The following is a 116,187-nucleotide window of genomic DNA, read 5'->3' as shown; positions in this document are numbered from 1 at the left end:
TCCAGGTGTTGTGTAACTCCACTTCCCAGCATGATGTGCAACATTAATTTATAGATTGTTTTGTTAATAGTGTGTGAGGCCATGCGGATGCATGCTTTACAAACATAGCTTTAGGCCTATAATTAGTACAGCAATGGTCAACATTTTACTAAGTAAGGAGTGCTTAAGCCGCAACAATGTCATAACCCTTAAATAGCACAGCCTAATTGTGAGGTTAGAGGTGAGTCCCCCAAAACCAAACTACCAATTGGGATACAGCATACATTCATCCAAGAAGGAGTAATTTTTATAATTTTATGTAATATGTACAGTATGTGTGTGTTAACAGAATAGTATTTAGGAACGTGTTTACAGCATACCCATCTTCAATGTAGTTTAAAAATGTATGTGGCCTTCACACTTAACTCACAACTTCTTATTATGTACAAATACAACAAACATTTGTGTATATTATATATTCAATATAATGTTTTTTTTTCCTTCACTACAGACACTGAACAGCACCAGGAAGATGTGGGCCGCATTTTGCAGGAAATATTTTTAACCCTGCTTTATTTGAACATTCTTTTTTTTGCGCCTGGAGGCCCTCCTTTAATTTTTTGATTATTTTTGTTTTTATGTTTGTAAAAAATACAAGTTTATATTCAGTTAGAAGTTGCCTGTGTTTTTAATTAGAAAAATGTTAGAGGGTTTGTAAGGGCAGGTACATACAGATGTGTCATGTAAGTTATATTGGTAATTTGAGGTGAGGGTTAATGAATGATGTGTGAATGTGTGTGTTTTGGGGTGAAATAACACATAGTGAAAAGGCATGATTTTTTATTGTTGTTAGATGAAAACATCACACATAACATCAGGGTAGGTATACATGTTAAAAAAATCAGATCAAACTAATTATGGACATAATTTAGTACATACACACAAACACCAACATAAATTTATTTACAAGTAAAAGCAATGTGGGGACACATAGATAGTGATTAAAATGCCACATTAGAACATAACAAATATACATGTAATGAGGGTTAAAATGTTGTTTTATTAGGGTCTTTATTAAGGTAGACAATTGAGTTAATAGAAAACAATAAATGAATAACAATTAGAATAATTAATTAATTGTCTGAATTATAGTTGAAAGGCAAGATTTGCAGGTCCATATATGTGAAGGGTATGCCAGCGTACACGGACGTACGCTCACTCTCACGAGCGGTGACATAAGCTGAGTTTTCCATTGAAAACAATAGCGACCCGTCCGTGCAAGCTGGCGTACGCTCAGATTTCCGCAAGAAGTCGGCGGGAAGACGGACGAGAGACGTCCGTAAACGGTGGCGTACGCTCTGTTGTATGCCAGTTGTCGGAGTCTAAGGGCTGATCCGTCCGTGTACGTTGGCGTACGCTCAATTGTACGCCACTCCCCTTCGACGTTGTTTCTGGCCGTACGTATGCGGCTTATTTGTGGGTGGACTTAACCTCAACGGCCGCGTACAGAGAGCGTACGCTAATATGGAACGTACGCACGTTTGGCCGCCCCGATCAGAATAACCCCCAGTGTCGGGACCCTGCGCCCACTTGGCGCCTGCTCCCCCCCGCCACCGCTGGGGCTGCGGGCCCCTAGTTACGCCACTGAATGGGCATCACAGTGTGTGGCATATGTATAATGGGCATCACAGTGTGTGGCATATGTATAATGGGCATCATGGACTGCACTATTGGGGTCATATGTGTATCATGCCCCCATTTTCATTGGCCAAGCCTCATGTGGCATGTGGCCACACCCATTTTTTTGGCACGCGCACACAGTACCTCCAGGTATTTTTTTAGACTTGCACCACTGGCTGGGGGGCATTGTTTATCTGGACTTACTGGGGGTATTGGAGGCATTGTGTAACTGGCACTGCTGGTGACCTGTGTATATATGGCATTACTGGTGGCATTGTGCATTTATGGCACTGCTGAGGGCATTATGTGCTAAAAAAAAAAAAATTATGCATGAATTTATACCCCGCCCCTTTGGTAGTTCCACCCACATCACTGCCCACTTCTGCCCCGCCCACAGTTCCTGAACCTATTTTCCTACAAAAATAGTATTGGTTATATATAAGCATTGCACTCTCTCCGGCATCTCCATAAGCCGCACTAATGACAACGATATGCCGTGCTGTGAAACGCTATGACATAACATGCCACCCCATGACAAAGGACTTATTCTAGTTCACTCTTTCTGACAAAATCCTTCTTAGATGGACAAAACCATGTGCACTGCAGGGGGGCAGATGTAACATGTGCAGAGAGAATTAGATTTGGGTGAGTTATTTTGTTTCTGTGCAGGGTAAACACTGGCTGCTTTATTTTTACACTGCAATATAGATCTCACTTTGAAGTAAAACCCCACCCAAATCTAACTCTCTCTGCACAAGTAACATCTGCCCCACCTGCAGTGCACATGGTTTTGTCCATCTAAGAAGGATTTTGTCAGAAAGAGTGAACTAGAATAACCCCCAGTGTGCCTCGCAGTGGCGTAAGTTTGTCCTAGTTGCCCGGAGGCAAAATATATATTGGTGCTCCCCCTTCTCTATATATGTACTTTTCTATCTATCTATCTATCTATCTTTTAATAGAGTGAGAGGGAGAACATCTATGTATTTCAGAACTCAGCCACATAAGTGATATCAATGGCTTTAAATTAACTCATTCAAATCTGCAGAGGAGGAGAGGTGCCCCCTTCGGAGCAGGAGCCCGGCGGCAGTTGACTCCATTGCCTCCCAGAGTTCTGCCTCTGGCGTCTCGTGTATTCATCTATGCACCATAGGGAGAATAGATGAGATTGGATACATCTATACTGTACATGCAGTTCTCAAATTTAGGCTGTAGTCCTGGAAACCGGAATGTGCATACTGCCCACACTAGGTAAATATTCAGGCTGATTCCATGCAAACAGTGAAGTCTCTATAGCTACTAGTAATATGCTTTACATGTACTGTACGTGCTGTACCCTTGTTATCATTGATATTTTGTGTGCAACTTGTATTTCATAGTTACAGTCACTTAACTATTTTATCTATTTTAATAAAAATGTTGAACACACACTCACTTACTGGCCATCCAATTGTCAGGGCATTTAATAACTGTGTCATGTATAGTTTTTTCTTCGTCCTCGTGTTTATGTATGTGTCATCCCCAGTCATTGGGCCTAATTGAGTATGAGTTGTAGTTTTGAGAGTAATCAGCATCTCATGTTGAATTAGGCCCATTAGGCCTGACAAACCTGATCGGTCACCTGCAAAGTTGTAGATGACGGCGAGTAGTTAGCCGCAAGTAAGTTACAAAAATATCGCTATCCGCTGTCCTGTTGCACATCCATACGCAATTCAGGAACCGTTGAGTGGTGTTTCCAGTCTGTGCAAATGTGAGGAAGTCTGACCCTTCCGCAACGCTGCAATAGAGACAGACTGATCGCGGCTGGCACTGACATCGCACACCCTCCCTTAAAATATCTGGGCACGCCTGCATTTTTCGAACACTCAAATTACGAGAGGATTGCGATGAGGTTCCTTTGCTATTTTGGCTTGCACATGCATGCTACATTCTGTACGCATGTACTGTCATTCGATAATCGAACGGATTGAGAATTTGCACATCAGTAGAAGGCCCATAGTGTGGTGAATATGGTAGAGAGTCAAACGATGGTAGAGCTTATGAAAAGAGGTGAGACTTAATTAACTGAAATAATCCAGCGACACTGCCACTCAGGTATGATGAAGGACCCAGTAGGCCAGACCTTACATAAATACTAGAAAAGAGAGATATTCCTAGGATCATTTTTTTTTTTAAAGGGCATTTTTTGGGGGTGACATTGTTACTATCCCCGGAAATAAGAGATATTTGGCCACCAAAGTCTGTTGCAAAAATTTTTATTCAAATTTAGCTGCTTGCAAAACTCCTAATTTACACAATATAATGGAGAGGCAAGACAGACCGGTTCTTTGTACTCATTCATTGTAGTACATCTACCATTTGCAGTATACATTATATTTCAGCATGTTTCCAAGCTTTGTTCCTGCAAGACACTCTTCAAACTTTGCATCCATTTCTTCGCTTTGAGCTTTTGTAAAATGGTTTTTCCAATCTCCGATTTCACCTTGCATAAAACATTATCAACAATTAGTACTTTGATGTAACTATAATTGAAGGAATGCTACTATCTGTAAACAATTTTACATTTGTAAAGGACGACTTAAATCTTTACACCAATATTTACTATTATATTGTAAAATTCATAACTCCCACATTAACACCTTTGCTTTTCAGTGGCAATAGACACAAAGCAACTTTCATGTGCCAGCAACATATATAAGCGCTACTCCTGCTTCCGCCGTGCCATAGCTAATGCCATGAGTTTCATGGGCGTGCCCACAAAAACGGTGGACACGCCCATAGAAACGCTGGGAGTGCCCGGCCCAAACTTGTTTAAGTCTGTGCAGCATCCAAGTGACTCCTGGGTCTACGAGTGCCGGGTATAGGAGGAAAGATCATTTGATGGAACCAGATAGTGAACAGATGTGTACCTGTTCGCAGCCCTGCACAGGGGCACAGAAGACAACGGCGCGTGCATTAGTCTGGCAGTGGGGATGCGGTTAATTTCCCGGCGGTCGGGATCCCGGCGGTCGGAATCCCGACACTGGAATCCCGACCGCCGAAATCCCGAAACTTTCTCCCTCCGTGGGTGTCCACGACACCCATAGAGGGAGAATATAATAGCGTGCCGAGCGTAGCGAGGCACCGGGCCCGCTGCGTGGCGAGCGCAGCGAGCCCGCAAGGGGGGGCGATCCATGTCCCCCCCTTGTCGGGATTTCGGCGGTCGGGATTCCAGTGTCGGGATTCCGACCGCCGGGATCCCGACCGCCGGGATATCATATCGGTTCCTGGCAGTGCTATCCCGCTCGCTGGGCTCCGAACAGATGCAGCCCAGCAAGCAGGTCTGAACTGGGCCCTATATCTCCACACTGTATCTGTCCCACACTATATCCCGCATTGTATCTGATGCACAATGTAACCAACACTGTATTTGATCCACATTGTATCCCGAACAGTACCTGACCAACACTGTATCCAATGCACACTGTCCTGCACTGTGTTTGACCTGCACTGTACCCGACACTGTTTCTGATGTGCACTGTTATTCTGTATGTTTATTTGTACAGTTTGGTCTAGCAGTGTGAGCCTGTGTGCACCTGCAGTGGAATGTGTACAAGTGACACTGTGTGGTGTAATGTGAATAAAGGACACTACTGTGTGGTGTAACGTGAATTGGTCCTAATATGTGGCCATCCCCTTCCCAATGAAGGCACTCATTTAGTGCCCCACATCCACCAGACAATAACCCGGATCGCTGAAGTTAGGAAGGGGGCGGGCCGGAGTAGTGATGCATCATCGGGGGAAGGGGGAAGAGGCAGCGCTTGGAGCTGAGGCTGCTTGCTCCCTATAGTGTGAACGGGACCTGGGCAATCATCGCAAATGCCAAGTAACTCCAGAGATAGACTTGTGTCCAAATCATGGTTGAAACACAGCATTTGTGATGTGAAAGGAGTACAGTATTAAGAACAATAAACATTTCACTGTAGAAAATGCCCACTACTGAAATTTATATTTAACAAGTACAAATAAGTTCAGCTTTATCGCACTATAATTTCATTAGTTTGTGTTATAACATCATTGAAACTTTTTTTTTTGCTCTTATTTGATCTTTTACCTTTTCTAAACAGAACCTTTGCAAAATCCCCATGAGTTTCATTTGAGTTCTCCTTCATAGATTTGAACGTTCCTTTGTCAGCAATTAGCTTCACCTGTTCCTCAGTCAGAGTGATTCCAAAGAATTCAGAAATTTTCTTAACTGAACCTTCCAGATCCTGGACATGAAATTCAGACACTTCATGAACATAAAGTAACTTTGTAATGTAAATATAGATTGGAAAACAACCGAAATGTATGAAAGGTCTTCATTTTTTTTGTATGTTAACATTACTTTCAGCACGTCTAGCGAAATTGTAATGTTTGGTCTCTACTAGAAAACAAGCTAATAGGGCATACACACGGTTCGATTTAGGCCTCTCCTCTTTTCCAGTCAAATCCATGGTGTAACTGTGAAAATAAATTATACTCACCATCTCATCTGGGGAAGATCGCGTCTTCTTCGGTCAATGTAGGCAACAGTGGACACTAAGGAACTACTTGTTTACACAAGCAGTGCCTCCCCGAAACTGAGTGAATTCCCCTTGATGTCAATCAGAAGTAATTCCCTCAGCCAATAAGGAGCAGGCTCACTGGGTGCTCCGAACCTGATAGGCGGCTGTGCGGCTCCATAGACGAGCATGTTATGAATTTGTAACATGGGTGTCTATCATCAGCATTGTGCCCTATAGAATCCAATGTTAAAAATTCAAAACATGCTCGTCTATGGAGCTGCGCAGCTGCCAATCAGCCTGCTCCCGATTGGCTGAGGGAATTCCCCCTGACTAACGTCAGTCTCAGGGAGGGGCTGCTTGTGTAAACAAGCAGCCCCTCAATGTCCGCTTGGATTTGGGTGATCATTTTGGTTTTTTTTAACCTGTGGATTGCCTACATGAACCGAAGAGGACACTATCTTTACCGGATGGGATAGTGAGTATGATTATTTTCACAGGTACACTATGGAATCTACTGGAGAAGAGGACAGGCCTACTGTGAACCCTATAAGTAAGCATGTACATGTGAGGTATTTATTAAAGTTATGTTTTATTGTGGGGTGTGTGTGTTTTATTTAGGTATTGGTTCTGTTGTGGAACTACAAGAACCAGCAGGATTAATGCTCTTCATGCTGGGACTTGTGGTTTTCCAAGTCCCTGCATGTGGGGGAGGCTTGGTGGGACTTAATGTTCCACAACAGAACCCAATTTTTTATTCTATTTTTTACACTTTTAACACCATCAGCCCGCCACCCAAAGCCCTGGAGTGGCAGGGACAGCCCCGGGCTTCAGCCAAGGCCTGGGTTTCCCTGGAAGGGGGGGAACCCCTTTCCATTCATATAGTGCACGGGTGTCAAACACAAGGCCCGCGGGCCAAATCCGGCCCGCCAGACCTCGTCATCTGGCCCGCACAGCCGCCGCCAGCCTTCACCTTTTGTTCTCGCTTCTTTTTTTGAGACCCAGGCCTGCAGTCACGCAGTGGCAGTGTGTCCCATGAGATGCATGAGAGCTACCAGAAGCTCTGTGACTCCTACATCATGCCGCACGTCTGATGGCTTGCACTACTACTGCATGGAGTAGCAGCCTATCAGGGCGTGCATCCAGATGGAGTTGTGGAACTTGTGTGACGTCACTCTCCCTTCAATCAGCTCACGTAGCCGGAGCTGCGGGGTTGGTGCTGGGAAATGCTGGGACTGGGACGTCACGCAGCTGGCGATCCGCGCTGGTAGTAGCGGATGGGAGCAATGGAAGTATGTGATTGGTCGCTACTACTGCTGGATTCCATGTGGTAACCGTGTGTGCGCGGCGGCTGACTGGAATAGGTTAGTAGTGTCAAGCTCGGGCTGGCCGCTGTACATGGGGATCTGTCATTGAGGGTGACATTTACACACCAGGCCTTGCTCTCCTCCTAACTTGACTTCAAGGCCAAACAGTGTTCAGGTCGACTGAGCCACTTAAGACGTATTAGGATAGCTATGTGACCATTTCCATCTTTCTCAAAATCCAAGCAGCTCATATTAGCCCAAAAAGTCATTTTCAGGTCCCCAATCTCCCCTATCAGGAAGGAATATCTTTCCTGAGAACTTTTTCAAGTATTATCCAGGTAACTCCTCCCAAAATCATTTTTCAAAAAATTGTACATTTGAATATCTACTTGTCATTATTCTGACTATGTTTCTGCTTTCAGAGATAGTTATTACTTACATTATTACAAAAAACAGTAATAATTGAATGCAGTGACAATAATTTATGATAATAAAGAGTGGACACATACTGTAGTCCTACAGATACAACCGGCCCTTTGAGGGTGACCAAACTGCTGATGCGGCCCCCGATGAATTTGAGTTTGACACCCCTGATATAGTGTGTTCCCAGCTGAAATGTTATTGAGCACAGCCTGATAAAAGATATACTGTAACAACGGCAGGCTATTATAGTTTTAAGTGTCTTTCCACACAAGTAAAACTTGCATACTATTCATCACAGAACTGTTGAGCAATCTGTAGCGATCTTTGGACTCCTATGAAATATGTGCAAACGCAACAAATACATTTATTTGGCTGTGTTCTCATGTTCTTAATGACAGACACATTCTAAATAAATAGAAGCTGCTCCATTATTTTAGGGTCCTTTCTCCACTTACTTGTCTTGTAAGCCTATAAAAAGTTTAGTGCATATTAGTGTGCATAACACATTTATCGCATGCTACTGTTACTTACCTCCTTCATATTTTCAAAGGTCATCAACAAAACTTTTTCATTTAGATGTTTGTTCCAAGCCACAGCATGATCAAAATAAGATCCCCAGACAACTAAAACCAATTACAAATAAATGATTAATCTTAAATAATATATTATCTTTATTACCAAATAAATTATTTGTAAGACTTAACCATCGAATTGAATCCTGGGTCTCTACAACCCATATGTTATCCGGATGATAGGTCCACAGTCAATCTGTCGACATCAAAAGATTGCCATGTACTGCGTCAACATTGACAAAAGTTCAACACAAACAAAATGTCTATAGTTGACACATGAAAAGGTCAACGTGAGTTTTTCATGACTTTGGACCTACTCCTGCTTCCCAATCAACCTGGACTACAATTGTAAACAGTAACGTTTGCAGAATGCAGCAAGAGCAGAGTAAGGTACCATGCCCAAAGCATGGCGAGCCAAGTGCTACACTATTTGGGGGTCCATGTTGACATTGACACTAAAAAAGTGAAAAACTCATGTCGACCTTTTCATGTATTGACTTTTTCCTGTCTACCTTTTGCTGGTGTTGACCTTTCGGGTCTCCATAACTACATAATCTGCTCCTTGGACTGCACAAATCCAAAACATTTTCCTTTATTCTACTATGACTTCTCCTGTATCCCTGAACTTTACAACTCCAGCAAATAATGTCATCCTGAAATTTGGGTCTCCATAACTCCCTACAGCTACCCTCCCTGTATTTGGGGACTCCAACACTTTCTCCTGTTTAATTGAACTGTACAACTCATGCAGTTTTCCTGTTTTCTGGGTCTCCATAACACCACCACCTCTTCCTGTATTCTGGAATTCCACAACTCTAGAACATAGTCATCCTGTACACTGGATCTCAATAACTCCAACAGCTACCCCTCCTGTATCTTGGGACTCCACAACTCTTACACCTTCTGAGTTATTGAATCCCACAACTAATTTACTTAGTCATACTGTTTTCTGGGTCTCCATTATACTAACAACTCCTCCTGTATTCTGTATACTGAAGTACTATAACTCCTGCACCTACTCCTGTATCCCTTAACTATACAATTTCAACACCTATTCATGTATCCTGAAGCATCATAACTCCAGAATCTATTCCTACAGTATATTATGGTACTTCACAACTTTAATACCTATGCATGTATTGTAAAACTGAACAACTCCTGCGCCTAATTCTCCTGCATTATGGAACTCCACAACTCCAACAATTACTCATGTATTTTAGAATGCCACAGCTAAAATACCTACTCCTATAACCTGGGACACCACAACTCTATCTAATCCTATATACTGTGACTCCACAATTACAGCACTTACTCTTGAATTCTGGTGCTTCACAAGGCCAACATCTACTTGTGTATCCTGACACTCCAGAAATCTAATACTAAGTCTAGGAACTCCAGTACCTACTCCACCTGTGTTTTGGGCATCCCTTGTTTTAGTTTATGCACGTAAGTCACTCCCTAACTTTTCTATTACATGTCAGCTGACTTGTATCTAAATAAAGTCCTTCCTACTAAACTGGGACTGACTTTCAGTAGGTGACCATAATCCCTGCTAGTAATAAGCACTGAGCATAGCGCTTAATATATAATCCAACACTAGTTTTCTGCCCAAAAAAATGAAAAGAAGAATACAGTACTACGATGAAGACAGAATAAAGAAGAGCCTATATTGTTGTCATCTGGTTTATACTATTCACTATTTCTACAGTAGAATTTTCTCCCAACCTCTCCAGGTTGCATATATAAAACTGGTCCTTCCAAGTGCATCTGGACATCTCATTTAACATTTTCATATTCTTTAACTGTATACCATATTTATTCCAGGCTTCATTGTGCCACTGAACAATGCATTTCAAGAAGTCCCAGCATTCTCATGGGAACGCCCATAAAATGCTGGGTGTTGTCATATGGTAATGAGCCAGGCCGGCCTTCCACATCCCTTTTGACCCCCGCCCACTATGTTGGGTGCGGCGAACAGACTGTTCACCATGGGTGTCCACACATGCACAGAAACATGTCTGCACATGCGCACACTATCAGTCCCCTGTGCGTACGCACGGGGGTAGCGAATCAATCAGAATAAGGGACAATATACAATAATATATTCTCCCTCTATGCCCACTGGTATAGTAAAGTATGAACAAGTCAGCTTAAAAAAAACTCATAAAAACTCATGTTGACCTTTTCTTAGTGTCTATCTTTGGAACATGGCAGCTTAATGCATGTCGGCGTTTTTGCTCTGTCGACATTTTAACTGTCGACCATTCCACAGTATACCTTTTTGTCTAGGTAATGTAGGACTTCTATCTATGTTGCATGGACAATACAGTGATAGGAATTTTCTTGTTTAACTTATCCTACTAAAAGTAAATGATCTTTTAGGAAAAAACTTGTCAGTATCAAAACAGTAACTTTAATTTTTTTAGATATAATTCAAATATTCATCTTCAAGTGCCATCCTGTCTGGAAAATAGTCATGTATGTTACATACAGTACCTACTCATTAAGCAAAATGCAAGTCTGACACAATTCAGCATGACCTAATCAACCTTGTAAATATCCCAGACGCTTCCTATCTATTTTCTTTTAGCCAGCGGGATGTCTGAGACTGTCCAAAGAAAAACAGGTCTATTTGGGGATATCAGTCTATGCCAGTCTATCAGCCTCCCACCCCCAGGTAAAATCATAGCTGCCTACCCTCCTGAAAGAGACTCCCTGAAATAGCAGCAATCTCCCTCTCTCCCTCATTAGTCTAGCAATCTCCCTCATTTCTCCTAACCCACATTACACTTTTACATTTCTGGAAAAAAGGGAATGAGAGACAGATACATTTACATTGAATCATCAGCACCATTTCCCAGCACTTTAGCAAGTATAGTAGCTCTTACTAACTGCTTTGGGGCTCATCTACATTTGGATATAAGTCATTTTAAAAGATTCCTCTCAGATGTAGCAGTACACACCCACGCTTCTAGGTGCCACATTCACAATCTCTTTTCACAGTCTCTCCATATATGGAACTAGACACGCCCTTTGGAAGGAGCATGACATGCCCCCTCAATGGGGCGCTGTGCAAAATTCTCCTACCAACTATAATCTCCCTGAAACTAGTTTTCAAAAGTAGGCAAGTATGGGTAAAATCTGCCACTATAGTGAAGCCAGATGCAGTCTGTGAGACTGCACTGGCTTCACTGTGACTGGCAGTGACTTCCTATTGGAAGTCTGACCTGCCAGTCACCAAGGCAGTCCCATTGGGAGGTGTTCCCTCCCTCCGGGATGCCTTGCTGCGGGCTGCCATGCAAAAATGGCAAATTCGCATGCGCAATACCTATATCGGTACTGCGCATGCGCTGGTCCCGGTGCCTGTAACTTATATTGTACAGGCGCCTGGACCATGATTACTTCTATGGGCAGCTGCCGAAGCAGCCCATAGAAGCTGGCCATATGGGCAGTACATATGTTTGTACTGCGCCAGTCCCGGCACCTGTCATCATAGGACAGGCGCCGGGGACAGCAAGGCGGCGGCGACAGGGGGAGGGGGGTGCCTGCCGCCAGAGGCAGCCCCCTCCCTGAAAGAGGTAGGAGCTGCCACTGCAGTCTATACTAATGAACTTTCTTAAAGCTAAATATACAGGTCAAAGGAGAAATTGAGTCATAGGATACAGGAACATCTATAGGGTACATGATTACTATACATTTTAGAGGTATACCAAATAAAAAGTGTTAATCCTATAGTAGAGCTACTTAAAAATCCAAGCTCATGGAGCAAAATGTAAGAAGTAAAATTCTACTTCTGAGGAAAGTTTAGGCCTTCCACAGTGAAACGCGCCATACCATAAGGTCTATTGGGTCAACTATTCAACTATACAAAGGATGTTTTTTTTTACATCAATAGTTTTTATTGAAGAATCTTTACAATTCATATAACAAAACAAAACAATGGGGGAAGGGGACAGAAAGGAAAAGGGGGGGGGGGTCACTTATCAAATTGGAGGCATTTTCTTAAGAGGACATAATTAGATAGCAGTCAAAAGGCTTGGGACAATACACTCTCTCATAAGGGGTACATATTGAATTACAAAGGATGTTTTGCTAAAAATTTCAACAGAAGACATTCACTTGGTAACCAGAACTTTATACTGGATGGTCCCTTCACCTTCAAACAGCTTGTCTCTATTTTTGCTGATTTAAGTTCCAATAAATTGCTCCCTCTGTAGACATTTTTTTGCCAAGACCCATTGACGCTCAACATCTATCTCATTAATTGAGCATTAGAATATTTCCTTTACATATTTAAGATACCGGTATGTTTTATACATATTAATAAACTGTTTATATTTGTATCACAATGCACAATATATAAATTGATTTACTGTATCGTATTACCACCGTTGCCTTTTAAGATTTTTAAAGAGAGATTCTGTTAGAATTATTTCACAATGAGGGGGGAAAAAGCACTAAATTAGCAGGAAAAACACAATATATAATTTGTTTCATTAATACAATACTGTACCTTTTCCGGCCATGAAGTCTGGAAAAAACTCATCCCAGGTGCTGTAGCTGGGAATAAGCGGATTGTTTTTATAGAAGTGAAACATTGATGTTGCTGTATCTTTTGGGTTCCGAAACACCACCAGCATCTGTTAAAATACATAATAAACACTTCAGTAGAATACATACAGTCAGTGGTCAAAGTGGGCTGGTATGTGGCGGTATGGCATATCGGCACTTATTCCCACTGACCTGGGAGTATTGAGATGCACCTAGGATGCTGCTCTGCATAGACGTCCTCTGAGGTGCTGCTGTTCCCTTCCTCTGCAGTCACTGCCGCCGCTCAAGAGGCTGCTGCAAGCTGCTGGACCTCTCCCTGCGCAAGGTGGGTGCCCGGCTTTCATCACTGCCCCCCAGATCTCTTTATGCCTCTGTCGAGCTCCCACCTGGGGTGCACCCAGCCGTCAGGGAGCATCAAGGCAGCAAACAGCTGCGTGGTTCATCAGAGGAGCAGCGGCCACCCGGCTCATCAAAGGAGCAGCGGCTGCCTGGCTCACCATGGGCCAGATGTATCAAGCTTCAAAAAGTGATAAAGTGGAGAGTGATAAACAACCAGCCAATCAGCTCCTTCCTGTCATTTTTCAAACCCAGCCTGTAACATGGCAGTTAAGAGCTGATTGGCTGGCTGTTTATCACTCTCCATTTTATCACTTTATCACAGCTTGATACATCTGTCCCCAAAGGAGCAGCGGCCACCCAGGGACATCAGAGGAGCAGCAGCAGCCCGGGGACCATCAGAGCAGCAGCGGCAGCCCAGGGACTATCAAAGCAGCAAGCAGCTGCCCAGGCGCATCAGAGGAGCAGTGAGCCGCCTTGGGACCAGCAAAGAAGAAGCAGCAGCCACTGGGTACCAAGCAGGGGAGTAGCAGAGCCAAGGATGCTGGTGAGAATGACACCTGGCACCTCTCCCAACCCTCTCCTAGCTCCCTCTCACCTCATCACTTCACTCCATGTCGCCTCACCCCCTCTCGCCCTGTCACCTCACCCTTCTCACTTCCCATCACCTCCCCCCATCACCTCAGCCCCTCTTGCCCCCCGTCGCCTCAGTCCCTCTCATCCCTGTCACCTCACACCTTCTCGCTTCCCATCACCTCATCCCCCCGTCACCTCAGTCCCTCTTGCGCCCCCCCTGTCGCTTCAGTCCCTCTCACCCCTGTCGCCTCAGCCTTTTGTGAATTTTGGATCATTCAGTGTGGCCTAATATAATTTTTGAGTAATATTGTGTGACATAATATGAATATTGGCTCATTCTGTGTGTAATAATGTGAATATTGGCTCATACTGTGAGACGTAATGTGAATTTTGGCTTATTCTGTGTGGCATAATGTGTAAGAGGCATTAGTACTAGATAGAATAAGGGGTCCTCCTGCTGTGGTGCATAATGTGTTAAAGGGAGGTGGCCCACACTGCGGTTTGGTACATTATACGTAAGGATACGCCCCCTTTTGAGTGGCCACACCCACTTTTCCAGAGCATGCGCGCCTATGACGCAGGCATAATTACATCCTTCACTTTTCCATACCTCCACTTCAAAAATTCCACTTCGAGCACTGCATACAGTAATAAACACTACAATACATTTGTGTTTTGCTACAGAATTGGAGTGTTGCTACTTAATCTAACTTGATACACTAATACCACTTTCACATCGCCGACACGTTTTAAAAACCGGTATTTAAAACGGTAATTAAAACGGGTCAGAACCTTAACATTGCCGCAGATTACCGTTTTAAATACCGGTTTATACCCCTTTCACATCGCACTTTTAAAACGGTAAATTGCCGTTTTTTTTTTCCCTTTTTTAAAACGTTTAAGCCTGCACTGTGAATGCATAGCATTGTACACATTCACATTGCACAAAAAACGGCAAGGAACCGTGTAGGACTCTGCTTTTTACACGGTTCGAAATGCCAGTTAACTTTAAACGGTAAATCGGCTGTGGTGCATTCACAGTGCAGGCTTAAACGTTTTAAAAAGGGAAAAAAACGGCAATTTACCGTTTTAAAAGTGCGATGTGAAAGGGGTATAACTAAGGGATTAAAGTGGAAAATGCATTTTGATATGATTTATAACAGGAAATACAGATTTGTCTTATCTGTGATTTATTATTAACTTTAGACTTTGACTTTTCTTTCCATATCACAATGTATTTGAAAATGCCAATCCATTTGATAGCACACACACTGTGTCCAGTGTTACACCACTGTGTCCTGTTTTTACCTAGGACAACTGCTACCTTCACCCCATTTAACCTGCAATGCTTCTTTGCCAATAATTCAGACTCTTATTTAAGTCATATTAGGGGGAATAGGTTAATGTTTTACTTTCGTTTGCATGAAGTATTGGGTGGATATAATGGTTAGGGCAAACTTCATTTTATATGAATGTCTCAAGGATTACTGTTTTAAAATGTGGGGGCATTAGTTGTGTAATGAACTGAATAATACACATTCTTCTTACCCAAAGGTGTGAGAATGTTTTTTGGTTGTGGAGGGGAGCCTAGATAAAATCTCAGTTTAGCGCCCCTAGCTTTTGGTCACCGTAGATGGGTTGCTTGTACATGTACAGACCTCTATGGAGCAGCTGGGAGCGAGTGACCCCTTGTACACATTATTCCAGGTAGAGCCTTTTGAACATATTATGACAGGTACAGCCCCTTATACACATTACGCATGGTAGAGCCCATTACACACATGCCAAGTACAGCTGCTTATACATATTGGCACTTATTCAGATCTGATCGCAGTACAACTTTGTTCTCAAAATGGGCAAAACCATGTGCACTGCAGGTGGGGCAGATGTAACATGTATAGAACGCTCACTAGGCTTACCAGGGATGCCCGGGACAGAGCTGCAGCTAGCAGAGACAGTACGGTGACTACGCTGCCTGACGCGGACACTGCGCTGACTACGCAGGGCTGACGCGGGGACACTACGCTGCCTACGCTAGACTGCCATTAGGCTATGCTGACAGCTGCCGTGAAAGTACACAAGTACCAAAGGAGGTATTACTCCACTAAAAGGAGTGTCCTACTATAGACACTACTGACTAGGCATTATGACACCAATTAGACTGGCAATCATGATGCTGACTTGGACTTTTAATCTCCATGTACAAATCAAATGGACATCAGCTTGGTCCCTACCTTGTTGGTAGAATAGTAAGGAGTTGTGAACCACCTGGTATTTTTTCCTGATACTTGGGTGTAATTCCATACCTCCCCACATGGTTTTAAAAAATCAGGGAACGCTTATTTGCTTATTTGAGTGTTTTTCTGATTTTTTAAAACCAGGTCCAGATCTTTGAGCCTGGTGCTGGTTACGGCTGTGGTGGTGGTGGGGGGGGGAACCCATGCCGTTTTTTAAACGTATTTGGCAGGCAATTAGCGGCTGTTTACCGCTAATTAATACGGCCGCTTAGTAAATTAGGAATCACCATTTTTTGAATGGTGAGTCCTATTCGTATTTTCTGATGGCGTATACATTTGTATTTGTAAATAGAACTACGAATTTTTATGTGTATTCTTGGCATAGTAAATGCCTAAAAAAAGCCTAAAAATTTGTATTTTACTATACAAATACGATTTTTTTAGACGTATTTTGCTTAGTAAATTTCCCCCTATGTGTTTTGTAACTTAACAATATAGTATCTTGCTTTAGCACCTATTAGAAGCATATCCAAATCTAAATAAGCCCCAGTTATTATTTTTTCTATTTTTCTTGCTTGGTTCAATATAAACTTTTTGACTGAAACCTTTTATTGCTTGGACCCAAATGTGTGTGTATAAATAATAATAGCGCAATCAGATGAAACTCACCTTCACATTCTTCTCAAAAAAGGGTTTGGGGATGTTATCATAAAACAAATGCGTCTCTAAAACTCGAGGTGAGGGTTCTTCTTTTAGTTTCTATAATATACAATTAACATGTTAAAAAATATATTCTAGTACTTAAACATATTTATGTTTGTTTTATATTTCTAATATACCATGACAATATTCTGGCATTTCTTTTATGAATTTTAGCGCAGAAGCCACTGTTAGATCACAGTGGCTGGTGCTGACTGTTACCTTTAATGTCAGATAATAAAGCATGCAGGCATTGTATTGTTAGAAAAATGTTAATGAGCAGCAAATGCTAATTATATACCAACCTCAAATTTATCAGGAAGTCCAAACTCAATCAGTGGGATGACTGATGATGGCCCTATATTGTGCACTGCATGAACCATGTCGTGCAATAGCTTCATAGACCAATTAGATCCTGGGAATCAAGATGGGACATTCATCATGAGAGTAAGTACTAGTTCTAAAATAATTGCCTTCATCCTCCCACCTCTACTCCCTTCCAACGCCCTCTTTCCAGTGGCTGACACGCCATTAGGCATACCCACATACCCTTGATAAGCCATCAGGCCTTCTCATATTTCCCTGACATTCCATCAGAAATCATCACAGGCAACTTGTATACAATTAGACATCTCTTCCTGCCTCCGAAATACCATCAGACCTCCTCATATATTAGCATACTTATGAAATTAGGGCAAAGACCTACTGTATTCATAATGGGTGCAGTGTGTGGTGCACACGGGTCCCTGAGTCCTGGGGGCCCCCACTGCACACGCTGCACCAATTTTTTTTTACTACTTACCCCTCTGGACTCCCGCAATGACTTTATATAAACCATATCTTTGTTTAATGGGAAATAGGGGGGTAGGGAAGGGGATTGGATTTGGAGTCCAGCATAGTGACTGCAAGCACATAAAAAAAGTCTAATTATCTTGGAAACTTGTTAAATCATTTTTATTCCCTCTACTGAATACTTAACAATTTGGTGACAACAGGGTGGGAGTTGCAGTGGCAGTGACAGGCCAAACCCCTGTACAATGGCCCTCAATCTGATCCATTTGGTCCCCTGTGCAAATATTCGGTTGTGCCCTTTGCATGTGCATAATTAGTTATGGGCATGTGCAGGGCTTCTGTGCGACCGCCCTCGCCAACCAGCACTGTAGGCAAGGAGAACTACGGTGGGGGGGCAGTTGGTGGTGGCGGTGGTGGAGCTTCAACATGGGAACACTCCACTTTTAATGAACCACTGGCACACCACCATTCCCCCTGTCGCTGTTCGCCCCCCTCTCGCTCAGCCGTTTGTGTGTTCGAGCGTCCAAAGATAGGAATGCCCAAAAAAACTAACAGAATCCCCTTCCCTCCCCCCTGTTCCCCATTAAAAGAGGATATAAAGTCCAAACAGATACAGAATATTAACCATGCTTTCAAATATCATAAAACTCTTGTCTTGGTCCATTTCTATTACAGATCATACTGATTGGGAAGTTCTGTGCTATTTTACAAAACAAATAGATAAGTAAATTGCTTAAAAAAAAAAAAAAAGCAACATATACCTTCTACATAACTATAATAGACCCGAACATAAGACTTGAAGATACAGCGCATCCGTAAAGTATTCACAGCGCTTTACCTTGTCTACAATTTGTTATGTTACAGACATATTGCAAAATGGAATCAATTAATTTTTACCCCAGAAATCACATATATGTATGTATTCACAGCCTTTGCTCAATACTTTGTTGATGCACCTTTAACAACAGTTACATCCTCAAGTCTTTTTAAATATGATGCCACAAGCTCGGAACACCTATCTTTGGCCAGCTTTGACCATTCCTCTTTGCAGCACCTCTCAAGCTCCATCATGTTGGATGGGAAGCGTTGATGTACTGCTATGTTCAGGTCTCTCCAGAGATATTTAATTGGAATCAAATGTGGGCTCTGGCTGGGCCACTCAAGGACATTCACAGAGTTGTCCTGAAGCCACTCCTTTGATATCTTGGCTGAGTGCTTAGGGTCCAGGTCCTGCTGAAAGATGAACCGTTGCCCCAGTCTGAGGTCAAGAGCACTCTGAAACAGGTTTACATCCAGGATGTCTATGTACATTGTTGCATTCATCTTTCCATCTATCCTGACTAGTCTCCCAGTTCCTGCCGCTGAAAAATATCCCCACAGCATGGTGATGCCACCACTTTTCACTGTAGGGATGGTATAGGCCTGTGATGAGCAGTGCCTGGTTACCTCCAAACATGAAGAAAGGCATTCACGTCAAAGAGTTCAATCTTTGTCTCATTAGACCAAAGAATTTTGTGTCTCTTGGTCTGAGAGTTCTTCAGGTGCATTTTAGCAAACTCCAAGCAGGCTGCCATATGCTTTTTAATAAGTTTCAGTCTGGTCACTCTGCCATACAGGCCTGATTGGTGGATTGCTGCAGAGATGGTTGTGATTTTGGAAGGTTCTCCTCTCTCTCTATAGAGGAATGCTGTAGCTCTAAAAGCATGACCATCGGTTACTTGGTCACCTTCCTAACTAGGGCCCTTCTCCTCTGATCTCCAGACAGCTCTAGGAAGAGTCCTGGTGGTTCCAAACTTCTTCCATTTACAGATAATGGAGGCGACTGTGCTCAATAGAACCTCCAAAGTAGCAGCTATTTTTCTGTACCCATCCCCAGATTTGTGCCTTGAGACAATCCTGTCTCGGAGGTCTACAGACAATTCCTTTGACTCCATGCTTGGTTTGTGCTCTGAAATGCACTGTCAAATGTGGGAACTTATATAGATGTGTGCCTTTCCAAATCATGTCCAATCAAATGAATTTACCACAGGTGGAATCCAATTAAGCTGTAGGAACATCTCAAGGATGATCAGTGGAAACAGGATCAACTTTGAGCTTCATGGTAAAGGCTGTGAATACTTGTATGTACTTGGAATTTCTTCGTTTTTATTTTTAATAAATGTGCCAAAATGAATTTTGGTACTTGTGTACTTTCACGGCTCCCATCGCATGCCATCGCATGCCATATGTGGTGGCATGCGATGCGATGCGATTTTCCCCGTGTTTTTATGCATTTTTTGATAAAATCGCATGCGATCTCTGATGCGATGTCATTTTTCACAGAAATTATGGACATGAGTTGAAATCATGTAAAATGCACCCCAACTTTCTTTTTCACACTGTACCACCCCCACTATCAACGCCAACCCGAAGCGTGGCGAGTGCAGCGAGCCCGCGAGGGGCGGCGGTACGCGTCCTACGACCTTTTCATACCCCCACTATCCACGTCGGCGTGGAGTTGAGAATAGAAAATGTGGAGAGCGCAGCGAGGCGAGCGCAGCGAGCACCGCGAGGGGACGCGGATACCTTCACAGGTATCCGTGTCCCCTCGCGGGCTTCACAGGTATCCGTGTCCCCTCGCGGGGCTCGCTGCGCTTGCTGCGCTCGCCACACTTTCTATTCTCAACTCCACGCCAACGTGGATAGTGGGGGTATGAAAAGGTCGTAGGACGCGTACCGCCGCCCCTCGTGGGCTCGCTGCGCTCACCACGCTTTGGGTTGGCGTTGATAGTGGGGGGGGTACAGTGTGAAAAATTACATTTGGGGTGCATTTTACATGATTTCAACTCATGTCCATAATTTCTGTGAAAAATGACATCGCATCAGATCTCATGCGATCGCATGCGATGTGATGCGATTTTTCCGTATACGATGCCCGTCGTGGGAGCCGTGATTGTACACAAGTACCTGAATTTTTTCATGTTGTCATTAAGGGGTATTGTGTGTAGAGTTTTGAGGGGAAAAATTAATTCATTCTATTTTTGAATGAGGTGTAATATAACAAAATCTGGAAATAGGGGCAGTACGGATGATGTAATGGTTAGCATTACTGCCTCAGTGCTGAGGTCATGGGTTCGATTCCCACCATGGCTCTAACTGTGCGGAATTTGTATATTCTCCCCTTCTTGCGTGGGTTTTGTCCAGGTACTCCGGTTTCCTCCCACAATCCAAAAATATACTGGTAGGTTAATTGGCTCCCAACAAAATTAACCCTAGAATGTCTGTGTGCGCGTGTACATGTGGTAGGGAATATAGATTGTAAGCTCCACTGGGGCAGGGACTGATGTGAATGTTCAACAATACTCTGTAAAGCGCTGCGGAATATGTATGCGCTATATAAGAAACTGTTAATAAATAAATATAAAATAGTGTTATTTTCCGGTGGTACTGTATCACATACTTAAATCAAAGGGAACCACCACAGGGTTGGTAATCTGATTTCAACACCATGCAAAATATCTAAAGGTGCCCACACACGCACCGATCCTGGCGTGCGTTGTGGGCTTAACTAGCACACATAGCATCGCATCGTATGCCTTGTGCATACGATGTGCATGCGATGCGATGCTATGCTAGAAAAAGCTAGTACAAAAAGTATGTGCAGCACACTTTTTGTACTGTACGATGAGGTGCCGCGGGAGCGCGCACCCCATCGTACAGCATCGCACCGCCGGGATCGGTGCGTGTGTGGGCACCTTAACAGTGAATGCTCACAAAATTATAAATTTCACTCACTCCTGGTGCTAAATAGGGGGCACATCAAAAATCACATGCAGATGTTTTGTTTTCCCTTTTAAAAAGTAAAGAAACCACACATGTACAGTTATAGGGTGCAATTTTTCAAATTGTCTAAAATACTGTAAGACCTGGGTCTGGCTGGCAGTTTGACAGAAGCATGCAGATTAGTAAGACCCATTCATGTTTCTGTCTGGAAAATAGTTAAAAGTAAAAAAAAATGTTGTGGGGCCCCGCTCCACGAGCATAACCAGCCCCGGGCTTTTTGGGTAAGTCCTGGTTCCTGAAATACAGAGGAAAAATTAGGATGTTCATCGACTATTGACACGGGGACACGGTGATACGTTTCTGTGTCTATGTCGACACGACATGTGCCGACAGGCGGTATTTCATGCCCCACCATCCATTAGGGCGTGGTAGGAGAATAAAATAGTGTGCCGAGCGTAGCGAGCCACCGTGCCTGAAGCATGGCGAGTGCAGTGAGCCATACGAGGGGACGTGATTCTACGTTTTAGTGTTTACGTTGATTGTGTTGACATTCCGGTAAAAAAAAACAATAAAGAAAACCCATGTAGACTGTTTCAATGTCGACCATACCTATGTTGACCTAATGACCCTGTCAGCCTTACCCATGTTGACCTAATGGCCCTGTTGACATAAAGTCAAGTCGACCTTCCTGCATGTCGACGTAAATGCATGTCGACCATAATGCTGGTGACCTAATGATCCATACCCGACCCCCACCCTGCTCCGTTCAGGACCCTGTCCCGGACCCCACCCCCCTGTCCGTCAGTCTCAGAAGATCACGTCTCCCATTCCTCTGCGCATGTGCGAATGAGCAATGGCAGGAAACATCGATAGCCGGTGATAGAATGGTTTATAGCCATCAATGGTTCCTGCCTCAAAAGCCATCCATGGCAACCATAAATGGGGGATGTGTCGATGGCCAACCCTAGAAAAAATAACTGATAGCTAAATACCAGTGTTCTACTGTCTCATACTCACTGTATCCTTATTTGACCTGCTCTTTGTTTTTCTGGCTGCTTATCACATAGATTAATAAATGGATCAAATATCCACGTCCCTATGTACTCTGTTTCTCCAAGTTTGAGCAAACAACTTATGCAAATAGACTTAGCCCTATACTGTATATATTGTTTTTATGAACACAGCTTGTGAAGACTCATTCTAGCGGATTCGGTATGAAATCCCGACGGTCAAAATCCCGAAATCCCGACGGTCAAAATCCTGACATGATCAAAATACCGACATTTAAAATCCAAACAAGGTCAAAATACCGACATATAGAATGTAGACAGGTGAAAAAGTCAAGACTTTCGGTCGACAGGTCGCGAGGTCAACATGGGTTTTTTCACAGTCGACATGGACACAGTTGGAAGTCAACCGCAGCCCGTGGCATTGCTTGCTTTGCTCGCAATGCTTCGGGCACCCTATTTTATTCTCCCACCACACCCTAGTAGATGGTAGGGCATGAAATACCGCCTGTCGGCACATGTCGGGTCAAAAAACAGTGAAAAAAACCATGTCGACCTCGCGACCGGTCGACCGAAAGTCATGTTGACTTTTTCACCTTTCTACATTCTATATGTCGGTATTTTGACCTTGTCGAGATTTTAAATGTCGGTATTTTGACCATGTCGGGATTTTAAATGTCAGTATTTTGACCTTGTCAGGGATTTTGACGGATGGTCAAAATCCCAACGGTCAAATTACAGACAACCATTGACCGTCGGTCAAAATACTGACAAGGTGAAAATACTGGATTTTGGATTGCATCCTATTCTAGCAGTCGATACAGCAATTATTTTGGCAAAGGTGTATAGCCACCCAATATTCAGGTGGACAATTCATACTCTAATAATAATTTACAAAGTTCTAATAGTTTAAATACAGTAGATAATTGTAAGCACAATGGCCCTTTATTACGGATGTAGTTGACAAACACGATGGCCCTTTATTTTGAATGTAGTTGGCACTACTAACTCACTAATAGCAGAGCTGCAGCTTGGTATACACATTTCTATGGTGTATACATTACTCAATAATATAAAGGAGGTGATTAACGGCAATAAGTGCGGCAAGAAAGGGGGGTTGGTGCGGGGGCTGCCAGGCAAAAGCGGGAGGATTGCCGAACTTCCTGGGTGGCCGAGAGGGGGACACGATTTTCGGGAGCTTCCCAGGAATTCCGGGAGGGTAGGCAAGCCTGGGTAGAAGTAACGTGCAGAGATATTTACATTTGGATGTTTTATTTTGTTTCTGTGCAGAGTAAATACTGGCTACGTTGCTTATGCTGTGTACACATGGTAAGATTTACCATTCAATTTTGACAATATAGTCAAAATCAAATCAATATCACATAGACATCGAATTGAGATCAAACATGATTTTAAGCTTTTGATCCAGATTCGATGCGCGCTCCCGTTCACCTGAAATCGAAAAGCCAAATAGACAGTGCAGCTATGACTATATAGTGCAGATTGAATGTAGATAGTATGAATTGTATGTAAATAGCACATGAGTTAGCTAAGATTGCATAGCAATCAAATCTTATGGTGTGTACACACGGGTACAATCAGCATGCGATTTTGACTATATACAGTAGTCAAAATCGTATCGGCATTGCATGCAGATCGCACAGCTTTTTTACCGATATAAGGCATTATTATAGTTCACTCTTTCTGACAAAATCCTTCTTAGATGGACAAAACCATGTGCACTGCACGGGGGGGGGGAGAGCAGATGTTACTTGTGCAGGGAGAATTAATATACATCGCCGCCCTTCGCCTGACAGCAGCCGCGATGCTGCCGCATATGTTTTAACATATGCGGCTAGCATCGGGTTGCGGTGACGGAGACCCCCGTGATCAGGGCTGCCACTAGAAATGTTGGGGCCCAGGACTGACCAACAGTCCAGGCCCCCAGTGGCACAGCTCCATACCTCCGGCCGACCGCCCCCCCGCATGACAGCACCCTGCTCCCCATACCCCGTCTCCATTACTTACCATCACCCACGTCTCGCATCGTCCTCCGGCTCCTTCAGTCTCCACAGTCAGGTCCGGCGCGCACACTGCACAATGCAGCCTGCAGAGCGCCGAGCCTCTCTGTGTCCTAGGCTCGTCGCTCTGCAGGCTGCACTGTGTATTGTGCTTGCCTGGCCACCGGGTGGGGGAGGCTGGGTGCGGGGGTCTGTGGGTAGCTGCCCGGGCCCCTCCAGAGGCTGGGGCTTGGGACAGCTGTACCCAGGGCACCCCCCTGTCGGCGGCTCTGCCCGCGATACCTGTGATGTGGTCTGCGGGGGTCTCCGTCACATCCCGGCGGCTGCCAGTGTCCCCCTGCGCCTCCTCCTCCCACCTGCAGCCGGATGTCCTCCCGGCTGTGACACCTGCTGGGGGAGGAGGAGATCAAAGGAGGATGGGAGGGGTGCGCGGACGGCGGGCGGCGATAGAAGCCCATAGGCTTCTATAGGGTGGCGATACCCTGCCAGGCGGAGACGGGGTGGACGGCTAATGGTAAATAGGAAAATGCGGTAAAACCCCCGTTTTACCGCATTTTCCCTTTAGTACATCCCGGCCAAAGTGAGATCTATATTGCAGTGTAAAAATAAAGCAGCCAGTATTTACCCTGCACAGAAACAATATAACTCACCCAAATCTAATTCTCTCTGCACATTTTACATCTGATCCTCTGCAGTGCACATGGTTTTGTCCATCTTATGCTGCCCATACACGAAGCCGTTCACCGGCATCCGTTCTGTACTATGCGATGCGCGCTCCCGCACATCACATAGTACGGTACAATAAGTATGTGCTGCACATACTTTTTGTACTAGGTAGACATCGTATCGGATCGCAGTGCATGCACACTGCATGCACTAGGGATGCGATCCAATCCGATCCGATGTGTGCTGTTTAAGTCCCAAACTGATCCGTTAAACGGACCGTGTATGGGCAGCTTAAGAAGGATTTTGTCAGAAAGAGTGAACTAGAATAAAGCCCATAGTGCAGATCTGCACTATATCGTGTACAGATGGGGCAGGTCCCATCTTGGCAGGGGATGGTGCTGGCGTCGCCAGCCACCATCCCCCGCCAGCACCATGGCGATGGCGAGAAGGGGACGCGCGCGCACGAGAGGCGCGCGCGTCCCCTTCCGACGGCGCTTCCATCCGTTCCCCCGGGTCCACGCCGGCTTGCCGCCGGTAACCCGGGGTCCCCGCCGCCTGCCCGCACCCCCCCCCTAACCCCCCCTTACCCTGTCCGTCTTCCTGAGGCGGAGACGGACAGGGTTTCCGTCGCGCTGGCGACGGAGACTGAGACGCGCGTGAGATGCACGCGCGTCTCAGTATATTCGCTGGCGAGGCTGCTGGCGGGTCGCCAGCGGGGACGTTCTGGCGATCCGCCAGCCAGGATGGGAAGTGCCCCATCTGTAACTCGCATGCATGTTGGGTGGCTTGCCGTCGATCCTGATTCGATCTGATCGCAACGGGATGGAATAGCATGCCTAATCGTCCATGCGTACACACCATTAGTGAAATAGCAAAGGAATCTCACCATATGTACACACCATTACACTGCCAATTAGATTTCAGTTTGAAAACACCACACCCAAATGTAACTCTCTATCTGCAGTGCACATGGTTTTGTCCATTAAAGGAGTTTGCTTTTGCCCCCCCCCCGAAGTGACAACCAACCAGTTCCTAAGTGCAATTTCTATACCACACAGTCTGTAACATGACAGTTAAGAGTGGATTGGCTGGCACATTATCTCCATTCAAGTCTTAGTAAATAGACCTGTAGTCTGTAATGTGGCAGTTAGGAACCGACTAGCTGGTACTTTATCGCTCTTTACTTTATCACTAAAATAAAAGTAAATAAACATATTTACTGCACATCTTGGAGAGGCACAGTTGCATCGGGCATCTTGTGCCCTTTGGCATATTGGGCTTGATTCAGCCCTGCATGCTGGATAAGGTAAACGCCAGCCTGCCAAGATCCCTCCCCCCGCCTCTGTGCACACAGGGGGAAAGTCACTCACCCTTGAATGATTTTTCCCCTGCTCACAGCGATGAGTAAGTCTAGACTCAATGTTGACATCAACGGCCCTCCCTCCTATTGGCCCAGGGAACGCCGTTATTTTCTGAAAATGTCGGCGTTACACCTCAAACACCCGGTGCCTGTCAGTCACCTTGCAAGTGTCCAGCAAAGGGTAGCCTTTACATGGTCTGTTCACAGGGGGACTCCACGCAAGTGCAGTCTTTCGATAATTGTCAGCGCAGTTTGCAGCCCTGCATATGGGTCTGAATCGTGCCCATAGATGCTAAGTGTTTGATGACACGTCTGTAAGTAATAGGAAACTGCACATTCTTTATTTTCTTGTGATTGCAGCAATTATTATAATAAACAAAATAATATGAACACCATAATTAAATTGTGTCTATTAAATCACCTACCACATTTGGGATACGCCACAAGCAGTATGTCATCTTCTCTTGCCTCAAAAGTCTCAATAGTTTTAAATGTTGGAATATTGCACGTTGCTGAGGGGTAGATGATCCCATTGTATGTGAAGAGCATCTTGTCCTGTGGTATATTACTTGCTCCCTGAAAAGCTTTTCTTAGACCATCCAGCAATTCGTCTTTGGTCGACATTGTACTAGAACTGCTGCTGGTAATGCCAGGTAACGCTATATAGTTCCCTTTGTCTTCCCCTCTTTGTTAGTAAGACAGGAAATTAAAACCTTATATACAGACATTCATATGTTACATCACCAATGTTTATCTCTTGGCTGCTTCAGCTTCATTCCTCTCATTACACAATCTGCACTGGAATTTTTAAAGGGAAACTCCCAGTAATAACATTATTGTTCCCTAGTTATATATACTGTAATTTTACAATAAGCTTTTAAAAACTGATTATATTCAATTACTTCAGGGTTGCTACCCTCCCGGAATGGCTAGGAGGGTCCCAAAATCGTGTCCCCCTCCCGGAAAGGTGGGCACCCCTCCTGGTTTCTGGGGCCCCAGCTCCGGCCCCCGGCTACCTCCTCCTGACCGCACTGTTTAAATAACCGGATATGCCAATCTCCGATGAGGGGACAAGGCTAAAGCATGGGTCCTCAAACTGCGGCCCTCCAGATGTTGTGAAACAAATCCCAGCATGCCTTGCCACAGTTTTAACACTCCCTTATAGCAAAACTGTGGCAAGGCATGCTGGGATTTGTAGCTTCACAACATCTGGTGGGCCGCAGTTTGAGGACCCATGGGCTAAAGTGTAAGAATTGCGTCATTTTAGCCCCGCCCCCTCAGTGGAGATCAGCAAATCGGGTAATTTCCCATCATGGGGTGGGGCTTAATAATGTCACGCTCAAGCCCCGCCCCAAATTCCTGCTGGAAGTCTCTCAAGGACCAAGGGAACTTAAAATAAGATGTTAATGGTTAAGCAGAGTAGGTACCAGGTTCCGAACTACCTAGAGGAAACTACCGATATTTATATTTTCAATTAAATATATCACTATACAATTGTTATCCAGCAATTAATGCCCAACAGTGCTAGCACTATTGTAACCAGCAATAACTATACGCAACACCCGCTCCTCCAACAGGGTTATAGACTTCCCTCTACTGGTACATAAACTAGGCCTGCAAAAGAAAGGGGTTGTGCTCTCAAATAGCGCCACCAGATGTTCACATCCACCAGAAATGTATATATCACTTTCCTTTTTCCCTTTCAAATAAAGGTTTTCTTGAAGTTCATATACTGGGTCTGAAAGCTTTAAAGAATATTGATAGTGCAATAACGTCTATACACCATAGTTGTAATTGCTGGTTTTGATTTCACACTCACAATTTTGACTTTTTAAACTCGCATGTAAGTCCACCATACGTGGATATTGCAGAGTATCGTTCCCTTCCGTATAGGTTCTGTAAGATCTCAAAAATACATATCCATAGTGCAATACTGCTGTATCATTTATAAAAATATTTTATTGGACAATTACACTCACATTTCATATATAAAAGCCAGGCTACAAGTCACTGGACCCATACCTGAGTTACCAGATAGGACTACAAGAAAGGAGTCGCAGCTTGGAGTGTAAGTTACCGGGACTGCAACCAGGCTGTCTCCTTATATCATCACTTGAACATCCTGACTGGTGAATTCCGCAGATGGGCTCTAACCATATATATGGTGATATGCGATTTTTTTATATATGAAATGTGAGTGTAATTGTCCAATAAAATATTTTTATAAATGATACAGCAGTATTGCACTATGGATATGTCTTTTTGAGATCTTACAGAACCTATACGGAAGGGAACGATACTCTGCAATATCCACGTATGGTGGACTTACAGTACATGCGAGTTTAAAAAGTCAAAATTGTGAGTGTGAAATCAAAACCAGCAATTACAACTATGGTGTATAGACGTTATTGCACTATCAATATTCTTTAAAGCTTTCAGACCCAGTATATGAACTTCAAGAATCATATTTCGAAAACCTTTATTTGAAAGGGAAAAAGGAAAGTGATATATACATTTCTGGTGGATGTGAACATCTGGTGGCGCTATTTGAGAGCACAACCCCTTTCTTTTGCATGTGAATTTGTTTGGAGTTTTTGGTGGAGGCTCCAGGTGTCTTCTCACAGCTGCCTACAGAACTTTCTGATTATACCGCTAAGGAAAACAGACTTTTGCTTCATAAACTAGGCCTATACGTAGATAAGAAATGGGGCACTCACCGGTCTTGCTTGCAGGAGCAATATTTATTACATACGAATCATTGACCCCCTCTCTGCCTCCTCAGTGTGGCACACTGAGGAGGCAGAAAGAGGGTCTTGAAAAAGGTCCTTCAGTGGACCGAAATGCTGTCCTTTTTTGTCAACTTTGGCACCCCGGCAGATGTTTTACTCTAGGAGAGTGCTGTCTTTACAATATATAAATTCAGATACTGGGATTTTTATTCCAACAGATTAATTTTCATCATGCCCCAACGTTTTGGTCCACAGTCGGACCTTTATCAAGAAGCTTTTACGATGAATCAATAGCGTGCAGCATAGCCTTCAGATTAGCCCTGGGAGTGGCTGTTCCCCACTCCCTGGGGCATGATGAAAATTAATCTGTTGGAATAAAAATCTCAGTATCTGAATTTACAACAATTCAGATACTGGGGCATGATGAAAATTAATCTGTTGAAATAAAAATCTCAGTATCTGAATTTACAACAAATTTACTGTTCTTGATCTATTTAAGAGAGTGTTCAATTCCTCGCATGGAAGTGCTGGGATATTTGGACTATTTAGGAGGTTTATGGTCAAACATATTTACCTCTTTTGAACACCCCAAATGTTGTCTATTTCCAGTGTAAGTGCGGCTCGCCATCTGAGACACGCGTCTCAATCTCCGTCGGCGGGGCGACGGGAACCCTGTCCGTCTACGCTTCAGGGAAACGGACAGGGTTAGGAGGGAGGGTGCGGGCAGGCGGCGGGGACCCCGGGTCCTCTATCGTGCACGCGGGTCCCCTTCTAGCTATACAGATGGCGGCTGGCGTCGCCATCACCATCCCCTGCAAGGATGAGTCCTGCCCCATCTGTATATATACATACATATACACACAGTATGCAGAGAAAAGAAAGGAAAAAGCGCACCAATGGGTATGTAAAAAGTAAAAATTTTACTAGGCAACATAAGCTCACATACATTGAGGATTAAAAAGCAGCGCTTGCCAGCAGATGGTAAAACATCACATCCATGCGCAGAAGACGGCAGGATACTGGAGGGAAGACACCGCTGGAGACGGCGCCGCCACAAGCAGTTCAGACCACGCTCACCGACCAATAGGTGACAGTACGTCAGGATAGGAGCACGCCCGACTAGTTTTGTCTCAGAACAGACTTCATCAAGGGGTGTGCACTGGTGCACCAGCGACCAGTGATTTTTAGCCATAATTGGAGGAGCATGCTCCTGCGACAAGCGACCATGAAGCACTGGCAGCGGAAGCGCGTTCCCTGCGATTTATCTCCCACAGCACATGAAATCACTGGTAATATGGTCACTCAGCTACCATATAACCAGCGATATGTGCTGAAATCTCCCCCGTTGGTGTTTTAATGATTCTATGCTGGGTAAATACTGGCTGCTTTATTTTTACTTTATTTTAACTAGAATGACCCCCTGTATGTGTACATCTTACGGGTATCAGAGGGGAGATACAATAATATGCAAATATGATGACGATGTTGACAATCAGATGCATTATCTATCTATATTATGTTTCAACTTGCTTATTGTACCCTCAATCAGACAGTTCTTAAATCCTTAGCATTACTTATTAACAGTTTCTTATACAGCGCAGCAGATTCCGATTTCTCATATAGCGCAGCAGTGATAGAACAAACTGGTGGTAGGAGGGCCCTGCTGCAAGCTTACAATCTTGGCTATATTATGCCAAAGGGTTGGGTACGGGACAACATTGTGGAGAATGACAGAGGTCAGAATACCAACCCTGGCATCCGGAAGACCATGATCCCGACTAAGTATTCTAATTTTCTCCCCTCCCCCTAACCCGCCATCTAAACCTATCCCCCCCATCATAACTCTAACTTCCCTCAATGCTAAACCTAATGCTACAGTACCTATACACTTATTGGGAGGGATCGACAGCCGTGATCCTGGAGTGCATACCCCCTTAGAGTGCCAACATTGCTTTGAGAGGTCCTCAAAATATCCGTTTGTGACTGTTCTTTCAGTATAAATTAAGACAACTACGGCCAAGTCAAGTAACTGAAGTTTAGTTAACTATTGCACCCAAAAAAAGAACAGTCGCTTTGAGCGACACTGGCATTTTTAATGGATATTTTGAGGATCTCTCACAGCAACACTGGAACTCAAGGGTACATTTAAACCAATGGTTATTATAAGATTTAAACTATTCATTTAATAATGTCCAGCTACCCAGATGGGGAGGAGGAAAAGCTGGGTTCACTTACACCCTCTTATCTCTCCTTTGGTCAGGAAGCTCCATTGGTAGCTATGTTCTTCAGTCTTACTTTAATATTTTCAAGCCAATTATCTAATGCAGTGGTTCCCAACCCTGGTCCTCAAGTACCCCCCACAGTGCACGTTTTCCAGGTCTCCACACAGAATCACAGGTGACATAATTAGCTCCACCTGTGGATCTTTTAAAATGTGTCAGAATAATGAGTGCACCTGCTTGGTGACCTGGAAAACGTGCACTGTTGGGGGTACTTGAGCACCAGGGTTGGGAACCACTAATCTAATGTAATGTAACCATATCATGACCCAAATCCTTGCCTACATTATGATAAATATTCAAATGACATCAAAACATTTTATTTTTCATACATTAATCTGCAATTTCACAATTTACAATGGACATTATACTTCAGCATTTCTCCAATTTTAGTTCCTGCTAAACACTCTTCAAATTTGGCATCCATTTCTTGGTTTTGGGCTTCGGAAAAGTAATTTTTCCAATCTCCAACATCCCCTGGGAAAAGATCAAAATATAAATTGTACACTTCAGTATTTCATGAAATATTACTTTAGTTAAGTGAAATTGTACATTTGTGAATATTTCATTCAGGTATTGTTCATAAAATCATGTAAATATTATGTGGGAATTTACTAAGATCTTAATTACATCCCCTTCGTCAATTTACGAAGGCAAGCTCAGCTGAATTCGGCTGTACGAATGAATTCACCATTGATAGAACTCAATGAGCCCAATCAGACTGACGACAAAGTGAGTTAGGGTCAACTTTGTGGTCTACCCCAATTGATTTTGTGGTCAGCCTAATTTGCCAACTCCCACCATAGACACCTATGTTAAGATTTTAACATTGGCATCTATGGTGGAAACCTGCCATCGATGCACATGTTAAACTCACCTGGAGCCTGTTCCTGATAAGCTGAGGGTAGTCCTAGTGACTGAAATCATGGAGATTTCCCTTATTCTCTGAAAACAAGCAGCTCCTCAATCCACTTGGTTCAGGATTTCACATTTATTTATTTTTAACACCCTGGATGCCTAAATGGACTGAAAAGGATGCAATCTACACTGGAGCTGACGAGTATACATTTTTTGCCACAGGAACCTAATGGACTTCTACTGGAGAAGAACCCAGAACCTCCGTGCTCAAGATAGGTAAGTATGTATGTATGGGTGGATGGTGTGTGGAATAAAATGATACTTGATTTGGTGTGTGTGTGTCTATTAATTTGGGTATTAGTACTGATGTGGGACCCCAACAAGTCCTAGCAGGCCCATTAATGCCTGACAAGCTGGGACTTGTGGTTCTCCAAGTCCCTGCATGCAGGGGAGGCTTGCTGGGAATTGTAGTTCCACAACAAAACCCAATAGTTAGTCTTTATTTTTACAAATTTGACATCAACCCGGCACCAACCACTCCGGGCTGACCAGCCACAGTTGTAATACTTTGGCTGGGGAAACTTGTATAAAAAGTTTCTCCTGGCTGTGGCATTACACCACTGGCTGTTCCTTTGGTCCCCCATATTTTTATAACCAGGACGAGTCCAAGAGCTCAGTGCTGGTTGCTGAAATACACGGGGCCCCCAATAATTTGGTACCTTATATTACTGGAACCAGCACCGGCTCAAAGAGCGGGACCCCACAACGTTTTTTTTTAATTTATTTATTTTTTCTATGTATTACACAGAGAAGCATCGTACAGATCTGACTGATCTCTGCGATGCTTCAGGCTCTCCCATCAAATGTGGATCCTGAGAACTCAGCAGCTTATCTACATCCTGTGGGGGCTGGGGATGGTCACTTGCATGTTGAGCTCCTTCTCCGAGCTCCCATACTCGGCACATGGAGAAGGAGAAGTGGAGGAGGAGGTGGATGGGAGGAGGCAGAGGAGGCTGTCTGAGGGAATGACGGGAGTGCCGTGGAGGACCCGGCAGAGGACGCAGCGACCCCTCGGCCAGGACAGGAGGCACATCAGCCACGGCCCCATCAGATGAAGGAAAGGACGGAAGTGCCAAGGAGGACCAGGCAAAGGATGCGGTGAGGAGGACCCGGCACAGGGCGCACCCTCCCCGACTGGGAGGCACATCAGCCATGGCCCAGCATGACTTCCAGGGGTGGCAATCACCATCAGCCAGATGGCAGGATCCTCCTGATTCCACCGGGCACAGCAGGACCCCTGGCCATGCACAAGATTTCTGGCCTGAAACTCAGCGGCGGAGGTCCCCCAAAAGGAAGAGGTATGGCTACACCATCTTCAACTTTATCCTGGCTCACTGACTTCCCCCCACCACCACCTCACCGCTGGCCTCACTGACTCCCCCAGTCCCCACCACCCACACTGGCTCTCCCTCCAGAGAAGATGGCCTTTTGAGCTTTTCTGCTGCTGTGAGCAGCATGATCAAGATGGCACCGCAAATGGCTGCCTAGGAACTGTACACTCATCCATTTGTAACCCCGTGTCTCCCCTGTTTCGTACATTTCACAGCAATCGATATTATTAAATCAATTTGAATCATGGATAAGGCTGTCAGCTAGACCTCCGTATAGCATACAGTATTTGTACCTTTTCTAAAAATAACTTTTCCAAACTCTCCATGGGTTTGTAATGATTTCTCCTTCATAGACTTAAATGTTCCTTTGTCTGAGATTTCATTCACTTGTGCTTCAGTAAGAGTCATCCCAAAGAATTCTGATATCTTCTTTATTGATTCTGGTAGGTCCTGTAAATAAAGTAGTGAATATGGGGCCTAATTCAGACCTGATTGCAGGACAAATATGTTCTAAAATGCACTGCAGGTGGGGCAGATGTAACATGTGCAGAGTGTGTTAGATTTGGGTGAGGTGTTTCTCAAACTGAAATTTAATTGCAGTGTAAAAATAAAGCAACCATTATTTACCCTGCACAGAAACAGAATAACTCACCCAAATGTAACTCTTGCTGCATGATACATCTTTCCCCCCTTGAGTGTTCATGGTTTTGCCTATTTTGTCCTGCGATCAGGCCTGAATAAGGCCCATGGTGTGGTGGTAAGGTATAACAGGAACACAAATAAAGAAAAACATTCTGAACTGATTTCTTCAAGTTAAAATGCCTATTACAATAGAAAGAGTCATGGCTAGAAAACATTATACCTCCAAACTGGTTGGTATTGTCAGCCTGATTTGAGGGAAGATTGGAGGAATTTCCTCTGCTGCAGTCATTGGATACAAGTCTGCCCATTAAAAATAATGGTTTTAACCCTTTGAGTGCCAAGTGAATTTGTCAAAAAAGGTGTGAAAATTGGCAAATAAACATTTTTATTCATCATAATGACCTGTAATGTTTACCTTATTTCGGAAATATAATCTTTTTTAACACAACATTTTTTATTTGAATTTATATAAGAAATGTGGGCGGCACTGGCATTTTTAGCGGATATTTTGCATATCGTTCAGAGATGTTGGCAGTCAAAAGGTTAAAGAGAGGACACACCAGTAGTGCTAAGCACACCCATTAGGGGTGGCCAGTTCAAGTTAAGTGCATAGCACTGCAACTATGTTATGGCCATCCCTAAAGCTTGTTGCCACTCATGTGCCCATTCTAACTTTACTTACTTATGTATGTAGGCATGATGGAATATTGTTCTACTGTATGTGAGCATAGGCGAATTTAGGGGGTGGTCCGGGGGTGCACAGGACCACCCATTAGCCCAGGGATGGGGCTTTCCAACGAGCCCAGCCCCGTGTCTCTAGCCCCCTGGGAACCGGAGATACTGCCAGGCAAAGCTGGAACGTTTTCCCTATAGAATAACATGGGACCCGCTAATTCCAACCCCCACCCAGTTCAACGGCTGCCAGTTCCCCCTTTGGCATCACTGAAGCTCGAGGTTGATCTCAGTCGAACCCAAATCACTGGGCCTTCAATCTGATACCAGGCTGGATCCATATGGGTTAATTGGTTCCAGGGATATTGAGGTTAAACCGTTTTTTTCATTTCTTAAATGTAATTTCATGACTGTTTATGTTCTTTGAAGGCAGATTTCTCTGGAACCAAACAGCCCAGTTTCACGGGACCAAAATCATTCGAAGCCAACTCAAAAGTTCTTCAATATGATACTGGTCTCATGTCAATGGTTCAGTTGGTTCAGAAGATATAGCTGGTTGGTTAAAGGGGGGTAGGAAGAGGAGAGTGGTTGTCTCTCCCCCTCACACCAGAAAATGCAGGGACTAGGCTGGTGTATAAGGGGTCAGCCTGGGAATGTCCCTGTATGACCCTGGGACCATATTCCCGGGTAAATCCCTGCATTTTCTGTTGTGAAAGGGGTATTATTTCAAACAGCCGTGACCTGCAGTGCTCTGAATACAGCCAGGCAGCCCCCCGCTCTCTGCCCAGCTGTCACCCCTGCAGTTTCCGCTCCAATTCTTCTCTCTGCTTTCACCTCAGCCCGCCCCCCTTTAATCATGTGGTGCTGGCACACGGCGTGCTCCCCCGACGTCACGCACAACAACAGCGCGCACAATATTTCAAATGTCCACTCGGCTAGAGGGGCCACCAGGAGGGGAGTGGGAGCGTGCTCTGTGCTGCACTCTGCTCCTCTCCCCATAGAAGCAGCTGCACCGCTCTCCATCTTTCCCTGCAGCAGCAGCGAAGGCTCATATAAAAATTTACAGTAAGTGGCACTTTTGGGGGCATTGCTTAATGGACGCTACAAGTGGCGGTATGTGGGGGCATTACGCATAATGTGTGGCTTAATGTGTAAGGGGCATTATGTGTGCAGCATCATGTGTAAGGGACATTATGTGTGCAGCATCATGTGTAAGCGGCATTATGTGTGCAGCATTGTGTGTAATGGGTACTATGGTGCACGGCATCATGTGTAATGGGTACTATGGTGTGCGGCATCATGTGTAATGGGTACTATGGTGCCATCAAGCAAGAACCCCCTAGCAATGAGCACGTAGGTAAGCAGCACTTATGTGGCAAATATGTAGTGGGCATTATGGTTTGTTATATAGAATGTAATGGGCATCATGATGTGTGGCACAATGTGTAATGGGCATTATGGTGTGTGGCCTTATGTGTAATTGGCATTACGGCGTGTGGCTTTATGTGTAATGGGTATTATGGAGTTTGCTAAAATGTGTAATGGGCATTACTATGGCCCTTATTCTGATCGGTGCGGATATTCCCGAATTCTTACGGTGCGGTCCGCACGCCACGGTGTGCTGCCGCGTGCGGCCATCGTCCGTAGAAACGCCCACGTGTCCTCCGCATTCGGACGGACTCACTCTTTAAGAACAGGGCGTGTTTACGGACGAAATACAAACCATACGTGTGCGGGTGAAACACTCCGATTCTGCACGGTATTACAGAGTATGCACGGGAATCCCGCATCCAAACGGATGGCAAGCGGTGCTTCCGCACGGAAGCAGTGTATTTACGCCAAACTACAAACTATTATGTCTATTCTGCAATACATCACATGACCCACTTATTCAATTACCTATCCTCATACAAAAATGCCTGTTTGGAATTGGAATCAATTAGATGCCAATATATCCTTACAAGCATGCCTAACACATGCATTGCACACATTAACCCTTACAGCAATTGAAGTGCAATGGTTTCAATTAAAGCACTGACAAGCGTCCTATTAGTGAGTAATGAGTAAAGGAGTCGATTGTATTGGGTTCAGGTGTTAATGCTTGTAGTCATTAGGCGTTCCGTTCGGCTACCGCAAGACCGAGTGGTTTCCGCAAAGCAATACTTGACTTATGGACACCGCACATTTCTATCGGTTTTGGTCGCGTGCATTCGGAGTGCTATCCGAATGTACGCCCCCCAACATAAGTGTACTCCCCCGTGTCCGCCCATGTTTCCTCCCAGTTTTTCCCACTTTGAAACTACGCCCATGTCTCATTCCGCATGACGCCCATAATACGCCCATATTTCAAGACTGATTGCGGGGCACAGTTTTGTACGGGATTTGCACGAACAGGTACGGAGTCAATGCGTGGCACATGCGCGTGGCGTTCTCCACGCATGCGCAGACGCCGTAAAGACGCTATCCGAAAGTATGCGGAAAAGTACGCATCAATCAGAATAAGGGCCAATGTATGGTCTAAAGTGTAACACCACACCCCTTTTTGTGATGCCACACCTCCTTCCCATGAGGCCACGCCCCCTTTTGTCACACGGCTACGCCGCGCAAAGGTCCTCCTGCTGTTATGTCTAGATCTGGGACCACCCATTACCATAATTCTAGATTCGCCTATGTATGTGAGGATCTATTTATCATGTTTAGTTGGTAAGCTAGTATCAAGGATCTTGTGTTTCCACTACAGAAAGCTGAAAATATTTTGATGGAGAGAAATATGAAGCATTCACCCTTTGTGTCCCAGCTCTGGTAATTATGGTGCTGCAGGTGAGGCTCTGGCCCCCATTAGCCCGTTCATTTGCTCATTGTGTCAGTTTATGAGTTTGTGGTTATTCTGTCTGACAAATTCTGCTCTTGATTTTACTAAAGTTATTTACATGACTACTTCTGCTTCATTGATGGGCATTATCTAGGCATTCAAGAAGGGCTTTTTGCATAAGGACAGTCATTTCTGTATTATAATCGTGTGTTCAAACGTATTGGTGGAAGCTACTCACATAGGGATTGCATAACAGCTGCTACTGTACTTTGTAGACTACAGTTGTGCAAAAATATGCTAATTCCCCAAGAGGCATCTTGTGTAAATAGGCGCCTCCTGCTGCATCCAGGTTGCTCAGAATGAATGGTGTTTGGCCCAAGCAGAGTGAAATCAAGCTGAGTCCAAAGATGCAGCGACCAGCCTAAGCATGCCCAGAAAATGGGCCCCATGCGCAACATGAAATGCTGGCTGTTGTCACCCCTTCCCTGCTGCCATACAGTTGCAGCATGTCACTTACACTATCACTTTAGGGCAGTATGACTTTCATCACATAAACAGATCTACCATACCTCCCAACTGTCACGATTTTAGAGGGACAGTCCCGATTTTCGGGTCCTGTCCCGCTGTCCCACCCGCGGCAGGCATTGTCCCGCTGCGGGGGGTGGCAGTTGGGAGACCCCCCAATCTAGTAGAATAGACACTGTGCGCATGCGCACAGCGTCTATTCTCGTATGAAAATTAGGTTGCGGCTAATTAGCATAAGCTGCACCCTCATTTGCATACGCCCCACCCCCTTTTCGGGCGGAGTGTCCCTATTTCTTTAGGTCAAAAGTTGGGAGGTATGGATCTACACATGTGCAGTCAGCATACTGTGCATTCCCGCAGATAGCCTAATATCGGACATGTACTGTTCGCTAACCATCAGGTTGGCCAGTGGCTAACTACAGAGGGTGCAGGGTCCTGTCCAATAGGGAGGGGGGGGGGGGGGCAAAGCCCATTGGTGAATCCCCTGCACCCTTTTGATTTTTTATCTATCTATCTATATCCACATGCACGGAAGACAAGCGGCACTCGGAGACTTAATCAGTGAAATGGAAACTGTGCTTTTAATGCGTCATCAACGTTTCAGGGCTCCTGTCCCCTTCGTCAGGATAACTAGTGTACAAATAGTGAGCAATATTTAGAAGATAAACTTACCCCTCCTCTGTCTGCCCCTGGCATCAGCTTCGGCGATGGGGCACTGTTCCCCGGACCCCTCCCCCGGATCAGCACTGTGTACTTATATATAAGTGCTGGATATGTCCACATACATAACAGGTGAGACTTCCAACTACTATATGGGTATATGCACCACTTATGGTTCTCTTGCTTAAATGATGCCCTTTGATGAAGGTGTGAATAACACCGAAACAGCCCGTCAGGGCAGTGGATATTGTAGCCCTTTAGTGGTCTTCAGCTGCTGTCTGATATGGACAGAGTGGGCAGTGGCTGCACTGCTGTACCGTGTCCCCCTTCAGTGGTGAAGACCCAGCGCACAGGACAGTGGTGGATGCCTGAGCCACTTGAAGCAGCCCTGGCAAACAGAACAGCCAGATATGTCTGCTCCTCTTGCAGGAGACCTGGCATGCAGGACAGCCAGGGATATTCAAGATACACGGCAGCGAATGCACTGTAAGACCTGACTCTGATAGCTAATGAGGGGGAGGGGGAAACATTTCTGTCACAACTGTTTCAAGCCCCTAGTCTCCATCCTCTCCTATTCCCTCCTCTCACCTAACCCCCCTTGTCTCGCCTCCCCCCTCTCTCACCCCCTCTCTTCCCCCACACCCCTCATCACTAATTCTCACTCCCTCCCCACCCCCTTCCTCTCTCTAGCTCTCTCCTGCTGCCTCTCTCACCTCTCCCACTCGCTTTTCTTCCCCCGACCCAATCTCTCTCCTCTTCTTATCTCCTACATGCTCTCTTTTCCCCACTCTCTCTCTCTCCCTCTTCCTCTTGCTGATACCAGCTCTCACTCCATGCCTCTCTCCCCTTATGTCCCAGACACCCTCTCTTGTTTCCTGTCTCTCCCTTTTCTCTCCCTGACACCCCATTTCACTTCCTGTCTGTATCCCTTTCTATCCCCAAAACCCTCTATAACTCCCTGTCTCTCTCCTGTCTCTATCCCTTACACTCTGTTTCTCATTGACACCCTCTCTCTCTCTCGTGACAATGGTGTGAATAGGGTGCTTTTCCAAAATTTTGCTATGGGGCCCACATAATTTTCGTTGTGCCCAGAGGTTTGCATACTGCAAACCTCTGAATTAGGCCAATAGCTCCATTATTTATATAAATGAATATGTATAGCAAATAACTTTACCTCACTATACATACTTAAACCTTCAGGAGATGAAGAGAAGGTTGGATGGTTCTGCGCTCACCCTCTAGGTGTGTGTGTGAGGTTGAAAATATGGCTATTAAACAGTATGATTGGACACCTTCCACACATCCATCGATCACCTACACAGAAGTCTCCTCCCCAACCCAGCCGGGGAGTCGAGCGCACACAGCTCCCACCCCCCTGTCACTCCGGGCTGACGCTCCCCAGCCAAACCCGGTAGTGACGGCGACGCGAGGTGAGCAGTGTGGAACTACGGTCGACGCACCCGCTAGCAGCGCGGGCGCCGGTGAAGAGAGCATCAACAGAACGGCGAGGGACTGATCCACCACGGTACAGGGTATCGGGTAAGTACGCTGTGCACCACCGGTCGGGTTAGGGACGCCAGCCCCCGGTGACATCACGTACTCACCTTGACCCCAGCAGCATCATTGTTTTGTCAGACTGTATTTCTTCACAGAGACTTGCAATCCTGAGACTTTGCACGCTTATCACCCCAAGGCTTATTGTGGTTTCCTGCTCATTCATAGGCAGCCAGCCCCCCATCCACCCCTGTCACATCATCAGCGACCAGCAGACACTACTAAGTGAGAGCTGTTCCACTGACATTGAAGTGATAATACAACTCCTTACACCCCCACCGGTGTGTCCCTATACACACCAATATCCCCCCATATCCACGTACATACTTCATTTATTTTAGTAATAAAATAATTTCTTTTTACCAATCATACTGTTTAATATACATATTTTCAACCTCACACACACACACCTAGAGGGTGAGCGCAGAACCATCCAGCCTTCTCTTTATCCACCCAGGAGTACTGGACTACTCCGGTTCAGCTGCCCCCTCGTACAATTGTACTTTAGCGCTGGCACATCCCGAATTTGCAATTGCCATACTTCAGGAGATGAGAAACTAGTTGGGCCAACACACGTAGCGATAAAGGGCCATTTTCTAAATTAAACACACATCGCTGTGTGTGTAGGGCCCATAGCAATAGCAACGCTCGGCCCCGCATGTCGCTATCCAGTCAGATTGCTTAGCAAGTGACTGCACATCGCCCGTGCTTTCTGTAGTGGGTGATAGCGATCAGTGATCTGTATTAACTTACTTAAATCTCCCATGCTTATTTGCTATGCTTAATCACTGGTGCACATCGCTGGCACAAATCTCTACATGTGTAGGCCCCTTAAGACTTATGCTACTTACCTCTTTCATATCTTCAAAGGTCATTACCAAAGTTGTGTCATCCAAATGTTTGTTCCAAGCAACAGCGTGATCAAAATAGGATCCAAAGATAACTAAAATCATCAAAATTAATTGATTAAATTAAAGCCACCTGTAATGTACTAGAAATATTAGCAGCAGATAATCTCCTCAATAGAAGAGTAAATGGTTTCAAAATGATATTACTGTATGCCTCCTATTCCATGATTGTCTAAACTGATTTTCCATTGCGGACACATTACATTTTAAAGTATTTAAATGGGTTATATAGCAACGCATTAGATGTGATATCCAGTCAATTGGTCTACAGTGTCTATTTCGACAGTCAATAAGTCGACACTGACAAAGGCTGACACAAGTTTTTCCGCATTTTAACTGACTTTTTTTACTTCACGTTTGCAGTGGGCATAGAGGGAGAATAGAATAGTGTGCTGGAAGCATGGCGAGTGCGGTGCAGCACCAAAAAATTATCCTGTGCTGACCATTTACATGTCCACATGTTTCTTGTGTCTATCTTTCGTCCATGTTGAACTAGACCATGACTATCTTTTTCATATGTCGACCTAGTCACTGTCAAGTGCACACTGCTCAAGTGCAGCAGCAAAAGCAAACCAGACACTGGCATGCATTAAAAAGGGAATGGATTCAAGGGATGCCAATGTGATGGTGCCTCTTTACAAGGCATTGGTGAGATCACACTTGGATTACTGTGTTCAGTTTTGGGAACCGCACCTTAAAAAGGGATATAAATAAATTGGAACAGGTACAGAGAAGGGCGACTAAGCTAGTAAAAGGTCTCGAATCACTAGAATACAAACATATGTTTTTACTGGAGAAATGGAGGCTGAGAGGTGATATGATTAGTATGTTCAAATACAGGATTGGGAATCATATGGAACTGGGAGATGATTTGTTCAGTAACAGGCCTATACTTAGGACACGCAGGCATGTACTGAGGCTTGCGGAAAACAAATTCCATACTGAATTAAGAGGAGGATTCTTCACCATTAGAGCAGTACAATGATGGGACTCAGTGCCAGTGGGGGTGATTACAGCAACTACTGTTAATGAATTTAAATCAAAACTGGATAATATTTTTGGCCGCCACTAAAAGATCCTATAGATATGACTTACTCAAGTCAGTAGTTACAAGTCAGATAGGTTGAACTCGATGTACTAACGGCTATTTTTAATTTTAATTATTATGTTACTATGTTGACCTTACAATCCACACCCCTATAATGTCTCTATTGTATCCTAGAAAAGGATGGACAGAATCTGATTGGTTGCTATGGGAATTTTAGTAAATATACTGAACCCCATAGAGCTATTATGTCCAAAGATAAACAGGCATTGCCATTCAAATTATAAAGAGAAATCTATGTAATATCTCCTTAATACATACAGGTATATACATTCAGCTCCAGCCAAGTATACATATCACACATGTTCTGTGAGCAGCAAAGTTTTTCCTAAAAGGATTCTCATAGACAGGCTTATTCTGAGTCAGATGACGCCACATCCATGTCTGCACTTTTGGTGGTCGCCGAACAGCGACTATGTAAATGCTGCTAAAAAGCCCCTCCCTGGTGTTTGTATCCACAGATGCTGAGGCTGGTGTGTCATTAAGATGCCCAATCAAAACTTGCACCATCACTATGGCAGAATAGCCCCCTATACAAGAGTATGGATTGCTATATATTAATATGGCATCATATGTGTGAGGTTGAAAATCGAAGCAATCGTTTTCAGGGCCACTCCTATTACACACCCATGAAGATGGACATCCTTTGCTTTATCTATTTAAATAGTTTTTCAAATGGTAATGGTGTCAGGATAATAATTATTCATTTTTTTGATTACTGCTTTGTTTTTACTATTATTAATAATAATAATAAATAAACAATAACTATGTGTTATTATTTAGTGTGACATTAAGTAGCTGCAGTGGATGGACAGTAGATGGCGCTGAATCTTCAGTTGTGCTTGTGATAGTGTATCTTCTTGTTTTATCATCCAAGCTTACATGTACAGTCAGGACCGCATTATCCTTAACACAGTCCACGCAGCTGCCTGATGCCAGTGACCTATTTTGGCCCCAGGAACTGCAAGGCAATAAATGCATTAGATGCACCAAGAGCTTCCTGCACAGCCTACAGTAATTCATAGACACTCGGTACTTAACCCTGAAACTGTGGGTTAATGTGCCTTGGTCATGGGCTTACTGCACGTGTCAGGGGTGGGGGGGATTGACTAGTAACCGCATAGCTCCTGACATTACACCCACAGCTAGAGCGGCAGGGAAATTCCGGTGGATAGTTGAATTTGCCATTATGTGACACTTCATGTACAGTATATGTGACTCAATTGTCAACTCTAGTAGCATGTAATCTAAAATCATTGTTTATGCAAGGTCACTTGTAATAAAGGAATTTGAAATACTTAATTCAAGCAAGAGGAAAACCAGAATTTTTAATAGTAATAAAATACCTTTTCCATCCATGAAGTCTGTGAAAAAGTCATCCCAGCTATTGTATTTGGGAAGCATTGGGTTATTATTGTAGAAGTGAAACAGAGATACTGCTGTGTCTTTTGGATTTCGAAACACCAACAGCATCTGTCAGAAAATATAACCATCATATTAGTATTAAGGATGTTAACTGCGAGCCATCCTATATAATCAAAGCCAAATGCTCTCCTCGCCTCTTTGGTGCCGCCAGTCGCTCCGTTCAGACACACTAGTTGCACTAGTCTTCAAAAGTGATAAAATTAGGAGTGATAAACAGCCAGCTAATCAGCTCCTACCTGCCATGTCACATACTGCGTTTGAAAAATGTCAAGCAGGAGCTGATTGGTTGGTTATTTATCACTCTCCATTTTATCACTTTTGAAGCTTAGTGAATCTGGCCCACAGACACACACGGATGCCACTGGAGGGTGCTCAGCAGATATCCTTTTGGGACACACTCAAACACATGCTGAACATGACAGCGCCCTGGCACACAGCCGCCCTGCTAGCCTCATGGTGCCCCCTCACCATCCTCCTTCTTCAAGATGCCTGTGGGTGGCCTCACCTTTTCAAGCAGTCTGCAGGGTGCTTTCCCAACTCCTGTACTAGCCAGCTCTGAGTCTTCACCGATGCATTACTGGGAGGAGACTTGGCCATGCTGAGCCTGCTGGAACATTCGGAGACTACAGCCTTCTACCAATAATACATCAATGAAGAAAGACAGAGCCGTCAGACTGCTCAAAAACTTGAAGGTAAGCAATTACCCATGCTTCTGTCATGTTTACGCAGGGAAGGGTAAGCTATCGAATTGCATGTCCTTAGCCTCTGATTTCAATCCGATGTGCGCGGGACAGGAGATGGTCATTGCTGCACACAGGATCCATCAGATAATGCAGCGGGGAATGGGCGTGCTTCGGATATATCACATGCAAAATGACCACATACAATCTATCGCATGCAATCCTGATGCCGGGACCTTCCTGGGCTGCCCAAGGGGGCTTGACTGGGACTTCTCCCCTTGTAGTGAGTATATTTAACTATTTGTACTGTTGTGGAACTACAAGTACCAGCGGGCCCTTTAATGGCCGACATTCTTGGACTTGTGGTTCTCCAAGTTCCTGCATGCAGTGCAGGCTTGCTGGGACTCATAGTTCCACAACAATACATAATAGTTTTTATCTTTTTACAATGCCTTCAGCCTGGGAAAGGGTTAATCCTGGAGGGATGGGGACTCCTTTATTGTAGGTAGGGACGGATTGGGGGGGGGGGGGGCACAAGGGGTCAGTACCCCTGGGTCCCCCTCTATCTAGGGCCCCCTGTGGTTGGCATGTATTTTTCATAAAGAAAACATTAATTTTTTTAGCTAATGCTTTTGTGCATGGGAGTGGTGTAATGTTGCAGCTTCACCGATCTGCCAATGTGACAGCGATTAATGGTGCTAATCATCAGGAGCCAAGGCACACTGACTGCACAAGTGTGCAGTGCATTACTGGGAGTTGACTAAGTCCCATGAGATTTTGCACAAGAGTTTAGAGGCTGAGCGGCCTCATCATATGCTTCTCAGGCCCATGTATGACAGCAGCAGCAGTGGCCTCATCAAGGGAGGGTTTTTAGTCAGAGGCAGTGCTGAGCATGTCAAGGCTCCTACAGAGTAAGGTACAGAGGGACAAACACAGGCTTTTCATGTGAATATATTCAATTTTCCTCTACCTTCCCCCATGGCAGCCATTGCTATGGGTTTCTCCCTTCTGGGTAGTCCTTCGGAAAAGAAAAAAAGACACCAGCCCCTATAAGAAGGCTCCACCTCCCGGATCTGGTGTCTTTTTTTATTTTCCGGGTAGTTGGAAGGGCTTACCCTGTGAAGAGCTGCCTGGAGTGCCTCTGCTCCGGTATTTTAGACCTGGCTGCAGTTGGAGGGTTTCCGGTCCCAGGGCTATTGCCAGTGTGCCGCATGCGGTCCCCTTCAGGGGTGAGCTAGGTCGGCGGCATCCACAGGAGTGCCCGTGTGTAGCGGCGCGGGATAGCGTTTGCTGAGGCACTTCCTGGCCTGTGTTCCTCTTTGCAGAGAACAGGCGGGTGTCAGGCGGTGCGCAGCGCAGTTCGGTGACGTCGCCGGGAAGACGTCATATGCATATCAAGTAGCCGGCTGGAGAAGAAGCTGGAAGACGCTGGAGCCGCGAGGACACAGGTGAAGTGTGAAGCGGACGGAGACGCTGACGGAGCGCGTGGACGGGTAAGAGTCACATTGAATGGTCCACTATATCACCAACGTGTGCCGGCATCATGTAATGGAGGAAATATTTTATACAGGTCGGTGCAGTGTCTGTGTGCGGGCTGTGCCGCATTGGGAAGCACGGACCATATTGATTCTTATTGCTGGAAGTCAAACAGTGTTTTTTTCTGTGTCTGGAGCATCTGAAGGTGATTTTCTGGAGAAGTACTATTTATTGGGACTCAGTCTAATTGTGCAGAGTTGAATATATTATATGTCTTGTAGTGCGCACCGCCTTAGAATTATGGAAGATGAAAACCGGCAGGCTGCTAAAAAGTCAGGGTAAGCCCTAAAAGGAGTTTTTCTGTTCATATGGTGGTGGTCATTTTTTGTTTTTTTTTGGTGACACCACTCTGATAAATACCGAAAGGCATATGTTTGTTGGTAGGTCTGAGACCAGCAAAGAAAAGGAGTCAAAGGCCAAGCATAAGAGATCTCATATGGCTAAATGCAATTCATGTGATAAGCTTTTGCCCGAGAAGCATGTGGGCAACTTGTGTGAGGCTTGTAAGACCCCGCAGCAAATACCTATGGTGTAGATGGCCAATTTGGTAGATATGCTGAAGAAATCTTTGTCTGATACATTTGTGACCAAGGATGATCTTTCTAAAATTAGGTCTAAAAAGGAAACATGTTGTCCTGAGTGATTCAGAGGAGTCAGTTGAGGAAACAGGCATTGTCCAGGTGTACATTTGCTGGATCAAGACCCTGATATTGATGATCAATTACAGGACAAGTCTGACTCTGATTTCAGTCCTGACATGATTAATAACTTGTTAAGTCTTATCCATAAATCACTTAACATAGAGGATCCAGCAGAAGACCTTAATTTGCAGGAAATGCTCTTTAAGGATAAAAGGAGGAAGAGTAAGGTGTTCCCATTGTCTCAGACTTTAAAGGGTGTTATTTTGGATGAATGGAAGCACCCAGATAAGAGAATAGCAATTCCAGATAGGATTGCAAAAATGTATCCCTTTGAAAAGGAACAGGTGTTGTCATGGGATGAGGCTCCTAGAGTGGATGCGGCCATTTCCAGGATATCTAGAAAAACCACGTTGCCATTAGAAGACGCAAACATTTTCAAGGATCCAATGGAAAGGAGAATTGAATTGGGTCTTAAAAGACAACATCTGGTAGCAGGTGCGTCTTTAAAGCCTGCAGCAGCGATAGCGGTGACATCTAGGGTCCTCAGGGGCTGGTGTCAACAGTTTGAAGGGGATGTATTAGACGGAATAAAAAGATCAGAATTGCTCAAAATGATTCAGAACATTCAATTGGCGGTCCAGTTTTTGTGTGAAGCCTCTATGGATTCGGTGCATCTAGCTGCAAGGGCAGGAGCTACCACAGCAGCTATCAGAAGAGCTTTGTGGTTAAAGCCATGGGCCGCAGATGTTCAATCTATGAACAAATTGATGTCTCTTCCCTTTCAGGGGGATTACTTGTTAGATGACCTAGTAACAAAGATTTCTGGAGGGAAGTCAGTCTGGTTGCCTCAAGACAAGACTAATAAGAAGAGTATGCCTAACAAATTCAACAGATATCAGCCTCAAGAATACAGAGAAGCCAGAAGTTATAGAAAGGGATCCTGGATGTCCAGGGCAAATTTTCGTGCCCAAAGAGGCAGAGAAAATAAATTTCCCTTCAAGAAGGAGCAGCAATGACGCCGACCCACAAAGGGTAGGGGCCAGGCTGCTGAAATTTTTTCAAGTCTGGCAAGGATCCACCACGGACAGGTGGGTCTTAGAGATTATTCAGTCAGGTTACAAGATCGACTTCAGAAGACGCCCAGGGAATCTTGTAATAGAATCTCCTATTCCCAGGGACAAAGAGGAAAGGAAGGCTTTATTTTTAAGTTTAGAAGAGATGAAGGCTCAAGGTGTAGTCAACATAGTTCCAAAAGGGCAGGAACTTCAGGGATGGTATTCCCGTTTTTTTGTTATAAAAAAGGCATCCGGAGGCTTCCGTACCATTTTGGATCTCAGACGTCTGAACAAGTTGGTACAGATCAGGCCATTCAAGATGGAGTCGGTCAGGTCCATAGTTCCAGAAATAGGTCAAGGGGATTTTATGACATCCATCGATCTCAAGGATGCGTATTTGCACGTTCCGATATTTGAGGGTCATCGAAAGTTTCTTCGTTTCAGAATTTTGGGAATAAGTGATCAGTTTACAGCTCTACCATTCGGGTTGGCAACATCACCACTGACGTTCTCGAAGGTGCTGGTGGTTCTGGTGGCAAAGTTATAGCAAGAAGGCATAAAGCTATGGCCTTACTTGGACGATATCCTGATTGTAGCAAGCTCAAGAGATATTGTCATGCGTCACACAGAAAGAGTAATTCAATGTTTGGAGCAACACGGATGGATGATATCGAAAAAAAAGCCATTTGGTGCCAACTCAGAAGATTCAATACTTAGGTGGCCTTAACTCCCTTCAGGAGAACAAAATTGATTCAGCAAACCAGCATAATGATGGAGAAGTCAGTAGTACGGTCTCAAGACTGTATGAGAGTACTGGGACTCATGGCAGCTGCCCTGGAAACAGTGCAATGGTCCAGGTTTCACATGAGGAAGTTGCAGACGTGTTTTCTAACACAATGGAACAAAGACAACAAGAACTTAACACAAAGGATAGTTTTGACAAAGGCTGCAAAATCAGATTTGGCCTGGTGGTCAGACGAGGATCGGTTGGGAAAAGGAAGAACTTTTGCCCTCATGGATCAAGCAGTCGTGACCATAGATGCCAGCCAGGTAGGCTGGGGGGCGTCATGTGGCCTAGAGATAGCACAAGGAGGATGGCCTCCCTCATGGCAAAAGGCGCACTCCAATGTAAGGGAGATGGAGGCGGTAGTCAGGGCATGTCACCAGTTTCAGCAACAACTGCAAGGCAAGGAACTCATTGTCAGGTCAGACAATCGGGCCGTAGTGGCATACATAAATCGTCAAAGGGGGACAAAAAGTCGCAACCTGATGGAAGTGGCAGAAAGGTTACTTTATTGGGCCGAGAGGCATGTATTAAACATAATGTCAGTATTCCTAGCAGGGAAAGAAAACTATATGGCGGACGAACTAAGCAGAAGGAGGTGCTTACCAGGAGAGTGGTCCCTCAACGACGAGATTTTCAATATGCTAGTAAAGAAATGGGGGCGTCCACAAGTCGACCTCATGGCCTCAAGAGAAAACAAGAAAGTACAATATACTTTTCCTGTTTCAAAGATCAGCATGCGGAGCAATGGGACGCTCTGACAGCCATTTGGTGGATGAAGCGAGTTTATGTATTCCCTCCAATTCCAGTAATCTCAAGATTGTTAAGGAAAATTCAAAGAGAACAGGTGGAGGTGATAGCGGTGCTACCTTATTGGCCGCGAAGAGCATGGTTCGCTTCAGTATGTCAGATGGCAGCGGAGGAACCATGGATGCTGCCATCGAGGTCCAACCTTCTGGTTCAGGGTTGAATATGTCGGCAACAGCCGTCGACCTGGAAGTTGACGGCTTGGTTGCTGAAACTAAATCACTGACAGAGAGGTTTTGAAAGAGAAGTAGTTCAAACATTGCTTAAGGCAAGGAAAGGGTCCACCTCAGCTGCGTATTACAAGGTGTGGAGAAAGTATGTGTCACGATGCAAAGAAAAAATGCAATCACCAAAGAAGGTTGCTTCAGTGCTAAATTTCTTGCAAGCAGGACTGCAGATGGGATGGTCTTTGAGCACTTTGAAGGTACAAGTCTCGGCCTTGTCAGCAATGTTAGACTGGGACTTGGCAGGGGACAGGTATGTCCGAAGATTTATACAAGCAGTAAGAATTCAGGTCACCTCTTGCACCATGGGACTTAAATTTAGTCCTAGGAGTCCTTATGGAGGCTCCTTTTGAGCCTCTTCATGAGATTTCATTATTGTTTCTTTCATGGAAAGTTCTGATCTTAGTAGCAATTACTTCCGCAAGACGAATTTCGGAATTACAAGCCTTATGGGCAGAAGAGCCTTTTTTAAATTTCTTTGAAAACAGGGTAGTTCTGCGCACTAACCCTCAATTTCTGCCGAAGGTTGTGACTGAGTTTCACATAAACCAAGAAATTGTTTTACCTTCTTTTTGTGTGAATCCAGCGAATGAGAAGGAAGGTCATTTACATAATTTGGATATAGTAAGGGCTCTAAAGATTTATGTTCAGAGAACAAAGGATGTGTGTACAGTCAAAAATCTTTTCGTTTTAACAAGCGGTAGTAGAAAGGGGCAGATGGCCTCAAAAGCGACATTAGCAAGGTGGATTAAGGACTGTATCCTCAAGGCTTATCAAGTAAGACAGAGAGAACCTCCAGAGAGCCTGAAGGCACACTTTACGAGAGCAGTTGCCTCATCTTGGGCGGAGAGAGGATCCGCTTCAGTGGAGGAACTATGTAAAGCGGCAGGATGGTCGTCTATACATACATTTACAAAGCATTACAGGATAGATGTAATGTCTTCATCCAATGCTAAGTTCGGAAGGAAAGTTCTTAGCGCGGCTCTGTGAAAATATGAAGATGATTTTCGGAATTATGATTTACAGTTATTTAATCCTGAGGAAGCAACAATCTGTGTTGGTTGTGAGTGTGCCCTCCCGAAAAAGTGAACTGCTGGGGTATAACCCATAGTAATGGCTGCCATGGGGGAAGGTAGAGGAAATATCAGATTATTACCTGGTAATATATGTTTTCCTCTACTCCACCATGGCAGCATATATTTCCGTCCCTTATGTATTGTTAGTTGTATCGTGTTATGTGGAATAATTGTTTTTGTTTATATATTGAAGCTGGAGAATTCAAGACACCGGATCTGGGAGGTGGAGCCTTCTTATAGGGGCTGGTGTCTTTTTTATTTTCCAAAGGACTACCCAGAAGGGAGGAACCCATAGTAATGGCTGCCATGGTGGAGTAGAGGAAAACATATTACCAGGTAATAATCTGATATTTCATAGATGCGGCACTCCAACAGCACTTAATTGCTGATATGTATGCAGTCAGTGATGGGATGCATTGCATGCAAAATACGATGCTTAAAGCATTCCTCCCATAACATGTATGTAGGGAAACTGTACGGCATAATGTGAATTTGGCTAAACCCTGGCCATAACAACTATCAAAATTCAGATCCAATATATGTAATTATGAAATAGTACATGCATAGACAGGGGCTCTAAAAGGAGCCTGTCCCTACAATGTGTTCTTAGTGGCCTCTGTACTCCTCTATTAGGAATTCTGTGCATGCGTGGTCTACTAACTATGCAAGTGTGGAGGACATTTCCAAGTTGATCCGGTTGGAAATGGAGTGACCACAGTAGATAAAATAGATATCTTCTGTGGTCCATCCTTTAAACATTGGGGTGATACTTAATATTTGTTGTGAATATGCTGCGAATATTTGATGATAAATGATCAGATCTGAGAGGCTCTTACTTGCTGCATATGGTATTTTATCTAAGGCTCCAGGGCCTACTGTACATTACCTTCATTTTTTTCTCAAAAAATGTTTGGGGTACATAGTCATAAATCAGGTGTGTGCCCAAGACTCGTGGGGAGGGTTCAGCTTTTAACCTCTGCAAAATAAAATTAAAACACAAGTACAGGTCATGTAAAATGAAACAATTCTAGCAAAAACAAAAACACGACAAGTAGTAATAAAGTACATAAATCGGAGTAGTGAAGCAGTGTAGAGGAAACAACAAGGAGGATTAAAATGTTTTAATGGGCCTAATTTAGACCAGTTCTCAAAACTGGAAAAACCATGCTGCACTGCAGATGGGGCAGAGGTAACATGTGCAGAGAGAGTTAGATTTGGGGGAGTTATTAATTTTTTTTGCAGGGTAAATACTGGCAGCTTTATATTTACACAGCAATTGAGATTTAAGTTTGAACACACCCCACCCAAGTCTGACTCTCTCTGCACAAGTTCCATCTGCCCCACCTGCAGTGCATATGCCCATTTTGAGAACAAATTTCCCCTGCGATCAGGTCTGAATTAGGCCCAATGAGCGCAGCAAGAAAGTATATCTATACTTAGTTAATTATCTTTGGATATGCCCCCAGCATCAGATGGATCATCTACTCCTTCTAGGGTTTAAAGGTTGTCTTCTGTGCCTTTTGAAAAACGAATCATTACTATGTACAGTAGTTGCATGGTACACATGGTTGTTCCTTGCCCCACTCCTAGGCATTTGTGGTATCTAAAAGGCCCTTGGGTATTCTACATTTTTTTCCTTGGGACCATTTATCAATTAATTGCAGGATTTTCCCTAAAAACACTTGATTTTTGGGGTTACTCGCAAAGAATACCTATGCCACCGACATTTCTACAGGGACAGCAGCAAACATCTGAGATACTGATGGGGCTACTTTCCTGACAAATTTACCAACCACCAAAAGGTAAAGACCGGAGTGCGGCCTTGTCTGCTAACACTACTGTTGCCTATATGATACATATCACAAAAAATACCTGGAAGAGGGAAATGTAGGATCCCTCCCCAGCACTATTGGTGCATGTGAAGGCAGCACACTACACATGCCTTTGTGCAAGAAGTGAAAGTAAAGTGATGGCTAATGTAATCACTTTTACAAATTGTAGGGATGGGCTTTTATCGATGCCCTTGTTCCAGCGATGTGAAAAACAATACATCTTGGTGGAGCTTCAGTTTCTATTGCTGAGAATACAGTATTAGAAAATTATATTTATTGGATCTAGGTCCAAATAATTAGTAAATATGCCTCCATAGGTGTAATCTGTGCCTCGGCCTTCATAAATAGACAGAGTCTTAGATAAGTTACGAATGAGATTCTTCTTTTGCCAGCGGTTTACCTAGGAAAACATCACTCATACATCACTCATTACTAATACAAATGTTACTATAGTATGTTTATTATAGGATAGAGAGAGGGTGTAGTGGGTTGTGTGGGACATAAGTATTTTGCAAGTCAGCCTCTACCTATAATCTGTAGAGATAACATTCTACATTGTACTACAATTTCCAGCAGTAGAATATACATACCTCCAGTTTATTATCAGATCTAAATTCTATTAGTGGAATGATGGCTGGTGGTTCTTTATTGTGCACTATGTGCACCATGCTATGTAATAGCATTATGGACCAATTGGACCCTAAGAATAAACATGAGAGAAATATCAGACAAAGAACCTGGCCTGTGATAAGGTCTATAGTGAGTGCTTTCTGCAACAACTTCCCCAATTCTAAACAGGTTTTGTTGTCTGAAGATGCGTTCATTGTTTTGTAGACATCTGTATTCACATGCAGGCCCGGCGACAGGGGGGGTCAACGGGGACAGTTGTCCTGGGCCCGACGTCCTGAGGGGCCCCAAGTCCTGCCAGCCCCCCGCTCAGCCGTCAGTCCTGCTCAGTCATGCATCCCCCCTTCCCTTCGCCTTGCTCAGATAGATGTCCAGCCGCGACCAGGCTTGGATCAGAAGCTGCCCTGCCCCGGCCGCTCAGCCACTTCCGCCGGCCCCACACACTCTGGGAAAAGGGACGGAGCTACACAGGTCTCGGCAGGGCCGCAGGGCTTCACGGGTCTCAGGATCCTGCCTGCAGTGATGACTCCTGCTGAGCCTAGAGGTAGCGGGTCTGACAGGAAGCTATGTGACCCAGACAGCTCAGGCCTGCCGCGGGATTCCCAGAGTCTCTCCCTCCCTCAGCCTGCACAGTGCACGTGTCTACTCCGTGCCTGTGAGGAGTCACGCTGCCCGGGGCTGCTGGAAGGGAGCGAGCAGCTGCAGAAGACTAGAGCAGCACGGACGTGGTGACAGCCGCGCCCGCTGGACTGGAAGAAAAGCAGGTCCCAGCAGTAGATGAGAGAGCCCAGGAGGAGGGTGCGGTGCACTGGGTGCAGAGCGGAGCAAGGGGAAGAAGGCTGCCGGGAACCTGGAATCAGAGATCCTCATGAATGAAGGCCTGCAGTGAAGGCAATTGTTCCGGTTGTGTCTCTCAAAAGTAGCCTCCTTTCAAGCACGGGGGTCAGGTTAGTAACTACCAGAAACTCCCTGAAGCCTAACTCTAACTATACACCCCCCTCCTCCACAGTATAACCTTAACTATACACCCCCCTCCCTGCAGCCTAACCATACACCTCCCTCCCCGTCAGTATAACCTTAACTATACACCCCTCTTCCCATCAGTATAACCTTAACTATACACCCCCCCTCCTCCACAGTATAACCTTAACTATACACCCCTCTTCCCATCAGTATAACCTTAACTATACACCCCTCTTCCCATCAGTATAACCTTAACTATACACCCCCCTCCCCCACAGTATAACCTTAACTATACACCCCCCTCCTCTGCAGCCTAACTAACTCTAAAAACCCCTCCCCTGCAGCATAACTCTAATTATACACCATCCATCACTTAACCCTTACATGCACAAACCCCACAGCCTATAACCCTAACCACACACACCCCACAGCCTATAACCCTAACCACACACAGCCCGCAGCCTATAAACCTAACCACACACAGCCCGCAGCCTATAACCCTAACCACACACAGCCCGCAGCCTATAACCCTAACCACACACAGCCCGCAGCCTATAAGCCTAACCACACACAGCCCGCAGCCTATAACCCTAACCACACACAGCCCGCAGCCTATAACCCTAACCACACACAGCCCGCAGCCTATAACCCTAACCACACACAGCCCGCAGCCTATAACCCTAACCACACACAGCCCGCAGCCTATAACCCTAACATGCACAAACCCCGCAGCCTATAACCCTAACCACACACACCCCGCAGCCTATAACCCTAACATGCACAAACCTCACAGCCTATAACCCTAACCATATACCCTATAATCCTAACCATGCGCACACACTCCGCAGCCTATAACCCTAACCACACACACCCCGCAGCCTATAACCCTAACCACACGCAACCCGCAGCCTATAACCCTAACCACACACAGCCCGCAGCCTATAACCCTAACCACACACAGCCCGCAGCCTATAACCCTAACATGCACAAACCCCGCAGCCTATAACCCTAACCACACACACCCCGCAGCCTATAACCCTAACATGCACAAACCCCACAGCCTATAACCCTAACCATATACCCTATAATCCTAACCATGCGCACACACTCCGCAGCCTATAACCCTAACCACACACACCCCGCAGCCTATAACCCTAACCACACGCAACCCGCAGCCTATAACCCTAACCACACACAACCCGCAGCCTATAACCCTAACCACACAAACCCCGCAGCCTATAACCCTAACCACACAAACCCCGCAGCCTATAACCCTAACATGCACAAACCCCGCAGCCTATAACCCTAACATGCACAAACCTCGCAGCCTATAACCCTAACCACACACACCCCGCAGCCTATAACCCTAACCACACACACCCCGCAGCCTATAACCCTAACCACACACACCCCGCAGCCTATAACCCTAACATGCACAAACCCCACAGCCTATAACCCTAACCATATACCCTATAATCCTAACCATACGCACACACTCCGCAGCCTATAACCCTAACCACACACACCCCGCAGCCTATAACCCTAACCACACACACCCCGCAGCCTATAACCCTAACCACACACACCCCGCAGCCTATAACCCTAACATGCACAAACCCCACAGCCTATAACCCTAACCATATACCCTATAATCCTAACCATACGCACACACTCCGCAGCCTATAACCCTAACCACACACACCCCGCAGCCTATAACCCTAACCACACACAACCCGCAGCCTATAACCCTAACCACACACAACCCGCAGCCTATAACCCTAACCACACACAACCCGCAGCCTATAACCCTAACCACACAAACCCCGCAGCCTATAACCCTAACCACACAAACCCCGCAGCCTATAACCCTAACATGCACAAACCCCGCAGCCTATAACCCTAACCACACACACCCTGCAGCCTATAATCCTAACCACACACACCCTGCAGCCTATAATCCTAACCACACACACCCCGCAGCCTATAACCCTAACCACACACACCCCGCAGCCTATAACCCTAACCACACACACCCCGCAGCCTATAACCCTAACATGCACAAACCCCACAGCCTATAACCCTAACCATATACCCTATAATCCTAACCATACGCACACACTCCGCAGCCTATAACCCTAACCACACACACCCCGCAGCCTATAACCCTTACCACACACAACCCGCAGCCTATAACCCTAACCACACACAACCCGCAGCCTATAACCCTAACCACACACAACCCGCAGCCTATAACCCTAACCACACAAACCCCGCAGCCTATAACCCTAACCACACAAACCCCGCAGCCTATAACCCTAACATGCACAAACCCCGCAGCCTATAACCCTAACCACACACACCCCGCAGCCTATAATCCTAACCACACACACCCCGCAGCCTATAATCCTAACCACACACACCCCGCAGCCTATAACCCTAACCACACACACCCCACAGCCTATAACCCTAACCACGCACACCCCGCAGCCTATAACCCTAACCACACACACCCGCAGCCTATAACCCTAACATGCACAAACCCCACAGCCTATAACCCTAACCATATACCCTATAATCCTAACCATACGCACACACTCCGCAGCCTATAACCCTAACCACACACACCCCGCAGCCTATAACCCTAACCACACGCACCCCGCAGCCTATAACCCTAACCACACACAACCCGCAGCCTATAACCCTAACATGCACAAACCTCGCAGCCTATAACCCTAACCACACACACCCCGCAGCCTATAACCCTAACATGCACAAACCCCACAGCCTATAACCCTAACCATATATCCTATAATCCTAACCATACGCACACACTCCGCAGCCTATAACCCTAACCACACACACCCCGCAGCCTATAACCCTAACCACACACACCCCGCAGCCTATAACCCTAACCACACACACCCCGCAGCCTATAACCCTAACCACACACACCCCGCAGCCTATAACCCTAACCACACACAACCCGCAGCCTATAACCCTAACATGCACAAACCTCGCAGCCTATAACCCTAACCACACACACCCCGCAGCCTATAACCCTAACATGCACAAACCCCACAGCCTATAACCCTAACCATATACCCTATAATCCTAACCATACGCACACACTCCGCAGCCTATAACCCTAACCACACACACCCCGCAGCCTATAACCCTAACCACACACAACCCGCAGCCTATAACCCTAACATACACAAACCCCACAGCCTATAACCCTAACCATATACCCTATAATCCTAACCATACGCACACACTCCGCAGCCTATAACCCTAACCACACACACCCCGCAGCCTATAACCCTAACCACACACAACCCGCAGCCTATAACCCTAACATGCACAAACCCCACAGCCTATAACCCTAACATGCACAAACCCCGCAGCCTATAACCCTAACATGCACAAACCCCGCAGCCTATAACCCTAACATGCACAAACCCCGCAGCCTATAACCCTAACATGCACAAACCCCACAGCCTATAACCCTAACATGCACAAACCCCACAGCCTATAACTCTAGCCATACACCCCCTACCGTGTAGCCTATAATCCTAACCATATGCACACACTCCGAAGCCTATAACCCTAACCACACACACCCCGCAGCCTATAACCCTAACCACACACACACACACACACACATCCCGCAGCCTATAACCCTAACCTCACACACACACACCCCGCAGCCTATAACCCTAACCACACACACCCCGCAGCCTATAACCCTAACATGCACAAACCCCACAGCCTATAACCCTAACATGCACAAACTCCACAGCCTATAACCCTAACCATATACCCTATAATCCTAACCATACGCACACACCCCGTAGCCTATAACCCTAACCACACACAGCCCGCAGCCTATAACCCTAACCACACACACCCCGCAGCCTATAACCCTAACATGCACAAACCCCACAGCCTATAACCCTAACCATATACCCTATAATCCTAACCATACGCACACACTCCGCAGCCTATAACCCTAACCACACACACCCCGCAGCCTATAACCCTAACATGCACAAACCCCACAGCCTATAACCCTAACCATATACCCTATAATCCTAACCATACGCACACACTCCGCAGCCTATAACCCTAACCACACACCCCACAGTTAATTATGTGGCCATGACCCTTCCCCACGAAGCCATGCCCCAAATTTTTGTTACCCGCCAATCAGCTCCTGTCTGACATTTTTCAAACACAGTCTGTGATGTGGCAGGTAGGAGCTGATTGGCTGGCTGTTTATCACTCTCCATTTTATCACTTTTGAAGCTTAGAGAATCTGGCCTCATAAGAGGAATTCTCCATATTTTCCAAGGACCCCAAGCCAGGGGATACATAGGGATGACCTGTGGACAGGATGACTGGTCAGAATATCAATGTCAGCATTCCGATGGAGGAAATCTTGACTTACCCTCCCCCTCCTCTAAACACTCCCACCTGCCAGCCTAACACTAATGCCCCCTTGCAACCTGACTGTAAACTTTGCTGCTAGTGACTAACTACAACCCCTGACACTAAATCTAGTACCCCATCCACAGCCTAACTCTAACTTCCTCTTCTAAGTGCCTACCTGCAGCCTTTACTTCCCTCCCATGCCGCCTAACCCTAAGTCCCCCCTAATCGAACACCCCCTTTTCCCATCGTCACGCTAGTGCTCCCTGCATACTTACCATTTGGCATCCTTTAGTCAAGATTCCATGCCAGCTTTCTCAGCTAATGTGCCAGTTTAATACTTGTGGAGGCCCCTAGGCAGTTGACATCCCAGGGCACCCCTTGGAAATGATCTCCTGACAAATTTTTTATTTTATCAACCAACAATTTTAATAAACCAATTTTATTACACAAAACAAACATTAACAATTATTTAGTGTTAGCAAACCAATTAACTTATTATGTTAGTACACTATTTTCTCTAAATAAAGTAACTTTTTTGTTTCTTTGAGTTGATTAATTTTTTCTGTATTTTAGATACAATTTTAGAAAGCTTGAATGTTGATCAGTTGTCATGTGGCCCCTAAAAGGCATGGGGCCGATAGAACAGTGCCTTCTTTGCCTGCTTGGCAATCTGGCACTGCTGTGAGGACCAACTGAGAGGTCCTTAAAAATCAGTGGATTAGAAACCAGTGGTGGATTTTTCCTATAATCTGCAGGATTGTAGCTGCCAGACAGGTAAAATCCACCACCCTGCTCAGTGTCAGTGGATCCAGCTGTAGTCTGTGACTGCCCTGCTGGTCAGTTACAGACACCACAGGCAGTCCCATTGGGAGGTGTTTCCAACCTCTGGGACAGCCAGACCGGATTACCATTAGCAGAGAGAGGGCTTCTTCAGATTTCAACAGCAAACTAACAGCTAGAATGCCAAAGGTCTGCAATGCTGTACTTGCTGAAAAAGGAGAATTCTTTGATGAAAGCAAAGTTTGAAGGACAAAATATTGTCTTGACTATATGTTATATTCATTTTGCAATTTTTCATTTGATAAAAAAAAGTCAGTTTTCATGTAAAACACAAAATTGTCTGGGTGAACCCAAACTTTTCAACGGCAGTGTATACTTACCCTACCCCCTTTCCAGCATCCTAACCCCTCCCCCACTTGTGTCTAACCCTAACCCCGCCTCTCCCTAACTCACCCTTGTAGGTGTCTGAGCCTAACCATCTCCTCTCCCCAAACTAACCCTAAGTCCCCCCCACTAGTGCTTAAGCCTAACACCCCCTAAATAAACTATTCAGATTTGCTACAACCCTATATTCTTGCTGCAAATGATTATTTGTTGTTTCTCTATCAAAATAATTAAAATTAAATAGTTTTACACTACTTTAATATATATGTTTTGCATCTCTCCTATAACTTTTTCTGATTGGTTCAGTATGTACAGTACATATACAGTTGCAAGAAAAAGTATTTGAACTCTTTGGAATTACCTGGATTTCTGCATCAATTGGTCATAAAATGTGTTCTGATCATCATCCAGGGCCGGCGCCACCACTAGGCAAATCTAGGCATTTGCCTAGGGCGCCGGCCACTGGAGGGCGGCATTTTGCCCCCCGTGCCGCGGGGGTACCTGTCCTGCGGCGCTGTGTATTTAAAGCTGGCGGCGGAGGCAGCAAGGGGTCCCTGCAGTCAATAAGAAATAACGAGCGCTATCCGCCGGGCTATGCGGAAGCGCTTCTGTTGTGAAAACACTGTCCGCACGCTGATTGGCTGAGATTCAGCCAATCAGCGTGCGCCGTGCGGCCAGTGTTTTCACAACAGAAGCGCTTCCGCATAGCCCGGCGGATAGCGCTCGTTGACTGCAGGGACCCCTCTCTGCCGCCGCTGCCAGCTTTAAATACACAGCGCCGCAGGACAGGTACCCCCCCCTCCCCCGGCACCGGGGCGCCCCCACCCCGACTCGCCTGGGGCGCTCCGGTGCCTTGCACCGGCCCTGTCATCATCTAAAGGTGCGTACACACAGGGGGAGATATATTGCTCAGCAATATATTGCTAGCAATACATTGCTGAGCAATATATTACTCAGTGTCTCCTTTTCATCAGTGACCAGAGATGGTCGCTGATGAAAAGGAACCTCTGCCGGGGGAGCCGTAGAGGTAACCAGCTGGTCACAGGAGCAAGCTCCTGCGACCAGCGATTAGAATGGGGCTGAAATAAGGAATTTGGTACTTACCGATAATTCCCTTTCACCGAATCAGCAGGAGACACTGCAGTCATTACATGTGGGGATAGAGTAGGTGTACTGGAGGAGTGGCACTTTAAGAAAACTTTACTGCTGCAGGCTCCTCCCTCCTCTATCCCCACCCAGACCCCAGTCTTAGAAAAACTGTGTCCGAGAGGAGAAGAGAGACCAGGGCCAGCCCGGTAGGGAACGGAGCTAAAACATAAACAGAGTTAGTAGACAATGCACATAACGTGAACATACTAACAAAACAGAACACATAGGATTTTTGAAAAGTTTCCTATGTAACAATAACTATGCAACAAACATTGCAACAATAGAAAGAGTATATCTTTCACACACACACAAACCACACTAACATCATGGCAGGAGAACCAGTGCTGGGTGGGCGTGCAGTGTCTCCTGCTGATTCGGTGAAAGGGAATTATCGGTAAGTACCAAATTCCTTATTTCACCTACATGCAGCAGGAGCCACTGCAGTCATTACATGTGGGGATACATACCCAAGCTTTTAAGTCCGGGCGGGAGAGCTCTGGGGCTCCTGTAATACTGCCCTACTAAAAGCCGTAGCCGAGCTGGCGAAAGTATCAAAACGATAAAACTTTGCAAACGTGCTAGATCCCGACCAGGTAGCCGCTTTGCACACTTGTGTCAAGGAGACACCTCTCGCCATGGCCCAAGAAGTACTCACTGACCTCGTGGAGTGCGCTGACACTCCCGATGGTACTTTCTTTTGTGCATACAAGTAGGCTTCCCTAATTGTACAGCAAATCCATCTTGCCAAAGTCCTTTTTGTCGCAGGCCAACCCCTCTTAAGTGCATCGTAGAGCACAAAAAGGCTGTCAGATTTTCTTAGATGTTGGGTTCGCCTAACATAGACCTGTAAGGCTCTGACTACATCCAGAGAAGCATCTTCACCCTGAAGAACCGGTACCACAATAGGCTGGTTTACATGAAATGCAGAAACCACCTTAGGAAGGAAATTCCTACTAGTACGAAGTTCAGCCCGGTCCCTGTAAAAGGTAAGGAAAGGAGACTTACACGATAGGGCTCCTAATTCAGAAACCCTACGTGCTGAGGCCAAAGCCAGCAGCATCACCGTCTTCCAAGTCAGAAATTTGAGATCCGAGGTGTCCAATGGCTCAAAAACATCTGACTTCAAAAACTCTAGAACCACCACTAGATTCCATGGTTCCGTAGGAGCAGTGAACGGTGGTTGAAGTCGAAGTACAGATGGGTCTGTTCCCATCCTTGCAGGGGATGGCGCTGGCGTCGCCAGCCGCCATCCCCCGCCAGCGCCATGGCGATCGTGAGAAGGGGAGGCGCGCGCGCCCCCTCCCGACGGCGCTTCCAAACGTTTCCCCGGGTCCCCGCCGGCTTGCCGGCGGTAACCCCGGGTCCCCGCCGCCTGCCCGCACCCCCCCTAACCCCCCCCTAACCCCGTCCGTCTCCCTGAGGCGGAGACGGACAGGGTTTCCGCCACGCTAGCGACGGAGACTGAGACGCGCGTGCGCGTGAGACGCACGCGCGTCTCAGTCTCCTCGCTGGCGAGGCTGCTGGCGGGTCGCCAGCGCGTACGTTCTGGCGACCCGCCAGCAAGGATGTGCATAGGCACATACTGTACTCCTTTCAAAAAGGTTTGTACCTCAGGAATCAGCGCTATCCTGCGATGGAAGAATACTGAGAGGGCTGAAACCTGAACCTTGAGAGAAGCAAGCTTCAAACCTGATGCAAGTCCCGCCTGCAGGAATTCAAGAAGTCTAGCCAGAGAAAAGATTGCCTTTGGCACCTTCCTGGCCTCGCACCAGCGGATGTATGACTTCCATATTCTATGGTAGTGAGACGCTGTTACATCCTTCCTTGCCTTAAGCATTGTAGGAATGACCGTTCCTGGTATACCTCTTCTCTTCAAAAGTTCGGCCTCAACCGCCATGCCGTCAAACGTAGACGGGACAAGTTTTGGTAGACGAATGGACCTTGCTGCAGCAGGTCTTCTCGCAGCGGCAGGCGCCAAGGTTCCTCCACCAACAGGTCCCTGAGGTCGGAGTACCACGGACGCCTGGGCCAATCTGGAGCGATCAAGATGACTTCTACTGCTCCCCTCTTTATCCGTTTGAGTACCTTTTGAAGTAACGGAATAGGAGGGAAGAGATATACCAGGTCGAAGTTCCAGGGGATGGAGAGGGCATCCACTGCCGCAGCCGCTGGATCCTGAGCCCTTGCACAATACTGCGGAAGTTTGTGATTCAGTCTGGATGCCATGAGATCTATCTGTGGCATCCCCCATCTCTGAACCAGCTGTTGGAAAACCTCCGGATGAAGGCCCCACTCTCCCGGGTGGAGATCCTGCCTGCTGAGGTAAACCGCCTCCCAATTTTCCACTCCTGGAATAAAGACTGCGGAGAAACCGGTGGTGTATGTCTCTGCCCAGGACAGAATCGGGCGGACTTCCCGCATGGCTGTCCTGCTCCTGGTGCCCCCTTGTCGGTTGATATAGGATACTGCCGTGATGTTGTCTGACTGTATCCTTACCGGCAAGCCGACAAGTAGGGGGTGGGCCTGAGCCAGTGCCAACCTGATAGCCCGTAACTCCAAGATGTTTATGGGTAACCGGGCTTCCTGGCTGGTCCAAAGACCCTGGAAAGTGCGACCCAGTGTGACCGCACCCCAACCCCGAAGGCTGGCATCTGTGGTCACCATGGTCCAGACTTGAGACTGGAAGGAGCGACCCTTGGTAAGGTTGGATGTATCCAGCCACCATTGAAGAGAGAGTCGAGCTTCCTTGGAAAGAACAATGGTCTTGTGGATTTGAAGATGGGACCCCGACCATTGAGCCAGAAGATTGCCTTGGAAGGTCCTGGAATGAAACCTTCCGTAAGATAGGGCCTCGAAGGCTGCCACCATCAGGCCTAACAGCTTGGTGCACAAATGCACCGATACTCTGCGAGGCGTCAGAACCTGACGAACCCTCTGCTGGATAACTGTGACTTTGGATAATGGCAGAAAAACCCTTTTCTGGACAGTGTCGAACAACAGACCCAGGAACAAAATCACTTGTGTTGGTTCCAGCTGTGACTTTTTGAAGTTCAGGATCCATCCGTTCTGAACCAGGAAGTCGCAGGTAGTCCGGGCATCCTGTTGTAGCTTCTGCGGTGAGGATGCTTTTAGGAGTAGATCGTCCAGATAGGGCACAATCGTTATCCCCTGAATCCGAAGGGCTGATATCATGCAAGCCATAACCTTTGTGAAGGTTCTTGGAGCTGATGAAAGACCGAAAGGGAGTGCTCTGAACTGGTAATGCTGATTGCGAATAGCAAACCTGAGGAACCGATGGTGTGGTTCCCAGATCGGGATATGCAAATAGGCATCCTTTATGTCCAGAGATAAGAGAAACTCCCTTGGCTCCAGGCTTGCAATGACTGACCTTATGGATTCCATCTTGAACCTGTGGTACACGATGTAATCGTTGAGGTGCTTCAGATTGAGAATGGGTCTTACCGAACCGTCCGGCTTCGGTACTAGAAAAAGACTTGAGTAGTAACCCAGCTTTTCCTGAGCTTTGGGGACAGGTATAACGACCCCTGCTTGTAAAAAACTTTGAATGGAGTTGACCAAAGCTGCTTGTGTTGTTGCTAAAGCAGGTAGGCCTGTTGTAAAAAATCTGTTCGGCGGAGCCTGAACAAACTCCAGTTTGTACCCGTGTTCCACAATCTGAAGCACCCAACTGTCTCGACAGTGAGACCTCCAGACGTTCTCGAAGAGGGATAACCTTGCGCCCACCTTGGGGTCCCCCAAATGGGCGGGAAGCCCGTCATGCCACAGGTTTGTCTGCAACCTTGGGTTCTGCACGGCGGGTAGAGGTAACTGCGGCTGCGGCACCTCTGCCACCTCTGCCTCTACGCCCTCGAAAGGACGAAAAGCCTCCCCTGGCACGTCCTCTAAATGAGGCGCCCCCTCTAAAAGCCCGAAAGGACGGACCCGTAAATTGTCTTTTCGGTGGGGGAGTGGCCGAAGGGAGGAAGGTAGACTTACCTCCGGTAGCTTGAGCAATGAGCTTGTCAAGCTCAGGCCCAAACAACATATCTCCCGCATAAGGCAAAGCTTCTACTGCCTTTTTAATGTCGGCCTCCGCCTGCCAAGACCTTAACCAGATAGTACGTCTGGCCAATACAGCTGAAGCTGAGATTTTTGCCCCCAACTCAGCTACATCTGAAGCAGCTTCTCCTGTATAGGCAGCTGCATCCTTGACATACAGAGCCAGCTGTAGCAGCTCTTCACGGGGCCTACCGCTCTGTAAACCCAATGCAAGCTCCTCAGCCCATTTCTCCATGGCCTTACTGACCCAGGCTGAAGCTAAGGCTGGTCTGAGTAAAACCCCTGCCGTGGTGTAAATAGATTTTACCGTGGTCTCAAGACGACGGTCAGGAGCCTCCTTCAGAGCCACAGCAGCCTGAACTGGAAGCGTGGTTCGCTTGGAGAGCCTGGACAGCGAGACATCAGCTGGAGGCGGAGTCTCCCATTTTTCCCTAGATTCAGGAGAAAAAGGGTAGAGCAGTTTCATGCGCCTAGACAATTGGAATTTTCTGTCTGGCGTTTTCCACACATTAATAAGTGGTCTGTCCAATTCATCCGAATCAGGGAAGGTAACCTGATGCTTTTGTGTCCGACCAAATATGGACAAAGGAACAGGAGCATCCTCCTCAACCAAATTAAGTGTGGTGCGAACTGCTTGAATCAGGCCCTCTACCCCCTGAGGATCATCACGCTGTAGCGCCTCATCCTGAATGTGTTCAGGTTCATCTACCTGAAGTAAATCCACATCCTCATCCCCATCAGTATCAATATCAGCTCCCTGTATTGAACCTATGGGTGATCTAGGACGCTTTTGTGGAGGGCGTGAAGGGCCAGCCACTGGGTTGGACAAAGAGCCCACAGACTGTATAAGGGTCTTAACCCAGGCTGGTTCAGTAGAACCCATAATGGAGAGGTGAGCCTGAAAACGCTCCCTGTCCTTCCTGGAAGCAGCTAATTCTGCAGCTAATCCAGCCAACACATCCTGTAACAGAGGTTCAGAAGAATCTGACTGAGAAGTCTGTGTCTGAGGCTCCACATCCTGTGTGTGCTTTGCCTGATAACAAGATTCACACAAAGAGACACCCTTTATATGCTGGGTGAATTGCTCCTTACAAGCTTTACAGGTGAAAACTTTAAGAGCAGCCTTGGAGGCAGCTTTTCCTGCCATATTGTCAGTGTATGAGATTAGTTCTAGAATCACACACTCACACAGACACAAATATACCAAGTGCACACACTGTAAGCAACAGATATTCTATGCCTAGAGCAGCGGAGCTGAGCTAGGATAGGGAGGGGGAGCCTTCCGCCCTTGTATCAGAGATTATGCACAATCTCTGTAAACTGTGCACAAAAATAATCCCCCAGTAATTTACAGACCTTCTCTGTAGTGGATAAGGGGGAGCGCTGGACTGCAGTGCGTGCGCTGGAGCGCGGTACACGATGTCCTCAGATCAGCCTTGCGGTGGGACAGCAATGGCGCCGGCAGAGAGAGAGAGAGAAAGAGAAAGGGCGGCACCCGGTGACGTCACCTAAGCCCTCCCTCTCCCTCCGGCGCGTAGCTTTGCTAGAGCGGAGCGCTGTGTACAGCCTCCGCTCTGATTCTGTCCCCACTGACGCACACCAAAATGGCGGCCGTCAGGACTTCGGCTGCTGTAACATTAGAGAACGGGTGCGCCCGCCCGTCTCAGGCCACATTTCGGCGCACAGCGCCGCTTACCTGCAGCGACGCTGCCTTCATTCCTGGAGCAGTGGCCAGGCCTTGGACCCGTAACGCGAGCCGCGTGCAGCTGCGGCGGGTCCCCGATGCGGTGGCACCGGTGGCCGGATGCGTGGAAGGCGCACTGCGGGCAGTGGCGACCAGCACCCCTCCAGGTCCCACGGAGCAGGCAGACCCTGCGGAGGGGTCTGCCTGATGTTCAGCAGTAAAAATAAAAATAAAAGTAAAAAGACCTAACTCCCTGAGGAGAAGAGGCCCAGAGAACCTACTCCTCCGGGCACTTTTTCTAAGACTGGGGTCTGGGTGGGGATAGAGGAGGGAGGAGCCTGCAGCAGTAAAGTTTTCTTAAAGTGCCACTCCTCCAGTACACCTACTCTATCCCCACATGTAATGACTGCAGTGGCTCCTGCTGCATGTAGGTGAAAATGGGAGCTCGTACCCGCACACTCCCATCACTGGAAATATGGTCACCAGCGACCATATTTCCAGCGATTTCAGCCCCTATCGCCCCCGTGTGTACACGGCTTAAGTCACAACAATAGCCAAAGTTTGTCTAATTGCTGCTTTAAAAAACTGGAGATTTCTTACCAAATCTCTCACTTTCTGAATCTCTCATCCTATTACATTTCACCCCTGGAATCCAAACAATGAGATGAGATTGGAGGGGTTGGTTAAAGCTGCCCTGCTCTATAAAAAGTTGAGTTTGCGATTCTCAAGAAGTATTGCCTCGCACAAAAGAGCGACCAGAAGACCTATGATTAAGATTGTTGACTTGCATAAAGCTGGAAAGGGTTACAAAAGTATCTCTAAAAGCCTTAATGGTCATCAGTCCACAGTAAGACAAATTGTCTATAAATGGAGAAAGTTCAAAACTGTTGCTACTCTCCCTAGGAGTGGCCGTCCTGTAAAGATGACTGCAAGAGCACAGCGCAGAATGCACAAGGAGGTGAATAAGAATCCTAGAGTGTCAGCTAAAAACTTAAGCAAATCTCTGGCACATGGTAATATCTACGATATGTAAAACACTAAACAAGAATAGAGTTCATGGGAGGACACCACGGAGGAAGCCACTGCTGTCCACAAAAATCATTGCTGCACATTTGAAGTTTACAATATAGCACTTGATGTGGAGAAAAAAAAGGCACAACACACCAACATCAAAACCTCAACCCAACGATGAAGTATGGTGAAGGGGGCATCATAGTTTGGGGCTGCTTTGCTGCCTCAGGGCCTGGACAGATTGATATTTGACAGAAAACTGAATTCACAAGTTTATCAAGACATTTTGCAGGAGAAATTAAGGCCATCTGTCCATCAATTGAAGCTCAACAGAAGATGGCTGATGCAACAGGACAATGCCCCCAAACCACAGAAGTAGATCAACAACAGATTGGCTTCAACAGAAGATAATATGCCTTCTTCAGTGGCCAATTCAGAGTCCTGACATAAACCTGATTGAGATGCTGTGGCAAGAGAGCGATTCACACCAGATATCCCAAGAATATTGCTGAACTGAAACAGTTTTGTAAAGAGGAATGGTCTAAAATTCCTCCTGAGCATTGTGCAGGTCTGTTGTGCCAAAGGAGGGTCAACCAGTTATTAAATCCAAGGGCTTACATATTTTGTCCACCCTGCACTGTGAATGTTTACATTGTGTGTTCAATAAAAACATGGGTACTTGTGTATTATCACGGCGCCCAAGATTCTTACGTACGGCACCGTAGGAAAATCGCATCGCATGGGCCATTGTAACACGTCCGTGCGATGCGATCCGATTTTCCTATGTAATGTATGCAGTGCTCTTTTATTTATATTGTATAAGGTGTACAATGCCATTGGGTATACAATAATGACATACATTGAGGTTTTAGGCACCCCCCCACACACACACACACTATCCACGCCACCCCGAAGCATGGCGAGCGCAACGGAACGCATCCTCCGACCTTTTCATACCCCCTACTATCCACGTTGGCGCTTAGTTGATTTTATATAGTGTGGTGAGAGCAACGAGCCGCCGAGCCCGAAGCGCGGCGAGCCCCACGAGGGGACGTGGATTACTTTATATGTATTCCGCGTCCACTCGCCACGCTTCGGGCTTGGTGGCTGGCTGCGCTCGCCACACTATATAGAATAGACTACATGCCGACGTGGATAGTAGGGGTATGAAAACTTCGTAGGACGCATTCCGCTGTGCTCGCCACGCTTCGGGGTGGCGTGGATAGTGGGGGGGTGCCTAAAACCTCATTGTATGTCATTATTGTATACCTAATGGCATTGTACACCCTATACAATATAAATAAAAGAGCACTTAATACATTACATAGGAAAATCGGGTCGCATCGCATGACACTTACAATGGCCCATGCAATGCGATTTCCCTACGCAGAATAGCCCACTAAGCAAATAGCTTAGTGGGCGCCGTGATAATACACAAGTACCAGAACGTGAGTACATATAATTGTTTATGTGGTATTAGTTTACGCAGACTGTGTTTGTCTATTGTTGTGACTTAGATGAAGATCAGAACATATTGTATGACCAATTTATGCAGAAATCCAGGTAATTCAAAGGGTTCACATATCTTTTCTTGCAACTGTGTAGCCAGTGTTTCTAAACTCCAGATGGAATGCAATTAACAGCTCGGATGTTAAGTTGCCAGCAGTCAGACTACTGCCTTCCAAACAGGTTAGGCTGGGGCTGTAGGGTGGTAGGGTGTTATTGCCCCCATACACTAGTCTGACTTGTCGGACCAGTTTGCTCTTGAGAGCCCTAAGCAGCTCCCGAGAGGCTCCCTTACGATTTGGCACTTGATATGCCCTTTTTACATGCAATAAATTGTATGCAATTTATTGCATGTAATATCCCCTGGGGAGCTGCAGCAACAGCATGGTCCGTGGGGCTGGCAGCGGCGGCTGTGAGCTCGTAGCGCTATATTTGCCGGGCAGCGGGGCGGGAAGCACTGCTGAATTTGAAAAGACTGACCAGATGCTGATTGGCTGAATTCTCCGGCCAGTCTTTTCAAATTCAGCATTGCTTCCCGCCGCAAGAAAATAGTGCTACAAGCTCACAGCTGCAGCTGCCCACCCCCAGCCGCATGAACACCGCTGCCAACCGCCAGCTGCACGAACCCGCTGCCCGTCACACGGATCAGCTGTCCACCCCCGGACCCTGCTGCCCCACCCCAGCCGCATGACCTGCGCTGCCCGCCACAAGATTTGCTGCTCGCACCACCCATCGCAGAGATCCTGCCGCTGCACATAGGTGTGTACTAGCGATGCTGCATCACTGGCACACACCTATGGATCGGACTGACACATCACAGGTGCTAAAAAGCACCCGTGATATGTCACTGATGGGTCTGATCAGACAGATTGAACCTGCAGCAGGTTCAATCTGTAGGGTCCGACCTGATGCGCACAGCATCGCGCATCAGGTCGGGTGAGGTGTCAAACATCCGATTTGGGACGATTTCTCGGCCCAAATCGGACAAGTGTATGGGGACCTTTAGGGTTAGACTGTAGGAAGGGAGGGTCAATGACCCTTGTCTGGATTTCCTCTAATGAGATGATGACGTCTGCATTTTGACCATTGTTATCCCTTCCGCCATTCATCCTTTTTATTCCCTATGTACCTCAGGCTATTTTACAATGTCCCTGTTTATGGGGCATATTGTGAATTTTAGCTCAATCGATTTGGCATTATCTGAAGTTTGGCTCAATCCGTGTGGCATCATGTGTAAGGGTGAAGTATAATGGGGTCTTTTTTTTTTTTTTGTATAATGTGTAGAAGTGGCATATGGTGTGGTACACTACACTTAAGAATATGCCCTCTTTTGAGGGACCACACCCCCTTTTCCAAAGCATGCAGGCCGAAGGCAACTACATCCTTCACTTTTGACGCCAAGGTGGGCCTATGTACATTCCAAGGCCTATTTTTAATCCCATCTCCACCCTCTCTCTCTGAGTGTACACACTGGCACCACTAACACCCCCCTCCCTTCCCATCACCTATCACATACCTCCCAACAAGACCCTCTCCACTCTCCAGGAGGGTCACAATGCTCTGTTTCTGGACTTAGCTCTTAATTTATGATTGCTATCGCCTGTGTTGAACTACCATTCTTATCAATAAACCTATTTTAAACAGGTGATGGCAATCACAAATAAATACAGAAGTCCAGAAACAGAGCAATGTGTCCCTCCTGGAAAGGGTCATGTTGGGAGGTATGCCCTATCATGGTGCCCCCTGTCACTTTCTCCTGGATCCGACCCTGCACAGGCTTACCATACTGTCCCTTTAAACTGGAAAACACATGAATTACACAGGTTCTGTGGCTGTTTAAACCAGCTGAAATGCAGGCTTGAAGTCAGCCAGCCACAGAACCTGTGTAATTCATGACTGTCCCAATTTAAAGGGTTAATATGATAAGCCTACCTATACACCAACTAGGATATGTGGATTTATTGTACTGCTAGGGATCACTGAGGCCTGGAATTGGCAAACATTGCTATAAAGTATACAGTATATTGTATATAGCCTATTACTTTCATTTACTTACCACACTTGGGATAAGCTACAAGCATCAGATCGTCATCCCGGGTCTCAAATGTTTCAATAGCTTTAAATGTATCAACATCACATGTTGCTGCAGGATACATAACTCCATTGTATGTGAATATAAGCTTATCCTTTGGAATACTTTTAGCTTCTTCAAATGCTTTCCTTACTTCTTCAACGAATTGCTGCTTGGTAGTCATTGCTGTAATGCAAAATGAGACTGAAAAAGCTGCTGAAATCTGTCCACAGTATTTTCTTAGCTTTCCTTAGTTTACACAAAAGGGGCTGAGCAAACAGGCCACCGCCTTGCAAGAGGCCCTACTCATGTTACATATGATTGCAGTCTTTTACCTTATGACGTATGCAAGAAGCTGCTTTCAGCACTGTTTGTGTCTTACAAACTATATATGTTATCACAGCAAATGCCTGATTGCGTGAATAACACAAATCAGAAACAAGAAATAATTAAAACAAAATGGGCCAGATGCATTAAGATTCAAAAGTGATCAAATGGAGAGTGATAAACAGCCAGCCAATGAATTCCTACCTGCCATGTCACAGGCTGTGTTTGAGCATGTGCTGACTGCTGATTGGTTAGTTGTTTATCAGCAGTCAGCACATGCTCAAACACAGCCTGTGACATGGCAGGTAGGAGCTCATTGGCTGGCTGTTTATCACTCTCATTTTATCACTTTTGAAGAATAGTTATTCTATTATAAGAAAACCTGAATCAAACTGTATTTCATTGAGTAATGCTGGGTACACATTAGGCAATTCTAGATCGTGCCTGACGGTGGGAACGATGTATTGATCCACTGTACATACTATACTATATATTTTTCAACCATGTGCTGTAACTTTCAGTGGCTACATCCAGATGCATGCTGTCATTAAAGATATCAGCTGATCTGCCTGCATGGCAGACACATAAGAAGATGCACTGAATGACAGAGGGGAGTGTGCAATAGAGCGTACACACTAGACACAAATTATTTTTGCAGGGTCCCAGCATGTATGTATAAGGATGTTAAAGCTTAAACCTGCTAAGAAGGCTTTGGGAGTGGCAGGGAGGCAGTGGGTGACAGCAGTGCTGGGATTCAAATAAATTAACAACAGGTTTTATGTCCTAATTACCATTTTAAGTATACTCATAGGCATGCGCACATTGAGTGTTAGGGGTGTACCCCTAATGGTATGACCACCCTTTTGAACACCTCCCTGCTGCTAGCAATATAAACAATACCTTTTATTTTGTTTTGCTTTTTAGAACTGTATTCCATTAAAAGAAGCACCCAATCAATTATGTGTGTTTTGCATTGTTACTTGTACTAGGAGAGATAAGGTCAGATATGTAGGTGAGAGAGGAATGGGTGATGGAAGTGTGTGTGAGGAGCTTGAATTGTACTCTGAAGGGAAAGGGGAGCCAGTGTTATGCTGTGTACACACGGTGAGATTTAACATGAGATTTTGACTATATAGTCAAAATAGCATGCAGATCGTAAGCAAATCATTTGCAGATCGCACAGATCTTTTACCTTGTGATCCCGATGCGCGCTCCCGTGACAGCACAAATCGAAACCCAGATAGACAGGGCAGCAATGACTATATAGTGCAAATCTAAAGCAGATTGTATGAAGTGTATGTAAAAAGTACAGAGATAGCAAATATTGCATAGCACTCGAATCTTAAGTCGGTACTTGTGTATTATAACGGCGCCCGGCTACGCTACGTTTTCAACATAGCCTAAGGTACATTGTCAGCGTAGCCAGCGCCATGATAATACAGTTGTTGATTGTGTGTGTGTTGTGCTTTATACTTACCCTCCTCCGGACCGCCACCGCGTCCATAGTCCATCACGATCCCCGCTGACTCCCCGCTATCCACCAATGCACAGTCACTCCCCGGCGGAAACGTTCAGTCCCCCTCCTCCGGCAGTCACTTCCCAGCGCCAGTAATGTACAATGTACGTAATTCAGCGTAGTGCCGCTGGGGGAGCATCACATGGTTTCCCTGCTCCTCCAGTGGCACTACGCTAATTGCGTACATTGTCCACTGTGAGTGCCGGAAGAGGGGACTGAACACTGGCACCAGGGAGTGACTGCCGGAGGAGGGGGACTGAACACTGCCTCCGGGGAGTGACCGTGCATCGGTGGATCGCGGGGAGTCAGCGTGATGGACGTGGTGGCCGGCCCAGAGAAGAATAAAGCACAACACACACAACACACATTTCCCCCACTATCGTCATATCCCCACTATCCATGTCATACCACGCTGCACTCGCCACACTTTCTAAAATTAACTCCACGCCCACGTGGATACTGGGGGTATGACATGGATAGTGGGGATATGAAGAATTGTGTATTATCACAGCTCCAGAACAAGTTACTCAGTTTCCGTAGCCAGCATAGTGGTGTATTGGTATTCACAAAACACTACTATGTAAACTAGGTAATGGGTTCCGTGATAATACACAAGTACCCTTAAGTCAACTAGCAAGGGAATCTCACTGTATGTACATACCATAAGGCTTGAAAGAGAGGTGAGTTGGACAGTACATTTGGAGAAGAAGATGAGCAGGGCAGCAGCATAGGGAAGGATAGGAGTGGAAAGAGATGTTTTATGGGGAGGCCAGAAAGTAGGAGATTACAGTAGTCCAATCTGGAGATGACTAGTGAATGAATGAGGGCCTTTGTAGCACCCTGGATGAGATAGGGTCTGATCCTAGAAATATTTTTGAGGTGAAAACGACAGGACTGTGAGACATGCTGAATGTGTGGTTTAAAGGAGAGACATAAATCAAGAATTACGCCAAGGCAGCGTAGTTGGTGACTAGAGGAGATAGTTGTTCCATCAATAGATAGTGAAATTGTGGAAGGTGAAGTTATGTGGGAGAGTGGGAAGATGATCGGATGGAAATACAAGTGAGGAGATCAGAGGAGAGGTCAGGAGAGTAGAGGTAGATTTGAGTGTCATCAGCATAGAGGTGATATTGGAAGGCGAATGAGCTCACCTAGAGAAGACGTATAGAGATAAAACAGGAGAGGACAAGGAACAGAGCCTTGAGGGACACCTACTGTCAGTGGAAGTGCGGGGGAGGTGGAGTCATGACAGGAGAAAGAGAAGGAGTGGTCAGAGAGGTAGGAAATATCCAAGAGAGAAGTGTATTACGCAGGCCAAGGGAGTGAAGGATTTGGAGAAAGAGAAGGTGGTCAACAGTGTCAAAAGCAGCAGAAAGGTCAAGAAGAATAAGTAGAGAGTAGTGCCCAGGGCTTAAAGTGGTCCTGGAGAGACGGTGGAACTCCTTTCCCCTTACAACAACACCCCCCCCCCCCCTCCACCATTAGGCAGATCCTAGATCACGCATGTCCAACCTGCGGCCTTCCAGCTGTTGTGAAACTACACATCCCAGCATGCCTTGCAATAGTTTTAGCATTCCCTAATAGCAATACTATGGCAAGGCATGCTGGGATGTGTAGTTTCACAACAGCTGGAGGGCCGCATCATTGCCAGGAAGTTTTTGCCCTATTTCCAATGAAGGAATAATGGTCCTACAAGGAAGGGGTGTGGTCACACAATAGTAACTCCAATTAAAAATTGCTACGCTGCATGTAGTGCCCTTGATTCATATTAAATCACACAGTAGTGCCCCTTATACACATAATGTCCATAGTTGTGCTGCATATACTCATACAGTATGTCCATGTCCCTCAGCAGCTCCATGCCCTGTGACCCTCCAGCAGCTTCCCCACCTCTGAGTCCCTCCAGCCCCCTATCACCCTGTCTTCAGCAAGCACAGAGCCTGCTCCTCTTAGTGGCTCTTCTTAACTTCAGCAGCAATGATGGCATGACATCACAAACAACGTGCCTTAAGAAGAAGCCACTGGGACAGGATTTTCTGTTGTAATTACTGTTCAGGGCTGTGGTAGAGGTGGAACTCAGTTCCCCCTACCAACTCAGTTCCACCCAGTTCCCCCTCACTTTAACCCCTAGTAGTACCCTTTAGATTTGGCAGCATGAAGATCATTGCAGACTTTTGTGAGAGGAGTTTCAGTGGAGTGGAGGGGACGGAAGCCAGACTGGAATGGATTGAGCAGAGAGTGGGACGGAAGAAAGGTAGTATGGCGGTTATATAGACAATACGCTCAAAAAGTTTGGAGGCAAAAGGGAGGAGAGAGATGGGTCGGTAGTTAGAGAATCACCAACTCCTAACTGTCACATTGCTGGCTATGTTTGAAAATTGACAGTTTGGAGCTGATTGGATGGTACTTTATCTCTCTCCACGTTACCTCCTTACAAATCTTACTAAATAGACCTTTTAGACTTGTATTTCCTATTTGGAGTATGACAGTTGAAGAAAGACATTTTTAGGTACTTGTTTCCTAGAACGGCGCCCACGATATTGATCTTAGGCATCGCAAGGAAAAAAATTGCCTCGGTCGCATCGCATGCGGCCAAAAAATTGCATGCGACGCGAACGACGCGATTACCGCGATTTTACATAGGGAACCATGTTAAATAGCCCAATTGACCAGATTTCACATAGGGAACAATGTTAAATGGCCCACAGATCCCAAATAGCCACCCTGAAGTGTGAAATGGCCCCCCCAATTGTTAACGACACCCCATGATCAACGTCAACCCATAGCGTGGCGAGTGCAGCGAGCCCACGAGTGGCGGCGGTACCCGTCCTCCGACCTTTTCATACCCACACTATCCACGTCGGCGTGGAGTTGAGAATAAAAAGTGTGGCAAGCGCAGCGAGCCACCGAGCCCGAAGCGTGGCGAGTGGACGCGGATACCTTCACAGGTATCCGCGTCCCCTCGCGGGCTTCACAGGTATCCGTTTCCCCTAGCGGGGCTCGCTGCGCTCGCCACGCTTCGGGCCCGGTGGCTCACTGCGCTCGCCACACTTTCTATTCTCTACTCCACGCCAACGTGGATAGTGGGGGTATGAAAAGGTCGGAGGACGCGTACCGCCGCCCCTCGCGGGCTCGCTGCGCTTCGGGTTGACGTTGATCGTGGGGTGGCGTTAACAATTGAGGGGGCCATTTCACACTTCAGGGTGGCTGTTTGGGGTCTGTGGGCCATTTAACATTGTTCCCTATGTAAAATCGGGTCAATTGGCCCATTTAACATTGTTCCTTATGTAAAATCGGTAATCGCGTCGGTCGTATCGCATGCGATTTTTTGGCCGCATACGATGCGACCGTCGCGATTTACATTTTACTATGCATTTCTATGTAAAATCGCGGGCATCGCATCGCATGCCATTATAATGGCATGCGATGTACATGCGATGCCCGCGATGGGCGCCGTTCTAGGAAACAAGTACCCATTAGATTTAATAGAGTTGTAAACAAGTCAGTTATTTACAGTCAAGCTTTCTGTGCTCATGTAAACAAACTCAAGGGCAAGGTAAAGGGATAACCTTTGCACAAGCTGATTCTAGAGAGTAGAGGGCCCAATCAGAGCCTGCACACTGGCCCCTCCTCTCTTAAATCTCCTCATGCTTAATTTTATGATAGCCAGGCTCAGGAGTGCCCCCAGATTCTGGAGGCCCTAGGCTGCTGACTAAAACTGTCTACGCTAGAGCTTGCCCTGTATGTACCATTCTATCCACTGACATCAGGGTTCAGCAGCAGTGTGAGCTGTCCGCCAAACTCTGACTTTTTTTAAAGGGGAAGTAACTTACAAGGCATGGTTTTGCCTTGTACAGTAAGTTAATTCACCTTTAAAAAAAGTATGAGTTCGGCAGGCAGCTCATACTGCTGCTGAACTCGGGTGGCATAAAATCTCGCCCCAGGTTTGCTTTTTTACTGTTATTATGAGAAGACCTATGGATCACATTGCAAAATCGGGTTGGACCTAAGATCTTGATCCCAGGTCCGACCCAGGTCCGATCCTTTCAAACAAAACTCAGGTTGAAAAGGACAAGTAATAAACCATTAATAGCTGACATCGCTCTGTGTTTCAGCTGTTTGGTATAAATAGATAAATGGTGGAAACGGTTATGTTATAAAGATAAGCACAGTACCAAGCACTTGTCAATGTGTTGGGGGGGGGAAGGAGGGAGGGAAGCAAGGAGGGAGTTGGGAGGGAATAGGGGTACAATAAAATAAAAATATTAAATAAAATTAAATAAACAATTGAACTAAATTAATTAAACAAAATGATTCAAAGAAATAAAAATAACAAATAAAATTGTCAGTGTAATTAAAACAATAAAAATGATCAATTAGGTATTTTGCAGCCCCTATGGGGTATATGAGGGAATAAATACCATCTTGCTGTTGGTTACAGTATGTCTGGAAAAGTACTGTACCTGCCCTGTCCCTAGCCTTAGTGTACCTTTGCTCCTAAATGTCTGAGCTTGGGGTCAGGACTACACGTATTCGCGGCTTATTTCCGGTGCTGTCATCCACCGGCGGCTTGTGCAGGGCTGCGTTCTGGCGTGGTGGTGGGCAGTACAGTGCAGGGTAGCTTGTACCAAACGCGTTTCACATCCCATAGGATGTTAAAGCATCCTATGGGATGTGAAATGCGGTGGTAACCTTGGAACAAGCATGAACAGACAGCGAGTGATGTTACCAGAAATAAGCCACATCAACTTGCGGTCCAGAACTGAGCTCAAACATGCTTTCATACCTCACCCATAGGCGTGCACAGCACATTTTATTAGGGGGTGCACTATCAAAGTGGTGTGCCTAGCACCCCCTATTGGGCATGTCTAACACCGCCATTGGGCATGTCTAACACCGCCATTGGGTCTGTCTAACACCACCACTCAGGCATGCACTCACTACAATATAAAACGTCTCTCAGACACACCATTATATCCGGCCTATTTCAGTTTTAATCTTCTAATTACTCTGTGTAACAGTACATGCAAATAAAGTCAAAATCATATCTGGATAACACAGGTGTGTAGTGATATGACAATGGTGTAATACAATTAATAATGCAGAACACACATAATTGATTGATGGGCGCTTATTTTAATGGAATACAGGTCTAAAAAGCAAAAGTCTTTGGTAAACGGTATTGCTGGTATTACTAGCAGCAATAAGTGTGGTGGTGGTGGCACAGCATTAGGGGGTGCCTGTGCGCACGCCTATGACCTCACCTCAATAACCAGGAATGGCCCCCGATGGATCATTAGGTGTGTATGCACCATTAACGGAAAGTTGACAAGGTGTATGCACCATTACACAGGTTCCCCAGATTGGTAGTCCAGGACAAACTTAGGTTATATACAGTATGGTCAATGTAATAAGCAAAACCAGTGTTTGTGGCTTCCAGTCATAAAATGTATAGATAAACAGAAGTATATCTGATCCCTCACCATACAGCTGAGCCTAATGATGACATATAAACACAATTTACTTAATTAAATATTTGTAAAAAATTCTCCATAATACACTTATGGTCTAGAGATGCCTTGACAAAAATATGCAGATACTAGGGCACTGCTATTCAAGAAGTCTGGGAACCACTGCTCTTGTGGATTGCCCCAGTACAGGATATGTATTACATATCCATTGTGACCTTTACAATAGGATTAATCGACAATTCTTTAAGGTGTAATATCAATATAAAAACACAATTGGTACCAATTTATAAAAGTGGGACATTTTGGTTTTGTCCTGTATTTACATTTCTCACGTTACTGCACAATTTTACACAGTCAATTTGTTTTAATTGTGCACCATAATAAGATAGTCTCTTGTCTTGTGACAGTACAGTGATCATTGTTTGTTTGTTACATATAGTTGCATGAGTAGGTAGAAAGTATGGGTGGTGGCTGTGTTCTGCAATGTCACCGTGACAAAGCAACCCTCACTGTGCACACGCCCACCATACTGCTGTTTCACTTTTTATTCACAAAACTCGCTTTTTTTGGATTACATAATTACTCAGCATAGGTTATATGGAGGTCAAACTTGTCAATCTTTTGGGTACTGCTTTCCTAGCACGGCGCCCATCTCATTGATTGTATGCCTTAAGTTTAAGATATTTAAGGCATACAATCAACACGATGGACCCGATTTTTTAATCTCCTGGATCTTATGCATCCATAAGATGCATGAGATCCATGAGATCCATGAGATAAAAAATCGTGAGCCCCCAATAACCATTGTTAACGCCACCAGCACTATCAACAGCAACCCGAAGCGTGGTGAGCACAGCGAGCCCGCGAGGGGCGGCGGTACGCGTCCTCCGACCTTTTCATACCCCCACTATCCACGTCAGCGTGGAGTTGATTTTATATAGTGTGGCGAGCGCATCGAGCCACCGAGCCCGAAGCGTGGTGAGCGCAGCGAGCCCCGCAAGGGGACGCGGACTACTTTACATGTATTCATGTATAAAATCAACTCCACGCCGACGTGGATAGTGGGGTATGAAAAGGTCGGAGGACGCGTACCGCCGCCCCTCGCGGGCTTGCAGCGCTTGACACGCTTTGGGGTGGCGTTAACAATGGGGGGGCCATTTCACCCATGAGGGGGGGTTAGCAATTAAAATTTGGGTTTTGGGGCATTTTTACATTGATTCCAATGTAAAAATCTCGTTGATTGTGTCGATTGCATCATCTCATGCATCTTATGCCGCACAAACACATAAGATGCATGAGATGCTTGAGATATCAGCCCCACACATACAATGTAGATCGTGGGTGCCATGCTAGGAAAGCAGTTCCATCTTTTGTTTTTATTTGTTTATTTAATGCAAATAGCAAAAAAGAAGGATAAGAAGCTGCAAAAATGTAAGGTAAAGGAAAACAAAAATACTTATTTTCCTACATCTGCACATGTATAGTTTGAGGCAAACACTATAGAAACAAAATGTAGAGTTTTTGCCTCTTGAAAACAAAACTACAATAAAATTCTACCTTTTATCTCATGCTCTATAAAAACAAGAATGAGTACAAAAACTACAGTATATGACTAATAAAAAGGACACCTTTTCACATCTTTATGGATCAAATTTCTATTTGATGTGCTGGGGGTGCCCATACACGTTACAATTATTGTATACAATAATTATAACGTGTATGGGCACCTTTACTCTTAATATTGTATAATTATTTTTATTAGATTATTTATCTTATATCTTTATCTTTCATAACGAAAACAGAAGGACTCTTGTTCTGGGGCATTTCTTATGTAATATAATTTAATTAAAAATGTACTTTTATTAATCAATGTTAAAATAGATCAGGATAATCACCCACTGTAAAGAATCAAGTTTAAAATGTAACAGATGTTCTGAAATGATCACAATTGTCTGGATAATGTATTTATCCTGTTAATCACGCTGGTAGGGCTGGTAGGGAATTAATACATAAAAGAACACATAGTCAAATAGTGCATCATGACTATGTCTAAATGCAGTGGTTCTCAAACTCGGTCCTCGGGACCCCACACAGTTCACATTTCCCAGGCCACCCGACAGGTGCACTTATTATTGACTGACACATTTTAAAAGATCCACAGGTGGAGCTAATTATTTCACTTGATTCTGTGAGGAGACCTTCAAAACATGCGCTGTGTGGGGGTCCTGAGGACCGACTTTGAGAACCAGTGTCTTAATGTAATGTGTTCGGCAAAATATGGGTAATTAGGAAACTGTCAATCATGTATGGAATTTTAATTTTAATTCAAATTTCGCAGTCTTCCAAATAACAGATATGGCTGCTCTCAGCGTTTCTGCCAGCATGCCATGGCAAGGGTTTTGGTGCACCACTTTTGTTGTGGGCTCAGGTGCGCTGATGTGCGTGGATGCTTGCCATACAATATCCATGCAATACTTATCGCCACCGCTGGATGGCTAATGCTCCACCAGTTTAACAGTGGATTGATATACAGATGTAACAATGCTATTCGTGAAGATTGGGATGCACTTACGTATGCGGCGCGCTTATGTATGAGACGCGCTTACGTATGAAACGCTTGTGCGCCTCATTCCCTGAACATTGCTGCGGCTCCAACTGTACTGTACAATGCAAGCGGGGGCAAATGGGCCGTGTAGTGTCCCCTAGGCAAATAGTAACAGTGGCCTGCAGTTCACATAGCCGATGCTGGATATTGTGAACACAAAACCCCGGACCGTCTCATTCTCGGCGAACGGCATTCCGGTTCCATCTTTACATAGACTCATAAGTAGTGGCTGCTATCACCAGATGGTGTAGGCTAGTGGATAATTGCACCGCTCTATGGGCCTTATTTTGGTTCATTCTTTCTGACAAAATCCTTCTTAGATGGGCAAAACCATGTGCACTGCAGGTGGAGCAGATGTAACATGTGCAGAGAGAATTAGATTTGGGTGGGGTTTTACTTCAAAGTGAGATCTATATTGCAGTGTAAAAATAAAGCAGTCAGTATTTTCCCTGCACAGAAACAAAATTACTCACCCAAATCTAATTCACTCTGCACATGTTACATCTGCCCCCCCTGCAGTGCACATGGTTTTGTCCATCTAAGAAGGATTTTGTCAGAAAGAATGAACCAAAATAAGGCCCTATGCGCTGGATGTTTACAGTGTCATTTATTTAATTATTTTTTAATTGAAACATTTATGAAATTTATATTTAATAAAGCTTGGCACACATAAAAAACAGCGCTTCAGACACAATTGTCCCATTCTCTATTTGTGGTACAGTAGACTGCTCTTTTGACAAAAGAGGTTGGCGTGAATGCAAAGGAAGTGCCAATACAACATTCAGTCATTGTGGCTGGGGGAAGGCTTTACGGTATACAGTACATTATAGAAGATAAAGCATGAGCACTGCTCAGCACATGGAGATGCATGGAAAGCTTCACAGGAAATCAGGATTTTTTGTCTGTGCCTAGTTATATTAAATATACCTTACCTCAATGTGTTAAGAAAAAAAAAAAAAATCAAATTCGGGTCTACAACATACAGAGTGGTGCGCTTTTCCACTAGCCTAGTACAGTTGGTGATAGGGACCAGTGCTCCTGAGTATACAGTATGTAAACAGTGCTCCCATTCAGATGCAGCCGTAATTAAAATGAGATGCATGTCATCATACAGTAGGTGCCGATTTATGTTTTTGCTGGTGGGTGCTCAAGCCAAAAATATAGGGGAGTGACTTCATGGGAAAGGGGCGTGGCCACAAAATAATTAAGATTTTAATTACGCAGTACAGTTGTCTCCAATATTCAAATTATGGCAACAGTGCCAAATACATAAATGCCCACACAGTGCAGGTTCAAAAATTCTCCCCACAGTGCCGAATACATAAATGCTCCCACAGTGCAGGTATATAAATGCCCACACAGTACCTGTGCCTGCGACGAGGGAGTGCAGTGGGACACGGGCGAGTGGGCCCCTGCTGAGCGGATCCTCAAGCACCCACAGAATCGGCACCTATGCATGTCATTCCTGCTGTAGTGTACTGTATATCTGTGGATCCTATACCTATGCTACAGGTACTGTACTGTAGCTTCATACTGTACTGTACAGTAGGTTAGGTTATCTTTCATGATGCATCCTACCGGAGCACCGTTTGCTGGGAATGGGACGCACTAGTGCCTTACAAGCACTCCATATTCTCAGCAAAGTATTATATTGTACGGTAAATATATTGTACATTCAGTATTCGCTCACTTGGCCCATAGCCAGTTATACAATAGAGTAGCGGTTCTCAAACTGTGGGTCCTGACCCCAAAGTGGGTCCCGGCCTTCTCAGCATGGGGTCACGACTGCATGCGGCTGACCATCAGGCTGATGACTTTTCTAATCTCAGTCAGTGATTCAAGGAGTCTGTTATTAAGCAGTTGAATTGTTTGTTATTTTAGACTCCTTCTATCATGTTGTGCCTCCACAATGCTGCCTGATGACCTCACATGTGTGGGGACCATTCTGCAGTAACTTGCTGGGGTCCTATAATTATTTTCTTGTCTGATGGGGTCCCAGAGCTAAATAGTTTGAGGACTCCTGCAATAGAGTAATGGGATACACATCCATGCAATTGTATTTTGGTAATAAAAGTGTCTATCTAACTTACTGAACAGTACAGTAATGTACAGTAGCAAAGTAGTTCCTGCTCTACAGAGCATTTCAATATTCACTTCACACGCATGCTATACAGTAGCTTTGCATTACACATCTCACACATGCGCAGTGGAGATTCTAAAAAGTGACATCTGGTGGATGATCGCTGGTATTGCACTCATCCGGTAAAGCCATTCGCCAAGCTGTGATACTTATTGTGCTGCCTTGCGACTAGGTGCGCTGTGGTGGGTTGGCATGACAAACGCCATAGGCAGGCTAGACGAGAGCGGCTCCATCTGTAGTTCCTGGTAGGATAGCTTATGCTGATACACTGCGCATCAGCAATGGTCTAAGGGACCGTGTGATGAGATGATGGAATAGATCCTGTGACTTGGGGTCCCACTGGGTATCTGCTGTCCACCCGTATGCCACCAACAGTAAATGGGTGGATAAGTGTGCACTCGGCGCAACATCATCTTAGCAGTGGCACTTCCCGCCAGGGCCAGTGCAAGGCACCAGAGCACCCCAGGCAAGTCGGGGTGGGGGCGCCCTGGTGTCTGCCGCCCGGGTACCTGTCCTGCGGCGCTGTAAAGCTGGCGGCGGCGGCAGCGGGGGGTCCCTGCAGACAATAAGAAATAACGAGCGCTATCTGCCGGGCTATGCGGAAGCACTTCTGTTTTGGAAACACTGGCCGCATGGCACACGCTGATTGGCTGAATCTCAGCCAATCAGCGTGCGGCCAGTGTTTCCAAAACAGAAGCGCTTCCACATAGCCTGGCGGATAGCGCTCGTTATTTCTTATTGACTGCAGGGACCCCCCGCTGCCGCCTCCAGCTTTTACGCACATATACGCCGCAGGACAGGTACCCGGGCGGCAAGGGGGGGGGGCGAAATACCGCCCTCCAGTGGCCGACGCCCTAGGCAAATGCCTAGATTTGCCTAGTGGTGGTGCCGGCCCTGCTTCCCGCAGACCCCGCCAGTGCTGGCTCCAACAAGCCGCTGTGGGGTCTGCAGGACAATGTAGCCATGTTAACGTTTGCTGTGATTTGGCATGCTGCGCCGGCCTGTGACTATTTGTAAATGGTGATCTCTCCATTAATTTCTAATGGTACAATCACTGCTTGTGAATAGTCACAGCATGCCAGATGGCAGCAAATATTAACATTGTATAGGTCAGATAAAACACATAAAAAAAACCCCTGAAAACTGTAAATAAAACATTTTACATTTATTATTTCAATATAATCATATAACTGCTGCTGCAACATGTTCACGTACAGTAACCAAGCTCACCAGCAGCAGCCAGCAGGATTGCCTTTTTCCTCACTGTGTCCCAGCCCCAGGCACTCAGCTGGCAGCGCGGGCGGATGACCTTCCATTCTGATCCAGAGCCTGTCCAGCAGGCTTCTACTTTTCTCCCCGCCTTGCTTCTCCCTCACTGTGCTCCCCTTGCTGTGCAACCCGCCCAGATTCTCCCTCACTGTGCTCCCCGCCCGGCTTCTCCCTCACTGCGCTACCCTCACTGCGCAACCCGCCAGGCTTCTCCCTCACTGCGCTACCCTCACTGCGCAACCCGCCAGGCTTCTCCCTCTCTGCGCTACCCACCTGGCTTCTCCCTCACTGCACTACCCACCAGGCTTCTCCCTCACTGCTCTACGCGCCCGGCTTCTCCTTCACTACGCTACCCCCATGACCCCCACCCCCCGCACGACTCCTCACCCTCACAATGATGGCGCGCACATGCAGGCGGCCGCCGTGGCTCATTAATAAAACTACAGGCTGGTGCAGGGAATTGCTTGCTGTCCATGGGGCCCCCCCAGCCGCCGGGCCCGATAGCAGCTGCACCCCCATCACCCTCGGTAGTTCCGCCACTGGGTATATGTATCTCAAGAGGATGAGTAAATCATAAAAAAACTGTTAAAACACTTGTAAAACAGTAGTGGCAGATGATATATACCAATCATTGTGTCTATAAAATGCATTGATAATGTCTAATATTGAACTACAGTATTCCACAGTAGTATTACAGTTATTCACATTTTTGAGGAAGTGATATATCCCTAAAGGCAAGAAAGTAATGGTATGTACACAGGGTGTGATTTTGGCAAAAATTTTGACTATAAAGTCAAAACAGGATAGAAAGACTGCAGAGGAAAGCTTAGTCTGACCAAATGCAGCATAAACTCACCAGGTTGATGCAGGAATTCTTAGCTGGCCAAGCTGGGGCTGATGGGCGTGACGTTCTTACTTGAGAGGGGCGGGCGGTCTATTTGCATGGTAGTAGTCCATTGGTCACTGGAGATTAGGAGGAGACTGAAGAGGTTAACTGGTATTCTTCTGGAAGTTTCGGCCTCTTTTGCTTGAAGAAATTGAAGAGTGAAGACTCTGGGTATCTGCAAGGAAAAGGCGGTATTAGTATCATTTCATTTAAAATAAAAAAGGGAATATTTCTATCCTATCTCTCTATTTCTTCCTATTCTTCCTCTACACATTCTTTAAGCTATATTTCCCTGTCTCTTTCTAACTTTAAGCCCCCTTTGTCCTACACTTGCTATGGATAGGCCCACTCGCTCTGCAGGGACCCCAGCCAGATATGCTGATGGTGGGGGCCTGCAGAGCAAGCCTAGGACCAGGGCACGGGCCCCCAGTCGGGGGGTTCAACGTGGGGGGTCCCCCTCACCTAGGAGGGGGCCCGCCCAGCGTGGTGCAGGCCATTCAGCGGGGGGCCGGAGCATCAGGGGGTCCGCGGGTGGCCCAGAACGCATGAGTGGGGCAGCGGGGGGCGCCCCTAGGACCAGGGCACGGGCGGCATCTGTGGGTACGGTGGCCTCGCCGCCCGGCGCCTCCGCTCCGGGCGGTGACTCGGCCGCAGCAGCGCGTGGAGGCCGGGGGAGGGCGAGAGCTGCAGCTCCATCCTCCGGCGGTGCGCAGGCGGCTGGCGCGGCTAGGCCGCGAGCGGCCACGATGGATGCTCCCGTCGCGGCCAATGACACGGGCGCGGGTAGTGACGCGGCGGCCGGGGTGAGCTCGCGTGCTCGCCGCGCGGCTCCCCGGCGGGGGCACAGGATTGCTGCGGCCGGTACGGCCGCAGCCACGTTGTTGGCGGTTGCCGCAGATGAGGCGGCGGGGATGGGATCCCGCCCCCGTCGGCCGCCAAAAAATCAAAGTATAGGCCAAAAGCGGGTCAGCGGCCGCCATAGAAATCCAGCTAGGGCTGGTAATGGCGGACGCAATAAGGCCCTTAGGAGGGGAGAATTGCAGCATAGTGCCCCCTGCAGAGGAGACCAGAGGCACAATAATGCTGCACAGCAGGCAGCAGTGCCATCTGGTGGCCAGCACAGGGCCCAGCTAGATGATGCACAGGTTATGAGGCAATTAAGGGAGAGGCTCTCCGATAGGGAGCTAGCCTTGCTGGGCCTCACAGAGCAAGGTGAGGGATCTTTAGGGGGCAGTGTGGCCTCAGGGGACTCTATTGTAACTGAGGACAGTGGATCGGACTCCTCCTCAGTAAATGGGGAGTTAACGTCCATGGCGCCGTTAGTGGGAGCGGGTGGAATTGCTAACGCAAGGGCCCGCCGGAGAGAACTAAGGCGGTTGAGCAGAGAGCGGGCAGCTATCGAAGGGGAGGTGGCCAGGCTCTCCTCCGCAGTGCAACCCAATCGTTCTTTCGCAGATGTGGTTAGGGGCGTCAGGCCGGCAGACGGCACGGTGAGCATTAATGCCTCGGCGCTGTCGTCAATCTGCGCTGCCGTAGTGTCCGCGGTCGCCCCCATGTTAACCACCGGTCCAGGTGGGCATGGGGGTTCAGCGGTCGATGCCTCATTGGCAACGGTGTCCGACGCTATAGCCAGGGCCATTGGGCCCTCCTTAAGAGGGACCACGGATGCAAGGGAGAGCCTACCCGGAGTAAGGGTGGCAGAGCAGGAATCTGTGTCACAAGGAGATATTTATGTACCTCTGTTAGCAGGTTCAACAGCGACTACTGCAGGCATGGATGCGGCCGGGACATCGACTCGGAGGTCTGGGAGAGCAGCTGTGGAAGCGCAGCAGCACGGCTCAGGTGAGTCCACAAGTGACCCTGATTGGGACAGTGGGGAAGACACTGGCACTCAGGGGGATAGTTCGGGTAGCACATCCTCTGGTTCCAGGTCCAGGAAGCATAGTAAGTCCAGGAAGTCTCGTAAGAGGAAGCGCAGGGATAGGGATTCTGATTCATCCTTGGCGTCAACATCGTCCGAGGAAAATTCATCCTCGGACGGTGGGGTGCGTCACGCTAAGCGGAGAAGACGTAGGCCACATCGTTCACCTAGTTCGGGTTCGTCCAACGTATCCGTCGAATCCGACACGGTGCAATGTGCCAACACAGCGGTTAAGAGGGGCCTACGCCCCCGGGCTAGGGACCGCATTAGAAAAGGCCGCTACGTCGACATATTTGCGCTCACTAGCAAAGACAGGAGAGCGCTCCTGGCCGCACGTAAAAAAGGCACAGCAAGCGAAGAGGCGTTTCGGTCTTACGGCAACTGGGTAAAAGGCATTCTGATATTCGCTGCCTGTTACCTGGAAACCCATCCGGACGAGTACGTTAATTTGGTGCGTTATCAGTTTTTAATTCACAAACTATACTCGTCTTATATGGGTACTGCCTGGAGGACTTACGACGAAGAATTTCGTCGTAAGCAACACGGCAAGGAGGTGTTCGATTTCGGGAAAAAGGACGTCGAATTATACGTCGAAGTCACCGAATCGGCAACGCCAATGCGGGCAGCGGAGAACAGGGGGTGGTTCAGACAGGGGGGTAGTCGACCCGGGAATGTTAGAGGGAACTCCACTAAGCCTGGCCACGGTAAGTGTTTCTCCTTCAACAATGGCCAGTGTACGTTGGGGGGGAAATGTCGTTTCCGACACTTGTGCATTAGGTGCGGGGGAACGCACCCCATCAAAGACTGTTCTAAACCACCAACAGGGGGGACCCCCGGGGGGCCCAACTCGGCTAGGCAAAGTCGCGGTCCAGCGGCACCTGCCGTTGGGTAAAGCCCCTACGCCGGTAACGCTTGACAGGATGCTCCCATGGTTGGCTCGTTACCCCGATAGACAATCGGCAGAATTTTTGCAGTCAGGTTTTACAAAAGGTTTTTCCTTACCTGTTTCAGGCACAGTGGCGGCTGGTGCCAGGGGTAATTTGAAGTCAGCCAGGGAGCACCCTGATGTCATCAGGCGTAAGATTAACGCAGAGGTGGCCCTGGGACGTATGGCAGGTCCTTTCAGTGATCCTCCTGTGGCAGGCTTGATATTATCCCCCGTGGGGGTAGTTCCTAAGAGAGTCCCGGGAGAATTCAGGCTTATTCAGCATCTGTCTTGCCCACGAGGGTCCTCGGTGAATGACGCAAGGATTTATGTACAGTGCAATATGCCCTATTTGGGGAAGCGCTGTCCATGGTCATGGAGATTGGCAGAGGGGCCTTGATGTGCAAGCTAGATGTTGAGTCCGCTTTTAGGCTGTTGCCGTTGGATCCATCTTCCTTTAAGTACATGGGTTTTAGGCTGGAGGGTGGATTTTATATCGACAAATGTTTGCCCATGGGTTGTTCCATATCCTGCGCCTACTTTGAGCGTTTTAGTACATTCCTGCAGTGGTGCCTGCGGGAGTGTACTGGGTCTCCGTACATAACACACTACCTCGATGATTTCCTGTTTGTGGGCCCCCCCGGTTCCGCTGAGTGCGCAGGGCTCCTAGAGTCGGCGCTTCGCCTGTTCAGGGAGTTCGGGGTTCCGGTGGCGGCGGATAAAACGGAGGGGCCCGTAACCAGGTTAGCCTACCTCGGGATTGAAATAGATTCAGAGGAGGGGCTGTGTAGGCTCCCCGCGGATAAGGTTCAGCGGTTGCATAGCGAAATTATTTGCGCTTTGGGGGCGGTCAAAATAACCTTGAGGCAGGCTCAGTCACTCTTGGGGCTCTTCAACTTTGCGTGCAGGGTTATACCCATGGGCAAAACCTTTTGCAGGAAGCTTCAGAGGGCCACGGTCGGGATTCGCAGGCCTCACCACTTCTTACGCTTGACGGAGGAGTTAAAGGAGGACTTGCGGGTCTGGGACGTTTTCCTTTATCGCTTTAATGGAATTTGTATCTGGTTAGCACCACCGGTGTCCAATTCGGTTCTCGAATTGTTCACGGACGCGGCGGGGGCCTGCGGTTTTGGGGCCTTTTTTAATGGGCGATGGTGCGCTGAGCCGTGGCCGGAGCAATGGACCTCTACGGGGCTGGTTAAGAACTTACTATTGTTGGAGATTTTTCCAATAATGGTGGCTTTAGAACTATGGTCCAGCGAACTGCGGAATAGGGAGGTGGACTTTTGGTGTGACAACATGGGGGTGGTGCATGCGATCAATCGCCAAAAGTCCACCTCCCTGCCTGTTTTGCGCATACTGGCGCGGATAGTGTTAGCGTGCCTGGAGAACAATATTAAGTTGACCGCTAGGCACGTTCCCGGGGTAGACAACTCAGTAGCCGACGCGCTGTCCCGTTTTGACTGGCATAGATTCAGAACGCTCGCGCCAGAAGCTTGCTTAGAGGGTGAGCCATGTCCGGTTTTTCTGTGGCAGGTACCTGTGAAGGGGTGGAGGACCTGGCCCTGCGGTCCCTTGCACCAGGGACCTTGAGAGCATACCTGTCGGCATGGGAGCGATGGAACGCTTTCGTGCTGGAGCAGGGCTCTGGAGGTAAGAGCAGGCGTAAAATGATCCTCAGCTTTGTTTGGAAGTTGTATTCCGAGGGGAGGTCTAGGAGTTGCGTCGGTCGCACCCTCGCCGGAATTTCATTCTTCCTGCGCCTCAATGGACATAGGGACATCACCAAGTCCTTTGTCCTGTCGAGGGTGCTTAAGGGATGGGCCAGAACAAGGCCAGTTCTGCCAGACAGGAGAAGGCCTATTGACGGCAGTCTGTTGAGGCGAATTTTGGGGTCATTAGGGGAGGTTTGCTCCTCTGGCCACGAGGTTCTCCTGTTCAGAACGGCTTTTTCAATGGCTTTCCACGGTGCCTTCAGGGTGGGGGAGCTGGTGTCGGCTTCCCGAACGGCCAGTTCACCCATGCTGTTTCGGCACATCGACGTCCGCAGCGACGGCATTTGGTGCAGGATCCAACGTTCCAAGACCGACGTAGCCGGCAGAGGCCAGTGGGTGCATCTCCGTCAGGGTAGTGATCATCGGACCTGTCCGGTGGCGGCTGCCAGGGCGTATTTGGGCTCCAGACCTTCTGCGCAGGGCGCATGGTTGATGCACTTGGACGGTTCGCCCCTTACTAGGTTTCAATTTCGGTCGGTCTTCCGGCGTTGCATCCTGCACCTGGGTCTTTCTCCGGGCGACTTTGGGACGCACTCCTTCCGCATCGGCGCGGCATCAGTCGCCGCGGCGGACGGCTTGTCCCACAGTAGCATCCGGGCACTTGGTCGGTGGAGGTCTGGTGCATTTAAACGTTACATCAGGCCTCTATAGACGAGTGCGCCCCTTTTGAGGAGTAGCCGCTCGCTCAGATGCGCCTTAGCGTCTGGGGGGCCTTGAGGAATTTTTGTTTTACCACCGGTGGTAACCTCGGCTTCTGCCGGCCGGTGGATGTTTTGCCGTTTTTGCCTCAAGTCAAACCGGGCGACCCAAACCCCCCCCCCCCCCCCCCCCCAGGGCTCCGCACCCCCCTCGCTTGCGGAGTTAGGTTAGTTTAAAAAGTGGGCCGGGTTGTCAATAATAAAATTAGTGCTTAAATAGGCCCCCTTCTTCACCAGTCCTGATTTTGATAATTCTAAATGTTAGGCTAAAATGTCACCTTAAGGGTTCCCCCCGGGATTTCCCATTTTCCATGTACGACCAGATAGCTAACTTTGTCTCTAAAATCTTGATTGCAGGCTGCAAGTTGGACCCCAGTTGCATTTGGTTTATTGGACACTCATATATTTATTGGTTGTCCATCTCGCAGGTTGCCGCGGATGTGGAGCGCTTCCCCGAGGCGCGACTCATTCGGTGGCTCGGTTTCAGAGGGATGAGGTGGGCTGCGTTGCGCAGCAAATTGCAGGAGGCAGTTGGTAGTTTCGGTTACCCCTTGTTCTTAGTGGTGCACCTGGGAGGGAATGACCTGACCCATGACTCTGGGATGAACATTCGCTTTCAGATAAAGAATGGGTTATTGGCGCTGTTGAAGGAGTGGAGTTTCTGTAGGATTATTTGGTCGGAGATAATTCCCCGTCGGATTTGGAGGGATGCTGTTAGTCCCGGTGCCATTGATCTAGTCAGAAGGAGAGTGAACTCCGTCGTCGGTCGGGCTATAGTCTCCAAGGGGGGGGTGGTCGTGAAACACGAAGCCATCTCTTTTAGGAGCGAAGCCCTTTACCGACCAGATGGAGTTCATCTCTCGGTAGTGGGGATGGACCTGTTCTTTAAGGACATCATTGATGCCTTGAGGGCGTTGGAGTGTTAGGATAGGGGTAGTGTAGGTTGGATGGTGGCGGGTCAGTTTGTAGACAAACTGATGTGGCCGGAGAACGGTGAATTGGGTTAAGCGGTATTAAGCTGTGTCTTGGCGGGAATGGCAAGACGTGGACATCACCGATCCAGGTGGGTCCACGTTTTGTCCTTAGCAGTAAGCTTGCAGTTAATGACAGACCGCTGGGAGGTGAAGCTGGTATGTTAGGGCAGGTGGCCCAATGTTTGGTGTGTAAGGGTGGAGTTTAGCTTCACCTTGATATGTGAATTAGGGTCAGGGGCAAAGGCAGATGGTCAACCCCTGACCTTAGGGCCGGGTGGCCCCCCTCCGTGGCATTTTGAAGGTGGAGGAGTACAGCTGACGGGGACGCTGGCAGTTGGCCGGTCCTCGCGAAAGGGGCAGTTGGCCCTTATCCTCACCGTTTATTATTTTCTTTAGTTTGTTGTTTTGAAGTATAAATTGCTAATCACCGTTCTTACCCGCCACCTTAGTTTAGAGCAGGGACGTAAATAATTAGTTAGTTGAAAATAGGCCGCCCTGCTTTAAATAAATAAGCCGTCCCTTTTAAGCCCAGCTTTGGTGTCCGTGTCTTTATTTTAGATAAGCGATGAAGCGTGGATGAATGCATTTGACTGTGTGAGGTTTAAGACTGCAGAGGAAAGCTTAGTCTGACCAAATGCAGCATAAACTCACCAGGTTGATGCAGGAATTCTTAGCTGGCCAAGCTGGGGCTGATGGGCGTGACGTTCTTACTTGAGAGGGGCGGGCGGTCTATTTGCATGGTAGTAGTCCATTGGTCACTGGAGATTAGGAGGAGACTGAAGAGGTTAACTGGTATTCTTCTGGAAGTTTCGGCCTCTTTTGCTTGAAGAAATTGCCCACCCACCCATCCCTGTTGTTAGATCGTTGGTGTTTTCTAGTTTGCGTTATGGCGGCTTATGGGGTGGCCGGAGAACGGTGAATTGGGTTAAGCGGTATTAAGCTGTGTCTTGGCGGGAATGGCAAGACGTGGACATCACCGATCCAGGTGGGTCCACGTTTTGTCCTTAGCAGTAAGCTTGCAGTTAATGACAGACCGCTGGGAGGTGAAGCTGGTATGTTAGGGCAGGTGGCCCAATGTTTGGTGTGTAAGGGTGGAGTTTAGCTTCACCTTGATATGTGAATTAGGGTCAGGGGCAAAGGCAGATGGTCAACCCCTGACCTTAGGGCCGGGTGGCCCCCCTCCGTGGCATTTTGAAGGTGGAGGAGTACAGCTGACGGGGACGCTGGCAGTTGGCCGGTCCTCGCGAAAGGGGCAGTTGGCCCTTATCCTCACCGTTTATTATTTTCTTTAGTTTGTTGTTTTGAAGTATAAATTGCTAATCACCGTTCTTACCCGCCACCTTAGTTTAGAGCAGGGACGTAAATAATTAGTTAGTTGAAAATAGGCCGCCCTGCTTTAAATAAATAAGCCGTCCCTTTTAAGCCCAGCTTTGGTGTCCGTGTCTTTATTTTAGATAAGCGATGAAGCGTGGATGAATGCATTTGACTGTGTGAGGTTTATAGGATAGTAAGTTAGCAAAAATCGCACATTGTTTAGGAAGCTTGCCTGCGGCATCAGTATTGCAAGGGAAAATAGACTGTCGTCTGTAGAATGTATTTGGCCTAGGGCAAAATAGAAGCTAGAAATAGCATAGTCAATATCGGCCATTAGCCTGAATCACACCGTGTGTATACCCCTTAACTTGTAATGAATAATTAAAGAAAAATACATCTTATCAGGAAAAGTGTTGGGTCGGTCAGTGCAATGACTGTCACCTATGGGGATGGACATTCATTTCGCCTCTCGTGGCTTGGTGACCAAGTGCCCTTTGGTAGTCATATGTCCCCTTATATACAGTAGCTGCTATATTCGATAAATTGAGGATAAAGCCCGCCTGGTTCTTTAGCAGATTAGTGGAAGCTCTAGACTGGCACAGAAGGAAAAACTTGATGGTTTGCTATTGACGATGCATTTGCAATATTGGAAGGGTCTTTCTTTCTGCCTGAGTTGTGCCGGTTTGGTTGCAGGCAACTGCTTTTTCTCTAACTAGCAATCCATGCTGAATCAGGCCCAAAGTAAGATAGACAGTGGGGAAAACCATGCTGCACTGCAGGGGGGTCAGATTTTAAATGTACAGAGTAAGTAAGATCAAATTTAGGGAGGTGTGTCCAATCCAACTTCTAAATTGCTATATAAAAATAAAGATGCCCAGTATTTGTGGGCTACATGCAAAAGCAGTCAGTATTCACCCTTCATGCAAAAAATGATGTACTTGCACCGCTTTCATTACTAAATGGTTTGTCCAGTTACTTCTTCCTTAGTGTATTCCCAAATCACAGTCAGGCCCCAAGTTATTTGACCCTTAAATCCTTTGGTTTGATGATTGGTTTGATGATTCCTACTATATTTTTAGCGCTACAGACACTTTAGCATCTATATGTAGCATAGTATATGAATGTTTTTCATCCAATAGACACAGACATGGTTCAGTATAGCTGAGGGCATATTCATGGATGTGTGACTTGCTGCGCGTGTTATACAAACAAAATTAAAGTCAAATTTAAAATGCCTGAGAAGTTAAATTATTGTCCCGCGAAAAGTATGAATTATTGTAAAACCATTTCTCCCTTGGGTGTCTTGGAGGCATAGGTGGAAAAAACAGAGGGGAAGGGCCTGATTCTGTTTCACTTGCAAAAGCAAATTCTCTCTCTAATGGACAAAACCATGTGCACTGCAGGTGGGGTAGATTTAACATGTGCAGAGAGAGTTACATGTGGGGGAGTTATTTTGTTTCTGTGCAGAGTAAATACTGGCTGCTTTAATTTTACACTGCAATATAGATATCAGTTTGAACACATCTTACCCAAATCTAACTCTCTCTGCACATGTTACATCTGCCCCACCTGCACTGCACATGGTTTTATCCATTAGAGAGAGAATTTGCTTTTGCAAATGAACCAGAATCAGGCCCGTAATCCAATTCCCGACTATTCAATTGCGGCCGTGTTCACTGCTATTGAAGGCATTTTTCACCCATAGCTTTTCACTTCTTTTGGGGCTCAATGGCATGGATGAAAAATTTCTCAAAAAGTGTAAAAAATGGCTGCAATTTAGCCCACAAAGTAGCAAAAACATGTAAATTGGCCGCTAATTCCCTATTCCAGTTGTTTTCGCCACTGCTAAAATTTTCGCCTGAGCTAAAAATTGGCCCTCCATTAAAAACAATCTGCACTAGTTAAATACACCCATGTGGTCAATATAACTCCGACCATGAAAGTTTATGTTAGGAATAGGAAATAATGTATGTGAGGATCGATGGAGGCACATTTTAGGTAATCAGAAATAGGTGGAAATTGAGGGAGCATTTTAGCAATTTTTGCAGGATTAAGTCACCAGATTTGGGTAGCCGTTTGCGAGAAGTCTTGGAGAACAGACAGGCCAGTAAAGAAGAGTTTTCATAGTGAGGGCAAGAAATAATGAGCAAGTGGATCAGGGGTTTTGTTACTTCCAGAGCGAGGAAGGCACATATTTTCCAACACAAAGAATGGTGGATTCTATCTTCATGTAGTAGGGTTTTCATATAGATTGCTTTCCTGTGTAACTCTAAATTATGGTACATAAATCTTAACACATCTGTAACAAACATTTGAAGAACAATATACTGTACACTAGCTATGCAATCACACTGGCTTACAGGCAGAGCCGGCCAAAGGCATAGACAAACTAGGCAAATGCCTATGGGCGTGCATGCCAAGCCTAGGCTCAGCTCAGCTTGATTTTGTGGGGCACCTGACTGATCTGCCAATGGGCAGGTCCCGTGCCTTCTCACCTATCCTGGCTAGAGCCTGCAGCATGCTCGGTTTTTGTGAAGGGGCACGGCAATCCCAATATCAACAGCCAAACAACGTGACCCTACTTGGCGACCTATCCACCATAATCATAGCTAGAAATGCAATGCACGTATGTAATGTCTCCCCCCCCCCCCTTACCCCTGTTTGATGCTGCACTGTAATCCACAAAAAATTCCTAGTGTGCGCAAGCATACTGTACATGGCCAATAAAGTTGATTATATTCTATTCCATTCCAAAGGGTGTGTGATTAGGCCACAATCCAACGTTGCCTGACCCTTGGTGGCCTATGTGTAGTCCTGCCTGCTTCCTTTGTTTCAGAGATTTGTTTTCCCTTTTGTTTAAAGTGGCGACGGGGCACAACACTCCAACTTGCCTTAGGGCAACTGAAATAAACTTGCACCTCTGTCAGAAAAGAAATGTGACTGCCAATTTATTGCAAACAATGGTGATGATGGCAAGGGAATTGGTGCCCCCATACTTAAAATATGGACAGTGCGCACAAAGGTGCGCATCAAAAATTTAGGGGCAAGACTTCATGTGAAAGGGGTGTGGTCAAATAATAGTACCTATATACATTACACCACACAGTAGTTTCTGTCATTTAAATTACACCAGACAGTGCTACTTGTACACAGTGCCAGGTAAAGCTCCTTAGACACACTGTGCAAATAAGAGCACCTTAAACCCATTGCGCCAGGTATAGGTAAACACACTGTGCCAAGTGCTCCTGTGGGAACACAGTGTCAGCCATGTCCTCCCCCATGTCAGTTATGTCCCCCTTCCCCCCAATGTCAGTCATGTCCCCCTCCCCATCAGTGTCAGCCATGCCCCCCCATGTTAACCATGTCCTCCTTGGGTCACATACCAGCGCACATTGCTGCTTCCCAACTCTCCCTGTTACCACCAGTGAACACACGTCTCCTCAGTGTTGTACGGTGTTGTACCCCAGCCAGCAGATCCTCAGCCTGCTGAGCAGTGCGCCGGGTCTAGTTCACAAAGTGGGAGCGTGCATCAGCACAGTACTCCTCCTCTGTGTCCTACACTTAAGCTGGCCATACATCAGAAAGATCGATCTTAAGATCGATTGCGCTCATGATTGTGTACAATTTCCCTTGAAATCCCCGGCAGTCCTTGGTGGTTTTTGGACACACAATCTACACACAATCGATCATACAATCAATCATACAATCCATCTACTGCATGATTGTGTACACAAGATGTGCACACAATCTGCATACAATCCATCTTACAATCAGTCATACAATCCATCTGCTGATTGATTGTATGATTATGTACATAAGATGTGCACACAATCTGCATACAATCCATCTTACAATCAGTTGAGATTGTATGATTGGGTACAATATCTTTCTGATGTATGGCCACCTTAAGGGCTCTGCTCAGCAGGCTGAGGCCTGACTGATGATCTGCCAGCTGTGCAACACAGGGCAGCATGGAGAGGATGATTCTATTACAGTGAGAGGACAATGAAGTAACCAGGTTCCCCATTCAGGGCCGGACCCCGGCCGGCAATGGACTACTTTGCCTCCGGGAGTTCTGTACCTGCTGCAGAGTAGTTGTGTGCCATCTGTGCAGATGCGGTGTTTGCAAGGCAAAGCTGGCACACACATGGGGCAGTAGTCAATGCAGCCGGCGAGGGGGTTAAACGGTGGGGATTGCTGAAAACAGTCAACCCTCGCTGTTTAACCCCTGTGCTGGCAGATGACTGCAAGGATTATAGCACCGCAGCCCCCGCCACCGCGGGGGGGCGCTGTGCATGTGGGGGCGCCGGGGGCTGCGGTGCTATAGTTACCCCCCCCAATCCCCCGCAGACTTACGTATCTTGCTGGTCCCGGCGGCTCCGTTCTTCTGATGAGGACCACAACAAAATGGTCGCCCCCATATAGCAAACAGTTCTCTGAAACTGTCTGCTGTACGGGGGCGGCCATTTTGTGGTGGTCCTCAGCAGATGAAGGGACGGAGCCGGCGGGACCAGCGCGATAGGTAAGACTGCGGGGGAGGGGGTTAGCATAGGCGGCGGGGCGGCGGGGCGGGGGTGCTCGACGGGGCGGCGGCGGGGGGTGGGTATGGGCGCCCCCCCCCCTAACGGCGGGGGGGCGCCCAAAACGTAGCTACGCCACTGCCCCAAACAGCAAGGCTCATGGCTAATGCAGGGAGACCGCTGCATTTAGCCACGAGCCTCTCTGTTTTGGCGGCTGCACACGCCATTTCCACATTGCTGCAAAAACCCAGCGACGTGGAAACGTTGTGTGCAGGGGGTCAGTTGAATACTGACCCTGCGAGCTGTGATAGTGAGCAGTCAGCACTGCTTGCTGTCACAGCTCATAAAAACCATTGAATATACCCCCTAGTTACGTCCCTGGCTGTGGCGTACACATCCTAGGTCCAGTTGTTCTCATTACAGTCACAATTATAGTGATCAAAGTTTGTAGGACAAATTTGGTCTTGACATATGAGAGTGAAGCTGAGTGTATTATTGACATGTTTCCAGTTACGCTGCAGTGACAATCAATACCTCTATAGTAAGTACAGGCAACCATTATGTACTGTATACATATTTGTTATTGATATTATGAAAAATAATGCAAATGCATATGCCATACCTCCCAAGTTTGGATGTCAGCAATTTGGGCCTGTAGCACTGTAAGTGCGTCTCTGTCTGAAAAGGAGTTTGGGCCATGGGTGGAGGGGGCGGACCTAGCGCTATCACCCCCATTTTCGGCATTTTGTGGGCATGCTCAGCACTCCTGGAGTGACTGGTTAGCCCCAAAGATTGCTTTCCAGCACTGTTAGATGCTTTGCAGTACAGCGATGATCAAAGGCTCTCCCAACTTTGCCCGCCACTCCTAAGACACTGTGGCCCAAGATGGGACAATTACAGGGACTTCCCACTGTAATCAGGACAGTTAGGGGTATGCATTACCACTATAACTTCTAGGACTGCAGATTAAGGTGACACATTTTTTATCATATGATTGTCATAAAGTCTAAAAAAAGATAACATTTTTAATGAGCTTGCACCTAGCAAAGGTTAGTCCTATAGTTCTTGTAATTATTCTTGTTTTTATAGCTCATTAGATCAAAGGCAGAATTTTATAGCAGTTGTGTTTATAAAGAGGCAAAAGTTTACAGAGAACATAGAATATGGCTGCAAATAACATTTACTTGGTCCAACTAGTCTACACACACACATTCTATGGTCCCTTTTTTTAACATCAATATTTTTATTGAAAACAGTTCAATAACTTTTAGGGGGGGAGGGGGTCACAGAAAGAAGAAAAGGGAAGGGGATACAAATGGGGTAGTTTGACTGCTGCGAAAGACAAAGAAAAAAAACACAGACAACTATACAAAAGGATTATGCCAAGCATACATTGTAAAGTATAGGGTATATACAGATGGAGCGCCTCTCTCTATTGCTCCGCCAGCGCCAGAATCTGGCCGATGGCGATCGCCGGCGGAGAAGCGCCCCATCTGACTGAGACATGCGCGTCTCAGTTTCCCGTCGGCGAGAGGACGGGAACTCTCTGCGTCTCCCCTTCAGGGAGATGCACAGGGTTAGGGGGGGGGCAGCAAGGCGACGGGGACCCGGGGCGACCCCCGGCGAGGTGGTGGGGACCCGGGGGGAGCCCCGTTGTAAGGCGACACGCGCGCATCTCGTGCGCATGCGTCCCCTTATTGCGGCTGGCGGGGGATGGCGGCTGGCGAATCTTCCGCCATCCCCTGCAATAGCGAGAGGCGCTCCATCTGTAGGCTTAAATGGTAACACTGTATAACATCACATAGGCCAAGTATGGTATTTAATATTAATAGAGTCTCTGGATATTTATGAAATGCATGCGGAACTCTAAGGACGATGTTGAAAGAGCAGGCAGAGTTGAAGGGGACTAAAGTTCACTCATTAAGGCTGAATTGACAGGGGTCACTATGGGAGGCTATAAGGAAATGTTGTGAACCCTCCCCGTCGGTCACATAGTCACACCAATAAGACCAGCGTACTAGTGGGGATGAAGTCGAATAAGACTAACGGATATATTCCGTTTCCATGGTGTAATTGATGCAAGTTTTTTAATAACTTTTGCTAGTCGAGGAGGTGTAGGTTGTTTCTAGCATTGAGCCAGAGCTGAGCGGGCCACCATGAGGATATGCCCTAAAACGTATCGCTTGCAAGAGGGAATAGAATCCGGATATATGTTAATTAATGCCACTGAGGGAGAAGAGGTTAATGAAGTATGTAAGACTTGATAAACTAGGTTGAATACATCTTTCCAATAATCAGTGATGAATGGGCAGGTCCAAAAAATATGGTAAATGTGGTCTATTTCTCCGCATTGCCTCCAGCTAAATTTAGCGCAGGAGGGCCAAAAGGAGTTCAGTCGGTACTTGTTTCCTAGCACGGCCACACCGATCAGAATCGCGCTCATCGGGGGTAAAATCGGGGCCATCGCGGGCATCGCGGCCGCTAAAAAAATCGGGTGCGATGGCCAGACGCGATGCCCGCGATTTCCCCATAGAGAACAATGTTAAATGCCTCAATTTACCCGCGATGACCACGATTTCCCATAGGAAACAATGTGAAATGGCTCAATTTAGCCAAATTATCATAGGGAACAATGGTAAATGGCCCCAAAACACCCCTGAACATTGAAATGTCCCCCCAAAAGTTATTGACGCCACCCCGCCATCAACGTGAACCCAAAGCGTGGCGAGCGCAGCGAGCCCGCAAGGGGCGGCGGTACGCGTCCTCCGACCTTTTCATGCCCTACTATCCACTAGGGCGTGGAGTGAGAATAGAATAGTGTGGCGAGCCCGAAGCGTGGCGAGCGCAGCGAGCCCCGCGAGGGGACGCGGATACCTTCACAGTTATACGCCTCCCCTCGCGGGCTTCCCAGGTGTCCATGGCGACGCGGACACCTGGGAAGCCCGCGAAGGGACGCGTTTACCTGTGAAGGTATCCGCGTCCCCTCGCGGGGCTCGCTGCGCTCGCCACGCTTCGGGCTCGGTGGCTCGCTGCGCTCTCCACACTATTCTATTCTCACTCCACGCCCTAGTGGATAGTAGGGCATGAAAAGGTCGGAGGACGCGTACCGCCGCCCCTCGCGGGCTCGCTGCGCTCGCCACGCTTCGGGTTCACGTTGATGGCGGGGTGGCGTCAACTACTTTTGGGGGGACATTTCAATGTTCAGGGGTCTTTTTGGCCCATTTACTATTGTTCCTATGCTGATTTGGGTAAATTGATCCATTTAACATTGTTTCCTATGGGAAATCGTGGTCATCGCGGGTAAATTGAGGCATTTAACATTGTTCCCTATGGGGAAATCGGGGGCATCGCGTCTGGACCATTTAAGCATTTTTAGCTGCACACGACGCGACCGACTCGATTTTTCAATGCATTTCAATGGAAAAATCGGGGGCATCGCGTCGGTCGCGTCGCAGGCCACTCAAATTACCCCCGATGGCCAAGATATGTGGCCGTGCTAGGAAACAAGTACCGTTCAGTCTATCTGGAGTGAGATTCAACATGTGAATCCGTTTAACATGCATTTCAGTATGATTCAAACAGCGTGACATGGAGTGGGAGGAGAGAAATATTTTGCTCCATTGGGCCTCTGAGAGTTTCAGACCTAGGTCAGCCTCCCACTTTTTCTGGGCGTTAGATTTAAGAATAGCAGGCAAGTCTAGGAGTGTTTTGTACCAAAATGTGATGTCCCCTCTAAAGTACAATTGAGTGAGGCGAGAGAAGATTTGTGGAGTGGGGGCACTGAGCGGTGCAGTCTTGCGGGGGATACCGTTCCACCAATGATTTATTTGGAGGTAATGAAAAACTTCACCCTGGGAGGGAGTATTTAAGTTGAATTTGGGGGAACGTTAATAGACAATGGGCATCTAAGATATCGCCTAAAGTAGACACTCCGGAGGTAATACAGAGAGAAAGACGTAGATTCTGTATCATTTTGGATAATGTCTTCAAAGAAATATGTGGAAATTGCTGTGTAGGGCATGAAAGTTTAATAACTAAAGAGTCCCATACTGAGAGGGAGGCTTGGGTAGAGGGAAGGAGATTATGTGATTTGTGTCTGAGAAATTTAGGTGTTCTAAAGAGGTCCTCCACCGGAAACGGGGCACAATACCTCTCCGGGCATACCCACCTCGTGGTGGAGTTCGTGTCGAAAAATAATTTTATCTGGGTTAATTGGCAGGCATCATGGTAAAGGTTAAAATCTGGGAGAGTCAGGCCACCTTTGGCTTTAAGGAGGATCAACCTAGACCGGGCCAGTTTAGGGGACCAGAGGGCCAGATATATTTGAGCAAGAGTGAAGTACACGCAGCAAGCTCTTTCTTCGGAAAGGCATAAGGGATGGTGTGGAATAAATATATTAATTTGGGGAGCAGGGACATTTTGAAGGCTGCCATTCGGCCTAACCAGGAAATGTCGAAAGTTAGCCAGGATTTGGTAAAGTCCATTAGGGAACTAAGGAGGGGAGGATGGTTAACATCGAAAACTTTCCTGGTGTCAGCGGGGATATTTATGCCCAGGTATCGAATAGATGTAGATTGCCAGGTATAGGGAAATTTAATTTATAATGTCAGCATGGAGCTAGCGAGGTTAATAGGGAGGACGTCGGTTTTTGTGGTGTTGAGTTTATAGTAGGATGCTTTACTAAATAGGTCGAGGGTATCATGGAGGTGGGGGAGGGTTGTTATAGGGTCAGAGACAAAGAGGAGGACATCGACTGCAGAAAGACTCCGCTTATGTGTAGAGGGATCGACCCGCATTTGAGGAAAAAGAGGGTCTTGATGTATTTTAGAAGCTAGGGGATGGACAACACAAAAATCAGAGGGAAAGGGGGCAACCCTGCCGAGTGCCATTTGAGATAGAAAAGGAATCAGAGAGAAAACCATTGCAGAACACTCGGGCCGAATATCCAATCTTTAAAACCGAATTTGGAGAGTAATGCGCACATATAGTCCCAGTTTAGCTGATCAAAGGCCTTCTCTGCATCTAGTGACAGCAGGAGAAGACCTTGTAATCCTGTAGAAAGTCAATCAGGTCAAACAGTCTGCATGTGTTGTCTGATGACTGTCTCACAGGGACAAAGCCGTTGAGTAGATCGATAGGGCGGTAATTATGGCAATAAGCCGGGTCTTTTATGGGTTTAGGGAGGATTACAATCAGTGCCTCTAGCATTTCCCCGGGGGTTGAACCCGAGGAAGAGATAGCGTTAAAAAGGTCTGTTAAAAAAGGGGTGAGAGTGTCATGGAAAGTAACATAAAAATCATTGATATACCCATCGGGTCCAGGGGCTTTACCATGTCGAAGGGACTTAATTGGGTTTTCAACTTCATGGGGAGTCCAAGGGGCATTTAGGGCTTCTAGGTGATTGTAGGAAAAAAGAAGAATAGGGGCTGCGCTTTGCAAAATAGTACAAAATTTATTAAAACATATAAATAAAATCAAAACTTTTCACATAACAATCAAATATGCTGGGTGGCCACTTAGACATACAAGACAGACACACATGTAACAATTAATGCTCTTTCTTTTTTCAACTTTGTTAGTATGGATGGTATCTCAATCTATCTTGTTAGTCCATTAGTATGATGTTAAGTCACTTCCACACTTTGTTTAGAGATTAAATGTCCCCCACTTATGTGCACATGTATTGGTGGGTTGAAACTCACATTTGCGATATTTGGGTTGCTGACACGTGGGGATCCGGCTCTGATGCCTGGGAGTTGTAGCGACCAATACTTCAGCAGTTCACTGCGGTCCTTTATGCGATGTACGTCTCCCCTCAGGCTTGTCTCCAGTAGCCACCAGATGTCCCTGTCGCCCTCTACGCGTTTCTTCGCCTTCAAACGTCAGCGGCTTCCTCAGGAGGTGTATTCTAGGTGATTGGTGCATGGTTCCTTTTTTTGTTGTGTCTATAAACCTGTCTGTAGATTTGGAGGAAACCCACTCACGGCGAGAATATACAAACTCCACACAGTTATGGGGCATACACACAGGGCAACTTCAGCCCTGTGCTAAGCGATGTAGGTGCAATGCACCAGCAATGTGTGCTGAGCGATTGGTGCGGACCAGTGTTCTCTGCTGAGAACTGGCAATCTAACTAGATTTATACTGCATGCAAGCAGGGAATGGGACGCCGTCACTTGGGGGTAAATACGCGGAGCGTTCTATGCTTAATTTCTAAGCGACCTAGTCATATCACTTAGACATAGGGCAGAAATCACCCCATTAGGGCAATGGTGGAAATAAAACCATGACCTGAGTACTATGAAGCAGTAATGCTAACCATTGCACCATCCACGCAGAATCTAGCTACAGTATCTTCTAGACACATACACAGAATAAAAAGGCACAATCTTGCATTTCGACATACAGGTAATTACACGACTTTATTTTACATTTATTGGAATCACATCTAGTTTATTACTGTTGTGGGCATAGTGCCACTATGTGGGCATAGTGGCACAGAAAAAATTGTACTGACCATGATTCCTTTCCCTACCTCATCCGCCTCTCCTCCTGTCTATCTTTACATATTAAAAAAAATGTAGACTTTGCACTTTGACTCTTTTCTATCGTTGAATCAGTAAACAAAAAGAGTTTTCAGAAATAACAAAACTATGGGCGATATGTAATAGGGTGCGATTTTTGGACTAGTCCAAAAATCGCACAAAATCGCACCTTTCCAAATCGCATTTTTGCCGCAAATTCGCATATGTAATGAGATGCGAATTTGCAGCAAAAAAGTGCGATATGGTGCGATTTCGGGCGCTTTTTTAGTCCTGAAAATGTGCGATTTTCAGTCATGAAAATCGGCACATTTTCAGTACTGTGCGCTGTGTTGTAAAAAAAAAAAAGAAAAAAAACGGCGTGCGGTCCCCCCCCTAAGCATAACCAGCCCCGGGCTCAAAAAGCCGGTGCTGGTATCATAAAATCAAAGCAACAATCAAGTTGGGGTTCCCTGGATTTTATAAAACCAGCACCAGGCTCAAGGTCCGGCGCTGGTTCCCAAAATACGGGGGACAAAATGACTAGGGGTCCCCCGTATTTTAAGAACCAGCACCGGACACAACCAGCCAGCAGGGTAATGCCACAGCCGGGGGAAACTTATTATATAAGCTCCCGCGGCCAAAGCATTAACCCCCTGGCTGGTCAGCATGGGCAGGGGTCCTGGGAAAGTGGGGACCCCCCCAATGAAGGGGTCCCCCCCCCTCCAGGACTTACCAGCCCATGCTGATAGTCCGGGGCTGTCCCCGATGCCCCTGGCCGGTGGGCATCGGTCTGATGACTTGTGTAAAAAAAAGAATTAAAACTATTGTTTTACACTGGCGAACTATGAGTCCCAGCAAGCCTACCCCGCATGCTGGGACTTGGGGAACCACAAGTCCCAGCATGCGGGTCATTAAAGGGCCCGCTGGCACTTGTAGTTCTGCAGTGAAAAAAATAGTGCACAAAATCACACTGACACCCTGTAAAATAAAACTTTAATACACACAAAACACACACACACTGATACTTACCTACCTTGAGCCCGTAGGTCGGTCCCTGGATCCTGGGTCCGTCCTCCGGGGCTCCAGGGCAGAAGAGTCCGGTTCCGGGGCCTTGGTCCTGGTTCCGGGGCTGGTCCTGGGGTTCCGGGGCTCCTGGGCTGCAGAATCCGGGGTCCGGGATCCGTGGTACTCCCCAGGGGTACCTAAGGAGGCAAATCCAACTCACCTGCTACCCGGCGGCGACCTCCGGTGACAGCGCTGCTCCACACTGGTACCCGGCTTGCAGGACTTTGACCGGCGCTGAGATGTTTCCTCCTCGCCGTCTCTGCACAGAATGATTTCTTGGCCAAACAGGAGCCGAGAAAGTCGGCTCCTGATTGGCCAGAAATCATTCTAACTAGAGACGCCGAGGAAGTAACATCTCTGCTCTAGATGCACTGAGATGTTACTTCCTCGGCGTCTGTATTCAGAATGATTTCTGGCCAATCAGGAGCCGACTTTCTCGGCTCCTGATTGGCCAAGAAATCATTCTGTGCAGAGACGGCGAGAGTGATTATTTGTTTAAGCCCGAGAGTGCCGCTATATTTATCCTTCTATCTTATCCCTGCATGAAGGCACCCGGCATCAGCATTACAAGGGTTACAGGAGTGCCGGTCGACGCCCGACTATATATATATATATATATATATATATATATATCGTAGCGCGGTGGTCCGGCACGGCCGCTTGCAATCACTCAGCTTGGACGGGTGCCCGCAGTCAGCATACACTGCCACATAGAACTCCAAATACTGCAGCACTCCAGTCTTGTAAAACAATCGTGAAAAATTTAATGAGCAACGTTTCAATACAAAATAGCTGTATTTTTCTCAGGCTAACAAACATGACAAACACACCAACCTTATATGTGTACAACCACGCTGACCCAGCCCGCCGGCGCGCACGCCTCGGCTGTCAGCGCTAACAGATGACGTCACACTCTGCCATAATCGGCTTTTCCAAACATTAGTGTATCAGAGGTTGCTCATGGCAACCAAGTAGGAATGTGGAAATATATATCCAAAACTTACATAATATATACATAAAAAATATATATAAAAAATGTGAAAAAAGTTAAAGAATAAAGAATAAAAAAATGCAGAATAAAAAAATACAAAACAGTACATGGCAATATGGCTAATATCGGACATATGGAATAGCTGTACACTAGTTAGTAATAAGCAGACATTAGTAAGATCCTTAGGACCACCAACAATTCTTAGATAAATGCCCCTAATCCCGCTGCTTCATTTAAGCCGCGGGGGGAAATAGTATCGAGCTGCATAATCCACTTTGCCTCACATTGCTTGAGGAGTCTACCCCTATCTCCTCCCCGGATCGATGCCACAATATGGTCTATCATGCGATATTTTTCACTTGTTAAAGAATGCCCAGCGGCAGCAAAATGCCGAGCCACAGGTTGTTGACTATTTCCAGTCGACAGAGCTGCTTTTATGGCTGACCGGTGTGCCGACATCCTCTCTTTGAAGGCACACTCGGTCTTACCAATATAACTATGCCCACACGGGCAGATTATCTGATAGACCACAAATCTTGAATTGCATGATAAAGTATGTCTAATTTTTAAAGGTTTCCCCGACTGAGGGTGGTAGAAGGTATCACCTGGGATTAAGAATTTACATGTAATGCACGTGCACCTGACACAGCCAAGAATTTTCTTACATGTATGGGCCTGATCTGCTGGTGTGTATGTTTTAACCAATGTATCCAGGGCCGATGCAGAGCAGGGACAGTGGCGCCTCTCCTGCCCGATGCCTACCTGCTTTGCATCCCCTGCTGAGCGGGTAGCGCCGGCCCTGAATGTATCTCTAATACTCCTAGATCTTTTATAACAAGGGAGTAAACGGGTGTTATTAAGCTTGAGATCAGGATCGGTTTGAATTACCGGCCAATGTTTCTTTACATTTTTTACAATTGCAGGGCTATTGTCGGTGTAATTGCTTACAAAAGGTAAATATCCTACATTGGGATTTTTCTTTTGATTGTTTCCACTAGAGGACAGTAAAACATCTCTGTCTAGTCTAGTTACTTGCTCTTTAGCTTTAAGGAGATGTTCTTTTTTATATCCCCGTTTGGTGAATTTTTCGGTACTCTTTACCTAGAAGGGCGCCCGTCGCGGGCATCGCGGGTACATTTATGTCTGGCCGCGACGCGACCGACGCGATGCCCGCGATTTTCCATTGAAACCCATGTTAAACATGGAAATCGTGTCGGTCGCGTCGCGGCCGGCCATAAATGTACCCGCGATGCCCGCGACGCGATGCTCCCGATTTCCCATAGGAATCAATGTTAAAAGGCGCGATGGACCCGATTTTACTGTTAAATGGCTCAATGCACCCGATTTGGCCATAGAAATCAATGTTAAATGGGCCACAGAGCCCATTAACCCTTAAATGTCCCCCCCAATTTTTAACACCACCCCACGATCCACGCGAACCCGAAGCGTGGCGAGCGCAGCGAGCCCGCGAGGGGCGGCGGTACGCGTCCTCCGACCTTTTCATGCCCTACTATCCACTAGGGCGTGGAGTGAGAATATAATAGTGTGGCGAGCGCAGCGAGCCACCGAGCCCGAAGCGTGGCGAGCGCAGCGAGCCCCGCGAGGGGACGTGGATACCTTCACAGTTATACGCGTCCCCTCGCGGGCTTCACAGGTGTCCGTGGCGACGCCGACACCTGTGAAGCCCGCGAGGGGACGCGTCTACCTGTGAAGGTATCCGCGTCCCCTCGCGGGGCTCGCTGCGCTCGCCACGCTTCGGGCTCGGTGGCTCGCTGCGCTCGCCACACTATTATATTCTCACTCCACGCCCTAGTGGATAGTAGGGCATGAAAAGGTCGGAGGACGCGTACCGCCGCCCCTCGCGGGCTCGCTGCGCTCGCCACGCTTCGGGTTCGCGTGGATCGTGGGGTGGCGTTAAAAATTGGGGGGGGACATTTAAGGGTTAATTGTGGTTATTTGGGCTCTGTGGCCCATTTAACATTGATTCCTAGGGCCAAATCGGGTCCATTGAGGCATTTAACAGTCAAATCGCGGTCAATCAGCCTTTTTAACATTGTTCCCTATGGGAAAATCGCGGTTATCGCGGTCATCGCGGGCATCGCGGCCATCCAGATTTACCCGCGATGCCCGCGATGACCGCGATTTTTACCCCCGACGACCGCGATTTCAATCGCTGGCGCCCTTCTAGGTAAAGAGTACCAATTTTTCTACCATCATATTCATTTGTTCTTCAGCTTTGATTGCATCAGAATTGATGCGTTTAACTCTCATTAATTGGGACCTTGGAAGACCTTGTATAGTTCCTCTGGGATGACAACTCGAGGCATGCAAAACATTGTTTCTATCTGTTTTTTTTTTTAGAAAAGGCTAGTGTGTATCAAGCCATTTTCAATATCGATCTTTACATCTAGAAAAGTGATACTCTTGTTACTCATATCGTACGTGAATTTTATGGGGCTCGGGCCATCATTATGTGTATCAATCACGTTCTTGAGGATCTCAGGGGGACCCCTCCAAATAATGAACAGATCGTCGATATAACGGACATAGAATAAAATCCTGTCCGCTATATCGATGTTGGAGAAGAATACCTCTTGTTCTATTTTGAACATAAAGATGTTCGCAAATGAGGGAGACACCGCCGCCCCTATTGCACACCCAATCTTCTGTAAATAGAATATGTCCTTGTAGACAAAAACATTTCTAGTGAGAACCAGTCTCAATAATTGGAGTACAAGTTCCACAGCAGGTCCATCATAATTAGAGTTATTTGTTAGGAAATCTTTAATGGCTGACAGTCCATCTTCGTGGGGTATAGCAGTATACAAACTGCTCACATCGACTGTACACAGCCCGATCTCTCCTTCCAATTTAGGTAAAAGGCGCAGTCTGTTTAGCAACGATGTTGTGTCCAATAAATATCTAGGTTGTTCCCGAATATACGGCTGTAAGATGCTATCAACATACACTGAAATTCTCTGGTACAGTGAGTCTCGGGCAGACACAATGGGTCTGCCCGGAGGATCCACCAGCGATTTATGTATTTTTGGGATACAATAAAAAGCCGGGGCCAATGGAAACTGAGGGATGAGCTTGTCCATTAACTCTTTAGAGATGTCTTTTCTAATGACCGCTTGTCACAATACTTCTTGTAGTTCTTTCTTATATTTATCAGTAGGGTCCATTGGGAAACGACTGTATGTATCCTTATCTTCCAGATGTTTTAATACTTGGGCATGGTATTTATCACTGTCTTGGATTACCAGGGCACCCCCCTTGTCTGCTGTTCTGAATATTAGCGTCTTGTTTTTGGACAACTGCTCGAGTGCTATACGATCTGCTGTATTAAAATTACTCACGATGTTCTGCTGCGTATTTAATGTTGCCAAAGAGTCCTGTTGTATAAGCCGCATAATTGTTTTGGTTGATGCATTGAACAATTGAGGTTCAAATGTGCTGGCAATTTTTCTTGTGTCGACTCTGTGTCGTCTTTTTTGGCATAGTACTCCTTAAGTTTTAATTGTCGATGAAATTTATGTTTTTCTATTGACCACTGTTCTTTGGTATCACGGGTAGAAGGGATAAAGGACAACCCTCTATCTAACACCTTGATCTCTTCAGGTGAGAGGGTATAAGACGAGAGGTTGACAATTAAACTCTCTGTTGTGTCGGCGGTTTTGCTGAACGACCTCTTCCTTTTTGTTTGGCCACCTCGGCGGGTATAATGCCGCCGCCTCTTGCCACCCGGGCCCTTGTCTTGGCCCCTAAAGGGTGACTTGGTACATTAAAGTTACCTTGGTTTATTGGGCCTTCGCTTTCGCTATTAGTGGAATTGAAGTCTGTGGACGACTCCTGGTCACCAGCATACCGGTCTCTATTACGCCTAAAAAAAGGCCTTCTTCGATTACCTTGTTTCTGGGTATCTGTCCATCTATATACAAGGTTATACAAGGTTTGCCTCATAATCCCCATCTACCTTCAGTCGCTTTTCTCTCTTGAATTTCAAGAGGTCTCGCTTATATACTTGAATTTGGTTTTCTAGTTTTTCATACCAATTAATTTGTGTGTCGGCAGTCAATGTGGTTTTATGTTGTGTCTCAAAGACGGTAATCTTCTCCTTAGTTATATTAATCTCTTTTGTACATTGTTCGATTATCAGCAATATTAAATCGAATGAACATTTGTTCATAATCGCTACCCACTTACGGCAGAATATCGGGTCACTCTTACCAATTGTGGGGCTATTTCTCACCCTCAGACCTCTTGGTATCTTTTTACTCCTATGGTATTCACTTAAAGTGGACCCATGCAGGAAATAATCAGTCTGTCTTTTATGTAATTTTAGTAAGTCCCGATACAATTCCGCTGTGGACGTAGTTTCTGGTATGTCCATCCGCTCAAACAAAATCTGCTCGATATAAGATTCTAAATACGTATGTAATTCTCCTAGGGGATATGGATTGGTTTGAAAACCCCCTGTCTCATTTGTCAATCGAGATTCCGCCATATTATCAATTTATACTGATCAAGTATTCACAAATTCAGTAATGATTCAAAATTGATATTTCCAGTGTGCTGATACACCAATCAATACACACCTCATAAGCCGTAATGGACAGTATGAATAAATGTCTTTGACATCACCTGAAAGTTGTCTTCTTATATAGGGGTGCCCTGGCCCAGGATCCAATGGTAGAAAACCTTGTAATCCAATATATCGTAGCGCGGTGGTCCGGCACGGCCGCTTGCAATCACTCAGCTTGGACGGGTGCCCACAGTCAGCATACACTGCCACATAGAACTCCAAATACTGCAGCACTCCAGTCTTGTGAAACAATCGTGAAAAATTTAATGAGCAACGTTTCAATACAAAATAGCTGTATTTTCCTCAGGCTAACAAACATGACAAACACACCAACCTTATATGTGTACAACCACGCTGACCCAGCCCGCCGGCGCGCACGCCTCGGCTGTCAGCGCTAACAGATGACGTCACACTCTGACGTAATCGGCTTTTCCAAACATTAGTGTATCAGAGGTTGCTCATGGCAACCAAGTAGGAATGTGGAAATATATATCCAAAACTTACATAATATATACATAAAAAATATATATAAAAAATGTGAAAAAAGTTAAAGAATAAAGAATAAAAAAATGCAGAATAAAAAAATACAAAACAGTACATGGCAATATGGCTAATATCGGACATATGGAATAGCTGTACACTAGTTAGTAATAAGCAGACATTAGTAAGATCCTTAGGACCACCAACAATTCTTAGATAAATGCCCCTAATCCCGCTGCTTCATTTAAGCCGCGGGGGGAAATAGTATTGAGCTGCATAATCCACTTTGCCTCACATTGCTTGAGGAGTCTACCCCTATCTCCTCCCCGGATCGATGCCACAATATGGTCTATCATGCGATATTTTACACTTGTTAAAGAATGCCCAGCGGCGGCAAAATGCCGAGCCACAGGTTGTTGACTATTTCCAGTCGACAGAGCTGCTTTTATGGCCGACCGGTGTGCCGACATCCTCTCTTTGAAGGCACACTCGGTCTTACCAATATAACTGAGCCCACATGGGCAGATTATCTGATAGACCACAAATCTTGAATTGCATGATAAAGTATGTCTAATTTTTAAAGGTTTCCCCGACTGAGGGTGGTAGAAGGTATCACCTGGGATTAAGAATTTACATGTAATGCACGTGCACCTGACACAGCCAAGAATTTTCTTACGTGTATGGGCCTGATCTGCTGGTGTGTATGTTTTAACCAATGTATCTCTAATACTCCTAGATCTTTTAGGTTAAATTTTTCACGATTGTTTCACAAGACTGGAGTGCTGCAGTATTTGGAGATATATATATATATATATATATATATATATATATATATATATAGTAGAAGAAAAAGACTGGCACTCGTAGGTCTTTTAAAAGTTGTATTAAACAAACAGTGGAACAACCAACGTTTCGGGGCTGTGCCCCTTTGCCAAGGTGTGTGTGAACGGTTCACACACACCTTGACAAAGGGGCGCAGCCCCGAAACGTTGGTTGTTCCACTGTTTGTTTAATACAACTTTTAAAAGACCTACGAGTGCCAGTCTTTTTCTTCTACTACATTGATTGCTGAGACAGGCACCGGGGCAGTTGCCTACTAAGAGGGAGTGCCGGACCGTACTACAAATATATATATATATATATATATACAAAGGCGTGCGCACGGGGGGTGCCAGAGGTGCACAGGCAGTGCACCTGCGGTGGATGTCCAACGTACGCCTGCCAGGGACAGGCTGTGTGTTTAGTTAAGTAATCGCGCTGCGCTCTGCTCTGGGTCCCGGGACCTAGTTGACGCTGATTGATAGCACCATATAGGGTGCCGGCGCCGTATAGGACAGGACAGCTGAGCGATGGCTCAGCTGACCAATCATATCTGACACAGCAGCCTGCAGCTCAGTGACTGGCTGAGCACGCAGGCTGCAGGGAGAAGGAAGGAGGTGTGTGGAGGACCTGCAGTGCTGTGTAGGAGTCACGTCGTGCACAGCCTGTCTTCCCCACCAGGCATCCACATAAGTAAGGCAGCACTTCCACATTTACAAGCACAGTATGAATGTGTGTATATACATTATATACATATATATATATATATATATATGTGTATATATATATATATATATATATACACACATATACACACACACACACACACACACACACACACACACACTATATATATATATATATATATATATATATATATATATATATATATATATATACGGCACATCCCTGTTTGTAAGACAGAGAAGACCAGCACCAGTCCAGTTATAACAAGTATGCAGTTTATTGTCCATTCAGGACATTTCCATGCTTATGGTTTCAACAATGCAACATATTGAGCATGTAATACAACACCCAGCAGGCGATACTTATCGCACGTCGTCCTCGACGGACGTTTCGGTGCTCCCCGCACCTTTATCAAGAGGGATACCCCTCTTGATAAAGGTGCGGGGAGCACCGAAACGGCCGTCGAGGACGACGTGCGATAAGTATCGCCTGCTGGGTGTTGTATTACATGCTCAATATGTTGCATTGTTGAAACCATAAGCATGGAAATGTCCTGAATGGACAATAAACTGCATACTTGTTATAACTGGACTGGTGCTGGTCTTCTCTGTCTTACAAACAGGGATGTGCCGATTATGTGTTTTGGACCTGGCACAGTTTTCTATAAACGCTGGGGAGTGTTGTGCGTTCAGTTCTACATTATATATATATATATATATATATATATATATATATGTGTATGTATATATACACACACACACATACTGTACTTACATATATATAATCCCCCCCTTGCTCTTCCAAGCCTTTCCTTCCTTACAGTCCCCTCTCCCCCGCCCACCCCTGTCATGTCCCTCCCCCCCATAATGTGTAATGGGCATCACGTGTGTCAAATAATGTGTAATAATGTGTAATGGGCAACACGGTGTGTGGCTTAATGTGTAATGGGCATGACGGTCTGAGATGTAATGGGCATCACGGTGTGAGGCACAACGGCTAATGGGTATCATGGTGTGAGGCGCACTTGTAATGGGTATCACGGTGTGAGGCAAAACGTCTAATGGGTATCACGGTGTGAGGCGCACTTGTAATGGGTATCACGGTGTGAGGCGCAACATGTAATGGGCCTTATGGTGTGTGGCATAATGTGTAATGGGCATCACTTGTGTCAAATAATGTGTAATGGGCATCACTTGTGTCAAATAATGTGTAATGGGCATCACGGTGTGTGGCATAATGTTTAATGGGCATCATGGTGTGTGGCATAATGTGTAATGGGCATCATAGTCTGAGACGTAATGGGCATAACCGTGTGAGGCACAGCATGTAATGGGCATTATGGCATGTGGTATACTATGTAATGTCTGTGTGACGTGTAATATGCATTACGGTGTAAATTTTAGGCGCGCACACTGTCTCTATGGTCCCTATTTTACAAAAATTTGTCAAGCCCTGGCATGTGGAATGGGCATTACGATGTGTGGCAATATGTGGAATGGGCATTACTGTGTGATGAGCATTATGGTGTGTGGCATTATGTGGAATGAGCATTATGTTGGATGGCATTATGTGGAATGGGCATTACTGTGCAATGCATTATATGTAATGGGCATTACTGTGTATGGCATTATGTGTAATGGGCATTACAGTGTAAATTTTTGCAGCGCACCTTCCGGACGCACTGTCCCTGTTTTTAGTATTCTGAAGTGCATATACATAACTAAGTCACCTATTTAGTTTGCATTGATACCCATAGGCGGTGATGGACACGCCCCCCCCCATGGTGCACCCCCTAAGAAAATGGGCTGCGCACGCCTATGTATATATATATATATATGCAAAACTCCCCAAAAAAGAAAAGGTTCGCACACTTCCAGAAAGACCCATTAACACAGGACTCCTTAACTTATCTAAAAAGACCCTTTCGCAACCACAAATCGAGTTATTAAATAAGGGCCTAAAATTCGACCCCGATCAACATTCAAAAAAGTTTGAACTCTTTATTGATCTCAATAGATATATTAGGAGGCTAACATTGGAGAAGAATGGAGGTTGAGGGGGTGACCCAAGCCACACCAGGTGACTATAGGTCAGGTGCGCCTGATATGAGCTGTATTTACCAGCTGCTGCTCTGTGACAGGATAGTTAGTCCTGTACTGGTAGACAAAAGAAAATGTAGGGTGGGTTTGAGCAGCGCTAAAAAATTATATTAAAAATGAGTAAAGATTGGTTGGATCTAGTACAAAAGATATTTTATTATTCTAAAATACGAATAGCATATAGCCAGAATTTATAAACTAGTAAAAACAGAAATAAAATGTTCGTGTCTCACCAACCAACCAAGGCAGTCGGGTAGTCTGGGTATTCCCGCAAGTCCACAGAGAGCTGAGATGATGTCCCAAAGTAGGGTTAAAGGGAGGGAGGACCAGATGCGATGTTAAGGAGCGGCCCAAGTTGGCTCGAATAACCGACTCCCTCCGCTAGATGGAGTATAGCGGGCTGGTGACCTCTACCTTTAATGGATGTTGGTAACCAAATGGAGTCAGAATCTGGTATGGAAGGTAACATTGGAGAGGCACTTCCTGAAAAATCCTATGTATCAATCAGCAAATCCTAAACCTATAGTAGCCCCACCATCAAAGTTCTTCCCTGTGGAATCAAAGGGACACCACATGGAAATATTTTATGATTTGGTTAAAGAAGATCTGAGGAATCTTCAAATTAATGATAAAAAATGTAGTAACCTTTCATCACAGGAAAAGAAGGCCTTAAAAGAGCTAAAAACAGATGAGGAAATTATTATAAAAATTGCTGACAAAGGGGGGGGTACCATATACCTAAAATACATAAAAACAAAACTCATCCGCCAGGCCGGCCTATAGTAGCAGGAGTGGAGTCACTTACGGCCAACCTGTCTCACTTCTTAGACCTAAAATTACAACCTTATGTGAAGGCACAAAAATCCTACTTAAAAGACTCCACGCAAGTTCTTAGGGAGCTGGAAACTATCAGTTGGAAGCCCACTTATAGATGAGCCACAATTGATGTTCAGGCCCTCTATACTTGTATACCACACCAAAAGGGAATAGAAGCGGTGAAAAATATTTTAATGGATGATATAACAACAACTGAAAAAGAAAGAACATTCATATTAGACGGTATACAATTTGTCCTTACCCACAACCATTTCGAGTTTAACCACGCCCATTATGTCCAGAAACAAGGGACGGCTATGGGCACTAAGTTTGCCCCGTCATACGTGAACATTTTTATGAACAGTTGGGAACAAGAAGTGATGTATGAAGGTCAAGAATATAAAAATAATAATATCCAGTTCTATAAAAGAT

General features: G+C 46.3%; 2 protein-coding genes across 2 annotated transcripts; both read right to left on the bottom strand.

Annotated features, from left to right (window-relative positions):
• Nucleotides 1–3,895: 3,895 nt before the first annotated feature.
• On the bottom strand, nucleotides 3,896–27,194 carry LOC146063621 (sulfotransferase 6B1-like). Its single transcript, XM_083176180.1, has 7 exons — nucleotides 26,914–27,194; nucleotides 17,186–17,295; nucleotides 16,851–16,940; nucleotides 12,995–13,121; nucleotides 8,441–8,532; nucleotides 5,750–5,906; nucleotides 3,896–4,138 (listed from the first exon to the last, which is right to left on the bottom strand). The coding sequence occupies exons 1-7, from the start codon at nucleotides 27,110–27,112 to the stop codon at nucleotides 4,008–4,010; spliced, it is 906 nt and encodes a 301-aa protein (XP_083032306.1). The 5' UTR covers nucleotides 27,113–27,194; the 3' UTR covers nucleotides 3,896–4,007.
• Nucleotides 27,195–31,727: 4,533 nt separating this feature from the next.
• LOC146063619 (sulfotransferase 6B1-like) lies at nucleotides 31,728–71,812 on the bottom strand. Its single transcript, XM_083176176.1, has 8 exons — nucleotides 71,684–71,812; nucleotides 71,334–71,534; nucleotides 53,274–53,383; nucleotides 51,738–51,827; nucleotides 43,970–44,096; nucleotides 41,462–41,553; nucleotides 34,039–34,195; nucleotides 31,728–31,973 (listed from the first exon to the last, which is right to left on the bottom strand). Exons 2-8 carry the CDS (start codon nucleotides 71,530–71,532, stop codon nucleotides 31,843–31,845), a joined length of 906 nt encoding a protein of 301 aa, XP_083032302.1. The 5' UTR covers nucleotides 71,533–71,534; nucleotides 71,684–71,812; the 3' UTR covers nucleotides 31,728–31,842.
• Between the last annotated feature and the right edge of the window lie 44,375 nt (nucleotides 71,813–116,187).

Source organism: Crinia signifera, chromosome 3 (genome assembly GCF_055691185.1).
Source record: "Crinia signifera chromosome 3, ASM5569118v1, whole genome shotgun sequence".
Classification (NCBI taxonomy): domain Eukaryota; kingdom Metazoa; phylum Chordata; class Amphibia; order Anura; family Myobatrachidae; genus Crinia; species Crinia signifera.
The sequence above is the reverse complement of the archived record's forward strand: the minus strand, read 5'-3'. Positions and strand labels throughout refer to the sequence as shown.

What these genes read in the sequence shown, in the direction of transcription:
- LOC146063621 (XM_083176180.1), bottom strand. Translation starts at nt 27,112, where the DNA reads ATGTCGACCAAAGACGAATTGCTGGATGGTCTAAGAAAAGCTTTTCAG. An exon ending in TTTTTGAGAAGAATGTGAAG is followed by an intron (nt 13,122 to 16,850) that starts GTGAGTTTCATC and finishes GTATTTTAACAG; the next exon opens with ATGCTGGTGGTGTTTCGGAA. An exon ending in CCTTTGAAAATATGAAGGAG is followed by an intron (nt 5,907 to 8,440) that starts GTAAGTAACAGT and finishes TTTCATGTCCAG; the next exon opens with GATCTGGAAGGTTCAGTTAA.
- LOC146063619 (XM_083176176.1), bottom strand. Translation starts at nt 71,532, where the DNA reads ATGACTACCAAGCAGCAATTCGTTGAAGAAGTAAGGAAAGCATTTGAA. An exon ending in AGACTTCATGGATGGAAAAG is followed by an intron (nt 41,554 to 43,969) that starts GTATTTTATTAC and finishes TGATGATTTTAG; the next exon opens with TTATCTTTGGATCCTATTTT. An exon ending in CCTTTGAAGATATGAAAGAG is followed by an intron (nt 34,196 to 41,461) that starts GTAAGTAGCATA and finishes CTTTATTTACAG; the next exon opens with GACCTACCAGAATCAATAAA.